Source organism: Muscardinus avellanarius (assembly GCF_963383645.1).
Source record: "Muscardinus avellanarius genome assembly, chromosome: 21".
NCBI classification, from domain to species: Eukaryota; Metazoa; Chordata; class Mammalia; order Rodentia; family Gliridae; genus Muscardinus; species Muscardinus avellanarius.
In genome coordinates, this window is record NC_137807.1 from 1798721 (window position 1) to 1941647 (window position 142927).

The 142927-nt window shown below is 45.9% G+C and overlaps 4 protein-coding genes across 4 annotated transcripts in view; 1 reads left to right on the plus strand and 3 right to left on the minus strand.

The window, feature by feature from the left end:
• ZCCHC8 (zinc finger CCHC-type containing 8) overlaps positions 1 to 7229 on the minus strand; it is a gene marked incomplete at both ends in the record, with an annotated part of 23416 nt that extends 16187 nt beyond the window's left edge. Inside the window, 4 exons of the mRNA XM_080717591.1 lie at positions 1 to 34; positions 828 to 933; positions 3288 to 3362; positions 7021 to 7229. The exon at positions 1 to 34 is cut by the window's left edge and continues 44 nt beyond it. Coding sequence (XP_080573717.1) covers positions 1 to 34; positions 828 to 933; positions 3288 to 3362; positions 7021 to 7229 — 424 coding nt within the window. The remainder of the gene's footprint in view (positions 35 to 827; positions 934 to 3287; positions 3363 to 7020) is intronic.
• A 4092-nt stretch (positions 7230 to 11321) lies between these two features.
• RSRC2 (arginine and serine rich coiled-coil 2) lies at positions 11322 to 26413 on the minus strand (the record flags this gene model as incomplete). The annotated part of the gene is given in 10 exon segments (XM_080717883.1): positions 11322 to 11501; positions 13588 to 13677; positions 14024 to 14256; positions 15498 to 15577; positions 18670 to 18792; positions 21568 to 21771; positions 22778 to 22968; positions 25175 to 25218; positions 26333 to 26353; positions 26356 to 26413. Coding segments are annotated over 10 exon segments (1224 nt in total).
• Positions 26414 to 37511: 11098 nt separating this feature from the next.
• Positions 37512 to 113988, plus strand: KNTC1 (kinetochore associated 1; the record flags this gene model as incomplete). Its single annotated transcript, XM_080717592.1, has 64 exons — positions 37512 to 37640; positions 37922 to 38042; positions 38542 to 38657; positions 39232 to 39310; positions 41020 to 41097; positions 42842 to 42876; positions 43924 to 44034; positions 44830 to 44923; positions 45273 to 45325; positions 46073 to 46188; positions 46551 to 46605; positions 47358 to 47456; positions 49957 to 50000; positions 50125 to 50190; positions 50286 to 50361; positions 52778 to 52903; positions 52987 to 53076; positions 53835 to 53888; positions 54819 to 54880; positions 56968 to 57079; positions 58273 to 58416; positions 58685 to 58741; positions 58835 to 58936; positions 60066 to 60185; positions 60307 to 60450; positions 63285 to 63383; positions 65310 to 65413; positions 66909 to 67008; positions 67375 to 67509; positions 67852 to 67971; positions 70593 to 70665; positions 72083 to 72150; positions 73213 to 73493; positions 74392 to 74564; positions 75276 to 75373; positions 77322 to 77460; positions 78318 to 78374; positions 78860 to 79023; positions 81612 to 81716; positions 83553 to 83681; positions 84376 to 84492; positions 87137 to 87246; positions 88453 to 88657; positions 89364 to 89453; positions 90125 to 90296; positions 90633 to 90691; positions 90803 to 91019; positions 94176 to 94249; positions 94793 to 95003; positions 95120 to 95229; positions 98186 to 98232; positions 100431 to 100509; positions 102176 to 102294; positions 103165 to 103300; positions 104005 to 104100; positions 105120 to 105176; positions 107359 to 107413; positions 107507 to 107570; positions 108468 to 108597; positions 109330 to 109419; positions 110030 to 110175; positions 111272 to 111362; positions 113155 to 113336; positions 113982 to 113988. 64 exons carry the CDS (start codon positions 37512 to 37514, stop codon positions 113986 to 113988), a joined length of 6792 nt encoding a protein of 2263 aa, XP_080573718.1.
• Positions 113989 to 134208: 20220 nt separating this feature from the next.
• LOC308278035 (hydroxycarboxylic acid receptor 2) lies at positions 134209 to 135291 on the minus strand (the record flags this gene model as incomplete). Its single annotated transcript, XM_080717605.1, has 1 exon — positions 134209 to 135291. One exon carries the CDS (start codon positions 135289 to 135291, stop codon positions 134209 to 134211), a length of 1083 nt encoding a protein of 360 aa, XP_080573731.1.
• Between the last annotated feature and the right edge of the window lie 7636 nt (positions 135292 to 142927).

Here is a 142927-nt window from a genome sequence, read left to right on the forward strand (position 1 = left end):
CTTTATGGTCCTCCTCTAATAGAACACTGGATGGCTAGGACAAGGAGAAAGACTGGTTATGAAGGATAACCCATTTCCAACAGCCTTAAATTCAAACCTCGGGAATCTGAATACGCCCCTTTTATTTTCCATTACGTGCCACCAAGGTTCATAAAAAATTTAACTTGCTGTTTAGAAGGTTAAGCTTGTAAGCCAGGTGTGGTGGAACATGCCAGCAATCCCACTCCTTGGGAGGCTGAGGCAGGAGGATGACAGGTTCTAGGACAGCCTCAGCAAGTAGCAGGACTCACCAACCTAGCAAGACCTTGTTTCAAAGTAAAAATAAGCCGGGCGTGGTGGTGTACACTTGTCATCCCAGCATTTGGGAGGCTGAAACTGGAGGATCGCAGGTTCGCGGACAGCCTCAGCTACTTAGCGAGGCCCTTGGCAGCTCAGTGAGACCCTTTCAAAATAACGAATAAAAAACAGGACGGGGTGTAGCTCGGAGGTTGAATGCCCCCTGGGTTCCATCCTCAGACCCCCCCCAATTAAAAAAAACGTCTTTTATAAACCTCAGAAATAACTTTTTTTTTTTTTTTAGTGGGGAGGGTCTAAGATTGAATTTCTGCCCCAAATCATGTATCCAAGGTTAGGAAAAAGAAAAAAAAGAGAGAGAGAGCGACAAACGTTCAGTTTTAGGTGTACCACCCCCAAAGCAAGCCTCGGTGAGACTCGGAGGAGGCTGATGGACGTGCAGGAGGGCAGCCTTGAAGAGAAGCCTGTGGCCCAATGCCTGGCACTGAAAAGCAGAACACTGCTACTCTTGAAGTCTCTTAATTTTAAAATACCTGGGGCAAAAGATTAAAAGATGTCTTTTCCACATCATTTTTCTGCTGCTCCTCAAATCGTTTCACTAAGTTTGATATAAATTCTTCTACTTCCTGATGATACTGCCTGTGTAAGAGGACAGAACGTCAGAACCTGCAGAAGACACTTCTCAACTTTGTTACTTCGGTCAAATCACTGACTTTGTAACATGTAGGAACCTTACTTTGTAACACTTACTCCTTATCACAGGTCGGATTCTTACTTTGTAACACTTACTCTTTGTATCAGGTCGGAATCTTACTTTGTAACACTTAGTCTTTGTAACTTGTAGGAACCTTAAGTTTGTAACACTTATTCTTTGTAACAGGTAGGAACCTTACTTTGTAACACTTCTTTGTAACAGGTAGGAACCTTACTTTGTAACACTTAGCAACTCTAAGAAAAATACACTGTTGCCAGGCTAATAACCTAGGAGTCGCCAAGGAGTTCTGCAGGGAACGGATTTTATTTAAGAATCCATCCTATGCACCCGACTTCTGAGTAGACAGCACTGGTAAATGGCTAACAACCCAAACATGAAGGGCGCTTAATGAAAAGCTCCCTTTGTACTCCATCTCCTGGGCACCTGCTTCCATCAACACGAAGATAATGAATACATTTACTTTTTCCATATCCTCCTTCCAGATTCTCTATGCACAGGCAATGTAACACCCATGTGAACAAAAAATAGGCCAGGTGTGGTGGTGCACACTTGTAATCCCAGCATTTGGGAGGCTGAGACCGGAGGAGGATAGTGGTTCATGGCCAGCCTCAGCTACTTAGTGACACCCTGTTTCAAAATAAAGAATACAAAATAGGGTGGTGGGGGGTGTGTGGCTCAGAGGTCGAATCCCCGGGCTCCATACCCAGACCCGTAAAAAAACAAAAACAGAAATGGAAAAAAACTGAACCAAACTACAATGCGAGAGAAATCTACGAAGGTCTAGTTTCTCTGGCCCTCCAGGTGGAGTACCATGCTCATGAACACTGCAGTGCCCCGTTCAGGTGGCAGAGGCTGCGGCCGGGCAGCCACGCGGTCTCAGGCGCAGCTGCCTCCTTACGGAGTTGCGGATCCCGCAGGGCTTTGCTAACTCTAACACATGAAGGTTTCTGCAGGCAAAATGACAAGCGAACAGGGCAAACATAAGCCTGTCAGGAGCCTCAGCACATGCTGTGAGTGTGTGTGTGTTAATGTGGGGGGCAGCAGTGCCAAAGGTCATCTGTGCCAGGAACTCTGCCACGTCTCCTCCCAGCTTCCCCAGCCCTGGGTCCAGGATGCGCTTCTGACGAGAAGGCAGGCTATGAGCCTGGAACTCACTCGTTCCTTTGTCACCATGCCCAGCACACAGAACCACAAGCATTATGCAAGTTAAGAAGGGGCAGGCAACTGGCTGAAACGTCTGTAGCCCTGCTCTGAGGAAGGGCCAGGGCATAGCCTCAAAACAACAGATCATTCTTTTTGTGGTACTGAGGGCGGAACCCAGGGGCATTCTACCTCTGAGCTCCACTCTCAGCCCTACTTTGTATTCTTTATTTTGAAAGAGGGTCTGAGTTGCTATAGGCCTCACTAAGTAGCTGAGGCTGTCCTCAAACCGTGATCCTCCTGTCTCAGCCTCCCAAATGCTGGGATTACAAGCGTGCGCCACCACGCCCGGCTCCAACAGAACATTCTAGCAAGCAGTTCAACAGCCCAGAGTCAGTCAGGCGTGGTGGCGCACGCTTGTAATCCCAGCACTTGGGAGGCTGAGACAGGAGGATTGCACAGGTTCGAAGCCAGCCTCAGCTACTTAGTGAGGCTCTCAGCAACTTAGTGAGACCTTGTTTCCAAATCAAGTATAAAATATGTCTGGGAGCATAGCCCAGAGGTAGAAAAGCCCCTGGGTTCCATCCCCAGTAACACACACACAGACACACACACACACACACACACACACACACACAAAGAGCCCAGAGTCCCCTAAACTCAACGATGCTGAAACGTCTACTTTGGCTATTACTGAAAAATGATCATGTAGACAGGCTTCAACGAGAGCCAATGTGCAAAACCCAATTCCAGGAGAGAAATGGCTAATGTTCTTAGGGTGATGGGGAAGGCTATTTTTATGAGGAACTATCTGGCTCCTACAGATGCTCTTTTAGCTGCCCGGCAGGTAGGTACTCTTAGGATAATGTTTACTGCTCTCCAGCGAGGAAGCTCATGACACAGAAAGGGCCCAGGTCTACACGGGCTCACTGATGTAAACAGTAGAACAGATTCAGATTCAGGGGTCTGCGGCCCCCATGTTCTTGCTTTTAATCACCATTTTATACACGTTAACTCCAGGAGCATTTTAAGTAAAAGAATAAAGACAACGTAAGTACAAAGGAAAACAGCAAGTATAGAAGATGTTATCTCATAAACAGTAACACACTATATTTACGGAAATAGAGACATTACTTACTTTGAAATAGCATTGTTCATAAACAGAATTTGCAATAAAGGTCCGTCTAGCTTAGCATTGTTCACCAATATTCCACTAAAACAGAAGTTAAATTATATTCTTAGAAGATAGTAATTTTACACATGTACATATAAAAACATTGGTTTTATAATTCTTAATTACTAATGATCAGAGACTACTTCAAAAATAAGACTAAGAACCACAAAGAACTCCAGGCTCTTCAAAAAAATCTGTTTTTGCTGGGTGTGGTGGCGCCTGCCTGTACGTAGGAGGCTGAGACAGAAGGATCACAGGTTCACGGACAGTCTCAGCTACTTTGTGAGGCCCTCTGCAACTTTGGGAGAGAAATCCTGTTTTAAAATAAAGAATAAGAAATAGGGCCGGGCATGGTGGTGCATGGTTATAATCCCAGCATTTGGGAGGTGGAGGCCGGAGGATTGTGGTTCGCGAACTGCCTCACCTATTTAGCGAGGCCCTTCACAACTCAGTGAGACCCTGTTTCAAAAAATAAAAAAACTAAAAAGGGCTGGGGATGTAGCTTGGAGGTAGAATGCCTGGGCTCCATCCCCGGTATTGGAAAAATAAAAAATAGGGCTGAGGGTGTAGCTTGGGAGTAAAACGTTCCTTGGTTCCATCCCCAATACCACATAAAAAAAAAAAAGGATCCAGGCGTGATGGCACACGCTTATAATCCCAGTACTTGAGAGGCTAGACAGGAGGATCGCAGGTTCACAGCCAGCCTCAACTACTTAGTAATGCCCTTCACAACTTAGTGAGACCCTGTTTCAAAATAAAGACTAAACCGGGTGGGGGTATAGTTCAAAGGTAGAAAGCTCTGAGTTCAATCCCCAGTACTGCAAAAAAAAAAAAAAAAAAAAAAAAAAAAGTCTGGGGGGGGATTCAATGGTAAATAGTCTGAGTTCAATCCCTAGTACCTCAAAAAGGGAAGAAAAAGAAAAAAAAAATATAAGAAAATGAAGGGCCAGGTGTGGTGGCACACACTTGTAATCCCAGTATATGGGAGGCTAAGACAGGAGAATCACTGATTCACAGTCAGCCTCAACAACTCATGAGGCGCTCCGTAATTTAGTGAGACCCTGTTTCTAAATTAGGAGTAAAATAGGCCTGGGGGTATATCTCTAGGTAGAATGCTGAGTTCAATTTCCAGTACCGCAAAAAAAAAAAAAAAAAAAAGGCCGGAAGCCAGGCTTGATGGTCCATGCCTGTAATCCCAGTATTTGGGAAGCCAAGATAGGAGAGTCACAGGTTCAAGGCCAGTTTCAACAATTTAGCAAAACACTTTCAAAATTAGAAGTAAAAGGGCTGGGGATATAGCTGAGTGGTAAAGGGTTTCTGGATTCAACCCTCAATATCAAAAAAGAAGGAAAAGGCCAGGCGTGGTGGCACACGCTTTTAATCCCAGCATTTGGGAGGCTGAGACTGGAGGATCGCGGTTCGCGGACAGCCTCAGCTACCTAGTGAGGCCCTCTGCAACTCAGTGAGACCCTGTTTCAAAATAAAGAATAAAAAATAGGGCATGGGGTGTAGCTCGGAGGTCAAATGTCCATGGGTTCCATCCCCAAACCCCCCCACCCCCCAAAAAAAAAAGAAAAAAGGAAAAGAAAACGGCAATACTACTTTTTCTTCTAAAATGTCAAAATTTCCCCAGGTATGGTGGTGCACACCTGTAATTGCAGTACCCGGGAGGCTAAGACAGGCGGAGTGTAAGTTTGAGGCCAGCCTTAGCAAGGAAGAGACCCTCAGTAACCTAGCGAGACCCTGTTTCAAAACAAGAAAATAAAAAGGGCTGGGGGTGGGGGTATGCCCCTGAGTTCACTCCTCAGCACAAAAAAGAAAAAAATGGCCAAAACTTTCTGGATTGTGGTTCATAAACACCTTCCTAGTCAGTTTAAATGCTTAACTTACTTAGAACGGTTCAGATTTTAACCCCGTGAGTTCAGAATAAAGACCATAGATATCTCTGATTTCCTCCAAGTATACCAAATAAACGAGAGTGATACAAAAATATTAGATACAAAGAAATTGTCATTAAATATTAATGTCCAGATCTCCTACCTGGGTCGAGTCAGAACGTTCAATTTTCTTTTAAGTTCTTGATGTTATTACTTGTTAAGAAATATTACCACTCATTAAACAGAATCATGCAGACTATAAAATTCAATTCCTCAGACTTTCACTTTTGGTATCATATGTTCTATTTTAAGCCGGGTGTGGTGGCGCACGCTCATAACCCCAGCATCTGGGAGGCTGGGACAGGAGGATTGGGGTTCATGTACAGCTTCGGCTACTTAGTGAGGCCCTTTGCAACTCAGTGAAACCCTGTTTCAAAATAAAGAATAAAAAATATGGCTAGGGGTGACGCTTGGAAGTAGAAAGCCTCGAGGTTCCATCCTCAGTACCGCAAAACTAAACTAATTAAATAAATAAGAATAAAAATAAATAAAATAGCTTTCATCCCTTTGAAGGTATACTCTAAGACACAATCCTAAAGTTCAAAAGTCTACCAGACTAAAGCATATGTTAGTCAAATAACGGTGCCTTCTGCACAGGTTTGAACTGCAAATTAGGAAATTTTTCTAAGTCAAAGTACCATGAAAGCTGAGTGTGGTGGCATATGCCTGTTATCCCAGTACCTGGGAGGCCGAGACAGGAGGATTGATTAGAGGACAGCCTCAGCAAGTAGTGGTACTCACTCCATCAACCTAATGAGACCCTGATTTCAAACCGAAAATAAAATAGGGCTGGGGGTGCAGCGCGGAGGTAGAATGCCCCTGGATTCCATTCCCTTTAACACACACGAACACACTTTTTTTTTTTTTTTTTTTTTTGGCCCGGTACTGGGGGTGGAACCCAGGGGCATTCTACCTCCAAGCATCACCCCCAGCCCTTGGTAGCTGAGTCTGTCCTCAAACCGCGATCCTGCTATCTCAGCCTCCCAAATGCCGAGATTACAAGCGTGGGCCACCACGCCCGGCTCCACACACACACACACACACACACACACACACACACACACACACACACACACTCTTAAGAGTTGACACATCTACCCCATTAGGCGCTCCTTACACATTTTAACCGGAAAACTACTTGAACCCAAATGATCTGCATATGGAGTTTTTTGTTTGTTGGTTGGTTGGTTTTTGGTGGTACTGGGGGTGGAACCCCGAGGCTTTCTACCTCCGGGCTCTACTCCCAGACCTATTTTCTATTTTATTTGGAAACAGGGTCTCCCTGAGTTGCTGAGAGCCTCACTAAGCGGCTGAGGCTGGCTGCGAACCCGCGCGATCCTCCTGTCTCCGCCTCCCCGGCGCGGGGATGACAAGCGGGCGCCCCACGCCCGGCTGCAGAAGGAGTTTTCAAAAACCCTAAGAATGTAAATAAACACACTAACAGATCCAGAGGGCGCGCCCTCCCGTAAGCGCAGCCAGTCAAACGGACACTTGTTTGGCGCGTTTTTCCTGGCAGCCGGGCCACACGACGCAGCCGCCGGTGGAGGGGCCCGCGACCATCCCCGGCGCTCGCCGCAGCGACCCGCGTCTCCCTCCGCCACCGACTCCGCCCGCGGCCCGGGCCCGCCATCGCCCAGGACGCGGCCGAGTGGCCGGCGCCCCCCACGCGCACCGCAGCAGCTCGGCTGCAGGGCCGCGGGCGCGGGCGCGGGGCTCGGGGCGCGGGCGCGGTGTGCTCCCGCCGGCGGCCCGCGCCCGACGCCGGCGCCGCGAGGATATTCTCGGCGCGCAGCCGCTCCACGGCGGCCTCGCACCGCCGCAGCCGCTCCCGCAGCTCCGCGCCGCCCTCGCCCTCGGGGTCGCCGTCGGCGTCGGCGAAGCGGGTGTGGACGGGCTGCGGGGCCGGCTCCTCCGGGGGATCGAAAGCCTCGAACAGCTCCAAGTCGCCGAAGTCCACCTCGGCCGCCATGTTGGCTTCCGGGAAGGCCTGGGGGGAGGCGGGGCCGGCGGCGGCGGCGGCGGCGGCGGCGGGGCGAAGGTTAGAGGGCGGCGCCGCTCTCCCGGCTCCGGCCGCGCCGCGCCGCCCCGTGGAATGCTCCCCACACACGCCGGCCGCAGGAGCGGGGCCGGGGCGGGGCCAGCCGCGGCGACTACAGCTCCCAGAATGCAACGGCACCCCCGCAGACGCACTTCCGGGGCGTCGGGGCGCGCGGCATGCTGGGACGTGCGTGTCCGAAGCGTGGGTTAACTCATTGTTTGCACTGCATGCTGGGATTGATCCTTTTCGAAGCGGGAAAGGAAGCCGGGAGGGGTCAGAAGGCGTGCAAACAAGAATCACCGTCGGCCGGGCGTGGTGGCGCACGCCGGTGATGCCAATATTTGGGAGGCTGAGACAGTAAGATCGGGGTTCGAGGTCGTTCCCAGGAAAATTTAAAAAATAAAAGCGGTTGGGGATGTACTTCGGGGATAGAATTCCCTGGATGCAATCCCCAGTACCAAAAACCAAAACAATATTAATTGTCCGTCTAAACAATATTAATTGTCCATCTAAGGCTGAAGAAATTGAGCAGGACTCATGGCTTAGTACAGGTTCTGGCATGCATGCTAAACAGCAACAGGAGAAAAAGGAGCTCGTCTGTGCCACAGATTACCTTGTGATCCTAGAAAAACTACTGTATTTTTTGGGCTTGTTTCATTTTTATGTAAAAATAGCGAACCACCCGCCCATTTTTAACATTTATTATGAGGAGCCCGCCGTGGTGGTTCACGCTTGTAATCCCAGCATTTGGGAGGCTGAGACAGGTTAGCGATTCGCGGACAGCCTCAGCTACTTAGTAAGGCCCTTGCAACTCAGACGCTGTTTCAAAATAGAATACAATATGGGGCTGGGGTGTTAGCTCAGAGATAGAATCCCCTGGGTTCCACCCCCAGTACCAAAAAAAAAAAAAAAAAAAAATTGTGAGGGCATCGCTAAATAGCTGAGGTTGTCTGTAAACCTGCGATCTGGTCTCAGCCTCCCAAGTATAGATATTTAATGAGTCCTTTGGCTTCTCTCGTCTGTTTATTCATCCAACACGCTTATTTGCCACCTTTCACGAACAAAAACTCTAGTATGGGAGTTTGTTGTGCTCCTGAACTGGTTTTAATGGGTATTCCTTATATTGCAAAACAAAAACAAACAATAAAAACGCAATTACGTAATAAACTGAGCCAGTTGTAATGGCGCCAATCTGTAATCTGCACTTGGGAGGCTGTGACAGGGTTTTTGGCATTGGGGATGGAATCCAGGGGCATTCTACCTCCAAGCTAAACCTCCAGCACTATTTTTTATTATTTTGAAACAGTCTAAGTAGCTGACTGAGGCTGGCCTGGCGCCTGGCGCTCCTTCTGTCTCAGGACTACAAGTGTGCCACCATGCCCTGCAGGGCTACAGATTTGAGTCCAGGTGAGCAACTTATTGAGGCCCTCAGCAACTTTAATCCCTGTTTCAAGATTAATGTCCTTGGGTTCCATTCCCAATACTGCACACCCACAATGAGGGTGACTGCTTAGAGATTGTAGAATGCCTCTGGGTTCAATCCCCAGTACTAAAATAACCTGCAAGGGCATTCAAGTCTTCTGAGCTAAGAAGCTGATTAATTTGGTTTGTAATTATGTATAAAGTCATTTTTTGCTTCCATTTTCTTGCACTGATTTTGTGTGTGTATAACAGGAGATTGAACCAGGGATGTTCGACCTTTGAGCTACACACTAGCTCCTTTTTTGGGGGCGGGGGGTACTGCGGTTCCTGGAAACCCTTCTACCTCCGGGCTACACTCCCAGACTTATTTTATACTTTTTATTTGGAAACGGTCTCTTAAGCCAGCATGGCTGGCTTCGAACCTGCGCAATCCCCATGTCTCTGCCTCCTAAGCGCGAGGATTTTTTTTTTTTTTTTTGCTGGTCTGGGGATGGAACCCAGGGGCATTTGACCTCCAAGCCGTAGCACCTGTCCTATTTTTCTTTATTTTTTGAAACAGGGTCTCATTAAGTCTCATGAAGTTACAGAGTGCCTCACTAAGTAGCTGAGGCTGTCCTCCAACCGTGATCCTCCGGTCTCAGCCTTCCAAATGCTGGGATTACAAGCATGCGCCACCTCGCCCGGATCAATTTTTATTCTTTGATACTGGGGATTGAACCTAGAACCATTCTATCTCTAAGCTACACACCAGGCCCAAATTTTTATTTCGAAAGGTCTTGCTATGTTGATAAGTCATATACTTGATGAGGCTGTCCTTGAGCCTGGATCCTCCTCTCAGTCTCCAAAGTACTGTGATTACATAAATGTGCCATCACCCCAATTTTTAATTTCGCGGTACCAGAGATGCATTCTACCTCCAATCTATGCCCTCAACCCTATTTTTTATTCTTTATTTTGAAACAGGGTCTGAGTTGCAAAGGGCCTAAGTAGCTGAGGCCGACCCTGAACTGCAATCCTGTCTCAGTCTCCCAGATGCTGGGATTACAATCCTGTACCACCATGCCCAGCCCAACTCTTAATTTTTATTTTGAAATAGGGTCTAAATTGGCAAGGCTGGACTTAAACCTGTGATCCTTGTCAGCCTCCTAGAACAAGTGTTCACCACTGCACGAAACTCTACCAATCTATTTCTTAAATGGCAGTATTTCTAAGATTTATGGAACTAAATCCACCCTCAAGTATAGCCAGCAACCTCCTTGTTGTAGCTTTATCTTCAACACCGGCAACTACCAAACCCTAGCCAGCCGTTCTGATCACTCGAAAGCCAGTGGTCTTTCTCTGTGTAGCTCACATCTTATCCCACAGGGCAGCATGGCCTTCTAGCCGCCGTGCCGTCCACGTCATCACATGCAAGGCAAAACACTCCAAAATGGCAAAATCCAGTCACTTGATTTTAACCCGTGAGTTGACAACATTTACCCCGAGTTTTCAGACAGGTGTCAGGCAGATGTGTCGCGTATGCTGAGAGCATGAGGCTGGCACACAAAGCCTTGGCTTCAACCCCAGTGCCAAAAGTTAGCAAGAAAATAAGGCCTAAGTTATCCTAATCAACGCGCATCCTTGTATTGTGGCACTTGTTACACTGTGATATTTTCCAAAGAATTTTTCTAAGAAAAATTAAGACACTATTACTCTGATATAATAAATTATAGGTTTGGTCGTTCCCTCCTTATTCCAACTGATGCCCTATCCAATCAGTGACAAAGCTGTTTCTCGATTTTCAGTTCATGCTTGGGAAGACTTCAAGGGGGTAATGAGCAAAGGGCATACAGAGGACTTGTTATAAGGCACTTTATTAAAATAAAAGTGCTGACATCCCTTGAACGCAGTGTCCTATTTCCTGAAGAACAAGGCGGATGTAACGAGCTGTGCACCTGCGCCGCCCCGGCAGGGCGGGAGACACACTTGACAGGCATCTGTTGTTTCCACTTCCTTTTACATTTCTGCTCTCAGCTCCCCAGGATTCCCCCCAACAGTTAACTTAAAAAAAAAGTTCTAGCCAGTGTTTTCCAATAGCAATTGCAAAATGCTATAGAAATCAAAAAATAAGAATACCAGGTAACTTGAAATTATCACCAGTTTTGAGAAAAACCATTTTATTATCACCACCACCCAGCTTGTCTGTGCTGGATTATGTAGGAAAGGACCAGATCTTCTAAAGAACATCTACGTGACGTTTCTTTCATGTTTCAGGAGATGAAAATAACTGTACAAGGGCAAGTACAAAAGTGCAGGAGCGCGCGGACACGAACTACGTGGGACATTGTACCCCTCCTGCGCTGTGATGCATCTGAAAAGGAGAATTCATGAACTAAAAATATTGGCCTCCTATAGTCCTGTCAAGTTTAATGGAAGTGGGTTTAACCTGATTACAACACTAACACCAGTATCACTGATCTGATATTTACAAAAATTGGTATTTTTTCAATAAATTAAAGTCAATGCAACACCCATGCAAGCTAGAATGCTAGCCGTTTGGTGAACAAGGACCTGGCATCAGAACAAGTCTGTAAGTCCCAAACTTTCAAAGCGCCACCTCGCTCAGACCGTGTCCATTCCTCGCATTGAAGACGTGAAGCCCAAGCCCATTCCTCGCTGCGTGTGGGTCTGCGATCTTGCCATTTCATACTGAGCGTCGAGATTCCGAAACACTTCTTCCTGTTGCTTCAAAGTCTTGTAGCTTTCTTCATCAACTGAGCTACATCCAGCTTCATCTTCACTCTAAACATATTTAAAACATTTAAAATGAATTCTGATGGAAATAAAAGGTGACTCACTTGACGGCATTATGAAATTTTATTTTCATAATGCATAATTTAACCTCAATTACTTAGCTTCCATTAACCACTTAAATAGTCCAAGAAAGGCAATGTTCTTTCTAGGAACAGAATACAGCGGGATGCAATGGGAATTATTATTAGTTGGATGATAAAAAAAAAAAAGTATATCACATAAAAGACAGTATCTCTCTCTCTCCAAATATATAGATGCCACAGAGAAAAGTAAAAGGAAAACTGCACGAGTGCTTAAGGAATGCCGCTCTCTTTAGCCACGCCCCATCCTTCTGTCCTTTCCTTTCCCAGGCGGTGGCATGGGGAGGCACGGAGGAGGGCCTGGCCAAGTGTGCAACAAATGGGCTGTGAGGCCTGGTGTGCCGGTGCACGCCTGTCACCCAAGTACATGAAAGGCGGTTCCAGTCCAGCCTCATCAACTTACACTGTTTCAAAATATAAAGGAAAAAGGCCTGGGAATGTATCCAAAAAGTACAACACCTTGGGTCAATCCCTAAGGCCAAAGGAAAACAAAAAAGTACACTGAAAAGGTGGCGGGTGAGCAGACGGCAGAAGAAAGGGAGTCACAGTTAGTGAGAAGAGAAACCGCGCAGCCAGGAGAGCCAGGACTTGGGAGGCCGGAAGAGGAAGAATGAAGTTGGAGGCCAGCCTCAGCAATTTACCAAGGCTGTGCTTTAAAATAAAAAATAAAACATGGAGTGGTGCCATATTCTTGTAATCCCAGTAACTGGGAGGCTGAGACAGGAGGATTGCACGATCCTCAGCATCTCAGTGAGGCCATTTCCAAATAAAATATAAAATAGGTCTGAAGGTGTCGCTTGGAGGTAGAAGGCCCCTGGGTTACATCCCCAGTACCCCCCACACAAAAATAGAATTGGGAGTGTAGCTCAGAGGTAAAATGCCCTAAGTTCAATCTCTAGCACACACACATTTGCATGAGCACACCCCCGCAAAAGAACACAGTGCAAAGAATGTTAACAGGAAGTGCAATCAGACTTCAGCTTGTCAAGAAACAGCCAGCTTACTGTAGCTTAGCCTAAGCCGAATAGTTCCTCAGTGAAAAGCTAATCCCCTTAATAATAACCAAAATATAACTGTGAACCGTTCCAATTTTTTATTCAAAAATTCTGTATTCAAGTTAATATAGTCTGTGTACAGTTCAACAAAATCCTAATTTTCTACAACTTAAAAAAAGCATTCAGAAACTTAAAACCTTAACAAAATTCAGTACTGTTGGGTGTGGTGGCCACACCTGTAATCCCAGTATGGGAGACGGAGACAGAAGGATCACAGGCTCTTGGCAAGGCTCAGGAACTTTGCCAGATCCCGTTTCCAAGTAAAATATAAAAAATAAAATGGGACCAGGGGTGTACTTCAGAGGCAGAATACCCCTAAGTTCAACCCCTACCACCACAATTTAAAAAGGGGGAAGGGCGGTATTTTGTCCCCCAGAGAATTCAGAGTTCAAGTAATCCCATTTCATTTTATTTCATTTTTGCAGTACCAGGAATTGAACCCGGGGAATTTCCACACCCAAGCCCTATTTTTATTCTTTCTTTTGAAACAGGGCCCTCACTAAGTTTAAAAGGCCTCACTAAGTAGCTGAGGCTGGCTACAAACTTGCGATTCTCGTGCCTGGCTTCATTAATTCTATTTTAAAATGTCATCTTTCAAGCCAGGCGTGGTGGCGCAGGTTTGTAATCCCAGAATCGGGGAGGCTGAGACCAGAGGATCGCGCAGGTTCGAAGCCAGCCTCAGCTACTTAGTGAGGCCCTTTGCAACTCAGTGAGATCCTATTTCAAAATAAAGAATGGAAAAAAAGTCATCTTTCTTTACTGAGAAATTTGTAATTCCAGACAAGATTCACCTAGGATACAAAGTGAGTAATACTCAGTAAGCATGTTATGTTGAGCAGTCAGCGCTGTCGGTGAGGACACAGGTATGGACTCATCTGGAGACCACGAAGCTCAACAGTGTGCCCAAGCGCTGACATGGAAACGCCGCACGTGACTCACCTTAATACCCATCAGCTTCCGAAATTTGACATTTTGGTCCTTGTTTCCAAAATTCAATTTTTCCCATATTTCAGCAGATTGGGATTTGTCCTGTTAAGAAACGCTAAATTTTAGAACAGGTAAAATTAAATCTTTTTGTAGAATATTGTATTTCTCAACAATATAATTTAAATCAATAAGCAAAATAACATTAATGGCTTCTAGTAGTGGGATTTCAAGTTATTGTAAGTACTAGATTACAGGTATGCGCCAGCACCTACCTTCCTAATAAATCTTTAAGGAAGCAGCTAATCCAAGAGGCCTTTCCCGCCTGTAGGACTGTATGGTAAAGTAACTGGTTTTCCTCAAAAACTTGACTCCTCATCATTTGTGTTTTCAGTTTTTATATAAAATAGCTAATTAGAGATAACCGAGATGGGCGCATTCAAGTACTCACCCCTTCTTTCTTGCCTTGCCAAAGCATCTTCCTTTTTTTCTCCTGCTCTGCGAACTTCATGGGGTTCACGGCGGCTGGGTTATAGTAGCTGGGCACGGCGATGCCGGTCTCGGCCAGCGCCTTGGCCTGCAGCGCTGCCATCTGAGCGGCCATGGCGATCTGAGGAGTCACTTGCGTCCCCGACGCCAGCAAGGCTGCGACATTGAGCACAGAGCCTCCCGTGGCTGCAGCTGCTGCAGGGGTGCAGGGGGGATTTTCATTAACCTATTCATATACCACACCGCCCAGTCTGTAAAAAGGCGTTGCCATTTCCACCAAACACAAAGGAATGTTAGCTTCTTAAGCATCAACATTCCAGTGTTTATCAATGGACACACTAAGATCTCATTTACTTCTTTGCGGATGACAAGAGTTATGCGAACAGGAAGGTGGGATTGTCAGTGAAAATAAACTATGGTGCTTGGAACTCAAATGAAAAAAATCTAGCATTTATTTGAACTTTTTTTATATGCTAGAAAATGTTTACAGATATCTCATTTGAAATTAATAACAAATATTTAGAAGTACTAAGCAAGCATTAGTCACATCAAGAGGCACACAGGCCAAGGCCTATCAAGGTTATACTGCAGGCCCGGCATTTCCACAGGGGTTGAGTCAGTCTTTTGACTCTGGCGTTGAATCAGACTGACTCTTCTGATTACATTTCTTTCAGTCCAGACTATAGCCCAGAGGTTCCCCAAGTGGGAAGTCCCTTACCTGGAAGTGCTGGAACAGAAGACGAATATATATAAAAGAACAGGAATACGGTACCGCATCTTTCTTTTTCAGGTGGTACTGGGCACTAAACCCAGGGGCTTTCTACTTCCGGGCTATACTCCAGACCTATTTCATACTTTTATCTGGAAACAGGGTCTCACTAAGTAGCTGAGGCTGGCTTCGAACCGGTGCGAACCGCCTGTCTCAGGCTCCCAAGCGCAGGGATTACAAGCGTGCACCTCCACGCCTGGCTCCCCCAACTTTTTAAATTTTGAAACTGGGTTTCCTAAGTGGTCATCCTTTCTCAGATTCACAGAGTGCTGAATTTATAAGCATGTGCCATCATCTGTGGCTCAGTCCACCTTCCTAAAACAATTGTATTCCTCAAATCACAACTAGAAGACATTTGCGGTGAAGACTAAAGTGCTACATGCACACGAACAGTCATTAACCTATCCCCAAATCATCTGTGTGGACCAAGTAGACAATGTCATACATAGAGGGACAGGGACGCAGCACCTAACAGGTAACGAGGCTGGGCTCGATCCCTGGCACCATAAAACAAAGCCACAAAGAACCTAAGACGTGGAAGCAGGAACGGCGACCCAGCACACCGGTGGGTGGCAGACATCTCAGAGGCTTCTTTAACAACTTTGCTGTATTTTCCAAATTTTCTACAAAGAACATTCCACACATTTATAATGAAATAAAAACTCACCTGCAGCCATTTCTTGCTGTTTTTGCTTTTCAACCATTTCTTTTTCTCGCTGTTCTTGTAATTTCTTTGCCCTCTCCAATCTGTCAGGCAATTTAAATAATTTTAAAACATAAATCCAATATGTACTTTTATACACACAGAGACAACACACTTAAATCCCCAGCCCTTTTTACTTTGAATGGTCTCAACAGGTCACCATGGCTGGCCTTGCACTTGCAATCATTCTGTCTAGGCCACCAAGGGCGGAAGCCGCAAGCCTGTGCTCACCACGCCCCACTTCTTTTAATTTTGCTACTGAAGATGGAACCCAGGAGCATTCTACCTCTGAGCTACACCCCAGCCCTATTTTTTACATTTTATTTGAAACAGGGTCTCACTGAGTTGCAAAGGGCCTAAGTAGCTGAGGCTGTCATGAAACTAGATCCTCCTGTCCCAGCCTCCCAAGTGCTGGGATGACAAGCGTGAGTCACCAGCTTGCTTCTGATTTTTTATTTATTTACTTTTTTGGGTGGTACTGGGGTTCCCGGACACCCTTCTACCTCCGGGCTACACTCCCAGACCTATTTTTTATTTTTTTTTTAAGTTTGGAAACAGGGTCTCCTAAACCAGCGCTGCTGGCTTCGCACCTGCGCGATCCTCCTGTCTCCGCCTCCAAAGCGCGGGGATTACAAGCGTGCGCCACCACGCCCGGCATTGCTTTTGATTTTTAATGAGACATGGTCTCAGTATGCTGCCTAGGCTGGCCCTGAATGCCTGGACACAAACAACCACCCTTGCTGTAACCGTCTGAGTAGCTATGACTATTGGCACATGCCATAGCATTCTGAACTAAAAGATCAAAAATTATAATGGTTTCATGTGCAATCCCTCCCCCAAAGATTAAAAACTTAAAAATTCTTCAAACTTTGTCAGGACTGGCTACTAGAGAAAATATAAAATCAATCTCCAAAACCATATTGAGAGATGAATTTCAGGGTATATTTAGTAGTACACAATCAGTTTATAAAATTACTCAAGTTCTTCTTGAGGGAGACAATTAATTTTAACTCAAACAGATTTTGTTATATCATTCAAGTCAGTATAATTTTTTTTTGCATGTGTGGTACTGAAAATGAAACGCAGGGACATTCCTACCTCCAGGCTATACCCTCAGCCCTTTTTATTTTGAAACAGGGTCTCACTAAATTACAGAGGGCCTAAGTGAGGCTGTCCGCGAACCACAATCCTCTGGTCTCAGCCTCCTGAATGCTGGGATTACAAGCATGCGCCACAACGCATGGCTTTGAGGATAGTTTTAAACCTGTGATCCTGTCTCAGCCTTCCAAATACAGGGATCATAAGTGTGTGTCACCACATCTGGCTTCAAGTTAGTATAACTTAAAAAGCCTTAAGTAAAAGGGCAAGTAAAAGCCGGGCGTGGTGGCACACACTTGTAATCCCTGCGCTTGGGAGGCGGAGACAGGAGGATCGCGCAGGTTCGAAGCCAGCCTTGCTGGCTTAAGAGACCCTGTTTCCAAATAAAATATAAAACAGGTCTGGGAGTGTAGTCAGGAGGTAGAAGGGTTCCGTCCCCAGTACCACCAAAAAAAAAGGGGCAACCAAACCCTGCCATCTTTATAATTTAATAAAACAAAGTAAAAACCTGTATTCAAAACGTAGCCACTGAAGAAATCTAGCACTAGGCAAAGGAACTGGGGGGGGGAAAAACTCATCTCAAAATAAAAATAGAATTTTCCATACTGAATTAACTAATGAATATACATACTAAATGTATTTGTCAAGTTTACTTCCTATATACCTAGTAAGTAATAGCATCTTCATAATCAGTTCCTGAGATTGAGCCCTTATTCTCATAGATGCCTGGAGGCCGCCCTTTGCTCTTTAAGGAGGTAGCATTAGGTAGGGATAGGGAAAGCTGTCTCTGTGGACATGAGGTAATAAAGCACAGCATGATATTGTACTTGCTTTAACAATTGATGAGGTTTACATAAAAGATAAACGTTAGGAATCTATAATCTCATTCCTTCTTATTGAGCACATATGCAACAAAGACATAGTATAAACTTGATTTTGTACTTGAGAAAAAGTTTCTGATTGGGGTAATAATAAAACAAAGGATGTAGATCAGAGAACTATTTCTAAACAGCTTTAAATTCTGACACTGAAAAACAAATAAGGAACAAACAAAAATCATTTGAAACTCAGGAATCAAATTCTGAAACTAGATGATCTCATGCCACACATGAAGCATCACCAAGAATCGAAGTAAAAAAGCCTGAGGTGCTAGTAATAGCTTCATTTTAATAAATCAGAAATTTAAATAAACACAGTAGGTTTATAGTAAATACAAGTAAATAAGAAACTTGAGGGCTTAAAAATACTTGTCAGAGTTAATGAATCATTCACTCTAAGTTAGTCCAGACTTTGCAGTGAAACACTTTGGAATTCTCATTTCAGTTTCAGAAAGAAAGTCTGCCTATCAGGGGTCGCACTGAGATGGCCGCTGCGGTCTGGATCAGCCCCACTCGCCACGGTGAATGGCGTGAAGAAGGGTGAGCTCACACCTTTGCTGCTGCTGGTCAGCTGGAGCTTCTGCCAGGCTGGCTTCACAGGGCAGCAGCACATCAGGCGACACTGTGATAACTGTATTTTTATAATGGAAAAAAAAATACAAACTCAATTTCTTAAAGAAAAAAACCCCCAAGAGTCTAACTTTTAGAAGGTGCTTGGAGCCTCGTTCACCTGTCTCCTCTGAGGCAGCTCTGAGACGCCTCCTGCAGGTTTCAGTCAGAGAATCCCGTGTGGTCCCACAACCACTCGCTTTGAAACAGTGGAAATATGAAAACTACAATGTCTTCCCGGCGTAACAGATAACAGCTTCACCTCAGAGGTAAAACAAAGGCTAAGCGTGACAAAAACTTATCTGGGAATCGAAGTGTTTCAGACACCTCAATCTTCCTAGTCATGCAAATAAATGAATGACTAAGATAAAAATTAAAGAACCTTTCTAGAGTTCCACATGGCAAAGCTGCCACAGCACTCACGGTTCATTTTTTTGGAATTATCTTTTGACATAAGAGCATTCACTGTGTTGACACAACTGAGCCTCTACGTAAAATTCAACAGAAGAAAGCTGGATTAGGCAAGGACGACAGGAGTATAAAGCACGCACCTCCTAGCCAAGGCCTCCTGGGCATCCATTGCAGTGTTTCTGCCTCTGAAGGGAGGTGGACTGGGAGTCCGGCTTAAACTTCTGCTAAATCTCCTCGGTTTTTCAATTCTCTTCTTTCTATCTCTGTAATAAACCAGATTTTAATTACCTCATTATGGGGAAATAATTATGTTAACCAAGCAATTTTGTTCATAGGTATCAATACACATCAAAGTGATATACTGTTCTAGCCCAGCACAGGCTTACACGGCTGTTTCACATCCTATTCTGTAGTAGTACACGTGGCGCCCAGCGCCTCATCTGCACTACTACTCCACTACTTCTCTACTCAGGACCTATGTCTGCAGCACTGTGTAATGCGCCCAGTCTGGCTCAAACTCCACTCTCCTGCCTCGGCCTCCCGAGCAGCGGGGCCTGTGCGGGGTGCGCCGGCACACCACCCGTCTCCTCTGCATAGTCACTAAGTGCTGCAACACTAGCCTTGCACATCAGTCGCTTGGCGGATTCGTAAGCCAAGGGGTATAATAAATCACACACTTCTAATATTTTAAACTGCAATGTGTCTGTCACATGTGTTAGGAAATACAAGGTTATTGATCACTAAAACAAAACAAATAAAACAAAAAATAGCTTTTCAACAGAATGGCATTAGTAGCCACACCTGGCAGTGTCAGCAATCTGAACAGCCTAAAAACAGATTTAAAACACTGACTGCATTTCATTTCACTAATTTATCGTGTGTGTGTGTGTGTGTTTGTGTGTGTATAAACTGAGAACCAAATCCAGAGGCATCCTACCTCTGAGTTACAACCCTGTCCCTATTTTATTGTATTTACTCTGAAACAGGGCCTCACTAAATACTGAGGCCGGCCGTCACCTGCAATCCCCGTCTCAGCTTCCCAAAGCGCTGCCATCGCAGTATGCACCACAACACCCGGTTCACTGCACTAAATTCAGAATGGTAAAGTTTTATCAGTCTATAGACTAAACCCAATGGGTAAAATTTGACACTGAATTTTTTCTTTTTGTTGGTACTAAGGATTGAACTCAGGGGCATTCCACCTCTAAGCTATATCCCCCAGCCCTACTTTTTATTTCAAACTGTATAAGTTGCAGAGGACCTCACTAAATTGCTGAGGCTGGCCTCGACCCTGCAATCTGTCTCAGCCTCCAAAGTACTGGGATTACGAGCTTGTGTGTCACCATATCTGGCTTGAAAACTGATTCTCATAAAGTTCAAACAAGCGATAAACTGAAAAAACCAAGTGTAGGTAGGCATGTTTTACCTATATTTTAATTCTTGTAGATTTTAGGATTTAAAAGGCTTACCATTTGCACGTTAGCAATATATACATAAAACTGTGGCAATATAAATGAGGACTCTCTGAATACCACTATAATGTCCCTTCTGTAATTTTTGTTGTTGTTATGTGAGTGGGGTGATAGGGATTAAGCTCAGGAGCACTCTAGCCGAGCTACACCCCAGCCCTACTTTGTTCTGAAACAGAGTATCACATTGCAAGGGGGGGGGGCTGTCCTTGAACCTGAGATCCTCTTGTTTCAGTCTCAAGTACTAGGATTACAGGCATGTGCCACCATGCCTGACACCCCCATGCTATTATTTGTGTTACTCATCAACAAATTACTTAAAAAGCTTCCTCTGAATTGAGACAGTTTTGAATTAAATTGATCTTTCTAGCCGGGCATGGTGGCATATGCTTGTAATCCCAGCATTCGTTTTTTTCTTTTTTTTTGTGGGTTCCATCCCAGACCCGCAAAAAATAAATAAATAAAAATAAGTAAATTGATCTTTCTGAGGTCATACATATAACACAGTTGGATCAAGCATATGGTTGGATTTTGCATTTAAATAAGTTTGGAACTTCATCTTAGTACTAATATTTAATATCATTTTATACTTACTGGACACGTTATTTAACATCTCTACACCTAACAGACTTAACTTACAACACGGTTGTTCTGAGAAATAGATGATTTAATAGGTTAAAGAGTATCTGGAAGCCGGGCGTGGTGGCGCACGCTTGTAATCCCAGCATTTGGGAAGGTGAGACGGGAGGATCGCGGTTCACAGACAGACTCAGCTACTTAGTGAGGCCCTTGGCAACTCAGTGAGACCCTGTTTCAAAACAAAATAAAAAATAGGGCTGGTGGTGTAGCTCGGAGGTAGAATGCCCCTGGGTTCCATCCCTAGTATCACGGGGATGGGGGGGGGTGGTGTATGGCCCATGGTAGTCCTTCAATAAACGTTAACTTTTGTGATCATAAAAGTAATTCAGTGAATTCAAAACAACTTTGTAATTAAATAGAATCACAGGATTAACCATGCCCACACATCAGAGATTCATATCACACAAGAACGAGAATGCTGTTTAATCAAACCAGAGCCTCAAGCACACTCTACCACTGAGGCATACCCAAGGCTCTAAGGTTTTTTAAATTATTATTATTGGTACTGGGGATAGAACCCAGGGGCATTCTGTAAGCTACACCATCAGCCTTAACTTTTATTCTTTATTTTGAAACAGGGTCTCAGAGTTGTTAAGGACCTAAGTAGCTGAGGCTGTCCAGGAACTGCGATCTTCCCATCTCAGCCTCCCAAATGCTGGGATTACAAGTGTGCACCGCCACATCCGGCTTCCTTTTTCTTTGAAATAGGTCTTGCTACGTTGCTGAGGCTGGCTGAGCCGGCCATCCTCCTGTTTCAGCCTCCAAGTACCGGGGTTTCAGGCGTGCGCCACCATACCCGGCCCTAGGTTCGTTTTTATCAATGAGGTTATGAGTTAAAGATCACTTCATCTTGATCTATAAAATCTAGTTTGGTGAACAACCAAACCTGTTAGGGCCTATTAGATTCTGCTCAGGAGAGCAAGCACCTACCGGCTTCTACTCCTTGTCCTGCTCCTGCTTCTAGTCCTATGCCTGTGCCTAGACCGTGAGCGGGACCGAGATCGGGCGCGCCGTTTTCTTTCCCTGCTCCTGGATCGAGACTTCTTCCTCTCTCTGCTTCTGGATCGTGACTTCTTCCGCTCCCTGCTCCTGGATCGAGACTTCTTCCGCTCCCTGCTTCTACTGCGATGGCGCCTATAATTCAAATGCAAAAACGTGTGGTTACATAGTTGTGTGCTCTACATACACATCGTGAATTTGTTATCTGCAGAGTGCAATCAAGATAGGAAATACACTACTGTGCTGGGACAGAAAAGAGGTTAAGGTTTTCCCTACTATTTGATGACGCCTCACAAGGAACACAGTAAAGCTCCAGGTGCTGGCGCAGTCCACCCAAATATACGATTCCATTCAACACTCGAAAAGAACGTGCCTTCCAGTCGGGCGTGGTGGGCACGCTCGTCATCCCAGCATTCGGGAGGCTGAGACAGGAGGAATCGTGGTTTGTAAACGGCCTCGGCTACTTAGTGAAGCCCTTTGCAACTCAGTGAGACCCTGTTTCCAAATAAACAATTAAAAATGGGGTTGGGGTATAGCTTGAAGGCAGAATGCCCCTGGGTTCCACCCATAGTATAGGGGGGAAAAAAAAAAAGATTATGCCTTCCTATAGTATTTATAAATATTCAAATTTCAGGACATACACATATTGCCCAGAGAATTCTCCAAATGCATAATGCTAAGCACTGTCTTCTGAAAACCAAAAACAAAAAACAAACAAAAAACCCCCACAAAAAACAAAAACAAAATCCCCACAAATTTGAACCATGACCCAGCGCTTCAAAAATCACAAAAGAAAACTTAGTGCTTAGGATCAAACACATTCTACTCCAATAATGTGAAAAGATTGTTTATTCACTTAAATTACATTATAAAAATCAACTTTTTTCACTGTGAAGATTATACACGGCCGAGGGAAATCTAGCCATTAATCCCATGTGTTAACCGTCCCTCAACCCCACTCTTGGAAATCACTTTGACATTTAACAGAAATCAAAGCTCCAAAAACATTAGCTTTTAGGTGGCAAATGTGTCAAGTTAGCAAGAAATATCAAATTTTTAGTTAAGATCTTTTGCATAATGGGTTAATGAGAAACTTATATAACTGTAAGAGAAAGTGCTGACTTACACCCAAGCTCCTTACCTCTCGCGGGACCTCGACCGTGAGTGGCTTCTGCCTCGCGACGACTTCCTCTCTTTGCGCTTGTGTCTGTCCTCGCCGTTTTCCGATGAGTTCAGCCGCTCTCTTCCTTTATCAGAAGAATGCTCTTTGTCATTATGCTCCTCCGACTTGTGTTTCTTAGAGGATTTATCTTTGGATTCGTGTCTTCTTGCCTGTTTTAACAAGAAGTTGGTTCTTTCAGGAAAATAGTGCAACAAAAAGAGTTAGTATGGGTATCAGTTAGACAAAAATGTTGTGATGCAACATTAGTAACCTTAGGAGTGTGTGGCAAATGTTGCAGATGTAATTACTAGTCCTATTTTTCTTTATAAACACCCAAAATGCAGTTTTCCCCCCAAGATATTTTAGTACCATAATAAAACTGAAATATTCAAAAACATTATACCAAAGAGGAATTTTGATATTTATCTAAAATACAAATATGTATATACATAAACTTCTAGATCCTGAATACACAGTAAGTTTTAAAAGTAAACAATAATGGCAATAAGGACACAAAAGATGCACTGGGAAAGGTCCTTCAATGAGGTAGTTAAGTACCATTAATTTTAGTAAACATTAATATTTTCTGCAACTTAAATTATGTCATGTCCTCTCTAAAAGATATACTTTGATTTTTCTCCCAATGTCTGAACTGTGATGTAGTAACTTATCATCTTGCAATATCCCAATAGGCTTAGAGTTCTATTAAATGTCATGGACCTAAGGTAGAAAATGCCGACTACCCATTTTCATTAAGAATTCAAACTAAACATAATTAATCCTTGTGCCATCATACTGAGTACATACTTTCTCCATACTCTGAAAGATTAAGAACAAAAGCTTTCAAACATATGTATTCATAAATTTAGCGAGTTATGTGAATGGTTGAGTTTCCACCCTACTATTCAAATACCAAAGAAGGAAGTGCTTAAATGTTCCCCCACTGAAATGTCAAACCCATCGTGTGGTTAAACCTTAAATCCCAAATATCTCAGGATTATTAAATCTTACATCAACCCTCTTACTTGAGGTATGTATACCTACGCTAAGAGTGAGAGCCACAAAGCTCCACAGGAGCGGCCGTGGAGGCCATGTTCTTCTGAAGCCCAACCCACCGACACCACCTGTCAGTCATGTCCCCCACATAGGCCATAGCTTGTTTCTTTTCACTCAAGATTAACATTTAAGAGCCAAAAACCTAGCCAATCATCCTGGAACATGCATGATGATACATCTGAAAATGATCATAGTGATTCTATATTTTGCACAAAAATGAGACCTGGAGACAAACTAAATTTTAGTTTCATTGCCAGTTCTCTCTATTACCTCAGAAAAGAAAAAGTCCATGATTTTGCCAAGTACTGGCAGTCTGGGAAAGCTTTAAATGGTTAAAATTCTAAAGGTTTTAGTGTTTATTTCTAACCAGTTTTTCAAACATAAACAGTACTATTTAAAAAAAAACATTAACACCCTTAACTGATTTAAGATATATTAAGGGAAATAGGAGTTTGAATGACTAATAGTTACCTTATCATGAAGTAGGCTTATTATTTTGCTATCTGAGTCTGCAGCGTCTTCAGTTCAGTCTCTTCGCGCATTAGCACGCTGAGTATGATTTATTATAGAAATGTTATCATGTGAGCTAAACAAAATAGTCATTTTCACAAAAACTCCTAAATTAAAAACGTAACAGAGCTTCCATTAGGGGACGAGGTGAAGTCCCTGGCCACTTTGGGAATCCCTAGTCCAGCCCCGTGCCTCTCTCCTCCCTTCCTGGCTGCCGCCTGCGGCCCTGGCTGGCTACTGCTGCCTCCGGGTGGCCGGGAACCACCTGGGAACGCACGCTGCCTCTCCTCTCCTCCTCAGGCGCTGTCGGCCTTGCCAGCTGCCCCTCGCCTACGCCTGTACTTCAAACTCCAACTCTGCTAGGGCATCCAGCAAGTTACTAAAGAAAGAGGACTCATCACCTTCCATGAAGAAAAAGTAGCCCATGGATCTCAAGAGGACCGCCACTAAGGATGACTGCTATACGAAATCCTGAGCAGCTGCCAGGCATAGGGAGTCTGGGGACCTCAGATTAATGGAAGCTCTGTGTGACAGGCCTAAAAAAACCAATTATATTCTTCATAAGAAATTTTTATTGTGAATATTTTCACAATATAACAAAATTAATAGTTTTTGAAGGTACTTTTCATATAAACAACTATCTTCTTGAAAAATGAGGATTCCAAATCATGCTTATTTTATAATCCAATTAACCGTTTAAAAACTTCAAGTTTTGGTACTTACCTGAACAATGTCATATAGTCATAAACATTTCTACCAGATACTTTATAAGTATTTTAAAGCACCTATTCACTACAAAGTGCTAATTACCTCTTTGCTTCTGCTCCGGCTCCTGTGTTTTCTTCCTTCATTATCTGTGAACATACACAAAAACATGTATAAAAATACAGACACATTAGCTTAAACATAAATTCCAACCAATGCAGTGTGAAGAACAATTTCCAATTCTACAATTTGTAATCATGCTACTTGAGAAGCTGAAGAATTCTGGAGAGGCACCAAGCACAACACACCGCTGATCTCTTGCCTGCATTTCAACCAAGTTTCCTAGTACTGATATCACTGATAGCAGTATCTCTGATTTCACGACACTAGTTTGACAAAAGCAAATTAAAATCCAAGAAAACCTCTATATTTATATCACCATTCCAACATAAGAGACACAGTGGTATCAGACACATGGAAAACAAAAACCTATCACAACACAAAAAACTTCCCAGTACTGTAATTTAGTTAACTGTTCATGTAGTCAAGGTGTCTGCTGTTCTTAGAAATGCTATTATTGGCAGGAGGGAGGCTCCGCTGTCACAGGATGGCAGAAAGCATCGTCCAAATCGTGGGTCACGATCAATACTTAAAATACTAAAAATAGAAAAAAACCCAGTATATAATGTACACATTCACACACACACACACTGGAGTATATATATTTGTATTGTGAAGTAATCACTGGCGTGTGTGTGTGTAGTACTGGGCAATTAATCCAAGGCCACTCATCTCCAAAGCTATACTCCTAGCCCTTTTTCTTTTGAAACAGACTCTTGTTAAGTTGCTGAGGCTCTGTTTTAATCTCAATCCTCTGGTCTCAAAATAAAAATAAAATAAATAGGGCTGAATGTGTAGCTTGGAGGTAGATTGTCCCTGGGTCCAAACACCAGTACTATAAAAATGTCCAAAAAAAAAAAAAAAAACAATATACATTCATTATCCATCTTTTTTTTTTATGGTACTGGGGTTCCTGGAAGCCCTTCTACCTCCAGGCTACACTCCCAGACCTATTTTTATATGTTTTTATTTGGAAACAGGGTCTCTTAAGCGAGCGCGGCTGGCTTCGAACCTGCGCGATCCTCCTGTCTCCGCTTCCCTAGCGCGAGGATTACAAGCGTGCGCCGCCACACCAGGTTCATTATCCATTTGAGATTGGGAAGGGCATATATTAAAATTTACCATCAAACTAAAATGTCTTACCGGACTTTCGTTTTCTTTCTCTTGACCTTGATCGTGATCTGGAATAATGATGTTTTGAGGCTCTAGGAGAAACAGATACATCTGACTGCTCTTTTTTCTTATCACTATCAGGGGATGTCTTTTCTGGGGCTAGTCCTTCACGTTCTGTATCACTAGCCTAAAAGTTCAAAGAAAAGTGGTTAAAGTCCTCAATTATATTTAACATGTGTCCAGTTTCTTAAAAAGGGAAAAAGACATGACATGTCAGGCATGACAGTGCACACTTATAATCCCAGTACTCGGGAGGCCGAGGAGGATGATCTTGAGTTCATGGCCAGCCTCAGCAACCTCAACCTCTACTACTTAGTGAGACCGTTTCAAAATGAAAAATAAAAGCAGGCTAGGGTGTAGTTTGGAGGTCAAATGCCCCTGAGACAAATCCTCAGTATCCCCTCACACATAAAGGAGGAGGACTGTCATCCTTGAGTTTTACACAAATACCAGTAACAAGGAATAAAATAGAATGGCTAGTTTCTAAGTAGTTACATGTGTATGCTATAGGAAATGGGCCAATTGATTTGAAATTACTAACCTGATACCAAAGGGAGACATATGATGTTCCCTAGGCATGGTGGCACATGCCTATAATCCCAGTACCTGGAGACAGGAGGACCACAGGCTCAAAGCCAGCCTCCACAACGTAGCAAGACTGTTTCAAAATAAAAATTAAAGATGGGCATGATGGCATGTGCTTGTAATCCCAGTACTTGAGAATCTGAGACAGACAGGTTCAAAACCAACCTCAGCCACTCAGTGAGGCTCTCAGCAACTTAGTGAGACCCTGTTCCCAAATAAAATATAAAATAGGTTTGGGAAATAGCATGGAGGTAGAGGGCCCCTAGGTTCCATCTTCAGTATTACAAAAAATAAATAAAATAATTAAAGTTAAATAGGGCTGGGGGTGTTGCTCAGAGGATTCAATCCCTGGCCGTCCCTGCCCCACAAAAACAATGTCCCTTAAAATCTGTAGTCATTATTCTGCTGTGGGGGTTGAATGCAGGACACTGTGCATGCTAATCAAGCACTGTGTGACTAAGCTGTATACACAGGCCTGGAACAAGTATTTTTTAACTTTTTTTTGGTATTGAGGTTTGAACCCAAGGGCACTCTATCAATCGCCAATACACCCTCAACCTTTTTTATTTTGAAAGAGTCTGGCTAAGTTGCTCAGGCTGGCTTCAAAACTGTGATTCTCCTGGCTTAGCCTGCCAAGTACTGGGATTACAGGTGTGTGCTGCCACGTGCAACATTTTTTAACCTTTAAAACAGTAGGGAAAGGACATATTTCCAATAAACATTTAAAAAGAGAATATACAATCCCTTTTAGGGTTTGTGAACACATTTAGCTAACTGTGCCAGTACTTTTTTTTTTTTTTTTTTTTTTTTTTTACAATTCTGGGGATGGAACCCATGAGCATTCTACCTTCAAGCTAAACCCAAGCCCTGTTTTATTCTAGGGATGGTACTCAGGGAGCATTTTATCTCTGAGCTACACCCCCTGCCCTATTTTTTATTCTTTATTTTGAAACAGGGGTCTCCCTAAGTTGCAGAGGGCCTCACTAAGTAGCTGAGACTGCTCGCAGTGATCCTCCTGTCTCAGACTCCCAAATGCTGGGATTACAAGCATGAGCCACCAGGCCTGGCTCCTATTTTTTATTCTTTATTTTGAAACAGGGGTCTCCCTAAGTTGCAGAGGGCCTCACTAAGTAGCTGAGACTGCTCGCAGTGATCCTCCTGTCTCAGACTCCCAAATGCTGGGATTACAAGCATGAGCCACCAGGCCTGGCTCCTATTTTTTATTCTTTATTTTGAAACAGGATCTCACTGAGTTGCAAAGACCCTAAGTAGTTGAGGTTGTCGGAAAACTGCGATCCTTCTGTTTCACTCTCCCAAATGCTGGGATTACAAGCACGTGCCACCACGCCTGGTTTATGTGCTGGTACGCATATTGGCATACACTATTATTAAATTGGTATGCATTAAAAAGGCATATAAAGTTACATTAAAAACTTAAGGAGAAGCCGGGCACGTTGGTGCACGCTTGTTAATCCCAGCATTCAGGAGGCTGAGACCCAGAAGATTGTGGTTTCTGGACAGCCTAAGCTACTTAGTGAGGCCCTCTGCAACTCAGTGAGAGACCTGGTTTCAAAATAAAGAATAAAAAATAGGACAGGGCATATAGCTCGGAGGTCAAATCCCCCTGGGTTCCCCATCCCCAGACCTGCCCCCCAAAACAAACACCTTAAAAAGAGACCCAGGCGTGGTAGTCCATGTTTTTAACACCAGCATCTGGGAGGCTGAGACAGGAGGATCGTGTTTCGAGGACAGCCTCAGCTACTTAGTGAGACCCTGTTTCAAAATAAAGAATAAAAGTAGGGCTGGGGGTGTAGATTGGAGGTAGAATGCCCCTGGGTTCCATCCCTAGTACCCCCCAAAAAAATTAGAAACAAGAATATAAGGTCTTAAAAATTACATATGAAATTCTTCTAGATTATAAAAGAATAAACAGAAAATTATCTTACCCGAGAACACAATATTAATTTCATTAACCCTCCTTAATGAAAGTAACACCTAACATGGAACTGAAGTGAAATACAGTTTGCCTCGCCTCATTTATCCTATGGGCTTTAAAACCATTTTAGCTGTTTATGCTTTAAAGCATTTTATAACTAACGCAACATAAATCTTGCATTTTTCAACATAAACCTCATATTTTGGGCAAGCAATTTATCCCTGAGCTACATCCTCAGCTCTTATAAGTAACTTTAGAAAATTAACAACCACACTTTCCCAGAGCCTCATTGACCTAATGGGTAAATTCTTTTACTTAAATCACCAGAGAAATCAATCAATAAGCCAGGTGTGGTGGGCACGCTTGTAATCCCAGCACTTGGGAGTCTGAGACAGGAGGATCCTGGTTCACAGACAGCCTCAGCTACTTAGTGATGTCCTTTGCAACTCAGTGAGGCCCTGTTTCAAAATAAATAAAAATATAGGCCTGGAATGTAGCTTGGAGGCAGAAAGCCCCTGGGTTCCAGCCCCAGTACCACAAAAAAAAAAAAAGAGAGAAAAAGAAATTAATCAATAAATATTTGATGAAGAAACAAATGTCACTAGCTTCCCATTAAAACTACTTCAGCCTCAGCGACTTGGAGAGGCCCTATACACTCAGACACCGTTTAAAAAAATAAAAGACTAAAAAATAGGGCAGGGGGTGTAGCTTGGAGGCACAATGCCCTTGGGTCCATCCCCAGTACTGCCAAAAAAAAAAACAAAAACAAAAACAAAAAAAAAAAAAAACAACAACAACTTCTATGACTGCTGAACCATGTGGTCCAAATTACATCTAACCAGAATATCATTAAGAAACATTCAAATAATTTTTAAAAAGGTTCAAAGACAAGTATCTGAGTCCCTTTGAGTCAGATTTTTATAAAAAAAAGGAATGGAACCACATTCAACTATATGCGCAAGGCAGACACTGTTGAGATATCTGATTAGAAAAGTTAATATGAAAATAAAAGTAATATATGAGGAGAGCTGACGACTTCAGGCCGAGGTTAGCAAACCGGCTCTGTTTCTGTATACCTCAAGAATGGTTTCCACAATTTTAAGAGGGTTGGTAAACAAAAGCAAAAAAACAATGTGACAAGGACTGCATGTCAACCACAAAGCCAAAAATATTTACCATCTGCTCCTTCCCAGGAAAAGTTTATCAGCTTCTCAGGATGTAAGATGTCTGGATTGGATAAATAGGAAATCACTACGTGGTCATCAGGAGTAGGAACCACATGATGAGAATCTTCTTCCCTTAGGAAGATTAGTCCAGAAAATGAATACCAAGTATAATAAATGAGATCTGAAAGGTTGCACTATTTCAGCCAGTACTGACTGAGGATCAAAATGTGTCAAAAACAATGCTAGACTCCAGCAATCAAAATAAGTTAAAAAAGATTTCTAAGCTGGGCATGGTGGCACATGCCCATAATATCAGTACTTGGGAGGCTGAGATAGGAGCATGGCAGTTTTAAGATCAGCCTCAGCCACTCAGCAAGATCATTTCAAAATAAAATAAAAATAGGAGCTGGGCATGGTGGTGCACGCTCCTAATCCCAGCGTTTGGGAGGCCAGGACGGGAGGACTGCAGTTCGGTTCGCGGTCAGCCTCAGCCACTTAGTGAGGCCCTCTGCAACTCAATGAGAGCCTGTTTCAAAATAAAGAATAAAAAATAGGGATGGTAGTATAGCTTGGAGGTAGAATGCTCCTGGGTCCCATCCCCCAACACTGCAAAATAAATAAATAAATAAATAAATAAATAAGGCTAGTACTTTGGAGGTAGAATGCCCCTGGGTTAAATGCCTAGCACCATAAAAAAGCACACATATATATTTACTTGAAGGGAAAGACGATTACTATCTGTTAAGCCTCTAATTATGGTACAAAGAACAATACAAAACAGAAAAGGAACAACAAAAGAAAGCAACTACGAGGAGCCCTTACTCTATGCACACTTCTCTAGTAAACTGACTTGCGGAATCCCAAGGCTTCGTGGTGAAAAGCTTTCAGCCCTCAGAGTAGAGCTCGACCTCCAACCTGCTCAGTTTAGATGAGCTCTTGCGACCTTTGCTTGACCTGCCTGAAATGGTACGCTCTGCTGTCCATTACTGACTGCACACCACACAACTAAGGACAATACTGTTTCACAACATATTTTCTTTTACTTTTCTTCTCATTACCCCTAAGTACTATTTCATATTAGTCTATTTCATAGCTTACACTTTGTAAAATAAAAGCAGGCCTGAACGACTAGTACCTCTCTTTCACTTTCGCAAAAAGAACCAAGACTAGAGTTGAAAACTTCATGGAGTAGACAGCACTTAGCAGAGGCAGTGAGTTTCCAGTCAATGGTTCATTTAACCAAGTACATGCTTAAAAGCACAAACCTGGACACAGAAACTACTGACACAGGCTAATAACTTAAATGGCAGCCGGGCGTGGTGGCGCACGCTTGTCATCCCAGCCTTCCAGGGAGGCTGAGTCCAGAGGATTGTGGTTCGTGAACAGCCTCAGCTATTTAGTGAGGCCCTTTGCAACTCAGTGAGACCCGGTTTCCAAATAAAGAATAAAAAATAGGGCAGGGGGTGTAGCTGCGAGGTCGAATGCCCCTGGATTCCATCCCCACGCCCGCAAAAAACAAAAACAAAACAAAACAAAACTTAATTTTCATATGTAACACAATGTAGAACACTACTAACAAAAACGGACCTATCACTAAAAACATGAAATGATAGGTGGTCACAGCAAAATTTTTACTTTCCTGATTTTTTTGTGTGTGGTACTGGAGATGAAACCCACAGGCATCCTACCTCCGAGCTACACACAGAGCCATATTTTTTATTCTTTACTTTGAAACAGGGTCTCATTGAGTTGCTAAGGGCCTAAGTAGTAGCTGAGGCTGTCTTCAAACTTTGATCCTCCTGTCTCAGCCTCCCAAATACTGGGATTACAAGCATGCACCACCACACCCAGCTCATTCCCTAAGATATTTTAAAGTAGCATAATGGACATATTCAGGAAAAATGAAGTTAATTGAATATTAAAACCACGCTGGAAATTTCTAAGCTTTATTTAAATTTTGCTGAATTCTATATATAAATACTGTCTGGAGCCAAGAACGCCTGCAATCCCAGCTACTTGGGAAGCTGAGGCAGGAGGATTGCAAGTTTGAGGCCAGCTGGTCAACTCAGAGACCCTATACAAAAAAAGAAAGAAAAAAAAAAAAAAAAGAAAAGAAAAGAAAGAAAGGGCTAGAGCCGGGCATGGTGGCACATGCTTGTAATCCCAGCATTTGGGAGGCTGAGACCAGAGGATCATGGTTCGTGGACAGTCTCACCTACTTTAGTGAGGCCCTCTGCAACTCAGTGAGACCTGGTTTCAAAATAAAGATTAAAAATAGGGCAGGGGATGTAGCTCAGAGGTCGAATGCCCCTGGGTTCCATCCCCAGACCTGCAAAAAATAAAAAAATAAAAAAGGAAGGAAGGAAGGGCTGGGAGTATAGCTCCAAGAGAGAATGACACTGGGCTCAACTCTTAGTAGCAAAAAATTAAAATAAAACAAAGCCACCTTTGTTTCTTACAATTGGCATCTTGAAATTCTTAGGGCGTGAAACACAGAAAGCAAATCTTTTTCCAAGGAAAGAAGGTAAGCACTGAGTTTAATACTAGGCCACTTCTCCAGGGACTGTCTCTTGCTGGAGGTACTGCAGAAAGAAATTCTCATGGTGATTTCACTTCTAAAAAAACTGACCCTACTCTAACTGTACTACGAGGTCTAAATCAGTGTTTGAATAAAGGGAAACACTACAAATAGATTAGCTCCACAAATACCAATTAACCTACCATTTTTTTGAAAGCTTATCAAAAAATTATTCTAAATTCAATTATATACACAGGGTGGGGCGAGAGGCAGAAACTAACAGGAATAAACTTATGTTCAATAATCCTATTTCTTTTGTAAAACGAGGTGTTAACTTTGTAGTCAGTAAAAAGGAATAAAGGCCGGATACGGTGTCGCAAGCCTGTAATCCCAGTACTCGGGAGGCTAAGACAGAAGGGCAGGTTCGAGACCAACCCTAGCAACTTAGGGAAACTGTTTCCAAATTTAAAAATATAGGGCTTGGGCTGTGCTCCGAGGTAGAATGTCCCTGGGTTCAATCCCCAGCGCCCCCCACACACACGCAGAGACAGAAAAGAAGGCAAAATGGTTACATTTTCCTAACAGGATAACTAAAAATAAGACGATCACACAATAATGTGCTCTCGCTCAGAAATGGGCATCTTAGACACCCAGGGCTGGCTCGCGGTTCGGAACAGATCAATTTGCCAACCTCGGTCCTTACTGGGGGCGATGAAGGGTTCTTAAAGCCTCGTGAGTCGGTTAAATTTGAACTCCTTTCAGCGACACCGTCCCAGGAACACACTAAGGTTTACGGGGACGGTCCTGGTCGAAATCCTGCGAATCCTCCATCTGCAGAGCAGCAGCGATCAGACTGCCGTCCTCTCCACTGCCCCCGTGGACACCGCCGTCTAGACCCACTCCTTCTCGGAAACGACTCCCTGATTTGTTTTCTCCCCTCCTGCCTCTTTCTCCAACGTGAATTCCCAAACCCAAGGAAACTCGGTCTAAGCCCCTGGTCCGGGGGGGGGGGACCACGCTGGATACAGCTCAGAGCCGAAAGGAACAAGGGGCAGGGGAGAGGGATGAGGAAAGTTCTGGAAGGGAAAAAAAAAGGGCCCTGCAGCTCGCCACCCCCACGCCGCCGCCTTACTTCCCCCTCCCGGCAGCAGGCAGCCATGATGGCGGGCGCGGAGAAGGCCGCGGCGCCATTTTGTCCACTCACGCGCGGACACCAGCTCTGCTCCGCCCGCTCTGCGGGGAACAGCAGAAACACAGCCTTCGTCTTCACCCCCAAGAGTCGGTACCTACCGCCATGGTCCAGAGTCCCGGCCGCTCAGGCGGCGCCTCCGCTTTCGGCTTTCAACAGTACCCGCCGCCCCGAAGCTTGGCTACGGACTAAAATCGCTGGCGCGAGAGACCCGGATGGCACAAAGGCGAAGAGGCCCCGGCGCGTCGCGCAGCTAGCTGGGAGGAAAAGGGGGTGGCGATAAGAGTTTCTATAGCAACGCGGTTCTAGGCGGTGATTGGTTGGTTTTTCGAACGGGGCCAGGAAAGCCAGTGGAGGGGGCGTGGCCACGCCGCCGCCCTAATCCGCGCAGGCGCGAGATGGAGATGAGTCGCTACGTAGGGCGGGGCGACGTCCTCTTTCGCGCCCGCAGCAATCCTGACCTTCTCCGGTCGCCGTAGGAAGGGGTTGGTCCTTATAATCTCCCGCCAATTCAAACCTGTGGGATGGAACCCAGAGAAATTAGGGGCGGTTGTGTGAGCCGGGAAGAGGGGCGGAAAGCTTTGGTGCTCCCTTTTTAGTTTCGTCGGTTGCAGGTGAGAAGGGGCAGCCGTGCTGCCGTATGGATTTGGGATGGGGGTCTGGTGGAAATTGCGGCTTCCGCCCTTTTCGGGGTGTCTTCCCCTCTTAAGGAAGCGGGCGGCGGAGAGGTCGGAATTAATTCTTGCTGTCAGCGGCGTCTGAGGGCATTTAGATGCACGGGAGCCTAACTAACACCGTCTTCTCTCGTTCATTTTCTCCTGCGCTCTAATCTGTCCCCTTCCTGCAGTCAGAGCGATCTCCAGACGTCTAAGAAACCATATCACTCACCTGCTTGATAGCCTGTCCCCTTGCCCTGAGGATAAAATCCAGACTTGTAGGCGAGGTGTACTCGGCCCCAGCTGCCTCTCCCGCCTCATCCACTTTACAGTGACCCCCAACTGTCCTCAATCCCTTCCAGACTCTGAGCCTTTCTGCTGTGTCCCTGGCGGATCCCCCGATCCTCGGCTTCCGGACGCCCTGATCTCCGCTCAGGTGGCAGGCACCTCCTTCCCTCTCCAAACAGGCCCTCCTTAAGCCACACCTCCTCATTTATCCCAGCATCCTTTTCCGTCAAAAGACTGAACACCGTTTGTAATTATTTGTGCATTGACTGTTTTGTCGGAATGCAGTCTAACAACTAAAAAGGACGTCGCTTGACACCGCTGAATTATTTTTACATTATTTACTCCCTGTAGGTGCTTGTGCTCGGTTAATTCCTGACTCGGTACCACAGCTGTTCAATGGTGCAGATGAATTGAATAAAGCATTCAAACTGCCGGGCACAAGAACCATGAATACCTGTTAACTTTTTTATTTTGATATTGGGGATTGAAACCAGGCCCGTTCTATCTCCGAGCTACACCCCCAGCCCTTTTTTATTTTTATTGATTTATTTATTTTTGTTTTAAAACAGGGTTTCTTCAAGTTGCGGAGGGTTGCCTCACTAAGTTGCTGAGGCCGGCCTCCATCCAACCTGTGATCCTCCTCCTGTCTCAGCCTCCCAAGGACTGAGATTACAGGCTTACAGCATCACGTCCGGCCCTGTGTTAACTTTTAGTTTTTCTTCTTTCCACAAGAATATAGTGTTCCTAGTCAGATGCAGTGGTGTAGGCTGGTAATCTCAGCTATGAGGCTGAGGCTTGAGGATGGCAAGTTGAAGACAGCCTGGGCAATTTAGCAAGGTCTTGCTACATGAAAAATAAAAAGCGCTGGGGATGTAGCTCCGTGGTGAACACTTGCCTAGGGTGTGTGAGGCTTCGGATTCTATTCTCAAACCACACACACCAAAAAGAATGTGAAGTTGGTAACGACAGGGATATTTTTTTTCTCGTGCACAAGTGTAGTCCCAGCGCCTAGTACACAGTAAGTACATTTGTGAAGAATGAATTATGCGGCCCCGGGAAGTTTGAGGTTTGTATTTCTCTGTTGTACAGATGTAGGCAACTTGAGACTTTTAGTAGTATTCATTTTAACATGTCCCTCCTATTACCTTAATCTACCATTTCCTACGCAAACATCAGTCACAACAATACTCTCCTTGCCTAAATTATTTCTTTTAACTTGCTTACGTTCTTCAAACTCTTACATTTAAAAAGCCCCAGCTGGGCACGCTGGCACACTCCTGTAATCCCGGTACTTGGGAGGCTGAGACAGGAGGATCTCGGGTGCACAGCCTGCCTCAAAAACTTAGTGAGACTCTCAGAACCTACTGAGACCGTGTTTCAAAATAAGAAATAAAATAGGGCTAGGGATTTAGCTCAAAGGTAGAACATCCCTGGGTTCATTTCCCAGTACCACACAACAACAAAAACTCCTGTGACCTTAAATTCCAAGCCCAAATGTTATTTGCTTCCACAGGTTCAAGGAGAGCCACAGCTGCTTAGGTCCTTCGCAACACAGACCCTGTTCCAAAAAATAAAGACTGAAAAATAAGACTGGGGGTGTAGCTCAGAGGTAGAATGCCCCTGGGTTCCATCCCCAGTACTGGAAAGAAAGAAAAAGAAAGGAAGAAAGAAAGAAAGAAAGAAAGAAAGAAAGAAAGAAAGAAAATTTACAAATTGAACTGGGTGTGGTAGTGCACTCTTGTAATCCCAGTATTTGGGAGGCTGAAGCAGAAGGATTGCAGGTTCTCGACCAGCCTCAGCTACTTACTGAGGCCCTGTTTCAAAATAAAGAATAAAAAACAGGACTGGGGGTGTAGCTCGGAGGTAGAATGCCCCTGGGTCCAATCCCTAGTACCACAAAAACATAAAAAAAAAATTAAAAATTGGCCAGGGGATACAGCTCACAGGTAGAATGCCCCTGTTGTTTGTTTGTTTGTTTGTTTGTTTGTTTGTTTGTTTGGTGGTACTGGGGGTGGAACCCAGGGGCTTTCTTCCTCCGTGCTATACTGTCAGACCTATTTTGTATTTTATTTGGAAACAGGGTCTCACTAAGTTGCTGAGAGCCTCATTTTTTGTTTGTTTGTTTGTTGGTTGGTTGGTACTGGGGTTCCTGGAAACCCTTCTACCTCCGGGCTACACTCCCAGACTTATTTTTATTTGGAAACAGGGTCTCTTAAGCCGGCCCGGCTGGCTTCGAACCACCTTGATCCTCCTGTCTCCGCCTCCCAAGCCCAGGGATTACAAGCTTACACCACCACACCCAGCTATTCTTTGTTTTTGACACAAGGTCTCACTAAATTGTGGAGGGCCTCACTAAATAGATGAGGCTGGCCAGGAACTGCAATTCTCCATACTGGGATTACTAGCACGCGTGGGCCACCACGCCCAGCCTGGCTTTTTTCTTTCTTTCTTTCTTTTGGTAATACTGGGGATAGAACCCAGGGGCATTTTACCTCTGAGCTACACCCTCAGCCCTAGTTTTTAGTCTTTTTAATTTTGAAACAGGTCTCACCGAGTCGCGAAGGCCCTCGTTAAATTGCTGAGGCTGTCTGCAAACCGTGATCCTCCAGTGTCAGCCTTCCCGACGCTGGGATTGCGAGCTGGGATTACGAGCAGTTGTGGGCCACCTCGCCCAGCCTGGCTTTTGTTTTTTTAGGCAGGCTTTTCATTTCCCCAGGACCTAGATTTTATGCAACAAGCTAATCTGTCATTGATCTGTAGTTTTCCCCTTTGTTGCAGGGAAAGCAGGCTTTGCGACTCAGTCTCAGAAATATGTGGAGTGACGTCGAGCTGCTAACGAGTGATGATACGGGAAGCGGATACCTAAGTGTTGGTTCAAGGAAAGAAAATGGAACTGCTTTGTACCAAGTCGATTTGCTTGCGAAGATCTCCTCTGAAAAGGTAGTGATGTTGACACTGGTCCACTCAAAATAAAATTTCCTTTTTTTCTTTTCTTTTTTTTTTTTTTTTTTTTAGTACTGGGGATGGAACCCAGGGGGTTTCTACCTCTGAACTGGGCCCCTAGCCTCCTTTCTCAGCCTCCAAAGTACTGGAATTACAAGCATGTGCCACCACACCCAGCTTTAAAGTTGGTTATTTGGGACCATGAGCAGCCCATAGGTCAGTATGATTAAACTTATATAAAAATGTTTTCATTTTGGCTGTGCTTTCCCCTGCCACAGGCTTCATTCAAGCCAAGGATCGGAGGATGTAGTGTCAGTGACGGGTTAATAATCATTGCCGACCAGTCTGTGATACTGCTTGATGGCACTTGTAGATCTCTTCAGTTGCACCTTGTATTTGGTAAGTCTAACGTAATAAAAAACCTCGGAGGTCAAATACAGCTTGCTACCATGCTCTAATGGTCTACTTTTTTTTTTTTGAAAACAGGGTCTCACTGAATTGCTGAGAGCCTCACTAAGTAGCTGAGGCTGGTTTGGAACCTGTGATCCTTCTGTCTAAGCCTGCCAAGTACTGGGATGACAAGTATGCGCCATCATGCCTGGCAATATTTGGCGTTTTAGTGATAAAATTTGTAGGGTTTTTTTCTCATATTGAAAAAATTTCAAGGCAGGCGTGGTGGCGCACGCTTGTAATTCCTGCGCTTGGGAGGCAGAGGCAGGAGGATCGAGGCCAGCCGCGCTGGTTTAAGAGACCCTGTTTCAAAAATACAGAAAATAGGTCTGGGAGTGTAGCCCAGAGGTAGAAGGGCTTCCAGGAACCCCAGTACCACCAAAAAAAAAGAAAAGAAAAGAAAAGAAGATTTCAAAGGAAGTTTGTAAATTTGATTTGAAATTTTCAGATACCAAAGTGGATGTAGCTGGCCTGTGTCAAGAAGGAAAGTTCCTTTTGGTTGGGGAGAGAAGTGGCAACTTACATCTTATTCATGTGACATCAAAGCAAACATTACTCACTAATGTAAGATCTTACCTTTTTTCGCCTTCATCTTAATTATTTCGTAGACAACTAAAATGTTAGCAAACCATTAGATCGGGTTTTAAGTGGAGGGAATAATGCTCTTTCACATTAAATTTACTAAGCACACCTCAGAAATATGTAAACTAAATCCAAAATTGAAAAATGAAGCGCTGAAGATAGTTAATATGTGCATCCAAAATAGTTTTCCGTCATGAAACTAAAGTGTTTGCAAGAGCCGGGCATGGTGACGCAGGCTTGTAAGCCCAGTTCTTGGGAGGCTGAGACAGGAGGATCTCCGTTCAAGGCCAGCCTTAACAAATTAGCAAGGCCCTCCTCAACTTAGTGAGACCCTGTTTCAAAATATAAAATAAAATAGAGATGGGGTGCAGCTCAGAGAGAGAGAGTGGCCTTGAGCTAACCCCCAACACCTAAAAATAAGTAAATAATAAATAAGGGTTTGTAATATAGGCAAAATTATTGCAAATGAGAATTGATAACTTGGGTCTTAAAAAATATAGTCCCTCATTGTATTTTCTGGAATTAATTGTATTATTTGAAATTAATTTTCAATTAGGCCTTTGTTGAGGAAGCTAATGATGAAAATCAGTGTACTTACCGGAATCTTATTATTGAAAAAGACGGTTCCAAGGAAGGTACGTTTTCTTCAGTTCCTTTTGCATTTTTGCCTTCCATCGAATACTCAAGCGATAATTCACATTTATGTTTGGCGAATAGTACAAATTCACTGCTATACTACTACATAATGTTAAATTTTCTGTTGAATCAATAGTGTTTTGTTTTGGTTTTTTTTTTTTTTTTGCGATACTGGGGCATTCTATCTCTGAGCTACATCCCCAGCCCTATTTTTTATTCTTTATTTTTGAAACAGGGTCTCACTAAATTGCAGAGGGCCTCACTAAATAGCTGAGGCTGTCTGTGAACCACGATCTTCCGGTCTCAGCCTCCCGAATGCTGAGATTACAAGCGTGTGCCACCATGCTCAGCTATTTTTTATTTTGAAACAGGGTCTTACTAAGTTGTGGAGAGCCTCACTAAGTAGCTGAGATGGCTATGAATCCAGGATCCTCCTGTCTCAGCCTCCCAAGAACTGGGATTGCAAGCATTTGCCATCATGCCTGGCTTAATATTATTATGAAGAATAATTTTGTTAGCTTCTTTTTTTTGGTATTGAGGATTGAACTCAGAAGCATTCTACCTCTGAGCTATAGCCCCCAGCCTGATTTTATTAGGAACAGGGTCTTACTGGGTTGCTGAGAGCCTCACTAAGTTGTTAAGGCTAGCTTTGAATCTGTGATCCTCCTGTTTCAGCCTCCCAAGTACTGAGATTACAAGTGTGTCTTAGTTTTTTGTTTTTTTAAAGAACTAGATATGGCCGGGCATGGTAGCGCACGCTTGTAATCCCAGCACTTGGGAGGCTGAGACAGGAGGATCACACAGGTTTGAAGCCAGCCTCAGCTACTTAGTGAGGCTCTCAGCAACTTAGTGAGACCCTGTTTCCAAATAAAATATAAAAAGGTCTGGAAGTATAGCCTGGAGGAAGAAAGCCTCTGGGTTCCACCCCAAGTACCATCAAAGAAATAAAAATAAAAAATAAAGAACTAGATATGTATTTTCACTAGATATGATATTCTTTTTTTTTTTTTTTTTTTTTTCGGGTCTGGGGATGGAACCCAGGGGCATTCTACCTCCAAGCTACACCCCCTGCCTAATTTTTATTCTTTATTTTGAAACCGGGTCTCACTGAGTTGCAGAGGGCCTCACTAAGTAGCTGAGGCTGTCCACACCTCCTGAATGCTGGGATTACAAGTGTGCGCTACCACGCCTGGTTTATATTTTTTATTTGGAAACAGGGTCTCACTAAGTAGCTGAGGCTGGCTTCGAACTTGCATGATCTTCCTGTCTCAGCCTTCCAAATGCTGGGATTACAAGCGTGTGTCACCATGCCCACCTCTATTTTATTATTATTATTATTATTATTATTATTATTATTTTATTTATTTGTTTGTTTTTATGGTACTGAGGATGGAACCCTTCTCTGGGCTACCCTCCCAGACCTATTTTATATTTTTATTTGGAAACAGGGTCTCTTAAGCGATCCTGCATGATCCTCCTGTCTCCGCCTCCCAAGCGCGGGGATTACAAGCATGCGCCACCACGCCCGGCTTATTATTTTTTTTAAACAGGGTCTCACTAAGTTGCTGAGGCTTGCTTTGAACCTGCGATCCTTTGTCTCAGCCTCCCAGTACTGGAATTACAGTCTTGTGCCACTATATCTGTCTTTGGTCTAAATTTTATATCTACCTACCTTTTAGAAAAACTTATTTTGATTTTATTTTAATAGGAACTTATTATATGTTGCTTCTCACAAACAATGGATTTTTTTATATTACAAACCTTCAACTTGAAAAAATTCAACAAGGTAAGCAATACACTATTTTCTTAATTATTTTTAGCAGTATATATTAGTTTTCCAGATCAATTTTCCAGTACTCTTTTTAAGATTATTTTATTTTTATGACACTAGGGATTGAACCCAAGGGCATCTACCTCTAAGCTACACGCCCAGGCCTATTTTTGCTAATTTATTTATTTATTTATTTATTGCTGTACTGAGGGTGGAACCCAGGGGCATTCTACCTCTGAGCTACACTCCCTACACTCCCAGCCCTGATTTTTATCATTTACTTTAAAACAGATCTCACCGAGTTGCAAAGGGCCTCACTAAGTAGCTGAGGCTATCCTTGAACCTGGATCCTCCTATCAGCCTCCCAAATGCTGGGATTACAAGTGTGCATCACCACGCCTCGCTATTTACTTATTTATTTTTGAAAAAGGGTCTTGCTAGGTTGATGACAGCCTGTGCTAGGTTGATGAGAGCCTCACAGGTTGCTGAGGGTGGCTTCGAACTTGCCGTCCTCCCAAGAACTGAGATTACAAGTGTATGCCTCCACACCCAGCTAAGATTATTTTAATTTAATTGCATCCTAGGATACTGGGTATACATCCATGTAATCAGAGAGCACTTACTCTTTTTTTTCTTCAGTAGTGGGGGTGGAACCCAGGGGCGTATGACCTCTGAGCTACGCCCCAGCCCTATTTATCATTCTTTATTTTGAACAGGGTTTCACTGAATTGCAAAGGACCTCACTAATTAGCTGAGGCTGGCCATGAACCGTGATTCTCTTGTTTCAGCCTCCCAAATGCTGGAATTACAAATGTGCACCACCATGCTTGGCCTTGCACTTACTATTTGAACCGCTGTAGAATCTGGAGAAATAAGCCAGGCTTGGCAGCACATGTTTGTAATCCCAGTACTTGGGAGGCTGAGACAGGCAGATCGCAGGTTTGTGGTCAGCCTCAGCTACTTAGTGAGACCCTCCACAACTTAGTGAGGCCCTGTTTCAAAAAAAGAACAAAAAATAGGGCTGGGGCATAGCTCAGAGGTAGAATGCCCCTGGTATTCTACCTCTGATCTCCAGTATTGCCAAAAAATAATAAGAAGAAGAATCTGAAGAAATATAATTTGGTTACATCCTTCTTGAAGAGAAAAGACATACACTAGCACGATAGTAAATGCTTCTGATGAGTGTTAATAAGCAGAGCAATAATCTCTAATATTGAGTGGTATGGGCCACACATCCCTCTGAGCCAGACAAGACTAAAGAATTGACTTAGGGCACGAAGTCAACAAACCTTTTCAGACCTCGACTTGGTGCTTCCTGTGCAAGGTGCACTAAGGTATATGACACGATTTCAGATCCATAGTTTCCTTTGGTTTAATAAAGGAGCTGGACAAATGTGGGAGCTCTTCCAGAGAAGGGTGAGGAGTGTTGAAGACTTTCTTGGTAAGACCAAAGTTTGAGTCAGATGGGAAAGGTGGTCCAGACCACCCTCTTGGTAGGAAGAAGCGCGTCGAGGGCAGCCCAGGCAGGCACTGTGAGGATAGCTTCCTGGTGCCATGCCCCAAACACAGCACGGACCATGGGCACATGGATCATATCATTGGTCAGGAGAGAAACCGAAAAGTCAGCACTAACTTATTAATTCTGAACTATATTCTTTGAACTAGAATATATTCGTTTCTCATTGGCACAAAAGGGGTTACTTGAATTATTTTGCAGATTGGTACTCTTAAGTTTGATCTGCTTTCTTTTTTATTTCAGCAATTGAGAAGGTAGACTTTGATACAGCCAAACAGGTGAGAAAAATAAGCCATATTGTCCCCTATAATATATAGACAATGTTTCCATATGTAATTGGCCTATTGGTTGATATATTAAGAATTGCTGTTTTGACACCCCCCCCTCCCAGTACTGGAGATTCAACCTAGGAGCGCTCTACCACCAACATTACCCCCGCCCCAGCTCTTTTTATTTTTTTGAAACATAGTCTGGCTAATTACTGAGGCTGACCTTGAACTTGTCATTTTTCTGCCTCAGCCTCCCAGGTAGCTGGGATTGCAGGCATTTGTCACTATGCCTGGTTTTATATGCTATTTACTTATTTTTCGTTCACTGCTTACTTATTTATTTATTTTGTGGTACTGGGGATCAAACCCAAAGACATTCTTCTTCCAAGGTATACCCTCACCCTCAGCCCTATTTATTTATTTATTTATTTATTGGTACTGGGGATGGAACCCAGGGGCATTCTATCTCTGAGCTACACCTCCAGTTCTATTTTTTATACTTTATTTTGAAACAGGGTCTCACTGAGTTGCAAAGAGCCTCACTAAGTAGTTGAGGCTGGTCACAAACTGCAATCCTCCTGTCTCAGCCTCCCAAGTGCTGGTATTACAAGCATGCGCTACCACGCCTGGCTTACTTTTATTTTGAAACAGGGTCTTACTAGGTTGCTGAGTCTCACTGAGTTGTTAAGGCTGTCCTCGAACCTGCGTTCCTCCTGTCTCAGCCTCCAAATACTGGGACTACAGGCATGCGCCACCATGCCCGGCTTCACTCAGCCCTTTTTTTAAAAAAAAAAATTTTTCATTTTGTTTTGAATCAAGGTCTTGCTAGGCTGCCAAATCTTACTTGCCAAGGCTGTCTTTGAATCTGTGATGCTCCTGTCTTAGCCCCTGAAGTACTGGGATTACAAGCATGTGGCACAATGCCTATCTTTTATATGACATTTAAGCAACATTTCTGTTTTAAAAAATACATTTAGAGCGGATTGGTGTAAACTGGTTTTTGTGTAGCTTAAAAATATATAAATATCTAACATTCTGATGTTTTTACTTTTGTAGTTACAGGGACAGATCAAATCCAGTTTTATTTCTACTGAAAATTGTCACAGTCTTGGTTGTCTCAATCTTGTGACTGGAGATTTAGCCAGTGAAACTCCTGTGATTATTGGGGTAATTATTTTTATGAAATTTTGTTTTTTGTTTCTGGTGTGAAAAAACACCAGAAGTGTTTTTTCATTATCATTATCTTTTCATTGCGATTGCAAATTAATTTGTAACATGTAACGAAGCCAAGGATTTTAGGAATTTCATATAATATTAAAACTCAACTCAATAAATAAACCTAAGTTTCTAATTTGGAAACATATTGCCTATTTATTTTCATTCGTCTTTCGCTGAAATTTTAGCATTTCTTTAAATTCTGACTGGGCAGAAGCAACAAAAAATGTCAGTCGCAGCAGTACGTGAGACTTTGTCACTAAATAGAAATCACAAATTCAAAAAAAAATCAGAGTATTACAGCTGTCAAAAAGAACTGGGAGATAAACGTTGGTTGGCCTTTGAATAGTTTTTGAAATTAGTAAAGTTTAGTTGGTTGGCCTTTGAATATGTAAATAGTTTTTGAAATTAGTAAAGTTTACACAACTTACATATTTTATTTAGTGTGTGTGTGTGTGTGTGTATGTGTGTCTGGGAATGGAACCAAGGGGCATTCGACCTCCAAGCTACACCCCCTGCCCTCTTTTTTTATTTTTTATTTTTGAAACCGGGTCTCACTGAGCTGCAGAGGGCCTCACTAAGTAGCTGAGGCTGTCCGCGAACCGCGATCCTCCTGTCTCAGCCTCCCGAATGCTGGGATGACAAGCGTGCACCACCACGCCCGGCTATAACTTACATATTTTAACTTTCAATGGACTCCGGTGTTGGGAGCATGTGTGTAATTGATGGCCCTTTTTGCTCTTCTAGGGGACTGGGGGCTGTGCATTCTCAAAATGGGAACCAGATTCTTCCAAGAAAGGAATGAGAGTTAAGAATCTTATTGATGCAGAGATTATTAAAGGTAAACTAAGTCAAGAAACTATTTCTAATAATATCAGCAAATTATATTTCTAGTCAATATTCTTGGGCTGGTGAATGGGCCATTTTACCATACCACTCTCGGAAACAAATCAGATTAGTTTCAAAATTGTCCACAGGTGAGGCCTGTCCTTTATGAGTTAAAAGTTGTCACTTTTCATTTGGGGAGGTTTTACATTGTAGTGGTCTCATAAATATGAAAGAGGCAGGAATAAATGAGATTTATGTAAACGTAGTTCTGCCATTCCATAAATATATTAGTTTATCGATTCAATATGGCTGTTTGTAACACTGAAATAAAGCTCTCAGAAATCTTGCTTTCTTTTTTATAGGTGCAAAGAAGTTTCAGCTGATAGACAATCTCCTTTTCGTTCTTGACACCGATGTATGTTTTTGATATGTCTCCTTCAGTACTTCTGCTTGGGTGTTATGTTTTTCATCTGTTTGCTTTTTTGTGGTTTTATAGATTGACCCCAGGAGGCATGCAAAACTCGCACTCAACCATTGAGCTGCACCTTTCTCCCTGATAGTATACTTTTTTTTGTTTTTTGGTGGTACTGGGAGTGGAACCCAGAAGCTTTCTACCTCTGGGCTATCCTCCCAGACCTATTTTGTATTTTATTTGGAAACAGAGTCTCACTAAGTTGCTGAGAGCCTCACTAAGTAGCTGAGGCTGGCTTCGAACCTTTGTGATCCTCCTGTCTCCGCCTCCCAAGCGCAGGGATTACGAACGTGCGCCACCACACCCGGCTACTGATGGTATACTCTAACAACAGAAATACTAGCCAGGCATGGTGGTACACGCCTGAAACATCAGCTACTTGGGAGGCTGAGGCAGAAGGATTGAAAATTGGAGGCCACCCCGGGCAGCTTAGTGAGACCCTGTCTCAAAACGAGGGCAGCTCAGTTTCGTGGGAGAGTGCCCTTGGGTTCAGTTCCCATATCACTAAAAAAAGAACACAGGAACAAAACCCCCACACAAATGTTGTCAAACTGGTAAAACAAGCAGTTCGGCTAGAGTGGATTACTGCCCTGTATAGTGTGCTCTATTTCAGTTTATATCTCGAAAAATGTGTCCTAAAGTATAAATCCATAATCATGAAAACACCCCGTAATGAAAGCTGTCTTGCAGAGCGTGCTGAGCCTGTGGGAAGTGCACACACTCACGCCCGTGTGGAACTGGCCTGCTCTGCACGTCGAGGAGTTCCTTCTGACGACAGAAGCGGATTCTCCGTCGTCAGTCACCTGGTGCGGATCGCGGGGCCAGGGGCAGCTTCCCTTGTGGTAGCACCAGGTTTCTTGTGGAGTTTGATCTGGGGCATCTGTTAGGCTTTATGCTCTAAACCTCACTGTGGGACCGTCTGACAGAGGAAGAACCCATTCGCTGTTGGCTGGCCAATTTCCATTGGGAACAAATAGGCAATCTGAATCCCTTAGTAATCGTATTAGAAACAGACCATCTGTCTGTCTAGGCCACACATATGGAGATATACACAGACCCCAACATCTTCTCCGTCAATCCACTGCAAATTTTATGCATGAATTATCACTTTTCACTTCTATCGAACACTTGGCTCATCTTTTTACTTACACCTTCTTTTCTCTTTTAGGCAAGGCATTACAAATCTCAAACTAGTAGCTCTGACGACTACAAATAATAAGAAGGTATTGGGAAGTTTTACTTCACGCTTTCTGCATTGTAGGTTAAAAAACGTGTTTACTAATACAGGAGTGCCCTCGGCACATTATCTTAGTTCATAGAGACCTTTTACAATAAGAAATAACCCTACAGACCTCTTTTTTTTTCCACTAAAAAGAACTGATACAAATCTCGGCCCCATATTTTAAAACTATTTATTTATTGTGGTACTGGGGAATGAACCTGGGGACAGTCTATCTCTGAGATATACCCCTAGTCTTTTTTATTTGTTGTCTTGAAACAGAGTCTTGCTAGGTTGCTGCGGCTAGTCTCAAATCAGTGATCCTCCTGTCTTAGTCCCCCAGATAGTGGGATTACAGGTATATACCACCTTAAACGTGTTCATTAGGGATGCTTATAAAGTTCTGGCACTGAAGAATTATGTTTACCCTGAAGTACAAATTAGAGAGTGGACTTAGGTATATGGATTTTTAGTCAGCAGATGTGAAAGTTGGAATAGAACATAATTTGCTATGTAGCACTTAAATAATATAGTAAGAAGCTTACTTGTAAAGGATTTTTTGCATTGGGGACAAAACCTCAGGCCCAGCACATGCTAGGCCAGCATTGTACCGAGCTGCGTCCCCAGCGTAGAGGGCTTTCCTTGGCATTCCATTTTGTACCAGGTGTTTGAATGTGACCTTGACGGTGAAATGCTGCTCTGAGCTTGTTGGTTTATACTGACCTGCTAAATTAATTGCTTTTCTATTTCTCTTAGATGAAAAACCTCATGGTTTATTCATTACCTTCAATGGAAATACTATATTCTTTGGAAGTATCTAGTATTTCTTCTCTTGTTCAAACAGGAATTAGCACAGTAAGTTTATACATATTTTAAACTTTGGTGTGTGTGTGTGTGTGCGCGCGCACGCGCGTGTGCATGCATGTGTGTGTTTTACTGGGGATAGAGCCCAGGGGCCTTTCACCTCTAAGCTACACTATGTGGCCCATTTCTTCATTTATTTGTTTGTTTGTTTGTTTGTTTGTGCTGGAGATGGAACGCAGGAGCCTTCTACATTTTAGCTATACCCCCAGCCCTATTTTATTTTTTTATTTGGAAACAGGATCTCACAAAGATGCTGGGAGCCTTTGTAAGTGTCCAAGGCTGGTTTTAAAGTAAGTTTCGAACTAAGTTGAACCTGTGATCCTTCTGTCTCAGCCTCTCTAGTACTAAGAGTACAGGCACGTATCACCACATCTGGTTCCTATATTTTGTTTTGAAACAGGGTCTCTCTGCGTTGCTGAGAATCTTCATACGTGCTGAGGCTGACCTCAAAACTGTGATCCTCCCATGTCAGTCTCCTAAGTATGGTGATTATAGGCATGTGCCTCATGCTTAGTCGAAACTACTTCATAATTCTGTAAAACCTAAGAGTCACTAAGCTAAACATGAGGAGAACTTAGCCGAAGAATATGTGACTAGATCTCATGTTTATAACTATATTTATTGTCAACATAAGTTCTCAAATACACTATTTGACCAAGGTCAGACTTTATACTAATAAAAAAGGTAGGAGAGCAAATTCATCAAATAAAACATCAGTTGTCTACTTATTCAACTTCTCTCTACAGGGAATATAGATGATAATTTTTTGGAGAGAGTAGTGCTTTTATTTTCATTAATTATTAGCTTAATTGTAGAGATTTATTTGTAGGTATCCGTTACTCGATCTATGTCAAAACTACGTATAGGTCAAATCAGGGCAATTAACTATTTTTTGGGTGGGGGTACTGAGAATGAAACCCAGGGGCATCCTACCTCTGAGCTGCACCCCCATCCCTATTTGTTATTTATATGAAACATATGAAGCATCATGACCTTGTTTCAAATGAAGTTTTGGCTTGAGTCTAATTAAGATGAAATACTCTGACAAATCCACACAGAGGGAGGGTCTACAAAACCACGGGCTGGGGCTATAATCCTAGTACTTGGGAGGCTGAGAGAGGAGGATGGCAGGTTTGAGACTAGCCTCAGTAATTTAGCAAGATCCTGTTTCAAAATAAAAATTTTAAAAAGGAAGAAACACTATAAAATTATTACATGTTAATCAAGAAAATTTTTATTTTTTTATTTTTTGTGGTACTGGGGGTGGAACCCAGAGACTTTCTACCTCCTGGCTGTACTCGCAGACCTTTTTTTATATTTTATTTGGAAACAGGGTCTCACAAAGTCGCCGAGAGCCTCACTAAGTAGCTGAGGCTGGCTTCGAACCTGCGCGATCCTCCTGTCTCAGCCTCCCAAGCGTGGGGATGACAAGCGTGCGCCACCACGCCCGGATAATCAAGAAAATTTTTAAATGTTTATAGTGATAAAAATGAAATGTTAACCAGTTGTGGTGGCGTACGCTTGTCATCCCAGCATTTGGGAGGGTGAGACCGGAGGATCACATTTCACAGACAGCCTCAGCTACTTAGTGAGGCCCTTTGCAGCTCAGTGAGACCCTGTTTCAAATTAAAGAGTAAAAAAAAAAAAATGGTTGGTGGTATAGCTCGGAGGTAGAATGCCCTGGGTTCCATCCCCACATCCCCAGTACCACACACACAAAAAAAAAAAACAAGTTCTTTTGGGTAACTCCTTAACAGCTTCCCATTAAGGACCTCACCGCATCCATTTATCTTGTTAAGAGTGATGTCAGATTTGTTCACTTGGTTAAGATAGTTCTATCACGTTTCCCACTTAAAAAGAGAATACCTTATATTTAGTCATCTGTGTGGTATTATTTTTAAGAGTTATGAAAAAAAATCCTAATTTTCAGAACTTTATCCCTACTGGTTTAAAAATCCACTAATGAGCCAGATTTGGTGGTACACACCTACAGTCCCAACGCCTGGGAGGCTGAGGCAGGAGGATCACAGGTTCGAAGCCAGCCTCAGCAACCTAGCGAGACCCTGTTTCAAAATTTAAAAATAAAATAGGGCTGGGGATGTAGCTCAGAGGTACAACACCCATGGCTCTGGTTCCCAGTACCACAAAAAATAAATTAATAAAACAATCCGCTGGTGGACAACTGCCGCCTGGACCAGTTGTTGCTCTGACAATTATAAGGTGCGTTGTTGCCGGGCGTGGTGGCGCACGCTTGTAGTCCCCATGCTTGGGAGGCGGAGACAGGAGGATCGCGCAGGTTCGAAGCCAGCCGCGCGCGCTGGCTTAGGAGACCCTGTTTCCAAAATGAAAATGTAAAAATAGGTCTGGGAGTGTAGCCCGGAGGTAGAAGGGCTTCCAGGAACCCCAGTACCATCAATAAATCAATCAATAAATAAATAAAGTGCATTGCCCTTGTGTTCTAATTTTAATCACATTTTCCTTATGGCCGCAGGACACCATATACCTTCTGGAAGGAATTGGCCCAAATGATCCCAGGTAGGTTGTGTTTTGCCTTCTCAAATCAGTTGCTAGGTAACAAGCCAGTGGGGTTGGACCCACCCATCCTCAATGCCCTGGAGGTCCTCACAGTGAACTCTTTTTTTTTTTTTTTTCTTTCCAGACTCTCTGAAGACTCCGTCTCTGTTTTGGTGCTCAGATATCTCACAGAAGCTTTACCCGAAAACAGGTAACTCCTCCTTTTCTTCGAGTCTTTTCCCTAGACAAAAAAAGTAAATTCCTAGTGAATAGACGTCTTCCTTAAGTTCTCTCTCAACCTACCAGATTGAGTCGGCTCCTGCACAAGCACAGGTTTGAGGAGGCGGAGAGCTTTGCCCTTCAGTTTGGCCTAGATGTCGAGGTAAGCATTCACCGTTCGCATCTTTGCTGAACAGGCATTTCTTGGGGCTCCAGAGGCTTGGAGACGCAGGTGTGGGAGGCATTGGAATTTTTTCCCCTGCTGTTTGATAGTCTTTTCCTTATCTCTCTCCTCTATTTTTATTGGCGCAGTGTAATTAGATATTGTGAGATTCAAAGTGATACAGCCAGGTGTTGTGGCACACACCTATACTCCCAGTATTTGGGAGGCTGAAACAGGAGGGCCGCAGGTTTAAGGCCCGCCTCAGCAACTTTGCAGGACTCAGCAACCTAGGGAGACCCTGTCTTTGTTTCAAAACAAAAGACATAAAAAGGGTTAGGGGCGGCCGTGGTGATGCAGGCTTGTAATCCCAGCATTCTGGAGGCTGAGACAGGAGGATCGCAGTGCACGGACAACCTCAGCTACTTAGGCCCTTTGCAACTCAGTGAGACCTTGGGGTGTAGCTTGGAGGTAGAATGCCCCTGAGTTCAATACCCAGTACCATGCACGTACAAAAAAAATCAGACTGGAGTGTAATTCTCAGGTTGAATGCCCCCTGGGTTTAATCCTTAGGACCATTTTCTAAAGTTAAAAAATAAATAATAAGCTGGGCGTGGTGGCGCACACTTGTAATCTCAGCATTCGGGAGGCTGAGACCAGAGGATCGTGGTTTGCGGACAGCCTCAGCTATTTAGTGAGGCCCTCTTCAACTTAGTGAAACCCTGTTTCAAAATATAGAATAAAAAATAAGGCAGGGGGTGTAGCTCGGTCAAATGCCTCTGGGTTCCATCCCCAAACACACACACACACACACACACACACACACACACACACACAAATAATAATAATAATAATAATAAAGAATATTTACCAAATGTTAACCACTATTCTACTCTAAAAAGTTCTGTGTTTTGTTTTTAGCTGATACTATTTTTTCTATTTTTTATTTTGAAACAGGGTCTCACTAAGTAAGTAGCTAAGGCTGGCCACAAACCTATGATCCTCTGTCTCAGCCTTCCAAGTACTGGGATTAAAAGCTTGCACCAGCCAGGCATGGTGGCTCACGCTGGTAATCCCAGAGTTTGGGAGATTAAGATAGGAGGATCACACAGGTTTGAAGCCAGCCTCAGCAACTTAGTGAGACTTTGTTTCCGAATAAAGTATAAAATAGGTCTAGGAGTATAGCCCGGAGGTAAGAAAGCCCTTGGGTTCTACCCCAGTACCACAAAATAAAAATTAAAAATAAAAATAAAAGCATGCAGCCGGGCATGGTGGCACACGCTTATAATCCCAGCATTCAGGAGGCTGAGACTGGAGGATCGTGGTTCACGGACAGCATCAGCTACTTAGTGAGGCCCTCTGCAACTCAGTGAGACCCAGTTTTAAAAAAAAAGAATAAGCCAGGCGTGGTGGCGCACGCTTGTAACCCCCGCGCTTAGGAGGCGGAGACAGGAGGATCACGCAGGTTCGAAGTCAGCCGCTGGCTTAGGAGACCCTGTTTCCAAATAAAAAATATAAAATAGGTCTGGGAGTGTAGCCCCTATGTAGAAGGGCTTCCAGGAACCCCAGTACCACCAAAAATAAATAAATAAATAAAATAATAATAATAATAATAATAATAATAATAATAAAATAAAGAATAAAAAATAGGGCACGGGATGTAGCTTGGAGGTCGAATGCCCCTGGTTTCCATCCCCAGACCTGCAAAAAATAAAATAAAAGCATGCACCACCATGCCCAGTAAGTTGTTTTTTAGATTGTATATATCTGTAAATTCATGCATTATCTTTCCATGCCTGGTTTGCTCTACTTAGTATAAAGACTTTACCTTCCTCTGTGTTCTGACAAATGGCAGGATGTCTTTTAAGGCTGAATAGTATCCCTTGGTGTACATACACCACGTTTCCTTTATCAATTTATCTATTGATGGATTTTTACTTTATTTTTTAATTTTTTGCAATAGTGGAGATTGAACCCAGGGGCATTCTACCTCCGAGCTATACCCTCAGTCCTATTTTTTTATTCTTTAGTTTGAAATAGGGTCTCACCAAGTTGCAGAGGGCCTCACTAAGTAGCTGAGGCTGGTCACGAACCTGCAATCCTCCTGTCTCAGCCTCCCAAGTACTCAGATTCCAAGTGTGTGCTGCCACGCCCAGCCCGGATTTTTAAATTGCTTCTGTATATTTTCTCAAGTCAAGCTGTTGGCATACTACTTAACATATTTAGTTAGGACTCAATAAAGGTTTCCCTAGTTCCCAAAAATCTGGATTCCCTTTCAGATAACTAAGTTAGCTTCTTTAACCTTATTCCTGAGGCACAGGGGGTTCATATGTGTATCTCGTGCATTTTGCTCTGAGATTAAGTCACCCTGAGGTATTATTACCCTTTAAGTCCCTTGATGTTGTGTGTTTGCATTCAGCTCGTGTACAAGGTAAAATCAAACGATATCCTGGAGAAACTGGCTTTGAGTTCCGTGGACACCACCGAGCAGACCCAGTGGCAGCACCTTGTCGATGAGGCTAAGGACAATCTGCATAGAATCCAGGTGCGTGCTCCCGGGCTCTCCCGAGAGTGCTCAGGCGGGCTGCGATGGACTGAGGTGGTCTGACTCTGGGATTTGCAAAGCAGGATGACGAGTTTGTGGTGAATTACTGCTTGAAGGCCCAGTGGATAACCTACGAGACAACCCAGGAGATGCTGCATTATGTCAAAGCCAGGGTGAGTTGTCTGTCTTCCTGCTTTCCTCCTGCCTCCTCCCTCCCTCCTTCCTCTTCCCTCTTTCCCTTCTCCTTCCTCCCTCCCTTTCTCTTTCCCTCCTCCCTCCCTCCCTCTTTTCCTCCTTCCTCCCTCCTTCCTCCCTTTCTCGCCCACTTTGTATTCATATATATTTTTTGTCCTTCAGTTATCTTCTTTATGTATACAGCTTAAAAAAATTAGCTGAGTGTGGTGGTGTATGCCTGGGAAACTGAGACAGGAGGATCACAGGTTCTAAGCCAGCCTCAGCAACTTAGCAAGATCCTGTTTCCAAATAAAACATAAAATAGGGCTGGGGGGTGTACTCCGGAGGTAAAAGGCCCCTGGGTTCCATAGCCAGCATCACACACGCACACACACACACACACACACACACACACACACACACACACACACAGTAAAAATACAATGAGGCCAGGCACTGCAGCTTCCAAGCCAGCCTTATCTGCTTAGACTCTCAGCAACTTAGCAAAACCATCTTTCCAAATAAAAACTAAAATAGGTCTGGGGATGTACCCCCAAAGATAGAAGGCCCCCTAGGGTCCACGCCCAGTACCACGTACAAAAAAGAAGTTAAGGCAGCTTTACTGAACTCATTTGCATACCGTCCAGCCTCCCCGCTTTAACGCCAGGGGTCTGGAGTATTCACTGCGCCGCGCGTCCTCACCACCGTCGGGCTTACGACTCATGTTCTTTCTGTGTCTTCTGCTCCTCGTCCTTAGCTTTTGAAGAAAGAAGATAAAATTGTCTCGGCCTATTCTGATGGCTTGATAGAGGTACTGGCATTAGATTTATCTATCGATTGAGAGGGGGAGGTGCTGTTCCAATGCTTTGCTGTCAAAAGAGGTTTATTTCTTCAAGAGCAAGTTTTCATTTTAATAGCTCAGCTTCCTTATCTGCAAAGTGGGACTATTGGTGGTATTTTTCTTATCGGCTCGTTTTGAGGTTAGTGTTAATAATTCCCATAAGCTGTTTGGCATAGTGCCTTGTATGGTCCAAACACTCACACACCTGTAAACACTCACACACCTGTAAGCGTGATGGTGGTGAGGACAGTGTCAGGACACCTGGGTGGGGGAGTCCACGGAAGTTCCCACGCATGTCAGTTCTCAGAGCGAATGTTTGGTATGGGCAAGCTAACTTTTGGTAAGTCAGAAAAATTAATTTTAAAGGGCACCTAAAATAAATGTGCATGTGCCTTTATAATTAAATGTGATCGGAAATATATTCTTTATTCTATTGTGTGTGTGTGTGTGTTTGTGTGTATGTGTATTAAGTAAAGGAAATTGTGTTGTTGAGAATTCACCTGTAATATGGAATAAAACAAGAATGTATGGGATAAAATAAGAATGCATAAAAAAATTTCTGAAATAGAAGGACTCTAGTTTGGGGTGGTTTTTTTTTTTTTTCATTTCAATATATTGCATACAAAGCCGGGCGTGGTGGCGCACGCTTGTAATCCCAGCGCTTGGGAGGCTGAGACAGGAGGATCGCACGGGTTCGAAGCCAGCCTCGGCTATTTAGTGAGGCTCTCGGCAACTTAGTGAGACCCTGTTTCCAAATAAAATATAAAATAGGGCTGGGAGTATAGCCCGGAGGTAGAAAGCCTCTGGGTTCCACCCCCAGTACCGCACACACACACACACAAAATATGTGTACATTGCATACACTACTCAGTATTCAGGTTATTGAGTTATTTTCTTTAGGTTCTAAGGGCTCATGCAAAGTTGACTACCTTTTATGGAGCATTTGGACCAGAAAAATTCAGGTGTGTACACTCAAAGTTTTAATTTTTATTCTTTGTGTGTGGGTGTGGGTGTGGTACTAGAGATTGAACCAGGGGACATTCTACCTCCAAACTATACTGCCAATCCTATTTTTTATTTTTACTTCGAAGTGGTCTTGGGAGCCAGGCGTGGTGCACGCTTATAATCCCAGTACTTGGGAGGCTGAGACAGGAGGATCTCAGGTTCAAAGCCAGCCTCTGCTATTTGGTGAGGCCCTCACCAACTTAGTGAGATCCTGTTTCAAAATAAAGGATAAAAAAAATAGGGCAGGGAATATACCTCGAAGGTAGAAACAGGGTCTCGGTAGGGTGATGAGAGTCTCACTGAATTGCTGAGGCTGTCCTTCAATCTGCAGTCCTCTCGTCTCAACCTCCCAACTGCTGGGATGACAAACATGCACCACCATGCCTAGACCGGGTTTGATTTTTAGATTACGGATGGAGAATAAATTTGGAATAAGCCAAGCGTGGTGACGCGTGGTTGTAACCCCAGTACTTGGGAGGCTGAGACAGGAAAATCACAAATTTGAGAACAGACTCAGCAACCTAATGAGACCCTCTTTCAAAGTAAAAATACAATAGGACTAGGAATGTAGCTCAAAGGTAGAATGCCCCTGGCTCAATCCCCGGTACCACAAAAGGAAATAAATGAATATAGTATTAAAATGTAGTCCAAGCCGGGTGTGGTGGTGCACACTTGCAATCCCAGCATTCGGGAGGCTGAAACTGGAGGATCGCAGTTCGCGCACAGCCTCAGCTACTTGGTGGGCCCTTCGCAATTTAATGAGACCCTGTCTCAAAATAAAGAATAAAAAAAATAAGGCAGGGGTGTAGTTTGGAGGTCAAATGCCCCCGGGTTCCATCCCCAGACCCGCAAAAAGAAAAACCAGCTTACTCATTGCTGGGTGGTGCACGCTTGTAATCTCGGTACTTGGGAGGCTGAGACGGGAGGATTGCAGGTTCTTGGACAGCTTCAGCTACTTAGTGAGGCCCTCTTCGACTTAGTGAAAACCCTGTTTCAGAATAAAAAATAGTAGCCAGGCGTGGTGGCGCACGCTTGTAATCCCCGCGCTTGGGAGGCTGGGACAAGAGGATCGCACAGTTTCGAAGCCAGCCTCAGCTACTGAGTGAGGCTCTCCGAAACTTAGTGAGACACTGTTTCCAAACAAAATAAAAATTAGGTCTGGGTGTATACCTCGGAGGTAGAAAAGCTCCTGGGTTCCACCCCCAGTACACACACACACACACACACACACACACACACACACACACACGAATTAAAAAATAGACCTGTGAATGTAGCTTCGAGGTAGAGTGCCCCTGGGTTCTATCCCCAGTAAGGGGAAGAAAAAATAAATAAAAAAGAATAAAATAGTGTTGGTGATAGAGCACAGAGGTAGAGTGCCCTGGGTTCAATCTTCAGCCCCACAAAATAACAAGAAAAAGGAAAAAATAAAAAGATTGCTTGTTATGTCCCTGGGGAAGATGGCAGAGGTCATAGGTTTGGAAAAAAATGTTCCTAGGTTCATTCCCCAGTGCCCCCTCCACACAAAACCACAAGTGCATGATATCCATTTTAACTTTTTAAAATAACTAATTTGAGCCGGGCGTGGTGGCACACGCTTGTAATCCCCGAGCTTGGGAGGCGGAGACAGGAGGATCGCGCAGGTTCGAAGCCAGCCGCGCGCTGGCATAAGAGACCCTGTTTCAAAAATATAAAATAGGTCTGGGAGTGTAGCCCGGAGGTAGAAGGGCTTCCAGGAACCCCAGTACCACCAAAAATATAAATAAATAATTAACTGTAATTTTTTTTTTTTTTTGGTGGTACTGGGGTGGAACCCAGAGGCTTTGTACCTCCAGGCTACACTCCCAGACCCATTTTATATTATATTTGGAAACAGGGTCTCACTAAGTTGCTGAGAGCCTCACCAAGTAGCTGAGGCTGGCTTCGAACCCATGTGATCCTCCTGTCTCAGCCTCCCCAGCGCGGGGATGACAAGCGTGCACCGCCACGCCCGGCATTAACTGTAGTTTTTTAAACTACCTTTTTCTTCCCTTTGCCCTTGCAGTGGGAGTGCTTGGATTGAATTCCTGAACAATGAAGATGATCTTAAAGATGTGTTTGCACAGCTGAGAGAGGGAAACCTTGTTTGTGCGCAGTATCTTTGGCTTAGACACCGGGTACCACATTTTGCATTATTATTTTTTTTTCTTAAGGGTTTTCTAGCTCTTGAGAGCTGGAGGGTGTTTGACTTAGTGCAGTGAACTCACAGGGTAGCAGGTTTGATTGGGTAATGGAATGTTCTCCGTTTGCCATGATGTTACCTGCCCCAGAGAAAATTGTCCTCCAAGCCCTGTATGGTGGCGCACACCTGGAATCTCAGTACTGGGGAGGCTGAGACAGGAAGATCACAGGTTCTCGGCCAGCCTCAGCTGCTCAGTGAGGGCCTGGGAACTTAGGGTGACCCCATTTCAAAATAAAGAATAAGGCCGGGCGTGTGGTGCACGCTTGTAATCCCAGTATTTGGGAGGCTGAGGCAGGAGGATCACAGTTCATGGCCAGCCTCAGCTACTTAGTGAGGCTCTCAGCAAGTCAGTGAGACCCTGCTTCAAAATAAAGAACAAAAATAGGGCTGGGGTGTAGCTTGGAAATAGAATGCCCCTGGGTTTAATTTCCCAGTTGTGAGTGAAAAAAATTGTCCTCCATCCATACTAATTAGAGGAAATATTATGAAGATACCATAGAACTTTATATTATCTAATTAAAAGTTTAACTCCTGCCGGGCGTGGTGGCGCACGCTTGTCATCCCCGAGCTTGGGAGGCGGAGACAGGAGGATCACGCAGGTTCGAAGCCAGCCGCGCGCGCTGGCTTAGGAGACCCTGTTTCCAAATAAAAATGTAAAAATAGGTCTGGGAGTGTAGCCCGGAGGTAGAAGGGCTTCCAGGAACCCCAGTACCACAAAAAAAAAAAAAAAAAAAAAGTCTAACTCCCAATCTAGGCAACATTTTTTAAATGATTTATTCATGGGTTTTTAGTGATGTGAGGGTGGGGGGAAGAGTGGTCATCTGTAAGCCGGGCGTGGTGGCACACACCTGTAATCCCAGTACTTGGGAGGCTGAGATGGGAGAATCAAAAGTTCACGGCCAGCCTCAGCTACTTAGTGAGGCCGTCAGCAACTTGGTGAGTCCTTGTTTCAAAATTTAAAAACTAGAGCTGTGAGAATAGCTAGGAGGTCGAATGCCCCGGAATTTAATCCCCAGTTACCCTACCCCCGTCATCACATATTAAAAAATAGTAGGCCTCTGCCTTTAGGGGGGCTGCCAGTTGAAATTGATCCGATGAGCCCTAAATTTCTCCTTCTGTACTATCCAGGCAAACTTTGAAAGCAGGTTTGACGTGAAAATGCTTGAGAACTTGCTCAACTCAATTTCCACGCCCATCTCTTTGGAAAGACTTTGCCCATGGTTTAAAAACGATGTGATCCCATTTGTAAGAAGGACCGTACCTGAAGGGCAGGTGAGTTGACCCCGGGATCTCCATTCTCATTCCACCTGCACCAGATCACTGAAGATCAAGTCAAGCTAACACGGTCAGTGTCCGCCTGTGTCCGTCCCTTCTAGAAGATGATCGGGGCTGGAGGTGTACCCCTGCCAGAACGCCCGAGGAGCATGGGCTCCATCCTCAGTGCCAAAAAAATTTCAAAATAATTGAGCATAGAGGATTTTAGTCAGTTTAGCGATGGCCTACAGGTGATTAGACTTGTAAGTAATCATCTGTATTTCAGAAAATTCTTGCAAAATGGTTGGAGCAAGCGGCCCGGAACCTCGAACTAACTGATAAGGTAATACCAGCGTAATGAGCGTGAAAGAGACATTTTGCACCCTTGCGGCAGCATGAAACTGAATGTAATATGTCTGTAATACTTTTTTCGAAGGCAAGCTGGCCAGAAAATGGTCTTCAACTGGCAGAGATATTTTTCACAGCAGAAAAAACCGACGTGTTGGGATTGGAGTCCTCCTGGCAGTGGATTTCCTTGGTACGATGTAGAGAAGGGATTTTCCATAATGAAATAGTTTATATTAGAGTTTATCTACATAAATGTAGAAAAGGTGACCTAGAAATACACCACTTTCTAGGCTTTTTTTTTTTTATATTCTGTTCTTTTATTTGTACTTTGAAATCCACAAAAAGGAAAAATTTCTTCTTTCCTTTCTGACAATTCTGTTACAACTTCAGCTTGTTTTAATGTATTTTTTCTCTATTGAACTAACCAAAATAATATAGAGACATTTTTCTGAGTAGTATAATTGGAATTTTCTTTAAGAGCAGCATTTTACAGTCCTTTAAAAGAATAAAACTTAAGCATTAGGGTTAGTTTTCAAAGTCTACAGTAATCAAGTTTTCTTTTATTTAAACTAGTAAGGCAGCCGGGGGGGGAGGGGGTGCATGCTTGTAATCCCAGCATTTGGGGGGCTGAAACAAGAGGTTCATAGCCAGCCTCAGCTACTTAGGCCCTCTGCAACTTAGTGAGACCCTGACTTTAAAAAAAAAAACAAAAAAAAAAAAAACCACACAATAAAAAATAGAAATATTGCAAAAAAAAAAAAAAAACTATTATAAGCTTTATCTTGTCAAGACCTGTATAAATATGTGGGACATTGAAGACTTTCTAAATTATATCTGTGTACCAGCTTTATTTGGGTTCTGCAAAAAAAAGTAAATAAAAACATTGTGCTCATATTTTTCTATTTCTTTTTAAAGAAAGAAAATTTTCAGATTCTGATTTATATTAACTTGTACTAGTTAAATTTAGTTAAAATCCTACAAAATTTAATAATTATTTTTTGAGGTACTGGGGATAGAACTCAGAGGCGTAAGACCTTTGAGCTACATCCCCAGCCCTATTTTTTATTCATTATTTTGAAACAGGGTCCCACTGAGTAGCAATGGGCATCACTAAGTAGCTGAGGCTGTCCTCGAACTGCGATCCCCCGGTCTCAGCCTCTCATATGCTGGGATTACAAGCGTGCGCCACCACGCCATACAAAATTTAAAACATAAGTTGCTTGTGTCCTCTTTTATCCATAATTGTAGTCATTTGTTATTTTCTTTGAAATAAGTGTGTCAGTTTCCCCCTTAGACATGATTTTATGCTTGTGTTTTAGAAGGATTATCAGAACACAGAGGAAGTGTGTCAGTTACGGACTTTGGTGCACAATTTGAGAGAGTTGACCACCTTACGCCGGAAGTACAACTGCAGGCTGGCCCTCTCTGATTTTGAGAAGGTGAAGTCCAGGCTGGCCTGCCTTGTCCCGTTTACTGTATTATCGCAGTCCTTATTCTGTTTGTCGTATCCAGTTACCGCTAGCGTCTGCACTCACGCCATGTTTCTCGTTCCTCATCCAGGAAAATACAACCACCATCGTGTTCCGGATGTTCGATAGAGTGCTGGCCCCAGAGCTTGTTCCCTCTGTCCTGGAGAAGTGTATAAGAGTTTACATGAGGGAGCACGCTTTGCAAGAGGAGGAGCTGCTCTTGTTGTACATAGAGGTAGCACCGCCTTCAGATCCAGTCTTGATCCTGGGGTCCAGGCAGCGTATCATTTTATCAAATGTTAGCTTTTTTTTTTCCCCCTTTGGTACTAAGGATTGAACTCAAGGGCGTTCTACCTCCGATCTGTACCTCTAGCCCTATTTTTATTTTTATTTTTATTTGGAAACACAGTCTCTCTAGTTCGCTGAGAGTCTCACTGCTTGCTGAGGCTGGCCTCGAACCTGTCATTCCCTCTCTCAGTCTCCCGAGTACTGGGATTACAAGAGTGTGCCTCCACACCCAGCTGGATGTTTAGCTTTTTAAGGAAGGTCATGCTTTACCTTTGAGACTTAACGTAGCATTTGTATTGGTTAAGAATATGAGAACTAGCCGGGCGTGGTGGCGCACGCTTGTCATCCCCGCGCTTGGGAGGCGGAGACAGGAGGATCGCGCAGGTTCGAAGCCAGCCGTGCTGGCGTAAGAGACCCTGTTTCAAAAAATATATAAAATAGGTCTGGGAGTGTAGCCCGGAGGAAGAAGGGCTTCCAGGAACCCCAGTACCACCAAAAAAAAAAAAAAAAAAAAAAAAAAAAGAATATGAGAACTGGGCGTGGTGGTACACGTGCTTATAATCCCAGTACTTGTGAGGTTGAGGCAGGAGGGTTGCAGGTTTACAGCTAGCCTCAGCAATTTTAATGAGACCCTTAACAACTTAGCCAGACCCTGCTTCCAAATAAAAAAATAAATGAGGGCTGAGGGTGTAGCGCTTAGAGATAGAATGTCCCCGGGTTCAATCCCCAGCACCAACAAAAAAGAATATGAATTAGTTCTGCTACTCACTGATCGAAGACTCTGAGCAAAAGGAACAATAGAAAATGGCCACAGTGCCTCAGTCCCAGTTGCTGGGGAGGATCGCTGTGTCCATACATTCAGGACTGTCCTCTGTAACACAGGGCGATCCCACCAAACAAAAACCACAGCTGAGCACGGTGCTGCACGACGGTAATTCCAGGATTTGGGAGGCTGAGATAGTTGGGTTGGAGGTTCAAGGACAGCCTCAGCTACTTAGTGAGGCCCTCTGCAACTCAGTGAGACCCTGTTTCAAAATAAGAATAAAAAATAAGTCTGGAGGCATAGCTTAGAGGTAGAATGCCTCGGGGTTCAATCCCCAAAACCATAAAAAAATACTAACAATAAAAGAATATATGTATATATATATTTTTTTGCTTTTTTTTTTTTTTGTGGCACCAGAGATTGAACCCAGGATCATTCTACCTCTGAGCTACAGTCCCAGCCCTGCTTTATTTTTATTTTATTATCACTAGGTTCATGATAGTCTTATAATTTACTGAGGCTGTCCTGGAACCAGCAATTCTCCTGTCTCACCCTCCCAAGTACTGGGATTACAAGTGTGCGACACCACGCCCAGCATAATCAAAGAATAAAATAGGGCTGAGGGTGTAGCTCAGAGGTAGAATGCCCCTGGGTTCCATCCCCAGTACCACAAAACACACACACACAGCAAATAATAGGACAATAGGATTTTCTCTAAAGACTGTTTTAAGATAATAGGAGGATAAGCTCAATAAATAATAGCTTTTTTTTTTTTTTCATGTAGGCTCTGGGGATGGAACACAGAGCCTCATGCGTGCCAAGCATGTGCTCACCCCTCACACCCCTAGTCTTGCAACTTTACATTTACTTATTTATTTATTTATTGCAGTACTGGGGATGGAACCCAAGGTTATTCTACTTCTGAGCTACACCCCCAGCCCTATTTTTTAGTTTATTCTTTATTTTCAAACAGTCTCACTGAGTTACAGAGGGTCTCGCTAAGTAGCTGAGGCTCACTGGGAACCCCTTCCTCCTGTCCCAGCCTCCCGAATGCTGGGATTACAAGCGTGCACCACCGCGCCCAGCTGCTACTTTGTTTTTTTAGACATTGGTATGGTATAATAATCTGATTTGTAGATCCCTCAAAGTTTTCTCTTTTTTATTTTTTTATAGGTCTGGGGATGGAACCCAGGGGCATCCTACCTCTGAGCCACACACCCCCCACCCTATTTTTTATTCTTTATTTTGAAACAGGGTCTCACTAAGTTATAGAGGGGCTCACTAAGTAGCTGAGGCTGTCGGCGAACCACAATCCTCCTGTCTCAGCCTCCCGAATGCTGGGATTAAAAGCGTGCCCACAGCCAGGCGTGGTGGGCACGCTTGTAATCCCCGCGCTTGGGAGGCAGAGACAGGAGGATCGCACAGGTTTGAAGCCAGCCAAGCGCGCTGGCTTAGGAGACCCTGTTTCCAAATAAAAATGTAAAAAAGGTCTGGGAGTATAGTAGCCTGGAGGTAGAAGGGCTTCCAGGAACCCCATTACCACAAAAAAAAAAAAAAAAAGCGTGCCCACCACCTCCGCCTCGAATGTCTTCTTCTCCTTCCTCCTCCTCCTCCTCCTCCTCCTCCTCCTCCTCCTGTTCTTCTTCTTCTTCTTTTTCTTTTTTTGCGGGTCTGGGGATGGAATCCAGGGACATTTTACCTCCAAGGTACACCCCCTGTCCTATTTTTTATTCTTTATTTTGAAACATGATCTCACTGAGTTGCAGAGGGCCTCACTAAGTAACTGAGGCTATCCGCGAACCACAATCCTCCAGTCTCAGCCTCCCAAATGCTGGGATGACAAGCGTGCACCACTCCTGGCTGGTTTTCTTGATACATACAAAGTTGCTGAGGCTGGCCTCCAACCTGCCACCGTCCTGTCTCAGTCTCCCAAGTCCTGGGATTACAGATGTGCACCAGCACACCTGGCAGAGAGTGTCTGATTTTTGGAAGCCATGACTGTGTTCTTTCCATTTTAGGATTTACTGGAAAGATGTAGCTCCAAGTCCACGTCGCTCTTCGATACAGCGTGGGAGGCCAAGGCCATGGCGGTGATCGGATGCTTATCCGACACAGACGTGAGTCAGCGGTGACCAACGGACTTCGCTTTTGGGCGCGTTGGCGCTCAAAGCTGGCTTTTGCCTTTTCTGATGGGAAAAGTGATACATCTTTGTTAAGAATTTGTGCCGGGCGTGGTGGCGCACGCTTGTCATCCCCGCGCTTGGGAGACAGAGACAGGAGGATCGCGCTGGTTCGGAGCCAGCCTTGCTGGCTTAGAGACCCTATTTCCACATTAAAAAAAAGTTAAAAATATAGGTTTGGCAGTGTATCCCGGAGGTAGAAGGGCTTCCAGGAACCCCAGTACCACCAAAAAAAAAAAAAAAAAAAAGAATTTGTGTAGTGTCATCTGGGCATGGTGGCACACACCTGTCACCCCAGTACTTGGGTGGCTGAAACAGAAGGATCACAGGTTCGAGGACAGCCTCAGCAAGGTGTGAGACTCTCATCAACCTAGGGAGACCTTGTTTCCAGATAAGAAATAAAATCGGGCTGAAGGTGTAACACTAAGGTAGAATATTCGTCTCTGAGTTCCATCCCCAGTGTCACAAAAAAAAAAAAAAAAGAATTTGTGGATAAAGGAATGAAAACCACTCACAATTCAATTATCTTTAATTATGGAAAATAAAAATTGAAAATTCTCTCATTCCCACCTCCAGGAGAAGGAGAAATGCTATGGACAATCAGAGGTATATCTCTCTGGAGTTTCTAGGAATAATCAAATATGAAGAAAATTTTTTTTGTGTGGTGCTAGGGGATGGAACCCAGGGGCCTTCTACTTCCAAGCTGCACCCCCAGCCCTATTTTTTATTCTTTATTTTGAAACAGAGTCTCACTGAGTTGCAGAGGGCCTCACTAAGTAGCTGAGGCTATCTGCGAACCACGATCCTCCTGTCTCAGCCTCCCAAATGCTGGGATTACAAGCATGTGCCACCACACCCCGCTTATGAAGGCTTTTTTTTTTTTTTTAAATTGGTGCATTGTAGTCATATATCAATTGGAGTACAAGACTTGAGAGGATATACAAGCACACATCATCCAATTAGCCCTCCTCCAGCCCCCATTCCATTCCCTCCCCCTCCCTCCATCCCAAGCTTCTTTGGTGATTTACTTTGATACATTTGTTTATGCACCTCCTGCGTTTTAAAGAGGCTCCGTCCTCCAGCATTACATACCCTCTGATTGGTCACATTAGTTTTTTTTTTTTAACATGCTATACTATGCCTTTATTTTGAGTTCCCACAATACGTACAAAATAATGAAAATTGTTTTATTCTTTTTTTTGGGGGGGGTGGTGATACTGGGGTTCCTGGAAGCCCTTCTACCTCCGGGCTACACTCCCAGACCTATTTTATACTTTTTATTTGGAAACAGAGTCTCTTAAGCCAGCAAGGCTGGCTTCAAACCTGTGCGATCCTCCTGTCTCCACCTCCCAAGCGCAGGGATTACAAGTGTGCCACCACACCTGGCTTCATTTTTTTTTTTTTTTTTTTTTTTTTGGTGGCATCGAGGATTCAACCCAGGGGCATTCTACCTCTGAGCCACACCCCCAGCCCTATTTTATTTTTATTTGGAAACAGGGTCTCACTAGGTAATGAGAGTCTCACTATTTTGCCGAGACTGTCCTCGAACCACAGTCCTCCCGTCTCAGCCTCCCAGGTACTGGAATCGCAAGTGCACGCCCCCAGGCCTGGCTCAAAAACTTTTTAAACACAGGCACTGCAGAGGCACTAGAAAGGCACAGCCCTCAGAAAACTCTTTTCTGATTTTTCCTAAGTAAGATTTCTCCTTATGTGGGGAAATTGAAAGAAATATGTTCTTTTACAGTAGTCAAAGGTGGAAAATTCTCAAACTGCCATGTGTTTGATATATTCAGTGCCATTTATTCGGGGGCATCCTTTGGAGGGCAGCTCACTGTCCCTGTCTCTGTCTCTGTCTCTCTGCAGCTCATATTCGATGCAGTGCTTAAGATAATGTACGCAGCCGTGGTTCCCTGGAGCGCAGCTGTGGAGCATCTGGTTAAACAACACCTGGAAATGGACCATCCCAAGTAAGACCGCATCCCACCAGACAGCACACTTGGGCCCTGAATGAAACTCAGATTTTGAGCCAGGTGTCACGGCACATGCCTCTAATCGCAGTACTTGGGAGGCTGAGACCGGAGGATCAGAGGTTCACAGGCAGCTTCCGCAAATGTGTAAGGCTCTCCAGAACTTAGTGAGACCCTGTTTCAAAATAAAAAAAATAGAAGCCAGCCATGGTGGTATGAGCTTATAATTCCAGTACTTGGGAGGCTGAGACAGGAGGATCACAGGTGTGTGGCCAGCCTCAGATACGTACTAAGGCCCTCTGCAACTTAGTGAGACCCTGTATCAAAATAAAAAATAGAACTGGGGGAATGGAACTCAGAGGTAGAATGCCCTGGATTCCATCCCCAGTACCACACACACACACACACAAAAAAAAAAAAAAAAATAGGGCTGTGAATGTAGCTCAGGGGTAGAATGCCTCTGGGTTCCATCCCCAGTACTACACACACACACACACACACACACACACACACACACACAGATATTTGGACATTCAGTTATGTGTTTTATTTATTATACCCCATAATATTGTTTTTTTGGTTTGTTTTGTTTTTGGTGGTACTAGGGATGGAATCCAGGGGCCTTCTACCTCCAGGCAATACTTCCAGACCTATTTTATATTTTATTTGGAAACAGGGTCTCTTAAGCAAGCTGAGGCTGGCTTTGAACCTGCACAATCCTCCTCCAGTCTCAGCCTCCCAAGCGCGGGGATTAGGGATTACAAGCGTGCGCCACCATGACCAGCTATACCCCCATAATATTTTATAAAAAAGATAATCCATGTAGGATATGGTGGTGCAGACCTGTAATCCCAGTATCTGAGAGGCTGAGCCAAGGGGATCACAAGTTCGAGGACAGCCTCAACAACTTAGACCATGTTGTTGGTTGGTTGGTTGGTTGGTACTGGGGGTGGAACCCAGAGGCTTCCTACCTCCGGGCTATATTCCCAGACCTATTTTATATTTTATTTGTTCTTTTGGTTTTTTGTTTTGTTTTGTTTTGTTTTTTGGTGGCACTGGGGTTCCTGGAAGCCCTTCTATATCCGGGTTACACTCCCAGACCTATTTTTATTTTTGGAAACAGGGTCTCTTAAGCCAGCGAGACTGGCTTCGAACCTGCACGATCCTCCTGTCTCCGCCTCCCAAGTGCGGGGATGACAAGCGTGAGCCACCACGCCCGGCTGTATTTTATTTGGAAACAGGGTCTTACTAAGTTGCTGAGAGCCTCACTAAGTAGCTGAGGCTGGCTTCGAACCTGTGTAATCCTCCTGTCTCCGCCTCCCAAGTGCGGGGATTATAAGCGTGCGCCACCACACCCGGCAAGACCATGTTTGAAATAAAAACTAAAATAGGGCTGGGGATCTAGCTTGAAGGTAAAAATACCCCTGAGTACAATCCCCAGTACCAAAAAAGAAAAAAAGACAATCCATGTTCATGCCGATACATTTCCTTTTAGAGTTAAGTTACTACAAGAAAGTTACAAACTAATGGAGATGAAAAAGCTTTTACGAGGCTACGGAATAAGAGAGGTGAATCTCTTAAACAACGAGATAATGGTGAGTTCATTAGCTGAAGACTCTCTTTCCCCCTTTCTGTTTCTAAGGCAACCTGGGAAGTTTCTGAAGGATTCCGTGTTTTACGTGGTTAACAGAACTAGACTCCCCACTCCTTTTTTGTTGGATTCAGTGTGAATAGGGCGTGCAGTTGTTTCTGAGAGTGTTGAGGGCAAAAGGTAGTAAGTTAAGCTCAAAGCGAAAGAAGACAGGGCTGGCTCAGCATTCAGTGTGGATTGCGTTTGTGTTCCATTCCGTTTATCTTTTGGTTTTGCTGCGTTAATTTCGTGGCTGATTTGCAAACCTCGTGAGCAAATAGTTCCTAGCTGTGTAAGTTTTAAAATAACAAGGTGCTTGTCTCTGATTCAGAGGGTGGTGAGGTACATTCTCAAGCAGGACGTGCCATCGTCTTTAGAAGATGCCTTAAAGGTGGCCCGGTGGTACAGGCTGTCTGAGGATGAGATCTACAGCCTGAGAATTATTGACCTGATTGACAGAGAACAGGTATGAGTTTTAGGTTGTTTCTTAGGGTCTCTCTGGTAACTTAATCCTTGGCCGGGAACTTGCCGTTCTTCTGCCTCGGCCCCCTGAACAGGCTTCTGCCAACGTGCCTGACAATTTTCAGATTTCTTTTTTGGGGGAGTGGGTACTAGGGATTGAATCCAGAGGCATTCTGTGTCCGAGCCCCAGCCCTATTTTATTCTTTTATTTGAAAACAGGGCGTCACTAAGTAGCTGGTGCTGGCCGCGAGCCTGCGCTCCTCCTGTCTCGGCCTCGCTAGTACTGGGATCACGGGCTGCACCACTGCGCCCGGCTTAGTTTTTTCTCTTCTGACGTGGCGCGTAGGGTGAAGACTGTCAGCTTCTCTTGCGGTCTCTGCCTCCTGCCGAAGCTGAGAAAACTGCAGAAAGAGTTGTCATCTGGGCCCGACTGGCATTACAAGAAGAACCGCAGAATTCTAAGGAGGTGGGACTTTTACTCAATAAAACATAAATAAAACCAGTGCTTCAGCCGGGCGTGGCAGTGCACGCTTGTAATCCCCGCGCTTGGGAGGCGGAGACAGGAGGATCGCGCAGGTTCGAAGCCAGCCGCGCGCGCTGGCTTAGGAAACCCTGTTTCCAAAAATGAAAATGTAAAAATAGGTCTGGGAGTGTAGCCCGGAGGTAGAAGGGCTTCCAGGAACCCCAGTACCACCAAAAAAAAAAAAACAAACAAACAAACCAGTGCTTCTGAATAGTAATGAAACTGACAGAAAAGACACACTCACAAACCTGAAGATTTTTCCTTCTGACTGCTTCCTGTGCAAATTTGTTCCATATTAAAAAACCAGATATGGCCGGGCGTGGTGGCGCACGCTTGTAATCCCCGCGCTTGGGAGGCTGAGACAGGAGGATCGCATGGGTTCGAAGCCAGCCTCAGCTACTGAGTGAGGCTCTCAGCAACTTAGTGAGACCCTGTTTCCAAATTTAAAAAAAAAAAAAAAAAAAGGTCTGGGAGTATAGCCTCTGGGTTCCACCCCCAGGACCTCAAAAAACCAGATATGCCTACTTGGGAGCAATTGATTTAGACTAGACAGAATAACCCAGGATCTTTGAATTAGGAGGATTGAAGTAGGGGTTTTTGTAACGCCTTCTAATGTAAACAATATTTTGTGTTGTTTAGGGCATAGTCTTTACTATCAAATGGTAATGTCGTCTGCATACCAATGAAAGTCTAATTAACATAGCATTGAAAGAAATTATTTCACAAAACCAGGAGCCTACTTGTAGTCCCAAATACTTGGGATTACGAGTGTGGGCTACCATGCCCAGCTCATTGCAATCATTGTTAACCCTTAAGGGAGTGAGCTTTGTTTTGTTTCTTAAAATCTAATGTTTATTGTCGGGCGTGGTGGTACACACTTGTAATCTCAGCTTTTGGGAGGCTGAGACGGGAGGATTGTGGTTTGAGGACAGCCTCAGCCACTTCTTAGTTGAGGCCCTTTGCAACTCAGTGAGACCCTGTTTCAAAATAAAGAATATAAAAGCCAGTCATGGTGGCACATGCTTATAATCCCAGCGCTTAGGAGGCTGAGACAAGAGGATTACATAGGTTCGAAGCCAGCCTCGACTACTGAGTGAGACCCTGTTTCCAAATAAAGCACAAAAAAGGTCTGGGAGTGTAGCCCAGAGATAGAAAAGCCCCTGGATTCTCCCACATACCTCCCCGCCCCGTACCACACACACAAAAAAGGAATAAAAAATAGGGCTGGGGTATGCCCCTAGGTTCCATCCTCGGTACCACAAAATAAATAAATAAATAAATAATCTAATGTTTGTTATGCTCTCATTAAGCAGTAGATTTTATTTTTTTTATTTTTTTTTTTTTTTGTGGGTTTGGGGATGGAATCCAGGCGCATTTGCCCTCTGAGCTATACCCCCTGCCCTATATATTTTTTTATTATTCTTTATTTTGAAACAGGGTCTCACTGAGTTGCAGAGGGCCTCACTAAGGAGCTGAGGCTGGCCGCGAACCGCGATCCTCCTGTCTCAGCCTCCCGAATGCTGGGATTACAAGCGAGCGCCGCCACGCCCGGCTTAATCGATAGATATTAGATTAAATATTTTAATAAATTACCCACTTCGGCCGGGCGTGGTGGCGCACGCTTGTAATCCCCGCGCTTGGGAGGCGGAGACAGGAGGATCGCGCAGGTTCGAAGCCAGCGCGCTGGCGTAAGAGACCCTGTTTCAAAAATATAAAATAGGTCTGGGAGTGTAGCCCGGAGGAAGGAGGGCTTCCAGGAACCCCAGTACCACCAAAAAAAAAAAAAAAAAAAAAAAAAAAATAAATTACCCACTTCGTTGTGAACTAGGTCCTCTTATTAACTCTTTATAGATTAAGTTCAGAAACTAAAATGTTAATATATATGACTCTCCTGAGAGTTAGGAAGTGTCAGCGCCTTAACTCAAACTCCGATTCCACCATCTGTATGTTTGGGTTTTTGTTGTTGTTGTGGTACTGGGGATTGAGCCCAGGAGCTTCTATCTCTGAGCTACACCCCTAGCCCTATTTTATTTTTTTATTTTGAAACAGGGTCCTGCCAAATTACTGCAGGTCTCACTAAGTTGACGAGGCTGGACTCAAACCTCTCATACTCCTGTGTCAGCCTCCCAAGTAGTGCCATTTGAGATGTGGCCACTATGCCCAGGTGCCCAGATGTTGGTTACTGTTTTATTTTTCAGTGCTGGGGATGGAACCCCATGCTGGGTAAGTGCTGTACCACTAAGCCCTATCCCCAGCCCATATATATATATTTTTTTTTTGGTGGTACTATGAACTGAACCCAGGGTCCTTCTATCTCCAAGCTACTCCTGCAGCCCGGTTTTATTTTTTTGTATCAAAACAGTCTCTAAAAAGAGTCTCGCAAAGTTGCTGAGGCTAGCCTTGAACCTGCGATCCTCCTGTCTCAGTTTCCAAAGTACTAGGATTTCAGGTGTGCACCACCACGCCCGGCACAACCATGGTTTCTGTGTATTTGTTTGTATGCGTATTTCTGTGTTGGTCCATGAAGGAAGCAGATTTTATTTTGTATCTTCTTTTTGTTTTAGGACAAGGCCTGGAGACTGTCGGTGGCGAAGACGTCAGTGGACATTCTTAAGATTCTGCGTGACATTCGCCACGGTAGCCCCCACCTCCGCCCCGTCCTGGTGCTGTCCCCAGGCTCTTCCTGGCCCTGTGGGACCATCAACCACAACTCTCCTCACTCCGTTTTCCTGGCTCTGCTTCTTCATTGATCTTCCTTATTTTTCTGCAGGAAAACTCTTTCTTGCCTTATTTTTATTATCAAGAGTGCGTAAACAGAAGTGTGTAAAATCACCTTACGTGTTTCTATGCTTCAGAAAGCTATTCCATACTGACTAGGTTTCTTTAGGACCTTGCGCTTACTGCTTACCCTTTTCCTATCGCTGTTGGTTATAATCAGGGGACATGCTCTTTTAATACTGAACCCTTAGGCTTTAGAAAGTAACTCTTTTAAGCCAGGCATAGTGGCGCACGCTTGTAATCTCCGTATTTGGGAGGCTGAGACAGGAGGGTCAAAGTTTGCGGACAGCCTCAGCTACTACTTAGTGAGGCCCTTTGCAACTCGGTGAGATTCTGTTTCAAATTAAAGAATAAAAAATAGGGCTGGGTGTGTAGCTCAGAGGTAGAATGCCCCTGGGTTCCATCCCCAGCACCGATTAAAAAAAAAAAAAAAAAAAAAAAAAGTAACTCTTTTAGCTGGACCTGGTGGCTCACAATTGTAATCCCTGTACTTGTGAGGCTGAAACAGGAGGATTGCAGGGTCGAAGCCAGCCTCGGCAACTTAATGAGGCCCTGTTTCAACATAAAAAATAAAAAGGAATGTAGCTCAGAAAAATAAAAAGGTGGGTAGTTCAGAAAATGCCCCTGGGTTCAGTCCACAGACATGCACACCCACTCCCCCCAACAGGGAACTTTGTGTGTGTGTCACTGGGGATGGAACCCAGGGCCATTCTGCCTTAGTGAAGCCTTTCGCAACTTAGTGAGACACTGTTTGAAAATGAAAGGATAAATAGGGCTGGGGTTGTAGCTTGGAGGTAGAATGCCCCTGGGTTTCATCCTCAGTACCGCAAAAAACATAAATAAGTAAAATAAGAAATAAAATAGGGCTGGGGTTGTAGTTCAGAGGTAAAATGCCCTTGGGCTCAATCCCCAGTACCACAAAACAAAAGAATGGAGGTTCACGCGGCTCACATGCTGGTGGCTGAGAAGCCTCCAGATGTGGCTCTGGCATCTGCCCGGCGTCTGGACTTCTTGGTGCATCCTAACCAGAGGAAGGGCATCACACGGCCAAGGCCAAGCAAGTGCTGGAGAGATCGCTGTTATAACCAAGCCACTCCTGCAGTAACCCGTGAACCCACGAACACCTGCACCCATTCCCGTGGCCTCACGACCCAGTCACCTCGCCAAGGCCCCGCCTCCTGACACCGTCAGCGTACCCCGAAACCCAGCTGCGCATTCGAGCCACGGCGGGTGGCCATTTGTATGTCTGCTGTAACTTGTGAAAATTTAATTACAGACAATCTGCAGAAGAAGGATGAATGCGAAGAAACGTTGAAACTGTTCAGAGTGGTCGCTAGCTTACAGGTAAAGATGCTGAGCTGTCCCGAGAGTTATCAGTCAACCCGTCCACCTATCCAGCATAAACACGTTTCAGATTTCCCACTCTTGGCAGGCACGGTGGCACACGCCTGTCATCCCAGCACTTGGGAGGCTAAGAAAGGAGGATCACAGGTTCGAGGAAGGCCTCAGCAAGTAGTGAGACTCTCGTCAGTCTACTGAGACCCTGTTTCAAAATAAAAATAAAATAGAGTTAGGCATGGTGGCACATGCCTATAATCCTAGTACTTGGGAGGCTGACACAGGAAGATCGCAGCTTCGAGGACAGCGTCAACAAGTAGTGAGACTCTCATCAAACTAGTGAGATCCTGTTTCAAAATAAGAAATAAAGTAGGGATGGGGTGTAGCTCAGAGGTAGAATGCCCCTTGGTTCAATCCCTAGTATAGCAAAAAAAAAAAAAAAAATTTGCCCTATCTTTTAGAGACTTTCCATAATATTTATCTTTGTCTTTCAACAATTTTACTGAGATATAATTCACATACCATATAGTTCATCCACTTAAAGTGTGTTATTCAAGGATTTGGGGTATGTTGCATAATTAATTTTTCAAGTTTTCAAGACCCTCCGCATCTTAGTGAGACTCTGTTCCAAAATAAAAGAATAAGCCAGGTGTGCTGGTGCGCGCTTGTCATCCCAGCGCTTGGGAGGCTGAGACAGGAGGATCGCTGTTCACAGCCAGCCTCAGCTACTTAATGAGGCCCTCTGCAACGTAGTGAGACCCTGTTTCAAAGTAAAGAATAAAAATAGGGCGGAGCGTGTAGCTTAGAGGTAAAACACCCCTGGATTCCTTCCCCAGTTCTGGGAGTGTAGCCCAGAGGTAGAATGGTTTCCAAGAACCCCAGTACCACAAAAAAAAAAAAAATAGGGCTAGGGGTATAGCTTGGAGGTGGACGCCCCCTGGGTTCCATCCCCAGTACCAAACATAAATAAAAGGGAGGGAGAGAGAGGTGGGGGGGAGGGAAGCACTGCTTTTAAATGCTGGAAAGGTTAAGCGTTCCTGGGACCTGTCCCGCATACCTTTGCTGCAGGAGCACTTCGAGGTCTTCCTTCCGTTTGAAGATTACAATGACAGCACCCTGGTGGCCGATCTCCGTGAACAGTACATTAAAATGCACGAAGTAGAGCAGGCGGAGCACCGAGCCCGGAGCGCCCCGGGGCCCTTGGCGGCGGACGGCATGAGCCCCGGCACCACATCGAAGCTGCACCGGCAGGCGCTGGCCCTGCAGGTGTCCACGCAGGAGCTGGAGGCAGAGCTGGCCCTGAGAGCCCTAAAGAACGGAAGCGTCGGGACCACGCTGAGCAAGTGCAGGTGACGCTGGGGCCCTGGCTGGCCTCACTTGTCCCAGAGCAACATTTGCTTTGTTTCCTTTTTTTAATGATGAGTGCAGGGCCAGCAATACTTTCTTTTGTTGTGGTTTCTCTCTCTCTGAAATTTCATTTTGGGCCTTTGGGTCAAAAAAGAATAGCACAGAAGGAAAGTAATAAAGCCTGCTAGCCAGGCGTGGTGGCCCAAACTGTTATTCCAGTACTGGGGAGGCTGAGACAGGAGGATGGCAGGTTCCAGGCTAGCCTCAGCTGCTTTACTGAGACTCTTCACAACTTAGTGAGACCCTGTTTCACCAGGTAAAAAATAGAGCCGGGCGTGGTGGCACATGCTTGTAATCCCAGCATTCAGGAGGCTGAGACAGAAGGATCGCAGTTCACAGACAGCCTCAGCTCTTTAGTGAGGTCCTTTGCAACTCAGTGAGACCCTGTTTCAAAATAATAAATAAAAAATAGGGCAGGGGGTATAGCTCAGAGGTAGAATGCCCCTTGGTTCCATCCCCAGACCCGCAAAAAAAAAAAAAGTAAAAAATAAAATAGGCTGACAGTGTATCTGGTAGAATGTCGCCGGGTTTAATCCCAGTACCAAAAAAATAAATAAAAGCAAAAAACATTTGCCCCCCACCCCTTGTGGCACTGGGGATTGAATCCAGAGGTACTCAACCTCCGAACTATACCCCTAACCCAATTTTTGTTCTTTATATTGAAACAGGGTCTTACTAAGTTACTGAGGGTCTCACCAAGTGGCTGAGACTGCCTTTGAACTTGGATCCTCCTGTTTCAGCCTCACAAGTCCTGGAATGACAGCTGCGCGCCACCACTCCTGGCTAGATATCTGCTTTTGACTTGCATTTTCTAATCATCCGCCTTCCTCTCCTCCAAAGATACTTGTTTAAGTATCACTGCAACGCGGACACAGGGAAGCTGCTGTTTGGGGTGTGTCAGAAGCTGTGCCACATGTTGGCTAATGATGTCCCGATGGCAGCACCTGCAGGAATCAACCTTCCTTCTGAGATCCACAACCTGGCAAGCCAAGCTGCCACCATCTGCAGTCCAGGTGACAAGATAGGAGAGCCGTTTTAAAATTCTTTGGTGGTCACCCGGGCGCGGTGGGCACGCTTGTCATCCCAGCATTTGGGAGGCTGAGACAGGATCGCAGTTTATGGACAGCCTCAACTACTTAGTGAGGCCTTTTGCAACTCAGTGAGACCCTGTTTCAAAATAAAGAATAAATCCCTGCACTTGGGAGGCGGAGACAGGAGGATCGTGCAGGTTCGAAGCCAGCCTCTCTGGCTTAAGAGAACCTGTTTTAAAATAAAATATAAAATAGGTCTGGGAGTATATCCCAGAGATAGAAGGGTTCCATCCCCAGTACCAGGAAGGAAGGAAGGAAGGACGGACGGACGGACAGATAGGGCTATGGGCATAGCTCGGAGGTACAATGCCCCTGAATTCCATCCCCAGCACCGCCAAAAAAAAAAAAAAAAATTGTTTTCAGCCTGGCTTGGTGGCACACACCTCAGATGCATGTTCTTAGGCTGAGACAGAGGGATCACAGGTAGCCTCCACAGCTTAGCAAGACTGTCAGCAACTTAGCAAGACCCTTTTTCTAAGAAGAAAATAAAAGCAGCTGGGGGTGTCGTTTGGAGGTAGAAATCTGGAGGTTCAATCCCCAGCACCACCAAAAAAAAAAAGAGGGAACCAGATAATTTTGTTACTCTAACGGCATAGACAAGGGCTTGGGTGACTTTTCTCCACTTTCTTTCAGACTTTCTGCTCGATGCATTAGAGCTGTGTAAGTGCACCTTAACAGCCGTGGAGCTATCCAGGCAGTGTCACATGGACGACTGTGCGCTTCTGATGCGAGTACGTCGCTGTGGTTACTTTGTCTTTAACCGAAGCCCCTGCCGGCCGATCTTACGTCACCCGCACGGTTTACAAAACTGCCAAAGCTACCTCTTGTATCTTCTTTCTCTGCACTTGAAAATTGCTACCGATATGAAACCACTTCTCTGCGGTACTGGGGATGGAACTCAGGGGCATTCTATCTCTGAGCAACACCACCAGCCCTGGTTGTTATTCTTTCTTTTGAAACAGGGTCCCAGTAAGTTGTGGGGTTCAATCCCCAGCACCACCAAAAAAAAAAAAAAAAAAAAAAAAGACTAAAACAATAGGACCGGGGTTGTAGCTTGGAGCTAGAATGCCCTTGGGTTTCATCCATAGTACCAAAAAAAAAAAAAGGCTGAAGTATCACTTGGAAGTGGAATGCCCCTGCATTTAATCCCTAGCACCACAAAGGAAAAAAAATCCCCAGTAACAAATAAATAAATGACATTTTTATAAGTCATAGACCAGCCAGGCATGTTGGCGCACACTTATAATCCCAGCCCTTGGGAGGCTGAGACAAGAGGATCGCACAGGTTCAAAACCAGCCTCAGCTACTTAGTGAGGCTCTCCGCAACTTAGTGAGACCCTGTTTCCAAATAAATTACAAAATAGGGCTGTGGGTATAGCCCGGATGTAGAAAGTCCCTGGGTTCCACCCCTCAGTACCACACACAAAAAAAGTCATAGACCAGAAAATAGAGACTTACTCTTGTCTCTCGGTGTCAATATGGGAAATTGGTTTCAGGCCCTCTCACAGGTACCAGTCTGCAGATGCTCAAATCTCATATAAAATTATGCAAGCCGGACTTGGTGGTGCGTCTGTAATCCCAGTACGTGGGAGGCCAAGACAGGAGGACCACAGGTTTGAGACCAGCACACAGCACTATAATAAAACTGTTTCAAAGTTAAGTAAAGAAAATAGGGCTGGGGGCACAACTCAAGGGTAGAACACCCCTGGGTTCAATTTCTATTACCCCCCCAAAAAAAGTATAGTTTTTTTTTTTGGGGGGGGGTCTGGGGATGGAACCCAGGGGCATTCGACCTCCAAGCTCCACCCCCTGCCCTATTTTTATTCTTTATTTTGAAACCGGGTCTCACTGAGTTGCAGAGGGCCTCACTAAGTAGCTGAGGCTGTCCGCGAACCGCAGTCCTCCAGGTTTCAGCCTCCCGAATGCTGGGATGACAAGCGTGCGCCACCACGCCCGGCTAAAAGTACAGTATTTGTATATGACCCACACAGATCCTCTCATATACTTTATATCTATTTTTATTTATTGATACTAGGGATTGAACCCAGAGGCGTTCTACCTCCAAGCTCAACTCCCAGCCCTATTTTATTTTTTATTTGGAAACAGGGTCTTATTAGGTATCTGTGATCCTCCTGTCTTAGCCTTCCAAGTACTGGGATTACAGGCGTGCCTCACTGGGCCCAGCTTTATTCATTCATTCATTCATTCATTCATTCATTCATTTAATGTGGTACTGGGGATTGAACTCAGGGACTTTCTCTCCCCAGGCTACAACCCCAGCCTTATTCTAATTTTTATTTGGAAAAAGTCTCCCTAAGTTGATGGGAGACTCACTAGGTTGCTAAGGCTGGCTCTCTCTCTGTGTGTGTGTGTGTGTGTGTGTGTGTGTGTGTGTGTGTGTGTACACAGGTGCGTGAGCATGCGTTTGGTACTGTGGGTGGAACTTAATAACATTCCTCCCCCGAGCCGCACTCCCAGCCCTCTTATTTTTTAGTTTGAAACAGGATCCCACTAAGTTGCTTGAGGCTGGCTGCGAACCTGGGATCCTCCTGTCTCGGCCTCCCAAGTACGTGGATGGCAGGCCAAGCACCGCAACCGCGCTTCCACGCCCCACAGTGTCTGTGTATTCTTGCGTACACAGTTCTGTCTTCTATCTTTTTTGTCTAATTTGCTATGTGGACTTCTTTCGGGACTCATAAGGATCCGTATGAAGAGTGGTCTTACGGTGACTTCTTCAATGAAGATGGCATTGTCCTCGAGCCCACGACTGTGCTGCCCGTCATTTATGAGCTGATCTCGTTGCTTGTGCCCGTCACAGGTAAATCTCACTTGTGTCATTATTATTTTCTGTTGCTTTTGCTTTATGCAGATTCGAACTAGAGGTTTAGAACTAGAACGACATACAATAATGTGCATGAATCTTACAGGCAGAATTTTGAGCAAAAGGAGCCTGGTACAAAAGAATACATATTCATTGCATGGTTTCGTTTGCATAAAGCATGAAAACAGGCTAAAACTGAGCCAGGCTGTGGGAAGTCAGAGTGGCACTTTCTCATGGCTGCTATATTGCTATATTCAGTTTGTGGCAGCGTATCAAGTTGGATATTTTTGCTTTTTTTTTGTATGTGTATTTTAAGTAGCCGTTTGCTTTAGATCATTTGATAGCATATTTTTGGGGGTGTGTGTATGGTACTCACGGTTGAACCCAAGAGCATTCTACCTCTGAGCTCTGTTTTATTTTTATTTTGAAACAAAGTCTTGCTAGGTTGATGAGTCTCTACTTGCTGAGGCTGTCCTCAAACCTGTGACCCTCCGATCTTAGCCTCCCTAGTACTAGGATTACAGGAGTGTACCTCCATGCCTGACTAGCATAATATTTAAATGTCTGAGTCTAGCTGGGCTTGGTGGTGCATATCTATAATCCCAGTACTTGGGAGGCTAAAACAGAAGGATTGCAGGTACGAGAACAGCCTTAGTAAATACTGAGACTCTCATCAGCCTAGTGAGACCCTGTTTCCAAGAAAATATATATATATATATATATTTACATAGGCTGGAGGTATGGTTTGGAGGTAGAATGCCCCTGGGTTCAATCCCCAGTACCACAAAAATAATCTGAATATATTTGCTTCATACGAGAGTTGTTTTGTGTAATTTAACTTTTTTCTTTTGTAGAAAGAAAAAGATACCCCTTGGATTCTATAAGTTTGCCATATTGCTCCATTAGTAAAGGTATTTGACATCAGAAATACATTTAACATCAGAAATGTATAGCATTGTATTACAGTTTTCTAAATAATTACAGAAATTCCTTGAAATTTAGGACATGAATCTGGATTTACCCTTCACATAATTATTTAAATACTGTTAATCTTGTAGAAAGCCGGGAGATTATATGATTTCGCGGATAGTACTAACATTTATGAATCTGTTCATACATTTTAGTCTTCTCAGTATGCCACCACTAATGATCTGAGCATCTCAATTTTTTTTTTTAAATAGAAAAATAAGTCAAAGTATCTTGTTACTTAGTGGACTTAGTTATTTTTAGGTTTAACTTCAGCCTCATGTTAACGATCTCGGTAACTAGCTTGGAGAACAAGGCCCACGGTTGTTACTTGCGCTGAAGAAGTCAGCTGTCCCTGAGAACAAGTCTCCATGAGATGATCTTTCTCCGTTTCCAAGCTCAGTATCGAAATCCTTGCCTTACTTTGCAGGAGACAACCTCATCTTAGACACCGTGCACTCCATCTCGGCCCTGCTTCAGAACCTTCAGGAATCTAGCCAGTGGGAGCTGGCCCTCAGATTTGTGGTCAGTTCCTTCGGTACCTGTCTCCAGCACTCTGTGTCCAACTTCATGAACGCCAGTCTGAGTGAAAAGGTACGGCGGGCGCTTGGACAGTGGATGAACAGACACAGTGTTGCCGCAGAGGCGCCGGAGGCCCATGTTTTCCTGTTAGGCCCGGTAGCAAGGAAAGAGATCATTTGTCAGAGGGAAAAATGGCTCCCGGCCATCCTCTAAGGTTTGGGTGCCGGGCGTCGTGATGCCCACTTGTAATCTCAGCATTCGGGAGGCTGAGACAGGAAGATCATGGTTCACGGACAGCCTCAGCTACTTAGTAAGGCCCTTTGCAACTCAGTGAGAGCATTTCAAAAAAAAAGAGTAGCCAGGCGTGATGGCAGACACCTGTAATTCCAGCATTTGGGAGGCAGAGACCGGAGGATTGCAGTTCGCAGACAACCTCAGCTACTTAGCGAGGCCCTTCGCAAATAAGACCCTGTTTCAAAATAAAGATTAAAAAAAAAAAAACTAGACCTGGGGGTGCAGCTCAGAGGTAGGATCCCCCTGTTTCCATCCCCAGTACCGCAAATTATAAAAAAAGAATAAAAAATAGGGCTAGGGGTGTAGCTCAGAGGGAGAATGCCCCCTGGGTTCCATCCCCATTACCAGGAGAAAAAAAAATGATTAAAAGGAGAGCTGGGCGTGGTGGCGCACGCTTGTCATCCCAGCATTTGGGAGGCTGAGACCTGAGGATCACGGTTCAAGGACAGCTTCAGCTACTTAGTGAAGTCCTCTGCAACTCAGTGAGACGCTGTTTCCAAATAAAGAATAAAAAATAGGGCTGCGGGTGTAGCTCGGAGGTCAAATGCCTCTGGGTTCCATCCCCAGACCCGCAAAAAAAAAAAAAAAAAAAGATTCATACGCAGGTCAAGGGATTAGCGTACGTTCATTTCCATTCTCTTTTGGATATTTTTGCTACTGGGCATTCTGCCTCTGAGCTATACTTCAAGCCCTATTCTATTAACTAACTTTTTTATTTATTGCAATACTGGTGATTGAACCCAGGGACATTCTACTTCCAAGCTACACCCCATACTCCCAGACCTATGTTATACTTTATTTGGAAACAGGGTCTCACTAAGTTGCTGAGAGCCTCACTCAGTAGCTGAGGCTGGCTTCGAACCTGTGCGATCCTCCTGTCTCAGCCTCCCCAAGCAGTGGGATGACAAGCATGCGCCACCACACCCAGCTTATTATTCTTTATTTTTAAACAGGGTCTCACTAAGTTGCGGAGGACCTCACTAAGTAGCTGAGGCTGGCCTTTAACCTGTAATCCTCCTGTTTCAACCTCCCAAGTACTGGGATTACAGGCATGCACCACCATGCTCGGCTTCTACCTTTTGTGTTTTTGCTACTCAAATTATAATTATTTTCTGAAAGCATCAGAGAGAAGATTCTGTAAGTCAGACCACCCACGGTGACTGGCTTACGAAGCTGGGTCTCAGAGGTCACTGTCTTCATTTTTACTTCTCTGTTGACACGTATTAAATGCCGACTCAGAGCCGGGCATGGTGGCTCTTGCCCCTCATCCCAGTACTTGGGAAGCTAAAACAAGAGGACCGCAGGTTTGAGAACAGCCTCAGTAACTTAGCAAGGCCCTGCTTCAACATAAAAACTCAAAAGGGCTGGAGGTGTAGACTAGAGATAGAAGGCTCATGGGTTCAATCCCGAGTACAAAAACAAATGCTGATTGCCGGGCGTGGTGGCGCACGCTTGTAATCCCCGCACTTGGGAGGCGGAGACAGGAGGATCACGCAGGTTTGAAGCCAGCTGCGTGGGCTGGCTTAGGAGACACTGTTTCCATAGAAAAATGTAAAAATAGGTCTGGGAGTGTAGCCCGGAGGTAGAAGGGCTTCCAGGAACCCCAGTACCACAAAAAAAAAAAAAATGCTGATTATGATTATTATTATTTTAATCAACTTTCCTCAGGTATAGCTTTCAAAATTAAAATTCACATGTTTTAAACTTACCAACCAATGTCTTCAACTTGTTACTAAGATCATGAGGGTGTTCTTTTAAAGTTCCTCCTAAGCCGGGCGTGGTGGCACACGCTTGTAATCCCAGTATTTGGGAGGCTGAGACTATAGGATCGGTTCGCAAACAGCCTCAGGTACTTAGCGAGGCCCTTTGCAACTCTGTGAGACCCTGTTTCAAAATAAAGAATAAAGCCGGGCATGGTGGCGCACGCTTGTAATCCCCGCGCTTGGGAGGCGGAGACAGGAGGATCACGCAGGTTCGAAGCCAGCCACGCTGGCTTAAGAGACCCTGTTTCCAAATAAAAATATAAAATAGGTCTGGGAGTATAGCCCGGTGGTAGAAGGGTGTCCAGGAACCTCAGTACCACAAAAAGAAAGAGAGAGAGAGAGAGTGAATAAAAAATAGAGCTGGGGGTGTAGCTCAGAGGTAGAATGTGCCTGGGTTCCATCCCCCCACTGCAAACTAACTAACTAAAGTTCCTCTTAACTCCTTGTAAGTCTCCACCCCGACTTTGGCTTACTGTCACTGTAGATTAAATGATAAACTTTTTGCACAGAATCATGAATTTTCAAAGTTCCTTAACATTCGAGACACCTTTTAGAATGATGCACGGAAGTGGACCTAAAGATTCTTTTGTTCTTTCCTGGAAGTTACTCGGAGAGACCACGTTGGTCAGTTCAAGGCACGTCATTATGGAACTGAAGGAAAAGTCTGTTATGTTTATCAGGGGAAATGCCACAACTCTGCTGCACAAAGTAAGTCTCGGCTTCACTCGATTTTTACCTGTCTGCCTTTTACCTCTGCCAAGAGTGTGTGTGACTTAGGATGGCGTTCAGCCGCTTCTAACTTCAAGAGCTCGCATTATAGCTAGTAGCTGTTGCCATGTTTTTTTAAAAAATGCTCTACAACAGTGCTCTGAGCATTTATGGAACGATGGCCTTCCTCAGTTTTGTCCCTTGGTTTTAGTTATTTGTTTTAGGGACTAGTGTTCCAGTGATCCTTATTATACTCTATGTCCTAATTTTCCAATCGCCTTTATTTGTTTGTTTATTTTTGCAGAACTGGGGATGGAACCCAGGGGCACTCTACCTCCGAGCCACACCCCCAGCCTTATTCTTTATTCTTTTTTTTTTTTTTTTTTTTTTTGGTGGTACTGGGGTTCCTGGAAGCCCTTCTACCTCCGGGCTACACTCCCAGACCCATTTTTACATTTTTTTAATTTGGAAACAGGGTCTCCTAAGCCAGCGCGCGCGGCTGGCTTCGAACCTGCGTGATCCTCCTGTCTCTGCCTCCCAAGCGCGGGGATGACAAGCGTGCGCCACCACGCCCGGCTTATTCTTTCTTTTGAAACAGGGTCTCACTAAGTTGTGGAGGGCCTCACTACGTAGCTGAGGCTGCTCACAAAGCCACGATCCTCCTGTCTCAGCCTCCCAAGTACTGGGATTACAAGCGTGCGCCCCCACGCCCGGCCAGCCTTTATTTCTAATTGTACTTGTTATGACGGTGCTGGGGATTGAACCCAGAGCCTCGCACATGCTAGACTGTCCACCACAGCTGCACTAGTGTCCCTTGGGGTTTTTGTTTGTTTGGGGACTGGAGCTTGAACTGAGGGCGTTCCACCCCTGAACTACACCCCGAGCCTTTTTTTTATTTTTTATTTTGAAACAGAGGCTCCTAAGTTGCTGAGCTTGCCCTCAAACCTGCCATTCTCCTTTACCAGCCTTCCAGGTACTGGGATGGCATTCATGAGCCACCGCGCCTGGCTTTTTAAAAAAATCTTTATTCTAGCCGGGCGTGGTGGGCACGCTTGTAATCCCCGCGCTTGGGAGGCAGAAACAGGAGGATCGCGCAGGTTCGAAGCCAGCCGTGTGCGCTGGCTTAGGAGACCCTGTTTCCAAATAAAAATATAAAAATAGGTCTGGGAGTGTAGCCCGGAGGTAGAAGGGCTTCCAGGAACCCCAGTACCACAAAAAAATAAAAAATAAATAAAAAAATCTTTATTCTTGTATTTTTTTATTTTTTTAATAGTGGAGATTGAACCTAGGACCGTTCTACCTCTGAGCTATACCCACCCTCTCCCCCCTTTTTTTGGTACTGAGGATTGAACCCAGAGGTGTTCTACCTCCACATTATACCCCTCAGACTACTGATTTTATTTGATTTTATTTATTTATTTATTTTTTTTTTTTTTTTTTTTTTTTTTTTTGCGGGTCTGGGGATGGAACCCAGGGGCATTCGACCTCCGAGCTACACCCCCTGCCCTATTTTTTATTCTTTATTTTGAAACCGGGTCTCACTGAGTTGCAGAGGGCCTCACTAAGTAGCTGAGGCTGTCCGCGAACCACGGTCCTCCAGGTCTCAGCCTCCCGAATGCTGGGATGACAAGCGTGCGCCACCACGCCCGGCTCTGATTTTATTTTTTATTTGGAAACAGTGTCTTGCTAAGTTGCTGAGGCTGGCTTCAAACCTGCAATTCTCTCTCAGCCTCCCAACTACTGGGAGTCTAGTCACGTACCCCGAGACCTGGCCAAGATCCTTGGTTCTGTTCTAAATATGAAGAATTTTCTTCTCTTGTCGCTTCCTTCCTGTAGGTATTTAATTGTCGCCTGGTGGATCTCGATCTAGCCTTGGGCTACTGCACTTTCTTACCTCAAAAAGATGTGTTTGACAACCTTTGGAAGCTCATAGATAAAGCATGGCAGAATTACGACAAAATCCTGGTATGCTCTGAGCTTGCTGCTCGTAAAGATCTGGGAGAAGACACAAAGTTGGCTTTGACAGCGCGCCTTAAATATTTAGCAGAGGAAATGTTTAGCTAGCACACATAGTCTCTGCCAGTTTTCTGTTGACTTCAGCCCAGGCTGGAGGACGGATATAAGTCAGAAGCATCGCTCAGCTCAGAGAATGAAGATGTTTGCTTTTTATTTCTTAAAATCTGTATGCACCTGTGCAGGCTCAGACCTTGTATTTACTTTAGTGTATTTGAAACCCTAGATCCTTGAGCCAACTGTTTGTGTAGGACGAGTTTAAAGGCTGGAAAATTTCTCTTGGAAGTTTTTGTTTAAATTTTGACTTTGGGGGAAGATGGGAGGTTTGCTTGCAGGCTAGCTAAAAATTGGCCTTTTCTTCAGAAGGAAAAGCAGACTAAATTTATGGCATCCTACAAAAGGCTGAATTATCTACATACTGTTTAAGAAGTAAAGGCAGGGTTCAAAGCATCTGTGTCATTATACTTTTCACAAAAAAAGAGTTGATTTGACTTGATTTTCTGTTGGGGGGGCTGCTGGGAACCGAGCCTTGGGCCTCATGCATGCCAGTCACACTTCTAGCCCAAGGTTATGATTTCTGTGCAATTTCACCTAGAGGAACTTACTCTCTTTGCAATAGAATTTTAATCCTATTTTACTTTTGCAGGCAATATCTCTAGTGGGCTCTCGGCTGGCCAACCTCTGCCAGGAAATTGGAACAGAACTTCAGTTTCGCGAGCTCAGCGTTGACGCCCATTGGGGTATTCGCCTTGGTAAACTTGGCGTGAGTATTCCTACTGCCATGTGTCAACCATGGAAACCACCCAACGAGAGGACTGAAGACAAAGATCTCATGGTCCTTCGCTCTGGGGAACAAACATACATGTACAGACTCACGCTTTAGTTATATTAAGCACACAAAGGAAGAAGGACCTTTGACCTCCTTTTTCTTTTTCCTCTATCTTTAAGGATGCCCAGCGTTCTCATTTATAGGTATAGCTCTAGTATCAGTGCTCTTTCAGGCCTAGACTTGAGCTTCAGACTTTTTTCTGCTGCTGTTACTCAGTTAAGATAATATTGTAGTGTAAGCCGGGCATGGTGGCACACGCTTGTCATCCCAGCATTCGGGAGGCTGAGACCAGAGGATCACGGTTCGCAGACAGCCTCACCTACTTAGTGAGGCCCTCTACAACTCAGTGAGACCCGGTTTCAAAACAAAGAAAAAAAAAATAGGGCAGGGGCTGTAGCTCAGAAGTCGAATGACTCTGAGTTCCACCCCCAGATCCGCAAAAAAAAAAAAAGATAATATTGTAGTGTATATGCCGGGCGTGGTGGCGCATGCTTATAATCCCCGCGCTTGGGAGGCTAAGACAGGAGGATCGCATGGTTTGAAACCAGCCTCAGCTACTTAGTGAGGTTCTCAGCAACTTAGTGAGACCCTATTTCCAAAAATATATATAAAATAGGTCTGGGAGTATAGCACGAAGGTAGAAAACCTCTGAGTTCCATCCCCAGTACCACCGCCAAAAAAAAATTAATTAATAAATGTTAAAAAGTAAAATAAAGCTGGGCATGGTGGCACATGCTTGTAATCCCAGCATTTGGGAGGCTGAGACTGGAGGATCGCAGTTCGCAGACAGCCTCAGCTACTTAGTGAGGCCCTCTGCAACTCAGTGAGGCCCTTTCCAACTCAGTGAGACCCTGTTTCAAAATAAAGAATAAAGAATTGGGCAGGGGGTGAAGCTCAGAGGTCAAATGCCTCTGGGTTCCATCCACAGACCCGCAAAAAAATAAAATATAGAGTAAAAAGTAGGGCATGGGGTAAAATATATATATATATATATATATATATATATATATATATATATAATTTTTTTTTTTTTTTTTTTTTTTTTTAGTGTATATATAGCTATCCGTGCTCTAGGAATTCCTGCTGGGGAAGCAGGGCGTGGTGGGACATGCTTTTTAATCCCAGTATTTGGGAGGCTGAGACAGGAGGATTGTTCACGCCCAGCCTCAGCAATTTAGTGAGACTCTGTTTCTAAATAAAGAATAAAAAATAGAACTAGGGATGTAGCTTGGAGGCAAGAATGTCTCTTGAGTTCAATCCCCAGTACTACAAAAAGTAAAAAAACCCTGACCTTCTGACCTTATTTTTTTATTTTTTTGTTTTTTGGGGGTTTTTGTTTGTTTGTTTGTTTGTTTGTTTGCAGTACCAGCAGCCCTACTTTTATTCTTTATTGTTTTGAAACAGGGTCTCAGTTGCAGAGAGCCTCACTGAGTAGCTGAGGCCATCTGCGAACCAAGAACCTCTCGTCTCAGCCTTCCAGGAACTGGGATGACAAGCGTGCGCCGTCACACCCGGCATTGTGTTTCCGTTTTTCATGTGTGTTTTGCTTGAGATTAACCCAGCAGCATTCTGCCTCCAAACTACACCTTCAACCTTATGTTTTTAAATTTTGAAACAGGATCTCACTAAGTTACTGAGACTGGCCTGGACCCTGTAATTCTCCTGTCTCGGCCTCCCAAGTAATGGGATGTCAGGTGAGCGCCATCACACCTGGCCAGCTTTTACTTTTTTTTTTTTTTTTTTTTTGGTGTGTGTGTGTGTGTGTGTGTGTGTGTGTGTGTGTGTGTGTTACTGGGGATGGAACCCAAGGGCCTTCTACCTCCGGGATATACTCCCTGACCCATTTTTTATATTTTTATTTGGAAACAGGATCTCACTAAGTTGCTGAGAGCCTAAGTACCTGAGGCTGGCTTTGAACCCATGCGATCCTCTTGTCTCAGCCTCCCAAGTGCTGGGATGACGAGCGTACGCCACCACGCCTGCTCCAGCCCTTACTTCTGACTTTGTAAAAGACCTAACGAAACCTTGTTTTCTTTTTCACATATATAAAATATCTTATTTTATTTTATTTACTTAACTTGATTTGCAAACAGTTAACTTAGCCAAGAAGGTAATCACTGCAGAAGCAGTTATGTGTTTGGAAGCCTAAGTCCTGTGCGGTAATGGGGTGGATTCCGCTGACTTTAACCGACCTCCCTATCTTTACTCTGAAGAGGCAAGGGTTAAGTTGGCTGAGAAGGCTTCTTGGACCCATAGCCAGATACCTCAAGTCTCAGAGCAATGGCTGAGTTGGCTAATATGATTTTAAAAAGAATGGTGGAGGATCTCAGTTTCAAGAACAGCCCCTGCAACCTGGTGAGATTCTCAGAAATCTAGAGAGACTCTGTTTCCAGATAAAATACACAATAGGGTAGGGGGCGTAGCTCAGAGCGAGAATGCCCCTATGTTCAATTCCTAGTACCAAAAAAAAAAAAACTTTTTTAATTTGGAAAAAGGAGAGTAAAACAGCAAGTCATAATGCCTTATTCTGCTACATTTCAGTTGATAGTGGTTTTTATTTTGTTCTTGTTGCCTCCAGATTTCTTTTCAGCCCGTTTTCAGGCAAGATATTCTCACCAAGAAAGACCTCGTTAAATCTCTTGTGGAGAATATAGATACGGACACGAGCCTCATCCTGGAATACTGCAGGTAATCCATTAGATCCTTCCGAGCTCCTAACTAGGACAGCTGGCTACTGAGGGATTAACGGGAGAGTAACATATACAGCATGGACACGCTCGGCAGAGGGAGGAGTCACAGGGAGGAGCCACGTCCCAGGCAAGTCAGAGAGCAGTGGAGTGACTTCATCGCACACTCAGAACAGTCTGAAAGCAATATAAAACTTATCAATTGTGTATTTCTGGAATTTCCCATTTAATATTTTTGGACATCCATTGACCATGGGTCACCAAAACGTCGACAAGCACGGATAATGGTGGCTACTGTTACCACACATCGAAAGTAGGTTAATTTGGGGAACAAAGTAATTGGGGGAACGCACTAGAGACTGAACCCAGGTCCGTTCTACCTTCAAACTACACCTCCGCCCCTCCCAGCCCATTTTTATTTTTATTTTGAAACAGGGTCTCGCCAGGTTGCTGGGGGTCTGGCTCAGTGGCAGGCTGAGCTGGGTGCGGTGGTGCACACTTGCAGTGCTTGGGAGGCTGAGATAGGAGGATCGCAGGTTTGAGGACAACCTTAGCAAGTAGTGAGGCTCTCAGCAAAGTAGTGAGGCCGTTTCAAAATAAAAAATAAAATAAGGCTGGGGATATAGCTCAAAGGGAGAATGCCCCTGGGTTCAATCCCCAGTACCATAAGAAAATAAATACATAAATACATAAATAAATACATACATAAATGACTAAGGTTGGCCTCAAACCTGCGATCCTGTCTCAGCCTCTCAAGTACTGGAATTACTTGTAAGTGGGGGGCTCGCCTAGGCAACATAGTGGGAGCGCCTGTACCACCATAACATCTGGTTTTTGTGTTGTTTTTGTGGTACTGGGGATCGAACTCCAACCTACACCCCCGGCCCCTATTTTATTTTTACTTTGAAACAGGGTCTCGCTAGGTTGCCGAGAGTCTCGCTACCTGCTGAGGCTACCCTCGAATCTGCGATCCTCCTGTCTCAGCCTCCGACGTACTGGGATTACAAGTGTGCGCCACCACGCCCAGCAATATCTTTTTTTTTTAAGGCAGTAATAAGCTTTGATGATACCGAGCTTATCCGGTCATAGAGCTAGACAAGAAGAAAGTTAGTGTACAGTCCGCGGGAGCATGCGTGGGAATTGTGTGCGGGACCCTTGTGTGGATGCTCAGCTTGGGGGGCTCGAGCCAAGTGAATGCTTCTCTCAGCGCCTTCCAGCTGGACTGCGACGCCGCCCTGCAGATGGCCATTGAGACGCTGCTGCAGAACGCCGGCGGCCAAAGCCAGGGCGACGCGGACCCGGCGTCCGCCAGGCAGCGGCATGCCAAGCTCCTGGCCAAGGCCACGGAGATGGTTCCTTTACTGACCAGCACAAAGGATTTGGTCATCAGTCTCAGCGGAATCCTCCAGAAGGTAGGTGAGCGGGGAAGGGAATGTGGCCGCGGCTGGCCTCAAGCATCCCATCCTCCTGTCTCGACCTCCCAGGACCTGGGACTGCAGGCCTGCACCACCAAGCCTGGCTGAAATTGTGAAATCGCGATCCTATGTTTGTTTTTTTTCTACATTTTTAGTACCCCAAAGCATCTTTCTTTTTAAACAACATTGCCTTATGTGACTCTTTTTTTTTTTAAATAGATTTCAAGATATGTTTAAGTGTTTTGTTTCTTTTTTTTTAGGTACACCCCAAGCCCTGTTTTTTATTCTTTAGTTTGGAACAGGGTCTCACTGAGTTGCAAAGGGCCTCACTCAGTCTTCCTGTCTCAGCCTCCTAGATGCTGGGATTACACGTGTGCACCACCACGCCCAACTTAAATGTTTATATTTATAGTTTTTAGTTTTTTGGTTTTGGGGGGTTTTTTTTGCAAGTCTGGGGATGGAACCCAGGGGCATTCGACCTCCGAGCTCCACCCCCTGCCCCATTTTTGATTCTTTATTTTGGAACAGGGGCTCACTGAGTTGCGGAGGGCTCACTGAGTAACTGAGGCTGGCCGCGAACCCGGATCCTCCGGTCTCAGCCTCCCGGATGCCGGGATGACGTGCGGCTTGACGCGCACTACTGAATCGAGCTGTGAGTGTGGCGACGCTTTCTCGAGTTCTTTCCTGTCTTTGTTTCATGTAGTTGGATCCGTATGACTACGAGATGATCGAAGTCGTCCTGAAAGTCATAGAAAGAGCCGACGAGAAAGTAACCAGCATCAACACTAACCAGGTATGACAAGCATACTCAGGTCTGGGTGGGGCTTTGGCGCTAGGGGTGGAACCCAGGGGCATCGTCCCTCCGAGCTTCACTCCCACCCCTATTTTAGTTTTTATTTTAAAACAGGATCTCACCAGGTTGGGGAGATCCTCACTGAGCTTCCGAGACTGTGTGCACACCTGCAGTCCACCTGTCTCCGCCTCTTCAGGACTGACATTCCAGGCGGGCGCCATCATACCTGACAAAAATAAAGATTTAAAGCCGTCTCTATGCTTATTTGGGGTCATAAATATCTATCCGCTGTTGTTCTGCGTCATCTTTTGTCCTCTTTGCAGTTCTGCACTTAATGCTAGATAATTTTTTTTTTTTTTTTTTTTGGCAGTACTAGGGATGGAACCCAGGGGCATTCTACCTCCGAGCTACACCCCTAGCCCTATTTTATTTTTACTTTAAAACAGAGTCTCCTAAGTTGAGAGGGCCTCACTAGCTGAGGTCAGCCTCAAACCTGTGATCCTCCTGTCTTGGTCTCCCAAGTACCAAGACCGACGGCGGCGCCACATCCAGCTGTTATTTTCCGTCTAGCGATAAACACAGGACACGGCTCAGAGTTAGATGGAGCTTTGTGTATGAATATTTAGGATTGCTTCGTTCTGACAGAGGAACACGTTCTTTTTTTACCGCAGGCGTTGAATCTTCTGAAACATCTGGAGTCATACAAAAGAATCTCCCCTCCGGTGGACCTCGAGTATCAGTACATGCTGGAGCACGTGGTCACGCTGCCGTCGGCCGCACACACTAGACTGCCTTTCCACCTTATATTATTTGGCACGGCGCAGAACTTCTGGAAAATTCTCTGTATGTTCATTAACCTCTTATGAATTTTCCTAAATAGCCAACAATGTGTATGCGTGTGTCTGGCGTGTGTGTGTGTTACTGGGGATCGAACCCAGAAGCATTCTGTCTCGGAGCTGCACCCCCAGCCCTTTTTTATTCGTTTGTCTGTTTTGTGGACTGGTTCTTTTGGAAACAGGGTCCCCCTAGGTTGCTGCAGGTCTCCCGTCATCGTGCTGAGGCTGTCCTCCAACCTCCGGTCCTCCTGCTTCGGCCTCCCAGTACCGGGATCGCAGGTGTGCCCCACCATTCTTTTTTATTATTTTTTCAAGCACATCCTACCTTTTGTTTCCTTTGCAGCTTCCGAGCTCAGCGAAGAGTCCCTCCCAACCCTGCTCTTGATCGCAAAGCTAATGAAGGTAAGGGCTGAGGCCTGGCAAGAGGCTGCTTAGAGCTAGCCCGAGCCTGACCCCGGCTAGAGGGTTCATCCTGCCTTCGGGTAAGTAAAGCTCAGGACTTCTCCCCTCCAGTTCTCCCTAGACACCCTCTACGTGTCCACCGCCAAGCACGTCTTTGAAAAGAGCCTGAAGCCCAAGCTCCTGAGGTTGTCGCAGGCGAAGCCCTCGGCTCTGCTGGCCAAGGAGATAGTCAAGGTCACACAGACCCTCGAGTCCTACTTACTGTCCATCGTGAACCCAGAGTGGGCTGTGGCCATCGCCATCACCCTGGCCCAGGAGATCCCAGAAGGTACGCCGTCGTCTTTAAGTCAGGGACGGTGGCGCACGCCTGTAAGCTCCGTACGGAAGAGGCGGAGACAGGTGGATTGCAGGTTTGCAGACAGTCTCGGAAACTCAGTGAGGATCTCCCCACCTGGGTGAGGTCTGTTTTAAAATAAAAAAATGAAACAGGGCTGGGGGTGTAGCTTCGGTGTGGCTGCAAATGACTGTGGCGTTTTATTTTGTTTTTGTTCTGTTTTTGTTTTGTTTTGTTTTGTTTTTTTGTGCGTGTGTCTGTCTATGGTACTAAAGATTCAACCCAGAAGCGTTCTACCTCTTAGCTATACTGCCAGCCCTATTTTTTTTTTTTTAATTTTAATTTTGAAACAGGGTCTCACTAAGTTGACGAGAGTCTCACAACTTGCTGAGGCTGGCCTCGAACCTGCGACCCTCCTGTCTCAGCCTCCCAAGTGCTAGGAACACAAGTGTGTGCCACCACACCCGGCTTTTGTTGTTCTTTTTTGTGGTGCTAGGAATCAAACCAAGGAGCATTCTGCCTCTGAACTACATGCCCAGCCCTTTATTTTTAAATTTTTGATTTCTTTCTTTAGTTAATTAGTTAGTTCTGGGTATTGATCCCAGGGGCATTTTACATCCAAGCTACCGCAGTCCTTTTCACTTTCTAGTATTGGAACCGTGTCTCACTAGGTCTCAGAGTCTCGCTAAACTGCAAGGCTGGTGTCAAACCTGCAGTCCTCCTATGTCAGTCTCCCAGGTACTAGGATTAAAGGCATAAATCACCTTGCCTGGCCTACATTTTGAGACCAAGTCTCATTAAATTGCCTGGGCTGACCTTGAACTTTCAATCCTTCCTCCGCCTTCTGAGTACCTGAGATTACTGGCCTGTACCACCATGTTTGGTTCCCCTTTGTATCTTTTTTGTATGTGTATGATACTGGGAATTGAACCCAGGGGCATTCTACCTCTGAGATACACTCCCAGCCCTGTTTTATTTTTTGTATTGAAGCAGGGTCTCACTAGGTTTCTAAGAATCTTGCTAATTGCTGAGGCTGGTCTTGAACCTTCGACCCTTGTGTCTCAGCCTCCCCAAAATACTAGGATTATAATGACACCACATCCAGCTTTCCTTTGTGTCTGTAGAAGAGGTAGTATAGCCAGGCACAGTTGTACACACTGTAATCCCAGTACTTGGGAGACTGAGACATGAGGATTGAAGATTCAAGGCCAGCTCAGCAATTTAGCAAGACCCTATTTCATTCATTCATTCATTCATTCATTCATTCATTTTGCAGTACTGGTGATGGAAGCCAGGGGCATTCTACCTCTAAGCTACACCTCCTGCCCTAGTTTTTATTCTTTATTTATTTATTTATTGCATGTCTAGGGATGGAACCCAGGGGCATTTGACCTCCAAGCTATACCCCCTGCCCTATATTTTTTTTTTTTTTATTCTTTATTTTGAAACAGGGTCTCACTGAGTTGCAGAGGGCCTCACTAAGGAGCTGAGGCTGTCCGCGAACCACGATCCTCCGGGCTTAGCCTCCCGAATGCTGAGATTACAAGCGTGCGCCACCAGGCCCGGCTCCCAGCCCTACTTTTTATTCTTTATTTTAAAACAGAGTCTCACTGAATTGCAAAGGGCCTCACTAAGTAGTCGAGGCTGGCCGCGAACTGCGATCCTCCTGTCTCAGCCTCCTAAACGCTAGGATTACAAGCGTGCGCCACCATGCTCGGCTAAGGCCCTGGTTTTTTTTGTTTGTTTGTTTTGTTTTTTTGCCTTTTTTTTATTAATTTATTTTTTAAATTGGTGCATTGTAGTCATATATCAATCACATTGGAGTACAAGACTTGAGAGGATATACAAGCACACATCATCCAATTAGCCCTCCTCCAGCCCCCATCCCATTCCCTCCCCCTCCCTCCATCCCACGCTTCTTTGGTGATTTACTTTGATACATTTGTTTATGTACCTCCTGCGTTTTAAAGAGGCTCCGTCCTCCAGTATTCCATACCCTCTGATTGGTCACATTAGTTGCTTCACTATAGGGCCCTTTCTATAGCTCAACCTCTTCCTGTTGCCCTTTTCCTCCTAGTTATTGCTGATTAAGAGAAGCGTCTGATTTATATTTTCTGCAATATTTCTCTGTGCATGCTGCGTTGCAAGTACCAATCCCACTCTTGATGGCCCCAGTAGTGGCCTGGCTACTCAGTGGACTGATCCAGACCTCGCTGGCTCAAGCAGTGGCCTTGCCTCACGGGAGGCCCCAGTTCTGGTCTCGCTGGCCCCTGCACCGGTCTAACCCCTAAGCTGGCTTTGGTCCCGGCCTTGGAGGCCACAGGGGTGAACTTGCCTCACGCCAGGCTCCGATGCTGGCCATTGGCCCCTGCACCGGCCTAAACCCTTGGCAGGATTCCAATCCAAGCCTCGGAGGCCCCAGCACCGGCCTAGCCTCACGGCAGGCTCCAATGCCGGCCTCGTTGGCCCCAGCACCGGCTAAGGCCCTGTTTTAAAATAAAAAATAAAATAAGATTCGGGGTACAGCCCGGAGGTAGACTGTCCCTGGTTTCAATCTCTAGTCCAGAAGAAAGCGGGCACGGCCGCCGCAGCCGCAGCGTGAGAGTCCTTTAAATCCGCGCGCAGCCTTGGCGTGTGCTGTCACTCTGCGCTGCGGCCGCGCGGTGCAGGCGGGAGCTGCTGCTCTGCCGGGCATGGCCGTCCAGGCGCTCTCCCGCAACGGCTAGGAACAGAAGCCAGTGCGTACTGCTGCTGTTCATTCCCACTTTCTATGACGAGCCCTTAATGTTCACGGAATCCCACACGAACCAACAGGTAGACAAACACAGGCACTGAGAGCCCTGGTCGCAGCAAAAGTGGAAAGGAACTCTGCTTTGTAAGTCTCTGCGGTCAGGGACTGGTCACCCAAAGACGGTGGCCCCGCCTGTGAGCCCCGTACTTGGGAGGCTGAGACAGGAGGATCACAGGTTTGAGGCCAGCCTGAATAACTCATCAAGACCCTGTTTCAGATACGAAGAATATAAAAAGGACAAGCAGTGTAGCTCAGAATGCCTCTAGGGTCAAGGCCGAGCATCACAAATCAGGGGAAATAAAGATAGCTGACACCATCTTGAAAGGCTTCAGATTGGCTTATAAATCTCTGTCTTTTAGGCTCCTTCAAGATGTCTACTTTGAAGTTCTGTTTGTATCTAGCGGAGAGGTGGCTAGAGAACATCCCGCCTCAGGTATGCTTGAACTTTAGAAGGCCGGAAGCTCCACTTTCCTTTAATTAATTAACTGATGTACGTATCGATTGGTGCTGGGGATGGAACCCAGGGGCGTTCTACCTCCGAGCTACACCCCCAGCCCTGTTTTACTTGACTTCATTTCATTTCACGTCATTTTACTACCCTTTGATTGGTGCATTGTATATAGCCTTCTTTTTCTTTTTCTTTGGAAACAAGGTCTCGCTAGGCTGTTGAGGGTCTCACCACTTGCTGAAGCTGGCCTTCAACCTGCGGTCCTCCTGTCTCAGCCTCCCAAGTCCTGGGATGACTGGCGTGGGCCACCGTACCTGGCGCCTTTTCAATTGAAACAGCGCCTGCATGGTACAGCTTCTCATTCTGCCTCGGTGCCTAAAGCTGAGAAACGAAAACCACGGCTTCGAATGATAGATTCTCAGGGACACATCTAAGGAAGGGCGGACCCACGATCGCTAAAGATGGATTCTTTGCCTCGGCCGAGACTTAGGAAATAATTCTCTCTCTTTGCTTGGAATTTTCTGAAAGGACGAAGCGCGTGAAAAGGCCCAGGCTTTGCTAAAGAAGCTGCACCTCCAGTTCCGGCGCTCGGGCACAGAGGCTGTGCTCATCGCCCACAAGCTGAACTCGGGGGAGTATCTGAGAGCCGTGGGGAAGCCGGCACACCTCATCACCAGCCTCTACGAGCATCCCAGCATAAACCAGAGGATGCAGAATTCGTCCGGCAGAGATTACCCCGGTGAGGACGCGACTCCGGGGGCAGGGCCCGGAAAGAACGAGCGCGTCAGCCCCACGTAGCTCACGTTGAGAGCTGGAGTTATTCCTTCTTCAAATTCTTGGCCTTGCCTATCTTAGATATCCATGCAGCGGCTAAAGAAATAGCCGAAGTCAATGAAATTAATTTGGAAAAAATCTGGGACATGTTGTTGGAAAAATGGCTGTGCCCCTCGACACCTCCTGGTGAGGTAAGTACTCCTGGGCCCCAAAGGCCCACATTAGCCACGCGCAGTGACGCACGCCTGTAATCCCAGTAGGCGGGAGGCCGAGACGGAAGATCGCAGGTTCAAGTCCAGCCTCAGCAACAGAGAGACTCTCTGTAATTTAATGAGACCCTGTTTCTAAATAAAAAAATAAAATAGGGCTGAGGATGTAACTCAGAGGTAGATGGTTTAATACATAGTACCACCAGAGTAATAATGATAATCATAATAATGGCTAGATATTTGTTTCATATAATATGGCTTTTTTTTTTTTTTTTTTTTTTTTTTTTTTTGCGGGTCTGGGGATGGAACCCAGGGGCATTTGACCTCCAAGCTACATCCCCTGCCCTATTTTTTTATTCTTTATTTTGAAACAGGGTCTCACTAAGTTGTGGAGGGCCTCACTAAGTAGCTGAGGCTATCCACGAACCGCGATCCTCCAGGTCTCAGCCTCCCAAATGCTGGGATGACAAGCGTGCGCCACCACGCCCGGCTTCTTTTTTTTTTTTTTTTTTAAGTATGTTTATTACAGTTCTTTGCAGCCCAAATCACCAGTCTCTGGTGATCAAGGCTTTTTTTTTCTTGAAACAGGGTCTCACTAAGTAGCTGAGGCTATCCAAGTACCCAGACTCTCCTGTCTCAGCCTCCCAAATGCTGGGATTACAAGCATGTGCCACCATGTCCGGCTTCGGCTTTCTAGTGAGAAGCACAGAATCTTCAAAGATGAAGTGTATGTTCATTTTAATGCCTCTGTTATCTGATTAATATTCATGAGGTGGTTTACTTTTTGTTTGAGGCATTTTACCTTTCAGTAGAATTTCTAGATAACCCTTGGCCCAGATCCATCGTGTGTGTGTGTGTGTGTGTGTGTGTGTGTGTGTGTGTGTGTGTGTGTTGAACCCAGGAGTATGCTACCTCCAAGCTACACCCCCAGCCATATTTTCCTTTTTAATTTTAAGCAGGGTCTCATTAATTTGCTGACAGCCTCTCTACATTGCTGAGGCCAGCCTCAAAACGGCAATCCTCCTGTGTCAGCATCTCAAGTACTGGAATTACAGGCATGTGCCACCATGCCTGGCTCTCTACCTCTGAGCGCCACACCCAGCCCTATTTTATTCTGTATTTTAATTTTTTTTTTATTTTTGTGGAACTGGGAATTGAACTCAGGGCATTCTACCTCCAAGCTACACCCCCAGCCCTATTTTTTATTTTGAAACAGAGACTCAGTAAGTTGTGGAGGGCCTCACTAACTTGCTGAGGCCTTGAACCCATAATCCTCCTGTCTCAGCCTCCCAAGTCCTGGGTTATAAGCGTGCACCAACACACCCACCTCAGATCTATCAGCTATTGTGTTATATTTGCATTATCACTCTCTCTAATCACTAATAGCCAGGTGTGGTGGGACACACCTGTAAGCTCAGTACTTGGGAGGCTGAGATCGGAAAAATAGCAAGTTCAAGGTCAGCCTCATCGACTTAGTGAGACGCTCTACAACTGAATGAGACCTAATAAAATAGGGCTGAGGCTGGGCGTGGAGGTACACACTTGTAATCCCAGTACTTGGGAGGCTGAGACTGAAGGATTGCAGGTCCAAAGCCAACCTCAGCAATACAATGAGGCTCTCAGCAACCTAGTGAGATCTTATTTCCAAATAAGTAATAATATCGGGCTGAGAGTGTTTTTTTTTTCTTTTTCTTTTTCCTTTTTTTTTTTTTTTTTTTTTGATACTGGGGATGGAATCTAGGGGCATTCTATCTCTGCGCGACACCCCCAGCCCCATTTTTTATTCTTTATTTTGAAACAGGGTCTCACTGAGTTGCAAAGGGCCTCACTAAGCAGCTGAGGCTGGTCACGAACTGCGATCCTCCTGTCTCAGCCTCCCAAAGCTGGGATTACAAGTGTGCGCCGCCATGCCAGGCTCTGAGGGTGTTTTTGGAGGTAGAATACCTCTGGGTTCAATCCCTAGTACCCAAATAAAACAAGCAAAACTAAGATAGGGCTGAGGGTGTAACTTCAAGGTAGAATGCTGCTGAGTTCAATCTCTAGTACCACCAAAAAAAAAAACTATTCCATGAAAGCCAGGCACAGTGGCGCACACCTGTACTCCCAGTACTCGGGATGCTGAGACAGGAGGCCAGCTTCAGCAACCTCACAAGACCCAGCTTTAAAAGCCTGCCTTGGCGGCGCACGCCTATACTCCCAGTACTCGGGAGGCTGAGACGGGGGATCACAGGTTCAAGGACAGCCTCAGCTAGTACTGAGAGTCTCAGCAACCTAGGGAGACCGTGTTTCAAACTAAAAAAAAAGCCGGGCGTGGTGGGCACGCTTGTAATCCCCGCTCTTGGGAGGCGGAGACAGGAGGATCGCGCTGGTTCAGAGCCAGCCTCGCTGGCTTAAGAGACCCTGTTTCCAAATAAAAAATATAAAAAAATAGATCTGGGAGTGTAGCCAGGAGGTAGAAGGGCTTCCAGGAACCCCAGTACAAATAAATAAATATAAAATAGGGCTGGAAGTGTAGCTCAGAGGTAGAATGCCCGTGAGTTCGATCCCTAGTGCCACACAAAAGAAATAGGACTGGGGACGGAGCTCAGAGGTAGACATCCCTGGATTCTATCCCCTGTCCACAAAAATAAATAGATAAATAAATAGAAATCACTTACTCAATGCATGTAAGTTCCAGAGGCCAGGAGTACTCAGGGAACGCATATACTTAAAACCGCGCCTGCCTCACAGTGAGTGCCCGGTGAATACTTGTGTGTGCATGAGTGTTAGTATACCCGTCACGTAAGCAAAAATATTCTGATAATTATTCACGCTGCAGTTCTTTGTAAACATAATTGCGTACCCTGGGCTTCCATCTAGTAGATTTTCATAAAATGAAAGTTTGCGTAGCCTCAAACTTTCTGACATTTTTATTTTTATTTCCTTTATGTTTTCAAAGAAACCATCAGAATTATTTGAACTTCAAGAAGATGAAGAGCTACGAAGGTATTCTCCTCCTCCACTTCCAGGTCCCTGTACCTGCATGCCCAGGGGGATTTTACCAATAAGTTGTTTTTCAGAGGGTGGTGTGGTGTGTGTGTGTGTGTGTGTGTGTGTGTGGTGTGTGTGTGTGTGTGAGAGAGAGAGAGAGAGAGAGAGAGAGAGAGAGAGAGAGAGAGAAAACGAACGAACCCGGGGGTTACTTGACCTCCAAGCCACACCACCCCCCAGCCCTATTTTATTTCTATTTGGAAACAGGGTCTCACTAAGTTACTGAGGGCCTCACTGAGTTGCTGAGGCTGAGCCTAAAGCCTGCGATCCTCCTGTCTCAGCCTCCCCAGTGCTGGGATTCCAGGCGTGTGCCACCTGGCTGAGTGGTTCGTTTTGTTTTCTTCTGTTTTAAGTGGTACCAGGGTTGGGACCCAGGGGCATTCTACCTTTAAACTACACCCCAGCCCTATTTTTACTTTTGAAGCAGTCTTGCTAGGTTGATGAGAGTCTCACTACTTGCTGAGGCTGGCCTCAAACCTGCAATCCTCCTGTCTCAGCCCCCCAAGCACTTCAGATTACAGGCGTGTATCCCCTTGCCCAGCCCAGAGGTTGGCTTTTAAAGGACCGTCTAGGTTTCCCGTGGGTCAGAGTCCCTGAGAAGAAGAAATTGCTTGCTGGCTATGGCTGTGAGTGTCTCCACTGGAAGAAGTCGGAGACAGCCTGAATGCATAGTTTCTAAATCCGCAGCCTCTGCACAGGCTGAGGGTCCCCAGCGGAACACGACTCGAGCAAAGGGAACCTCTTCTTAGCCAGGACTTGGGCCCCAGAGCCCTCAGGGCTCGCCCCTGGTGAGCTGGCAGCTCCGATGCCGGCCTCGAAACTCCTTTGTCCTGAGACCAGGAAAGCTGCAGCCCTTTCATCCATTATCGCCTGCTGTGATTGCTCTGGCCTGCTCGCTTCCGAAGACTATCTGCCCCTGATCAGAAAGCAGGTGGTAATCCATTAAGGATGCTCGGCCTGGGCCCAGGAGCGGGTGTGGTGGCACAGCAGGCCAGCTTTTGGTCATTCCTGACCTAGGCCAAAAGTAGGTCACATGGCCTGTGAGGCGCTGCGCCCCGCCTCGGCCCCAAGATCTGATGGGGAGGAAAGATTTGCCTCGAGAGGGCCAAGAAAGAGTTTCTCCTCGCCTAACCACCTGCTCCCTGCCCGACTTTCCTCCGGACCCCCGCCTTGTCCTTGCTAGGGTTTTGTTTTTGTTTTTGGTAGTTCTGGGGATTAACCAGGCCTGGAGCCTGCTTAGGCCAATACTCTATGACTGAGCTGCGCTCCAGCCCTGGCTTAGTCTTTCTTTTTTTTTTTTCTTTTTTTTTTTTTCTTTTTTCATTTTGCAGTACTAGAAATTAAACCCAGGGACATCCTACCTCTGAGCTACACGCCCAGCCCTATTTTCTATTCTTTATTTGGAAACAGGATCTCACTGAGTAGTTGAGACTGGCCACAAAGCTGCCATCCTCCTGTCTCTGCCTCCCAGGTGCAGGGATTACAAGTGTGCGCCACCACGCCCGGTCTTTGCCTGGCCCTTTAGCACAGTTGCACCTTTGTCAGAGCAAGAGAGAGATCACAGTGTGTCGCACTGAAACCGCCACGTGGAAAGACTAAGACTCTGGAACGTGCCGTCATAGAAAAACCAAGGAATCCCAGAAATGACACTGCGTGAGGGCTTCGGCCTTTTCCAGCTGAGAGCCCTGCTCTGATCTTCCCCCAGCCAGCCTGATCCCTCTTGCCCTTTCTGGGAGGGGCCCAGATACCTATGGGGAGCAGGTGAAATGTTTCACTTACAAGGTCCCTGGTACTACTAAAACAGAATGTGAAACAGACACGGTGGCGCCTGTAATCCCAGGCTGAGACAGGAGGGTCACAGGTTTGCGGACACCCTCCACAGCTTACCAAAACTGAGCGACCTAGTGAGACCCTGCTTCAAAAAAATAAGCCGGGCGCAGTGGGCAGGCTCGTCATCCCAGCATCCGGGAGACTGAGACCGGAGGATCGCGGTTCACGGCCAGCCTCGGCTACTTAGCGAGGCCCTCTGCAACTCAGTGAGACCCTGTTTCAAAATAAAGAATAAAAATAGGGCTGGGGTGTAGTTCAGAGGTCGAATGCCTGTGGGTCCGTCCTCGGTACCGCACAGACAGACACACAGGGTTCTCTTCCAGGGTCCTGTATCTGCTCCAGTGCCGCCCGGCCGATTACAGTTCCAGAATGCTGTTTGTGCTCGCCACCTCCGCGACCACCGTAAGCTCTAGGAACCTGTCAGAACCCCCGACGGCAGCGCAGCGTCGCCTTCCCCCTGCGCGCTTACCACGCTCGAGTCCATGCGCAGAACAGCGCCCATCCTCCTTCCAAGTTGCCCTCACCCTAGAAGCAGGGACGGTCAAGTGGGCCGTGCCCCGCCTGGCGCTGGCCTCTGGGCCCTCGCTTGGGCTGAGCGCCTCGTCGCACCTCCCACCGCACGCTGCGTGCGAGGTTATGGTCTCCCCGGTCAGTCAACATGCCTCATACCCCAGGACCAAGCAGGCTGCCCCGAGAAGAGTCTCCGCTTTGGCCTCAGGCGCCTACGTAACCTGGCTTCTGGCTCCGGCCCCCCACGCACCCGCTGACCTCGTCCTGACTTCACCTTCGGCTTTACCTAAAGGCAGCCTCTTTGGCTTTCAGGCTTTAGTAGATAGAAATATCTTCTGAGGGGGCTGGAGCAGACAGGCCCTGGGCGAGGGATCCTTAGATTGTACAGCGGGAGTGCTTGGGGGAGGCACTGGGCGTTGAACCCAGGGGCCTCCTGCCACTAAGCTGCACCCCCAGCCCAGTTCTGCTTTGTATTTGGAAATAGGGTCTTGCTAAGTTGCTGAGGCTGACCTCGAACCTGTAATCCTCCCGGGTCGGCTTTCCAAGTACTGGGATTACAGGTGTGCGCCGCCACACCCGGCTGCAAGCGGTCCTTAGAAGGATGGGGAGGCGGAGATGCGGATACCAGTTCCTCGCTTAGTCGTATGTCTTCTAGACATTCTCACAAGTGAAAATGGCATCCCACAGAGAGCAGCTAGTGTGTAGTTAGCGCTCGGCTGGGCCAGGGTGGCTTCTCCTCCTGCTGCAGGGGCTTCCAGTGCACACTCTGCCCTGCAGAGTAATAATACATTGTAATTAATTTCAACATGAATGTGTTCAAAGGAGAATTTGTATTGATGTATATTCAAGAGTTGTGATTGAAGCTAGGCATGGTATTAGCACATGTTTGTAATCCCAGTACTTGGGAGGCTGAGACAAGAGGCTCGAGGTTCACGGCCAGCCTCAGCTACTTAGTGAGGTCTTCTGTAACTTAGTGAGACCTTGTTTCAAAATAAATAAGAAAAATTAGGGCGAGGAGCGTAGCTCCGAGGTAGAATGCCCCTGGGTTCAACCTCCAGTACCAGAAAAAGAAAAGAGTTGAGATTGGCCCAGTGTGGTGGCACACACCTATGATGGCAGTACTTCAGAGGCCGAGACAGAGGATCACAGGTTTGAGCACAGCCTTGGCAACTTAGCAGGACTCTCATCAACCTAGTAAGACCTTGGTTCACAAAAAGTGAGGAGGAGTGATGGAACCCAGGCATGGTGGTCCGTACCTATGATCCCAGTACTCGGGGGGCTGACAGGATTGCAGGTTCAAAGTCAGCCTGAGCAATTAACCTGGCCTTTGTGTCAAAATAAGGGCTGGGGGTGCAGCTTAGAGGTAGAACAGCCCTGGGTTCACACCCCGTACCACACAAAAGAAGGCAGCTTTAAATAAAAAAGGGACTAGGGCACAGCCCACCTTGGTTCGGTCCACAGTGCCCGACCCATGATGTTGCCGGTGTCACGGAAGCCGAAGTTCACTTAGCCTTACACGCAGGCGGGTGTGCGCTCTCATGCTATTTTGGTTTTACAGACGTGGAGCATGCATCAGTTAACATTTGTTCACAAAACACGGGCTCTTCAGTGTCTCCTCTATTTGGCTGACAAAGAAACCGTAGAATCTCTCTTCAAAAAACCCATCGAAGAAGTGAAGTGAGTAGAATGTGATCAGCTGTGTGTCGGCACACCCCCCATCCCAGTCCTCGGGAGGCGGAGACGGGAGGATGGCAGGTCCGAGGACAGCCGCGCAAATAGTGAGACTTTCAGCAACCTAGTGAGAGCCTGTTTCAAAATAAAATTAAATAGGGCTGAGGGTGTAGCTCGGAGGTAGAATGTCCCTAGGTTCAATCCCCAGTACCACAAAAAAAAAAAAAAATCAGAAATGTCATGGTTGGAACTGCACCTTTACAGCCCCTTAGTTTATGAGCACGCCTGCAGTTAGCTACGTCAGCGTAGCTCAGCCGCCTTGACCAACCTTGACATTTCTGACCATCCTTGGAGAACATCTTTTCTCTTGTCATTTCTTAGCGACATTTAGAAACTGAGTATTTTTTTGATCTTGCTCAAATTGAGTGCTATCATTATATCCATGACTATATTTAGAAGCCCCAATGGACGCTGAACATCATACTGGCCTCATATCTCCTTGTAGAAGCTTTTTTTTTTTTTTTTTAGTACTGGGGATAAAACGCAGGGGCATTCTACCTCCCAGCTATACCCCCAGCCCTATTTTGTGTGTGTGTGTGGGGGGGGGGGTCTGGGGGTAGAAGCCAGGGGCATTCGACCTCCAAGCTACACCCCTGCCCTGTTTTATTTTCATTCTTTATTTTGAAACAAGGTCAAAGGGCCTCACTAAGTAGCTGGGGCTGTCCGCGAACCTGCGATCCCCGTCTCAGCCTCCCGATTGCTGGGATCACAGGCGTGCGTCACCACGCCCGGCTCTTATAGTTGCTTTTAGTGTTTGCTTTTTAAACATCACTGTGACTCATGAAAGTGATCCTTATGAATGCCTCTATCTTCCAGATCCTACTTGAAGTGTGTCGCTTTCCTGGCATATTTCGAGACATTGAATATCCCCATCACATATGAATTGTTTTGCAACAGTCCTAAGGAAGGAATGATTAAGGGCCTGTGGAAAAACCACAGCCATGAGTCTATGGTAGGTAGAGGCCGGTGTGGGGCGCGCACTCCCCTGCGGTTCCCTGGAGGCCCCCGGTCCCAAGCGCACCGTCCCCTGTGGCTTTTCAGCTTGCTGTCCTGGCCTGTGACGGACAAGGCAGTCTGGAAGTTCCTCTTTCTTTTCCTTAAAGCCCATGGGCCAAGGTCATCCCTTCTGATAAAGGAGGCCACATCAGTCTCCCCTTCCCCTTTCCAACTGAGGTCTGCCCGGCCTCATCGAAGGAGAGAGGAGGCTGTGTCCCTGGAAGGAGAAGGCTCCTTTTTCTTCTATTTAGTTGCTCTTGGGAATTTAGCTTCTGAGGCTGTTGGAGCTCGGGGCAGAAAGGGAAGAGGAGGCCAACAGTCCAACTTCTCAGATGAAAGGAAGAACAAAGCGCCGGGCGCGTTGACACACACCTGTCATCCAGTGCTTGGGAGGCCGAGACAGGAGGACAGGGTTCAAGGACAGCCTCAACAAATCGTGACACTCTCAGCAACCTAGGGAGACCCTGTTTCAAAGGAAGGAGAGAAGACAGTCTCTTTATTTCCTTCCCTAGAAGGACAGAGGTCTTCACTGAAACAAGGCAATAGACATTTGTAGGTTGTGCACCTCTTTTTATGAAACTGCTCTGCTTTTTCCAAAGGTCTCTGGGCTTACTGGTGTCCTCATGCATCGATATTTTCTTTTTTTCCCTTTGGCTGCAGGCAGTGAGGCTGGTGGCAGAGCTTTGTTTAGAATACAGAATCTACGACCTGCAGCTCTGGAATGGACTCTTGCAAAAGCTCCTTGGCTTCAACATGGTAAGGAGGCCCGAGATCTCTGAAATGGCGCAGAGCGTCCCCTACACGCTTGGAATTGGCAGTCATTACTGGACAGGTGTAAGCTAAAAACATCCGTCGCCACTGGGTTCCCGCCAAACTTGAGGAACGCGGTGTTGGGCCAGAGGAAGGGCAAACTCAGAAATCCAATGCACTGGAAACACTCGGAAGGCTCCCTGGCCTGTGTACGTGGGGGAGGGGGGGTACTTGAGTATGGACCCAGGACATTCTACCACTGAGCGACACCCCCACCCCTTTTTTTATTCCTTATTTTAAAACAGATTCTAAGTCGCAGAGGCCCTCACTAAGTAGCTGAGGCTGTCCACAAACCTGCCATCCTCCTGCCTCAGCCTCGCAAGTCCTGGGATTACAACTGCACGACCATGCCCAGCTGATTGAACAAAATTTATACAGGAAAACTGCTTGTAGCTGGGCGTGGTGGCCCATGCTTGTAAACTCAGTATTAGGCAACTGAGACAGGAGGATAGCAGGTTCAAAGACATTCCTCGGCTATTTACTGAGACCCAGTTTCAAAATAAAGAATAAAAAATAGAGCTGGGGGTGTAGCTCAGAGATAGAATGCCCCTGGGTTCCATCCCCAGTACCGGCAAAAAAAGACAAAAAAAAACCTGTTTGTGTTGTCAATAGCTATAATTCTTTTTTTTTTTTTTTTTTTTTTTTTTTTTTGTGTGTGTGTGTGTGTGTGTGTTACTGGGGGTGGAACCCAGGGACTTTTCTACCTCCGGGCTACACTTCCAGATATACTTTATTTGGAAATAGGGTCTCACTAAGTTGCTGAGCGCCTCACTAAGTAGCTAAGGCTGACTTCGAACCTCTGCGCTCCTCCGGTCTCAGCCTCCCAAGCGCGGGGATTACAAGCGTGCGCCGCCATGCCCGGCTAATAGCTATAATTCTAACATGACAATATCTTGCTTTGAAAAACCTGTGGGATGTCAAATAAGGCAGTATTAATGACAGGCTCCTTGTATTTCTTTTTGCAGATCCCTTACCTCAGGAAAGTGTTGACCGCCATTTCTAGTATCCATGCGTTATGGCAGGTATGTGGCTTAAGGCACATTTCATTCAGTCCAGTCTTGACCCCTGCTGGCCTGGGGGCTGCTGGGGACACTGGAAGAGCAGGAAGGGAACAGAGAAAGGGAACAGTGTAGCCAGGCGTGGTGGTACAGGCCTGTGATCCCAGTATTTGGGAGGCTGAGACAGGTTCGCAGCCAGCCTCAGTCACCTAGAGACTCAGCGACCTTGTGAGACGCTATTTCTTTCTTTCCTTCCTTCTCTCTCTCCATCTCTCTCTCTCTCTCTCTCTCTCTCTCCCTCTGTCTCTCTCTCTCTGTCTCTCACATTCTACCTCCAAGCTACACCCCCAGCCTAATTTTATTTCTTATTTGAAAACAAGGTCTCACTAGGTTGCTGAGAGCGTCGAGTTGCCAAGGCTGGCTTTGAACCTGCGTTCCTCCTGTTTCAGTCCCCTGGGTACTGGGATTACGAGTGTATGCCATCATCTCGGCTGCGAGACTGTTTCTAAGAATAAAAAGGGGCTGAGGACGTAACAGAGATAGAAGGTGCATACGTGTGGGCCTGGGGGTGGAACCCGGGGCATTCTACCTCTGAGCTACACTCCCAGCCCGATTTTTTTTTTTTTTAAAACAAGGCCTCACTAAGCTACTGAGGCTGGCTTTGAACCCATGATTCTTCTGTCTTAGCCTCCCAAGTACCAAGATTTCTTGTGGCCCTGGCATAAAGTCTGGCACAAAATAGGCTTAGCGTTAATTTTCTGAGATATTAAAAGGATTTTATTTATTTATTTATTTATTTACTGTGTGTGTGTTGTGAGAGAGAGAAAGATAGATAGGTACTGAGGATTGAACCTAGAAGCATTTTACCTAGAAGCAATTTATATCCCATCCCCAATTTGATTTCTTGTTTTGTTTTGTTTTTTGTTTTGTTTTTGGTACTGGGGATGGAACACAGGGGTATTCTGCCTCTGAACTACACCCCCAGCCCTGTTTTTTATTCTTTTTTTTTTTTTTTTTTTTTTTTGGTGGTACTGAGGATGGAACCCTTCTACCTCCAGGCTACACTCCCAGATCCATTTTATATTTTTATTTGGAAACAGGGTCCCTTAAGTCAACAAGGCTGGCTTCGAACCTGCCCAATTCTCCTGTCTCTGCCTCCCAAGCGCTGGGATTACAAGCGTGAGCCACCATGCCCAGCTATTCTTTGTTTTGAAACAGGATCTCACTGAATTGCAGAGGGCCTTACTAAGGAGCTGAGGCTGGCCAAGAACCGTGATTCTGCTGTCTCAGCCTCCCGAATGCTGGGATGACAAGTGTGCACCACCACGCCTGGCTAAATTTAATCTTTAAAACAAAAATAAAAAAGAAATATCTGAGTTGAAGTTTTGACACTTTGTGCCCAATGGAACATTAATGAATCAGCCATGATTATATAAAAAGACACTGGAGTATACAGTGATGAAGAAAATTATCCTAGCATCTTAATCATCTCAGATGGGGAGATAGCAGCTTCTAATTTGGGTCTTAACATCTGAAATATAAGCTTTCAACTGTGTAGTTCTGTGACTGCAAAGTAAAAAGTTTATTTTTATTTTTATTTTTTATTGTGTTTTTTTTTTTTTTTTTTTGGTGGTACTGAGGTTCCTGGAAGCCCTTCTAACCTCTGGGCTACACTCCCAGACCTATTTTATACTTTTTTATGTGGAAACAGGGTCTCTTAAGCCAGCACGGCTGGCTTCGAACCTGCACGATCCTCCTGTCTTCGCCTCCCAAGCGCGAGGATTACAAGCACGCGCCACCACGCCCGGCCCAAAGTAAAGAATTTTAGCTGGGCACAGTGGTACAGGCTTGTATCCTAGCCCTTGGGAGGCTGAGAAAGGAGGATCACAGGTTTAAGGACAGCCTCAGCAAATAGCAAGACTCTCAGTAACCCAGTAAAACCCTGTTTCAAAATAAAATAGATCCAGACGTGGGCTCATGCTTGTAATCCCAGTACTTGGGAGGCTGAGACAGGGGGAACGGCAGGTTCAAAGCCAGCCTCAGCAGCTTAGCAAGGCCCAGTTTCCAAATAAGAAATAGTATAGGGGTGGAGGTATATCTTGGAGGTAGAATGCTCCTGGATTCAATCCCCAGTACCACAAAATGTAAATAAATGAATTTGCAATCCTATCTGGATGTGAATCCTGAGACACGCCTGTTTCTGCAGGTCCCCTACTTCAGCAAGGCCTGGCAGCACGTGATACAGATCCCTCTTCTCTCAGGTACTCTTCCTCCCTCCCCGGAAACACTGGCAGGAGCACATTGTCATGGACGCCCGTGTCTATCATCCTTGGGTTTTTTTGTTTTATCTCTAGTTTCCTGTCCATTGAGACCCAGTCAGTTGACAGATTGCTGTGAGAGTCTCATCGCTCTCCTAGAGTAAGTAAGATGTCTAACAACAAATGAAACTTGTTGCCTCCAAAATTCCAAGACGGCCGGGCGTGGTGGTGCACGTCTGTAAACCCAGCATTGGGGAGGCTGAGATAGGAGGATCGCAGTTCCCGGCCAGCCTCAGCTACTTAGTGAGGCCCTCTGCAACTCAGTGAGACCCTGTCTCAAAATAAAGAACAAAAAATAGGGCTGGGGCTATAGCTCAGAGGTAGAATGCCCCTGGGTTCCATCCTCAGGACCGTAAAATAAATAAATGAATGAATAAATAAATAAGTAAATAAAAATTCCAAGCCGGGCGTGGTGATGCCTGCTTGTCATCCCAGTCCTGGAAAGCTGAGACAGGAGGATCACAGGTTTGAGGACAGCCTCAGCAAGTAGTGAGACACATGAACCTAGTGAAACCCTGTTTCAAAATAAAATAGGGCAGCTGGACGTGGTGGCGCACGCTTGTCATCCCAGCATTCAGGAGGCTGAGACCGGGATCGTGGTTCGCGGACAGCCTCCGCTACTTAGTGAGGCCCTCTGCAACTCAGTGAGACCCTGTTTCAAGATAAAGAATAAAAAATAGGGCAGGGGGTGTACCTCGGAGGTAGAATGCCCCTAGGTTCCATCCCCAGACCTGCAAAAAATAAATAAAATTAAAATAAAATAAAATAAAATAGGGCTAGGGTGTAGCTTAAGAGGTAGAAGGCCCCTGGGTTCAATCCCCGGCAAAAACAAAAACAAAACAACACTTGAGTTACTGATTACTAAGCATATGTTACGCGCCAGCACTTTGATGCTTAGGTTACTAAGAGCCTGTTAGAGATAACACCCGTGGGAAGCTAGGGAGGCCTGCGCCGTGCAGTGCCATGCGGCGCTTAACTCATTTCCGCGCTCTTGAAGGTGTCCGGTGTCCGACGACCTCGACGTGGTGGGCGTGGCCAGGCAGTACGTCCAGTTAGAGCTTCCCGCCTTCGCGCTGGCCTGCCTCATGCTCATGCCCCACTCAGAAAAAAGACGCCTGCAAATCAAGGTATCTCGCGAGTTGCGCCGGGGTGGCCAAGGACGGCAGGTCTCGGGCCGAGCATCCTCGCATATGGCGCCGTGTTCTTTCCCCCAAACCTACAAAGCACGCGCGGGTGAAGTGGAAGGCCGTGGGGGGGGTGGGAGGCGAGACGGAAAGATGGACACAGGTCCACGTGAGAGGTATCTTAAAAGCCCTATTCTTAGCCAAGCGCGATGGCACATGCTGTAATCCCTTTACCGGGAGGCTGAGGCCAGAGGACCGCAGGTCCGAGGAGAGCTTCAGCTACTTAGAAAGACCTGGTTTCAGAACATATAATAAGCCGGGCGTGGTGGCGCACGCTTGTAATCCCCGCGCTTGGGAGGCGGAGACAGGAGGATCGCGCGGGTTCGAGGCCAGCCTCAGCTACTTAGCGAGGCTCTCAGCAACTTAGGCCCTGTTTCCAAATAAAGTATAAAATGGGTCTGGGAGTATAGCCCGGAGGGTAGTGGTGCACACCTGTAAGCCCAGTCCTTAGACGGCTGAGACAGGTTCCGGGCTAATTTAGAGAGCCCTTCAGCAACATAGCAAGACCCTTTTTCAAAATAAAAAATATTTTCAAAGGGTTGGAGTTGTGTAACTGGGAGAATGGGTTCAGTTTTTATTACTGAAGAACAAAAAGAAAACCTTCGAGGCTTGACAGAAATCAGTAGTAATAATCATACTTTTTTAAGTTGTGCTTTGGTGGTTTTTTTTCCCCAGAATTTTCTTAGCTCATGCAATCCTCAGATCATCTTACAGCAGTTAGAAGAGCACATGAGCATCGGCCAGTTAGCAGGATTTTCCCATCAAGTAAGAGGCAATATCATCTCCTTTTTGCTAGCCAGGCGTGGTGGCGCACGCCTGTCATCCCAGCATTCGGGAGGCTGAGACCGGAGGATCGCGGTTCGCGGACAGCCTCAGCTACTTAGTGAGGCCTCTGCAACTCAGTGAGACCCGGTTTCAAAATAAAGAATAAAAAATAGGGCAGGGGGTGGAGCTCGGAGGTCGAATGCCCCTGGGTTGGTAATAATTTTCTCCAAAGTAAAGTTAAACTAGAGGCCTTTCTCTCTAGCGCTTTATTACTATGCAAAATTATTTTGCTTTTTTAAACTTAAGTAGCCAGGAATTCTGCCTGCCTCACTCACTACTGTGCTCAGTGGGACACCGGCGGCCTTCAGTGCTTCTAATTGTAAACCGACCTCATCAGAAGTCCCGGGTGCTTAGCAACAGCACCTTTCTGGTTCTTTACTGGATTCTGCGCTGGGCCAAAGCACTGCGCATCCCCCGCGCCACCCCTCGGAGGAGCGGCTGCGGCCCCGAAGAGTGCCGATTCGACTTCTGGGCGCCCAAGTTTTTCAGAACTGAGTAAGGACTTGGAATTGAACCCACTTTTAATATAATGGTACCTGTTGCCCTATAGATTCGAAGTCTGATTCTGAATAATATCGTAAATACGAAGGAGTTTGGGGTTTTGGCGAAGACAAGGTACTTCCAAATGCTGAAATCGCACGTGGTACAGAGCGGCAGCGTCGCGGCGCTGGTGAGCTACTTGGCAAAGGAATCCAGGTACGCTATCTGGAGGCGGCCACTTACTGTGGCGTCTCCTTAAAATTACGCTTGACACATACTGAACAATTGTAGGGCTATGTGGTTGTAATTAAAAGCTCCAAATAACCCTCTATTCTCGGCAACTAAGTGAAACCTGTTTTCAAATTAAAAATAAGCCTAAGCTGAAGGTATAACCTGGAGGTAGAAGGCCCCTGGGTTTCATCCCCAGTACCACCAAAAAAAAAAAAAAAAAAAAAAAGGAGGAGGAGGAAGAAGAAGAAAGAAGAAGAAACAAGATCTCACTAAGTTGCAGAGGACTTGGCTACATGGTTGAGGCTGGCTGCAAACCTGCAGTCCTCCCGTCTCCGCCTCCCAAGTCCAGGGTTACAGGCGTGTGCCACCACTCCAGCTCAAGTATTGTTTTTTTGAGGCGTAGTTGATAATAAGCTGCTGCACCTTCCTGCAGAACGTAGTTTGTTAAATTTTGACATGTGTATACACCAGTGAAGCCATCGTGACAGGAGAGCACCCCTGTCATCTCAGAACTTGGGAGGCTGAGACAGGAGGACCCCAGGTTCAAAGCCAGCCTCAGCTATGTGGTGAGACTCTTAGCAACCTGTGAGACCCTGTTTCAAAATAAAAAATGAGCCAGGGGTTTAACTTGGAGGTAGAATGCCTCTGTATCTAGGCCTGGTGCCAAAAATATAAAAAGAAAAAGGGCTGGAAGTATAGCTTGGAAAAAGAATGTCCCTGGGTTCAAGCCCCAGTACAGAAACAAAAAGAAAACAAAAACTCAAAACAATAAAAACAGCAAATGAGCTGGGTTGGCGCACGCTTGTCATCGCAGCATTCGGGAGGCTGAGACCAGAGGGTTGCAGTTCACGGCCAGCCTCAGCTACTAGCGAAGCTCTCCACAACTTAGTGAGATCCTATTTCAAAATAAAGAATAAAAATAGGGCTGGGGGTGTAGCTCAGAGGTAAAATGCCCCTGGGTTCCATCCCCAATACCACAAAAAATTAATAAAAAAAAAAATAATAATAATAATAAAAAGAGCAAATACCTGTATCTGTCAGGGGTGTCTTCACATCTTCCTCTTTCTTTCTGGTCCCACAGCCTTGATGAAGCCTCAGCCCTGATAACAGAGTATTCTCAGCACTGTGGGAAGCCGGTGCCTCCCAACGCTGCCCCCTGCGAGGTCGTGACGGTAAGACCGCTAGTTACCCAAGTCCCAACGCAACACCGTTTATACTTCTGTGGTCTTAAAGTCGGCCCCACCTTTGGTGGTATTCTGGAAATAAATCTATTCTGAGCTGGGTGTGGTGGCTCACGCTTGTCATCCCAGCATTCGGGAGGCAGAGACCAGAAGATTGCGGTTCGCAGCCTGCCTCAGCTACTTAGCGAGGCTCTTCGCAACTCAGTGAAACCCTGTTTCAAAATAATAAATAAAAAGTAGGGCTGGGGTGTAACTCGGAAGTAGAATGCCCCTGGGTTCAACCTACAATACCCAAAAAAAAAAAAAAAATAGGGAGAATATTGATTCAGGAGACAAATTTGGAGCCCTTAAAATACATGTTTCTTTCTAGTCGTATCTGTCTAAATTGCCAACTAATTATGTGTAGAATTTATCACTAGAGTTAACTCTTTAAATTTTATGGCTTATCTGACTATTTCCTATTTTTAAAACTCACAGCTAAAATATACTTCTATGTTTCTTCCCATTTAGACGTTTCTTAATGGATTATAGTAAAACGCCGAACCTGTTTTCAGAAACGACGAGAGGAATTTGGAGTGGACTTCTCACTTACCATATTTATTACAGTTTTAAATTGTGCGGTCTGCACTCATAATTGTCAAGTTTTATTCTACAAGAATTAAAGAAAACACTTCGTATTAAGTTAATTGCCTTGTACGTAAAGAACTTGTGCCCTGAGTTAATACCAGCTGGGTATCATCGCACACGCCTGTCATCCCAGTACTTGGGAGACTGAGAGGAGGATTGCAGGTTTGGGACCAGTCTCAGCAACTTAGTGAGATCCTGTTTTAAAATTTAAAAATAGTAAAATAGAGCTGGAGGTATATCTCAGAGGCAGAACAGCCCTGGGTTCCATCCCCAGTACCACAAAAAAATAAAAATAAATACTTGCATTGCCAAAACTCTGAGTTATTTTGCACCTTACATAAAGGAATCAAAATGAAAAAAAAAAAGTTTTAAAAAGGATGGGGGTATAGCTTAGAGGCAGAACGCTCTTGGGTGTTCAGTACCAGAAAAAAACAACTACATACATTCAACTTCTTCCATATATAAAAATAAGACTATCGGGCTGGGGATGTAGCTCAGTGGCAGAGTGTCTGCCTTGCAAGCACAAGACCCTGGGTTCAATTCGCAGCACCAACACACACACACACACACACACACAGAAGAACAACAATAAACAAGACATGGTGACACACACTTGTGATTCCAGTACTTGGGAGGCTAAGACAGGGGGATCACAGGTTTGAGGACAGCCTCAACAAGTAGTGAGATTCTCATCAACCTAGTGAGACCGCATTTTAAAATAAAAATTAAAGCAGGGCATAGTGGCACATGCTTGTAATCCCAGCGCTTGGGAGGCTGAGACAGGAGGATCACGCAGGTTCGAAGCCAGCCTCAGCTACTTAGCGAGGCTCTCAGCAACTTAGTGAGACCCTGTTTCCAAGTAAAATATAAAATAGGTCTGGGGGTATACCCCGGAGGTAGAAAGGCCCTGGGTTCCACCCTCAGTATCACAAAAATAAATAAAAATTTAAAAAATAATAGGGCTAGGAGTGTAGCTCAGCGGTAGAATGCCCCTAGGTTCAATCCCTTTAACACACACACACACACAATCAAAGGGAGCTGGAGAGGAGAACTAGAAAATAGAAGAGCATGTCAACCAAAGAGCAGAAGCCGCCCTGCCCCTGGATTGGAGCCCAGGCCCGTTAGCCCTGACTCGCCGGCGTCCACGCTGCACCAGCAGCCCGGGCGCTCCTCCGGCCAGGCCAGCAGCCCCGCCGTCTCCTTCCTCCTGCTTTCCAGCCCTTGTGCCGGTGCCCCGCATGATGGAACCATAGACGCGTGGAAGCAGGAGGGACTCTTGATCCAGTTTTCCCTGGAGGATGCAGCCGGAAGGCTGGAAAAGGAGAAGAGGGAGGAAAGGTGGGCGCTGGACCAGGAGACCACGGTGGCCCCGACTCCAGCGACAGCGGGCCTTTTTAGGCAGGAATGTATCGAGATGAAGTTGAGTCGGGCGTGGGGGCGCAGGCTCGTCATCCCAGCATCTGGGAGGCTGAGACAGGAGGATCGCGGTTCGCAGACAGCCTCAGCTACTTAGGCCCTTTGCAACTCAGTGAGACCCTGTTTCTTTTTTTTTTTTTTTTTTTTTTTTTTTTTTTTTTTTTTTTGGTGGTACTGGGGTTCCTGGAAGCCCTTCTGCCTCCAGGCTACACTCCCAGACCTATTTTATATTTTTATTTGGAAACAGGGTCTCCTAAACCAGCAGGTGCGGCTGGCTTCGAACATGCGCGATCCTCCTGTCTCTGCCTCCCAAGCGCAGGGATTACAAGCGTGCGCCACCACGCCCGGCTAGACCCTGTTTCAAAATAAAGAATAAAAAAATAGGGCTGGGGGTGTAGCTCGGAGGTAGAATGCCCCTGGGTTCTACCCTCAGTACCGCAAAAACAAACAACTAGGTGGCTAAGAGAAACAAGGGGACTTCTTAATGCCAGGGATAAGACATAAAAAGACACATGTTTCTACTCTTTTTGGTGTTTATAATGCCTGACATTCTCCTTATTTTTTTAGATTTTAAGCGTTAAGAAGGATTATCTTAGCTGGGCATAGTGGCACATGCCTGTAATCTCAGAACTACACCCCCAGCCCTATTTTTTGTTCTTTATTTTTTTATTTTATTTATTATTATTATTATTATTATTATTATTATTTTGGTGGTACTGGGGTTCCTGGAAGCCCTTCTACCCCCGGGCTACACTCCCAGACCTATTTTTACATTTTTTTATTTGGAAATAGGGTCTCCTAAGCCAGCAGTGAGGAACCTGCCCGATCCTCCTGTCTCTGCCTCCCAAGGGCAGGGATCACAAGCCTGCGCCACCACGCCCGGCTTATTCTTTATTTTGAAACAGGATCTCACTGAGTTGCAGAGGGCCTCACTAAGTAGCTGAGGCTGTCCATGAACTGCAATCCTCCTGTCTCACCTTCCCAAGTACTAGGACCACAAGCATGCGCCATCACGCTCAGCCTCCCAGACCTATTTTCTATTTTATTTGGAAACAGTCTCACCAAGTTGCTGAGAGCCTCACTAAGTAGCTGAGGCTGGCTTCGAACCTGTGCGATCCTCCTGTCTCAGCCTCACAAGCGCGGGGATTACAAGGGTGCGCCACCCCGCTCGGTTTAAAAGGCTCTAAATGCACATTTCTAAACTACATGCATTTCAAGAGGTCTTCGAAAATGCCCGTTCCCACCAGCAAGAAAGGAGAAGTCTTTCCTGAATCTTCCCTATCATTGAGCAATCAGACCTTTAAAAACTTGTTGCTTAGCCTGGCATGCTGGCGTACCCTGGTAATCCCAGCATTTGGGAGGCTGAGACAGGAGGGTTGTGGTTCACGGACATCCTCAGCTACTTAATGAGGTCCTTTGCAACTCAGTGAGATCCTGTTTCAAAATAATAAAAATAGAGCCAGGCATGGTGGCGCACGCTTGTAATCCCCGCGCTTGGGAGGCTGAGACAGGAGGATCGCACAGGTTTGAAGCCAGCCTCAGCTACTCAGTGAGGCTCTCAGCAACTTAGTGAGACCCTGTTTCCAAAAAGTATTTTAAAAAGTAGGTCTGGGAGTATAGCCCGGAAGTAGAAAAGCACCTGGGTTCCACCCCAGTACCACCAAATAATAATAATAATAATAATAATAATAATAATAATAATAATAATAAATATGGCTGGGGGTGTAGCTCAGAAGTAGAATGCCCCTGGATTCTATCCCCAATACTATTAAAAAAAAATTTTTTTTGCTAAACTAATGAAAAAGAAAAAAAAAAAAAAACCTGTGTGGCTAATTCCACAGTGACGCAGCATCCCACTATTAACATTCCTTGGGTACCCATGTGCTTGAGTTGTCAGGTTGAAGTCTGGCGGAGTCTGGCCGGGTCCTGGGTTGTGAAGTGCCAGGGACAGAGGACGTCGAGCGGTGGCACTAGAACGTAAGAAACGGAGCCTCAGACTCCCCCCCCTGCTGGCAGGAAGGAGCCGTCCCAGCTCAGCATCTGTCTCCACCTCGTGCACAGCAAAGTTCTCCTGGCCAGAGGCTTTGCTTTCGGGATGCCAAGAAAGTCGCTTTGCACCGGCGTGGTGGTGCACGCTTGTAATCCCCGCGCTTGGGAGGCAGAGACAGGAGGATGGCGCAGGTTCGAAGCCAGTCGTGCTGGCTTAAGAGACCCTGTTTCAATATATATATATCAGGTCTGGGAGTGTAGCCCAGAGGTAGAAGGGTTTCCAGGAACCCTAGTCCCACCCAAAAAAAAAAAAAAAAGTCACTTTTCTGGAAAGTAAATGATAAACTCAAATGTGCAGTCAGGCCAGATTCTCCCGTGGGTCATACTCTGATTATCTGTGATCACTGTGTTTTCACTCCACCCTCCTCCCGAGAGGAGACTCCGTGCTGTTGCCCAAGCGTTCTTACGACATCAGCCAGATCTTGTCAGAGCCCTGCCTCGAAACATTATGGCTACCACTTCGCTTAGCAAAGCCCCTAGTTGCAGCCAGGCGCGGTGCACGCAGTGATCCCGGCTACTCAGGAGGCTGAGCGGGAGAGCAGAGTTTTGAGACCAGACCGGACATGGTGGCGCATACTTGTAACCCCAGTACTCGGAAGGCTGTGACAGGAGGATCACAGGTTACTGGCCGGCGTCAGCAACTTAGATGTGAGACCCTGTTTCAAAATAAAGACTAAAGAATAGGGCTGGGGGGTACAGCTTGGCAGTAGAATGCCCCTGGGTTCAATCCCTAGGACCCCCACACACATGTGCGCGCGCACAATTGTTTAATATAAAGACGTGCCAGGCGTGGTGCACGCTTGTAATCCCAGTACTTGGGAGTCTGAGACAGGGGATCGCAGGATTATTTTTTCTTTTTCTTCAGTACTGGGGATGGAATCCAGGGGCATTCTACCTCCGAGCGACACTTCCAGCCCTATTTTTATATTCTTTATTTTGAAACAGGGTCTCCCTGAGTTGCAAAGGGCCTCACTAAGTAGCTGAGGCTGTCCGAGAACCAGGATTCTCCTGTCTCAGCCTCCCGGATGCTGGGATGACAAGTGTGCGCCACCACGCCCAGCTTGGGATCGCAGGTTTGAGGACAGCCTCAGCTACTGAGCAAGGCTCTCCACAATTTAGTGAGGTCTTGTTTCAAAAAATAAAATAAAATAGGGCTGAGGGTGTAGCTCAGAGGCAGAATGCCCATGTTTGTAACCTGTATCACCACATACACACACACACACACACACACACACACACACACACACACACACACGTTTCTCCTTGGACGCATCATGATCACATGGGTAAGTGACAGAACCTCCTGACCTCGGGACACAGCAGAAGGCAGAAGGGGAAGTAATATTTAGTAATTTCTAATTACTAAGTAGGGAAAGGCACTATATTTAATTTTCAAGACTTGTGTTCATACTTTCATCATTTCTTACTTAGAATGAGATGACAAGCTGGGCGTGGTGACACACGCCTGTCATCCCAGGACTTGGGACCCTATTTTTTATTCTTTATTTTTTAAATTTTAAAACAGAGTCTCACTAAATTTCTGAGGGTCTCACTAAGTTGCTGAAGCTGGCCTCAAGCCTGCAGTCCTCCTGTCTCAGCCTCCTAAGCACCGGGAGGACATGCGTGTGCATCACCATGCCTGGCTTAGCTAGCACTTTTTTTTGTTTCTGTTTTTCTTTTTGTGGTACTAGGAATTGAACCCAGAGGCATTCTACCTCCAGGCTACATCCCCAGTCCTATTTTTTATTCTTTATTTTGAAATAGGGTCTCACTAAGTTGTAGAGGGCCTCGCTAAGTAATTGAAGCTGGCCGTGAACCTGAGATCCTCCAGCCTCAGCCTCCCAAGTCCTGGGATGACAAGTGTGTACCACTTGTTAGGAACCAGGAACTAAGTTCTGTGTCAGGAACCAGGAACTAAGACCAAGCTTACATTTTGTGTGTTGTGTGTGTGGCCCTGGGTATGCAACCCAGGGGCATTTTACCTCTGAGCTACACCCCCAGAACTCCCTTTTCTGTTTTGAAACAGGGGCTCAGTAGGTTGCTGAGGCTGGCCTTGAACCTGCGATCCTGTCTCGGCCTCCCAAGTACTGGGGTCAAAGACCCGTGCCACCATGCGGCCTGTATTCTTCTATCACAGCGCCATATGGCTGTGCTGTGCTTTGGCCCTGCAGAGTCCCGCAAAGGCTCATGGGTTGAAGTCTTGATCCCCGTGCAGCGGTGTCCAGAGGCACACTTTTGAGAGAGATGGATCCCGAAGGCTCTGGCCTCATGAATGGATTCATTCATTAATGGATCCGTAGCTCAATGGACTTGAAGACTTCATTGGAGACTCCAGGAGGTAAGACCTGATTGAAGGAGTGGGGTCCTTGGAGGTTCCTGGCTCCTCCCTTCCTTTATTTATTTATTTATTTATTTATTTAGGTGGTACTAGGGTTCCTGGAAGCCCTTTTACCTCCGGGCTACACTCCCAGACCTATTTTTACATTTTTATTTGGAAACAGGGTCTCCTAAGCCAGCGCGCATGGCTGGCTTCGATCCTCCTGTCTCTGCCTCCCAAGAGCGGGGATTACAAGCGTGCGCCACTACGCCCGGCTCCTTATATCCACCTCAATATTTTAAGGTTTTGTTTGTTTTGTGGTAGCCCAGGTTGACCTCAAACCTGTGATCAACAGGTTGGGTGTACTTGGGAGGCTGAGACAGAAAGATCACAGATTCATGGCCAGCCTCAGCTACCTAGTGAGGCCCTTCACAATTTAGTGAGACCTTGTCTCAAAATAAAGAATAAAAAAATAGGGTTGGAGCCGGGCGTGGTGGCTCACACTTGTCATTGCAGGACTTGGGAAGCTGAGACAGGAGGATCACAGGTTTGCGGCCAGCCTCAGTTACTTAGTGAGGGTCTCTGCAACTTAGGGAAACCCTGCCTTAAAATAAGGAATAAGCCGGGCGTGGTGGGCACGCTTGTCATCCCCGCGCTTGGGAGGCAGAGACAGGAGGATCGCGCAGGTTCGAAGCCAGCCACGCGCGCTGGCTTAGGAGACCCTGTTTCCAAATAAAAATGTAAAAATAGGTCTGGGAGTGTAGCCCGGAGGTAGAAGGGCTTCCAGGAACCCCAGTACCACACACATACACAAAAAAATAAGGAATAAAAAAATAGAGCTGGAGATGTAGCTTGGAGATAAAATGTCCCTGGGTTCCACCCCCAGTACTACAAAATAAATAAATAAATGATAATAAATAGGGCTGGGGGTGTAGCTCAAAGGTAAAATACACCTGGGCCCAATCCCCAGTACCACAAGCTAGGAAGGAAGGGAGGGAGGGAGAGAGGGAGGGAGGGAGGGAGGGAGGAAGGGTGGGTGGGTGTATAGCTCACAGTTAGAATCCCCCTGGGTTCAATCCCCAGTACTGCAAAAAAAAAAAGAAAAAGAAAAAGAAAAAGGATCTATTCGTCATAACCCATTCCGTAGTTCACACTTCAAAAGGAGAAGTGGTAATTTACAAAATGTCTCCCCTCCTTCCCACCCCGGAAGGCCATTTGTCTGTTGCTGTTGGTGCTTTGGTCACATGGAACCAGCCTGTCTAGGAAACTTTCATATGAACCAAGCGAAAGCTTTCACTTCCAACCACATGAATGCATACGCTGGTATGTTTTTCTCTTTTTAATAACTCTTCATGAGCCACACTATTTGACATTTAAAATGACCGTCCTACCTGTCACATAAAAAATAAGAATTCTGCACGCTAAGCTGGGGACGCGCGGCTCATGGTAGCGGGCGTGTCTAGCATGTGCGAGGCCGTTGGTTTGATCCCCAACAAAAACAAAAAATTCTGAGCAGAGAAAGATGCCGAATGCCTATCATTTCAATACTTTGGAGGCTGAGACAGGAGGATGGAAGGTTTGAGGCCAGCCTTGGCAACTTAACAAGATGTTTCACAATAAAAAAAATATATCAGCCGGGCGTGGTGGCGCACGCTTGTAATCCCTGAGCTTGGGAGGCTGAAACAGGAGGATCGTGCAGGTTCGACGCCAGCCTCAGCTACTTAGTGAGGCTCTCAGCAACTTAGGGAGACCCTGTTTCCAAATATTTAAAAAGTAGGTCTGGGAGTGTAGCCCAGAGGTAGGAAAGCCCCTGGGATCCACTCCGAGTACCACAAAATAAATAAATAAATAAATAAATAAATAAATAAATAATAAGATAGGTGGACACCAGGCTGGGGCTGCAACTCAGAGATAGAATGCCCCTGAGTTCAAACCCTAGCACCAAAAACAAAACAAACAAATAAATGGATGGATGGATGGATGGATGGATGGATAAATAAATAATAAATAAATATAAACAGGAGCCGAGTGTGGTAGTGCACGCTTGTAATCCCAAATCCCAGCATTTGGGAGGCTGAGACAGGAGGATCGCAGTTCACAGCCAGCCTCAGCTACTTAAGCCCTTTGCAACTCAGTGAGACCCTGTTTCAAAATAAAGAATTAAAAATAGGGCAGAGGATATAGCTCGGAGGCTGAATGCCCCTGGGTTCCATCCCCAGACCACAAAGAAACCCTCCTAGGGTTATAAAATTCAGAGCGTGGAGTGGGGAGGGGTCGAACCTCGGCCGTAATGTCTTGGTCTGGACCCCTGGCTAGCCGGGACAATAAACCTCGCTTGCATTTTTACATCTCTTGTGAGTCCTTCGATATTTGGGTTGGTGGGCAATTCTTGGACCCTTCACAAAGTCTGTTCTGGGCTTTGTATTTCGGTGATTTGGGTAACATGAGGCTGTAACTGTTTCTGTATTTCTATCTTTTTAATAAACTTCTCTAAATCTTCAGCAAGAGTCCGGGCTATGGCGTATCTATCCTTAGCTCAGGACAAGAACCCAGGCTTTTTATCTTTTTGTGTTTTCGTGGTTTTTTGAGGGATTGATTCCCAGGGGTCTCACAAAGGTCCCTGGGGACAGTTTCCCAAACCATAACATCTTCTCCTCAAAACCGTAACACTCCTGTTTCATCCTCCCAACTACTGGAATTACAAGCATGCGCTGCCACGCTTGGCTAGAAAAATCAATTTGAACCCTGCACCGTGACATACACTTGTGAACCCAGGACTTGGGAGGCTGAGACAGGAGGATCCCAAGTTCAAGGTCAGCCTCAGCAACTTAGCAAGACCCTATGCAACTTAGACCCTGTTTGAAAATCAAAACTAAAATGGAGCCGGGCGTGGTGGCGCACGCTTGTAAATCCCAGCACTCGGGAGGCTGAGACAGGAGGATCGTGGTTCGCGGCCAGCCTCAGCTACTTAGTAAGGACCTTTGCAACTCAGTGAGACCCTGTTTCAAAATAAAAAATTAAAAAATAGGGGTGGAAGGCCGGGCGTATTGGCACACGCTTATAATCCCAGAATTTGGGAGGTTAAGACAGGAGGATGTGGGTTCATGGACAGCCTCAGCTATTCGGGCCCTCTGCAACTTAGTGAGACACTGTTTCAAAATAAAGAATAAAAAAATAGGTGTGTAGCTCAGAGGTAGAATGCCCCTGGGTTCCATTCCCAGTATCACACACACACACACACACACACACACACACACACACACACACACACACACACAATAGGGCTGGAGGTGGAGCTCAGGGGAATGCCCTTGGGTTCAATCCCCAGTACTGTAAGGGAAAAAAAAAAACTAAAATGGGCTGGAGATATAACTTAGAGGTAGAATGCCCCTGGTTTCAATCCCCAATACCACCAAGAAAACAAAAATATATTTTTTTAACTAGAATTTGAAAAGGGAGACACTGCCAGGCGTGGCGGCGCACGCTTGTAATCCCCGCCCTTGGGAGGCGGAGACAGGAGGATCGCGCAGGTTCGAAGCCAGCCAGGCGCGCTGGCTTAGGAGACCCTGTTTCCAAATAAAAATGTAAAAGTAGGTCTGGGAGTGTAGCCCGGAAGTAGAAGGGCTTCCAGGAACCCCAGTACCACCAAAAAAAAAAAGAAGGAGGAGGAGGAGGAGGAGGAGGAGGAGGAGGAGGAGGAGGAGGAGAAAAAGAAAAGGGAGACACTCACCCATCACATTTATTTTATTTATTTTTTAAATTTGGAAACATGGTCCCTAAAGTTGCTTAGGGTGTCCCCTAAGCACTGTCTCAGCCTTAATTGCTACTTTTGGTCCTGCGGGGTCCTGGGCTGATGATATGTCTGGCAGGTGGGTGAACTCCTAGGGCTGCGGGCGCTCACAGTGGACACAGAGTCCGGGGCCACAGCAGGGCCCTCTTTCGCGGCTGAGAACCCGAGGGTTGGTGAGGGGTGAGGCCAAGGGGAAGCCCAGACCTGTCTGTCCACATTCCCCTGGGAGAGGAGAGGAGGCTCCCCGCCACCGACCACTGAGTCAGCGGAAGCAGCCCGGCCAGGAGTTCTTAGGTCTTGTAAAAAATACTGCGAGCCCAATAGGAAGGGAAAATAGGCCTGAACAGGAGCCCGCAGGAAAGCTCTAGAACTGGATTCAAAACATGGACCCCTCGCAGGAAAACTGAATCCGCTTCCTTCAGTTACGTCTTCCTTTTACATCTATCTTCCTTCCTTCCTTCCTTCCTTCCTTCCTTCCTTCCTTCCTTCCTTTCTTTTCTTTCTTTCTTTCTTCTAGGTTTTTTGTGGGTCTGGGGATGGAACCCAGGGCATTCTACCTCCAAGCTACACCCCCAGCCCTATTTTATTCTTTATTTTGAAACAGGCTTTCAGTAAGTTTCAGAGGGCCTCACTAAGTAGCTGAGGCTGAGAACTGCAGTCCTCCTGTCTCAGCCTCCTAAGTACTAGGATGACAAGCGTGCACCACCATGCCCGGATTATTTATTTTTATTTTTTGTACTGAGGATGGAACTCAGGTGCATTATACCTCTGAGCTGCACCACCATGCTCAGTGGCTATTAATTTTTTTTTTTTTTTTTTTTTGTACTGGGGATGGGACCCAGGGGCCTTCTACCTCCAGGCTACACTCCCAGACCTATTTTATATTTTATTTGGAAACAGAGTCTCTTAAACCAGCTGAGGCTGGCTTCGAACCTGCGAGATTCTCCTGTCTCAGCCTCCCAAGCGCGGGGATTACAAGCGTGCGCCACCACGCCTGGCTCTGTCTTTTTTAGTTTTTGAAACAGGGTCTCACTGAGTTGCAGAGGGCCTCGCTAAGTAGCTGAGGCTGTCCGCGAACCACGATCCTCCGGTCTCCGGCTCCTCAATGCTGGGATTACAAGCATGCGCCACCATGCCTGATCTCTATTAAAAATTTTTTTGATGAACCTCATACTCCTCTCTATAATATCTTCCTTTTCAAATATGCACAGGAGGCTAGGTGTGGTGGCTCACGCTTGTAATCCCAGCACTTGGGAGGCTGAGACAGGAGGATCGCGCGGGTTCGAAGCCAGCCTCGGCTACTTAGTGAGGCTCTCAGCAACTTAGTGAGACCCTATTTCCAAATAAAGTATGACAAGCGTGCCCACACGCCCGGCTCCTTTGGTTGATAGCTGATAGAATCCCATTGCGCGGCCATGTCATAACGCTGTGATCCACGGTCTGTGGATGGGCACCTAGGCTGGCTTCATGGTTTGCTATTGTGAATGGTGCTGCTACGAACACCCCCCATGACCTTTTAATACCTCGCATAGACTTGTATTTGCTGATGTGTTATTGACACTGTGTTTAACAGACACATTTGCAGGCCCAGGGCATAGGCTCAGAGCCTGCAGGAATTTGTAAAAACACTGCTGGCTCGCCACACCCATTTTTTTTTTTTTTTTTTTTTTGGTGCTGGGGGTTGAACCCAGGAGCATTCTACCTCTGAACTACATCCCCAGCACTGTTTTATTTTGAAACAGGGTCTCACTAGGTTAATGAAAGTCTCACTCTTTGCCGAGGCTGTCCTTGAACCTGTGATCCTGCTGTCTCAACCTCCATAATACCAGAATTACAAGCATGCACCACCATACCTGGCTCCCAGCCCTTTTTATTTTATTTTATTTTATTTTATTTTATTTTTTGCAGGTCTGGGGATGGAACCCAGGGGCATTTGACCTCCAAGCTACAACCCCTGCCCTATTTTTTATTCTTTATTTTGAAACAGAGTCTCACTCAGTTGCAAAGGGCCTCACTAAGTAGCTGAGGCTGGTGGCGAACCGCGATCCTCCGGTCTCAGCCTCCAGAATGCTGGGATGACAAGCGTGCGCCACCACACCCGGCTTATTTTATTCATTTTATATATTTATTTTTTGCTATATGGGGAATCAAACCCAGGGGCAGTCTACCTTTGAGCTATACCCCCAGCCCTTTTTATTTCTTGTTTTGAAACAAGGCATTGCTAAATGGCTGAGGCTCACCTCAAACCTGTGGTCCTCCTGTCTCAGCCTCTCCAGTATTGGGATTATGGGCATGCACCACCAGGCCTAGCTATTTTTCTTATTTTGAAGCAGGGTCTCGCTAAGTTGCGGGGCGTCTCTAAATTGCTGAGAATGGCCTCGAACCCGAGACCCTCCGGTCTCAGCCTCCCAAGTACTGGACTCACCGGCGTGTGCCGAGGTGCCCGGCTGAAGTCTGGGACTTTTGATTGCCCTCTGACGTAGGATAGTCTTGGAGGACTGAGCCTTTTGATTTATGGGATCTGAAGCTAACTGCAGGGCACTATTATCAGATTTGAATTGTATGGTTTTTGTTTTTCTTTTTGAATTTGAATTGTAGAACAGCCAGATGGTGTCCAAAGAAAACTGGTTTGGAAAGCCCGTACATTTGGTGTGAGGAAGAGCTTGGAGTCTACAGAGGAACAATTTGTTTCCCTTTTAATTATTTATTTTTTTATTTTCTTATTTTTTATTTTTTATTTTTGCAGTACTCGGGATGGAACCCCAGGGACATTCTACCTCTGAGCTACACCCCCTGCCCTATTTCTGTATTATTTATTTTGTTTCGTTTTGTTTTGTTTTGTTTTTTTGTTTTTTTGTTTTTGTTTTTTGTTTTTTTTTGGTGGTACTGGGGTTCCCGGAAGCCCTTCTACCTCCGGGCTACACTCCCACGGGCTACACTCCCAGACCTATTTTTTAACTTTATGTGGAGACAGGGTCTCTTAAGCCAGCGAGGCTGGCTCCGAACCAGCACGATCCTCCTGTCTCCGCCTCCCAAGCGCGGGGATGACAAGCGTGCCCACCACGCCCGGCTGTATTATTTATTTTGAAACCGGGTCTCACTGAGTTGCAAAGAGCCTCGCTAAGTAGCTGAGGCTGTCCGCGAACCGCGATCCTCCTGTCTCGGCCTCCCGAATGCTGGGGTTAAAAGCGTGCGCCACCACGCCTGGCTCGTTTCCCTTTTAGAAAGGAGAGAGCTGGAGGAGTTTCGGGTGTAGGAAATGACAGATCATATATCTCTCATTTTCAGAGCAAGGAATTTGTCATGAAGGAAGTGGATGGGGGTGGGGAGAGGGCAGAGAACTTAACCAGGCCTGGGAACTCAGATGCTACCAAAGAAAAGAGGGACATATTTTGACTACGTAAACACTCAGATGTTTTGTGTGACAGCGGACGGATGCCATAAATAAGGCCGATGCAAATAGTGGAGCTGGGAAGATATTTGCAACATAAATACTAGTCACTGACATCTGTTGTCCAGGGCTGTGCTGGCACAGCTCTGTGTACTTTATCTGTATTAATCTTTTATCTCCAACAAGCCTTCCAAGTAGGAATTACGATGGTGACAGTGATGACCCATTTTTCTTTTCTTTCTTTTTCATTTTTCTTTTCTTTTTTTCTTTTTTCTTGTGTGTGGTACTGGGGATAACACTCAGGGGCATTCTAAGCTACACTCCCAGCCTTATTTAATTTTATTATATATATATTTGGGTGGTACTGGGGTTCCTGGAAACCCTTCTGCCTCCGGGCTACACTCCCACACACCTATTTTTTATATTTTTATTTGGAAACAGGGTCTCTTAAGCCAGCGCAGCTGGCTACGAACCTGCGTGATCCTCCTGTCTCTGCCTCCCAAGCCTGGGGATTAGAAGAGTGAACCACCACGCCTGGCAGATTTTATTATTTTTTTGAAGCATGATATTATCAAATTGTTAAGGCTAGGCTCGAACCTGTGATCCTCCTATCTCAGCCTCTGTACTACTGGGATTACAGGTGTGGACCACCATGAGTGGCTGAGCTTAGAGTCACTGTTTTTTGGTACTGGGAATTGAACCCAAGGGTTTTATACCTCTGAGCTACATCCCCAGCCCTATTTTATTTTTATTTTGAAACAGGGTCTCACTAGGTTGATGAGAGTCTCACTGCTTGCTGGGGCTGTCCTAGACTCTTCAATCCCTCTGTCTCAGCCTCCTAAGAACTGGGGTTACAGGCGTGCACCACCACATCCTACATTTTTTATATTTTTCTTATTTATTTATTTATTTATTTATTTATTTATTTTGGTGGTACTGGGGTTCCTGGAAGCCCTTCTACCTCCGGGCTACACTCCCAGACCTATTTTTACATTTTATATTTGGAAACAGGGTCTCCTAAGCCAGCGCGCGCGGCTGGCTTCGAACCTGCACGATCCTCCTGTCTCTGCCTCCCAAGGACTGAGCTTTCAGGTATGCACCACCATGCCCGGTTCAGAGTCCATGATCTTAATTACTCCTCAGATACAGGCAGAGCCAAATGGACCATAAAGGGTTTAACACATTGACCGGACAAAGGCAAACAACCAATACAGAAGCGAACTTGCACTGTCAGTAGACGATCGATCAGCCGGGCGTGGTGGGCACACTTGTCATCCCAGCATTCGGGAGGCTGAGACCGGAGGATCACGGTTCGCGGACAGCCTCAGCTACTTAGCGAGGCCCTCTGCAACTCAGTGAGACCCGGTTTCAAAATAAAGAATAAAAAATAGGGCTGGGGGTGCGGCTCGGAAGTAGAATGCCCCTGGATTTAATCCCCAGTGCCACCAAAAAAAAAAAAAAAGCAGACAATCTGTCTACCGAGGGCAACACCGAGTGCGCAGCGAATACCGGACAAGAAGCTCCGGGGCGGCGAAGTCAGATGGCTGCGAACGGGGACCAGCGAGCTGTCTGTCTGCCTCCGTCGGGCTGACAAGAGCTAGTTTCAGCCTCTGGCAGGAATATGGAGAAAAGGCCACCCCCTGCCCTCCGAGCTTTACGGCCATCTGGGAAAGCCATCTGGCAGTGCCTGCTAACCGCACACTTTGACCTGCTTAAGCCCACCCCTGGGAATCCAACCCCGAAAACGGAAAGGCCGGCACTTAAGGACGGGAGTGCTTATTGGAGCACTGTGGGGTGTGTGTGTGTGTGTGTGTGTGTGTGTGTGTGTGTGTGTGTGTGGTCTGTGTATGCAGCACTGGGGATGGAACCCAGGGGCATTCTACCTCTGAGCTACACCCCCGGCCCTATTTTTTATTCTTTGTTTAGAAACCGGGTCTCACTGAGTTGCAGAGGGCCTCACTAAGTAGCTGAGGCTGTCCACGAACCCAGATCCTCCGGTCTCAGCCTCCCGAATGCTGGGATGACAAGCGTGCGCCGCCATGCCCGGCTTAATTAGATTTTTAAAAATGTATTTCCATCTTTAAAGAAAGGGTGGGTGGGGAGGTAGAGGAAGCAGTCGGGGCATGTTTGCCTTTGGAAAGGCAATCTGTTCTGCTTTTTCTGAAGCTGAATGTCTCTGCTGGGCAGCAGGGCAGGCCGCTTGTAAAATTCTGTCCAGATTTATATGCAATAAGTGGTTTTTAAATAAACACGCGTGGCATTCCAGCCACGCTCCGGAGCCACCAGCTGACGAAGGGTTGCCATTAGACACCTTCTGTGTGTGTGTGTGTGTGTGTGTGTGTGTGTGTGTGTGTGGTTTTGAGGATGGCACCCAGGGGCGTTCCATCTCTGAGCTAAACCCCCCGCCCTATTTTATTTATTTATTTATTTATTTTTAGTTTGAAACAGGATCTCACTAGGTTTCTGAGAGTCTCGTTACATGTTTAGGCTGCCCTAACCTGATTCTCCTGTCTTGGCCTCCCAAGTGCTGGCATGGTAGGAGTGCACCACACACCTGGCTTAGACATCTCCTCTTGTTACTTAATTGTCTCCATAATACCTCTTTTTCAAATATAGTCACATTTTTAGATATTGAGGACTTTATTTATTTGTAATAGGATTTGAACCCAGGGGCATCCTACCTCTGAGCTACCCTCAGCTCTATTTTACTTAGTATTTTTCCTTCTTTCTTGCTTGCTTGCGGTACTGGGGGTGGAGCCCAGGGGCATTCTACTCTGAGCTCCACCCCTGCCCTATTTTTTATTCTTTATTTTGAAACAGGGTCTCACCGAGTTGCAAAGGGCCTCACTAAGTAGCTGAGGCTGGCCGCAAACCACGATCCTCCTGTCTCAGCCTCCTGAATGCTGGGATTACAATCGTGTGCCACCACACCCGGCTTTTTATTTCTTATTTTTAAATAGAGTTTCGATAAATTTCTGAGAGCCTCGCTAAATTACTGAGGCTGGTCCCGAACCTACAAACCTATGATCCTCCTGTCTCAGCCTCCCGAGTACTGGGATGACAAGCGTACGCCACCATCCCGGCTCTTTATTACATGTTTTAGAAGCACGCTGAGAAAAAACCAGGTCTTTTTCAACCCTATGACAGGCAGTAGGTGAGTCGGTTTCTCCTCCTCTCCTCCTCCTCCTCCTCCTCCTCCCCTCCTCCTCCTCCTCCTCCTCCTCTCCTCCTCCTCCTCCTCCTCCTCCTCCTCTCCTCCTCCCTCCTCCTCCTCCTCCTCCCTCCTCCTCCTCCTCCCTCCTCTTCCTCCTCCTCCTCCTCCTCCTCCTCCTCCTCCTCCTCCTCCTCCTCCTCCTCCTCCTCTTCTTCTTCTTCTTCTTCTTCTTCTTCTTCTTCTTCTTCTTCTGCAGTATTGGGGATGGAACCCAGGGGCATTCTACCTCCAAGCTATACCCCCAGCCCCATTTTTCATTCTTTATTTTGAAACAGGGTCTCACTGAATTGCAAAGGACCTCACTAACTGAGGCTGCCCTCGAACCACAATCCTCCTATTTCAGCCTCCCAAATACTGGGATGACAAGCGTGCGCCACCACGCCCGGCAGTCAGTTTCTCTTCTTTGCAAAGCTGTGTTGAGAATGTCCTGTACTGTTCCCACCACCGACTGATGGCTCTATCTATCCCTGGGTGTGGCTGCAGCTCTGAATATACCAATATTTGTTGAGAGCCTAGCAGTGCCGCCTCTCAGCTGACAGGGTATGAGATCTGGGATTATAGACCAGGCCCTGATGTTTGAATCGTCCAATGCAAACCACTTCTCCCAGACTGTCCAGCACCGTGAAACAGCCATGTCTGACCGGTGCTACACACCTGTAATCCTAGGTCTTTGGAGGCTGAGGCAGGAGGATTGTGGGCTCAAGACCGGCCTTAGCAATTTAGGGAGGCCCTGAGCAACTTAGTAAAATCATTTCAAAACAAAAATAAAAATGGGCAGGGAGCATATGTCCAAGGTAGAGTGCCTCTGGGTCCAATTCCCAGTGCCACACGAATAAATATACTAATTAAAAATAAAATAGTCACCGGGCGTGGTGGCGCACGCTTGTAATCCCAGCATTCGGAGGATCGCAGTTTGCAGACAGCCTCAGCTGCTTAGCAAGGCCCTCTGCAACTCAGTGAGACCCTGTTTGAAAATAAAGAATAAAAAGTAGGGCAGGGGGTGTAGCTCGGAGGTCAAATGCCCCTGGGTTCCATCCCCAGACTGCAAATAATAATAATAATAATAATAATAATAATAACTTATTATTATTATTATTATTATAAAATAGTCATGTGCCTTTTGTCACCAAAGACAAAAATAGCAGGGAGTGGTGCTGCACGCCCGCAACGCCAGCAACTTGAAAAGCCAGGGCGGGAGGATCGCAGGCTTGAGACCAGCCTGGGCAACTCAGCGGACACTGTCTCAAAATAAAATAACAAAAGCCTGGGGGTGTGGCTTAGTAGTAAGGTGCCTCAGGGCTCCGTATCCCAAGATGGACAGGTGGATGAGTGGACAGATAGATGACAGACAGACAGACGGATGGATTTACAGGTGGTTGGATGGATGGATCAATAGATGGATGGATAGATAGATGACATGGACAGGTGATTTATCGATGGAATATAGGTAGGTTTCTAGATAGATGCTAGATAGAGAGATGGATAAAGACAAGAAACTGAATATAACTTCATGGCCAGGTACTCTAGCTACACCTGCAAGAGTATTTCTTTGCCCCAGATATATTAAATAATACATGTGGGGTGTGGTGCTGCACACCTGTGATCCCAGTACTTAGGAGGCTTAGACAGGAGGGTCGCAGGTTCAAGGCCAGCCTCAGCTACTTAGTGGGGCCCTCTGCAACTTGATGAGACCCTGTTTCACAATAGAGGATAATAAATAGGGCTGGGGATATAGCGCAGAGGTAGAATCCTTCTGAGTTCAATGCCCAGTTTGGCAAAAAAAAAAAAAATTAAATAGGGCTGGGGGTGTAGCTCACACGTAGAATGCCCCTGGGGTCCATCCTCAGTGTCACAAAGTAGTAATAGTAGTAGTAATAGTAGTAATACTGATGGACATGGTGGTGAACGCTTTTAATCCTAGCATTTGGGAGGCTGAGAAAGGAGGATCGTGGTTCGCGGACAGCCTCAGCTACTACTTAGTGAAGCCCTTTGCAACTCAGTGAGACCCTGTTTCAAAATAAAGAATAAAAAACAAGGCCGGGCGTGGTGGCGCACACTTGTAATCCCCGCGCTTGGGAGGCTGAGACAGGAGGATCGCACAGGTTCGAAGCCAGCCTCAGCTACTTAGTGAGGCTCTCAGCAACTTAGTGAAACCCTGCTTCCAAATAAAATATAAAATATAAAATAGGTCTGGGAGTGTAGCTCAGAGGTAGAAAAGCCCCTGGGTTCTACCCCAGTATCACCAACACAAAATAAGAAGAATAAAAAATAGGGCTGGGGTAGTAGCTTGGAGGTAGAGTGCCTCAGTACTGCAAAACAAAACAAAAAAAACCCTGTGTGCTGCTATTCAAGATGGCCTTGAGGTGCTGCCCTCCCAAGAATGCCTGCCCGGGCGGCGCTGGGGTGTCCTTTACCACCTGGGGCCTGGAAACCATTCTGCCAACACCCGGCCTCTACACCAGGCTGCCACCTGCGAAACTGGGGCGTTCCTCCTCAGAGCTACAACCCAGCTCTTTTTTATTTTATTTTATTCTATTTTATTTTTGTGGTGCTGAAGATGGAACCCAGGAACATTCTACCTCTGAGTTATACCTCCAGCCTTATTTTGTATTCTTTATTCAGAAACAGGGTCTCACTGAGTTGCAGAGGGCCTCATTAAGTAGTAGCCGAGGCTGCCCGCGAACCGCGATCCTCCTGTCTCAGCCTCCCAAGTACAGAAATTACAGGTATGTGTTATCACACCCAGCTTCATTTATTCACGCACGTACTTATTTTGATTTCGAAATAGGGTCTCCCTAAATTGCCGGGGCTCGCCTTACCTGTGATCCGTTTCCATTACCCAGGAGAACACCTGGCATGTCGCTGATGCTTCAGACATAACAGCTGCCTCGACACAGGCATCACTGAATGGGTGAGTGAATGATTGGTACCGAGTTGTTGAGTTCCAGACACTTCGAACCACCTCATCCTTGAAAGACCTGGAGTTTCACCACCCGGCGCCGCGCTGACTCACGAATCTGAGGCTGGGGAAATCCCTGCTGTCCTCTGAGTTCGTCTCTGCAATCTTCTTCCCCTCCCCTGCCCACTTCGGTACCAGAGACTGAATCCAAGGGTATTCTACCTCTGAGCCTGACCCCTGGATCTTTTATTTTATTTTTGGAAACAGGTTCTCCTTAAGTTGCTGAGAGTTTCACTAAGTTGTCAAGGCTGGCTTTGAACCCGCTATCCTCCTGTCTCAGCCTCCCAAGTTCTAAGATTACAGACGTGCGCCACCACGCCTGACCGCTATCTCGTCTTTAAGCAGGTGACCTCAGCTTTTAGCTTTTTATTTCGCGGTGTTGTTCAGGGATACAGGAGAACTGCTCTGAGCCCCCTAACCCCAGAGACTCGAAACCGTCCCTCTTAATTTATTACCGTGCGCTCAGGGCTGGGCGCCTGAGTATCGGTGTTCTTAATCGGCATTCAAGGCAAGAGGTTCTAGCAAGCCTCATCTTGCTAGAGAATCGAAGTGATAGGCGTGGAAATGAAAGTGTCACACAGAAACTTGGACGGATCGCAGACGCAAACCAGTATATCGCCTTCCCCCTCAGAATCGTGAACTGAAACCTTCCCATAGGAAGAACTTTCTACCCACTCCTGAAGAAAAATCCCACTCTGGTCTGATTTTTCCTCCTTTTCCTCCTCTCCTTCCTCCCCCTCCTCCTCCCCTCCTTCTCTTCTTCCTCCTCCTCCTCCTTCTTCTTTAGCACTAGAGGTTGAATCCAGAAACATTCTACCTCCAAGATACACCCCTAGCCCTATTTATTTATTTATTTATTTATTTATTTAGAAACATGATCTCGCTAGATTGCTGAGTCTAAGTTGCTGAGACTGTCCTCGAACCTGCGACCCTCCTGTCTCAACCTCCTGAGTCCTTTTTGTTTTCTTTTTGTGGTACTCGGGGATTGGACTCAGCAGTGGTCTACTCCGAGCTACATCCCCGGCCCTATTTTTATTTTATTTTATTTTATTTTTAATTGTGAAACAGGGCCTCACTAAGTGGCTGAGGCTAGTCTTGAATCTGTGATCCTCCTGCCTTGGCCTCCTGATTCCTTTTTTTAAAACTACACAAATAGGCCGGGCGTGGTGGCGCACGCTTGTCATCCCCGCGCTTGGGAGGCTGAGACAGGAGGATCGCACAGGTTGGAGGCCAGCCTCAGCTACTGAGTGAGGCTCTCAGCAACTTAGTGAGACCCTGTTTCCAAATAAAGTATAAATAGGTCTGGGAGTATAGCCCGGAGGTAGAAAGCCTCTGGGTTCCACCCCCAGTGCCACAAAAATAAATAAATAAATAATAAATAATAAAAATAAATAAAAATACACAAATATCAGTTAGTAGTGCATACCAAACTCTAAATATAGTGTCAAATGCTCTTGTGATCTTATCTGTACCACCCTTCCAGATAATATTTTCTCTGTATCCCTGGCCCTTTTCTTTTTTTCTTTCTTTTTGGTGGTACTGGGGGTAGAACTAGGGGCTTTCTACATCCAGGCTATGCTCCCAGACCTATTTTATATTTTATTTGGAAACAGGGTCTCACTAAGTTGCCGAGAGCCTCACCAAGTAGCCGAGGCTGGCTTCGAACCTGCGCAATCCTCCTGTCTCTGCCTCCCAAGCGCGGGGATTACAAACTTGTGCCACCACGCCCGGCTCCCCGGCCCTTTTCTATCTCAACACACGTGCAGTTTTTACTTGACTGTCCCACGCTATCTCTTGGTGCCAGCATCCCTTTCTTCCCTTTCTTACTTTGCAGCGTCTGGGACGTTTCTACCAGGACATAGTTAACAAGCCATAAAGGTCTCTGCTTAAGTAAGAAGCCCGTTTCTGTGAACCCTAACCCAGACATATGCAACACCAGACTGTGTCTCCTGTCGGAATTTATTGAAATGGTAGATTTCGGTATGTACAGAAATCAACAAACACCAGGAGGAATCTTCCCCTCCTTTATGCACTGGGAAGCGTCCTGTTTCCCTGTTAATCTTAAAAGCAAACAGGTGAGAAGTCGCTCCTTTCCTGAAGTCTTCAGAAAGCTCCATCCTCAAGCTAGTGTAAAGGAGGGGGATGGATCAGAGGCTGGCGGAGGCTCAAGGACCATTGCCCTTTATAACACTGTTCAGCCTTAGTCTCCTTTGGGGGTCCACAGCCCTCTGACAGCTTCTGAAAACTCACAAGTTAACCAAAGCTTTCAAGTCTCTCCTCCACAGCCGGGCGCGGTGGGCACGCTCGTCATCCCAGCATTCGGGAGGCTGAGACGGGAGGATCGCGGTTTGTGGCCAGCCTCAGCTGCATAGTGAGGCTTCTGCAACTCAGTGAGACCCTGTTTCAAAATAAAGAATAAAAAAAAAAATAGGGCTGAGGGTGTGCCTCAGAGGTAGAATGCCCCTGGGTTCCATCTCCAGTACCACACACACACACACAAAAAAAAAATAATAATAATAAAATAAAAAATAAAATCTCTCCACTTCTTCCAGGTCTGCTAAAACGTGGCCGAAAGGTAAATTGGCCGGTGGAACGCAGGTGACCTATTGACCCACTGAATGATACCCGGTGCCGGCCAGGAGCAGCCTGACTCCCCTCCAACTTCTTGGTTTTTCTCGTCCCTGCCGGGGTCCACAAACCGGCTGGATAGCGCCCAAGGAGCACAGCATCTCCCAAGACTTAGGCGGGAAAGGGAAGATGGCCAGTAAGTGCCAGGTGCCCACGGGCGGCTCTGTGGCTCCATCCCTGCCGTGGAAGCTCGCCTCGGAGACGGAGCAGAAGTTCCAGGCGCCCAGCATCTCTCCTCCCTGTTCGTTCGAGACGCCCGTGGTCACACTTCACAACCCAGTCGCCACTCCGCCGCGCCGCCGTTTCTCTAACTCGGGTTCTCCCAGTCTGGAAGCGGCAGGAGCCCGCAGACTGGGTGTAAAGATGGTACCTCGCGTACAGCAAGCAAACGGCTGCTCCCCAAGCTCTCGGTGCCTGGCGACCATCTCCCTTCTCGGTGTGCTGCTTTACCGAGAGGTTGGGGCCAGGTATGAGGGGCTCCAGGGCCCACCGGGGTCAGCCATTAATGCGTCCGGGACGCTTCTGGTGGTACTCAAGTCCCCGGTGAGCTCCAGGCTGGTGCTCCGGTTGTTATCGGGCTCGGCCGAGGTCTTCTTCCGGAGACAGCGGTTGGTCATGGTGGAGAAGAAACTGGGGAAGGAGGGACTGGAGAAATAGTACACCAGCGGGTCCAGCATGCTGTTCATGTAGGTGAAGCTGAGGGTCATGAAGAAGGCCAGGTCCACCGAGCGGTACGCGTCGCAGTTCTGCGTGCCCGACGTGTACAGCAGCCAGAAGATGCGGATCCGCACGGCCACGCTGGGCAAGAAGCAGACGACGAAGACGATGGCCACCACCATGATAAAGTGGATGGCCCTCTTGATCTTGACGTGCCTGTCCATCTGCCTCTGCCGCAGGCTCCAGACGATCCTGGTGGAGCAGAAGAGGATGATGCCCAGGGGCAGGAAGAACTCCAGGAGGAACATGGCGTCGTGCCACCGGAAGGTATTGCAAATGCTGAAGCTGCTGCAGAGTTTGGCCGGGCCGTTCAGGGTCAACATGTTTTTGTAGAGGAGGTGACCCGTCAGGCCGATGGTGACCCCCCACAAGAGGCAAGAGACGATGGCCGCCGTCCGATTGGAGATCTTGTTCAGCGCGTGGTGGGGATGGACCACCCGGAAGTACCTGTCCACGGCCACCACGGTGAGGAAGATGATGCTGCCCTGGCGGTTCATGGCCAGCATAAAGAGCATCAGGCGGCAAGGGATGTCCCCGAACTTCCAGTCCCACTTTCTAACGTAGTTATCCGTCAGGAACGGCAAGCAGATGATCAGGAGAAAGTCAGCCACGGCCAAGTTGAACAGGAAAATCCGGCTGGATTTCCAGGACTTGAGATGGAAACAGAAAATCCAGAGAGCCAGGCCATTCCCCAGGAGCCCGAACACGAACTCCAGCCCCAGGATCGGCGGCAGCACGGTGGCGATGAAGTCGTCCCTGAACACACAGCAGTTCTTATTGTTGATAACCAGAAAATGGTCCTGCCCCTGCATGGGTAGATCCGGTCCCTCCGCTCCCCGAGCGCCTCACCTCGAGCCTGCTCCGGGGAAGGAGCGTGTGTCTGTGTGGGAGCGTGTGGTTCCGTGTGAGTCTTTATGTCATGGCTGGGGTGTTGAAATAGATGACTGAATGGTTACCAGGAAACTACGAAATCACTTTATAAAAAAAAAAAAAAAAAAAAAAGGCCAGCAAGTGAGCAGCTCTTATGCAACCCGCTGTTTGCATAAACAAGTAATAAAAAATCCCCCGGGCGGACAGGAACCCACAGATTTTTCTAAATGTAAAGGATAAGTTTAGACAAGCTGGCTCTCAGACTCTCATTTGCAAATTACTAAAATACAAGGGATAACCCTTTGGAAGGCTGCACATGGGTGCCCTGATTGAGAACTTAGCCCTGGGAAACGTTCGTTGCTTGACTTGTACGGTTAACAAGTCAACAGTGGCAATAATAAGGTACCTTTCTGAATCATACAGTATTCCAAATTTGCTAAGTATTAGCATAAAAGATTAGCACGAGGCTGGGCGGGGTGGTGCACGTCTGGAATCCCAATATTTGGGAGGCTGAGACAGGAGGACTGCAGGTTTGACAGCCTCAGTAAGTAGTGAGACTCTCATTAACCTAGTAAGACCCTACTTCAAAAATAAAAATAAAACAAGGTTGGGGGTATAGCTTGGAGGTAGAACCTCCCTGGATTCAATCCCTAGTGCCACAAAAAGAGAGAAGGAAAGGAAGGAAGGAAGGTAGGTAGGTTAGCACACAGCTGACTTAAGAAACAGCAGCATTTGACTTAAAAATACATACATTTGCCTTTTGAGTGATGGGAAGACAGTCTTTGCTCATTTGATTGATTGATTGATTGCAGTCCTGGAGCTGGAACCCAGGGGCCTTCTACCTCCGAGCTATACCCCGACCCCTGTTTTTTATTCTTTATTTTGAAACAGGGTCTCACTGAGTTGCGAAGGGCCTCACTGAGTAGTAGCTGAGGCTGGCCTCCAACCTCCCAAATGCTGGGATGACAAGCGCACGCCACCACGCCCGGCTCCCTTGCTCATTTTGAGTAAGGAGTTTGAGCAGTTGTACTGTGAGCTTTCTTGGTATGAACCGGGGTTCTCTTCCCATACCAGAACTCTGTAATTAAACTCTGATTAGGAGGAAAAAAACTATTTTAGAGCATAAAATTTCATGATTGAAAACTCTTTTTTTTTTTTTTTTTTGGTACTGGGGATAGAACCCAGAGGCATTCTATCTCCAAGCTACACTTCCAGCCTTATTTTATTTTATATTAATTAATTAATTAATTTTATTTATTGCGGGTCTGGGGATGGAAACCAGGGGCATTCAACCTCTGAGCTACACCCATTGTCCTATTTTTTAAAAATATTCTTTATTTTGAAACCAGGTCTCACTGAATTGCAGAGGGCCTCACTAAGTAGCTGAGGCTGGCTGCGAACCGCCATCCTCTGGTCTCAGCCTCCTGAATGCTGGGATTACAAGCGTGTGCCACCAACGCCCAGCTTATTTTATTTTATTTTATTTTATTTTATTTTATTTTATTTTATTTTATTTTATGGTACTGGAGATAGAACCCAGGGACTTTCTACCTATAGGCTATACTCCCAGACCTATTTTTAAATATTTTATTTGACGCCGGGTGTGGTGGCGCACGCTTGTAATCCCTGCGCTTGGGAGGCGGAGACAGGAGGATCGCGCTGGTTCAAAGCCAGCCGCACTGGCTTAAGAGACCCTGTTTCCAAATAAAAAATAATGTAAAATAGGTCTGGGAGTGTAGCCCGGACATAGAAGGGCTTCCAGGAACCCCAGTACCACCAATGTGTGTGTGTGTGTGTGTGTGTGTGTGTGTGTTTGTGTGTGTGTATAATTTATTTATTTATTTTTATTTGAAAACAGGGTCTCATTAAGTAGCTGAGGCTGTTTTTAAACCTATGCAATCCTCCTGACTCAGCCTCCCAAATACTGGGATGACAAGTGTGCACCACCACACCCAGCTTATTTCTATTTTGAAACAGGGTCTCACTAGGTTGATGAGAGTCTCACTACTTACTGAGGTTGCCCTCAAACCTGTGATCCTCCTGCCTCAGCCTCCCAAGTACTGGGATGACAGGCGTGCGCCACTGTGCCCGGCTTTATTTTGTTATTTTGAAACAGGGTATTGCTAAGTTCTGAGAGTCTTGCTAAATTGCTGAAACTGTTCTCAAACCTGTGATCCTCCTGTCTCAGCCTCCCAAGTACTGGGATTATAGACATGTGCCACCTTGCCTAGCTCCATTTTATTTATTTATTTTATTATTATTATTATTATTATTATTATTATTATTATTTTGGTGGTACTGGGGTTCCTGGAAGCCCTTCTACCTCTGGGCTACACTCCCAGACCTATTTTTATACTTTTTTATTTGGAAACAGGGTCTCTTAAGCCAGCATGGCTGGCTTCGAACCTGCCTGATCCTCCTGTCTCCGCCTCCCAAGCGCGGGGATTACAAGCGTGCCCACCACGCCCGGCTTATTTTATTTTTTATATGTACAAAGAGTCCCTTTCTACACACCACCACCATACATACCACTCTCCACTGAGCATGTGATATATATATATATATATATATATATATATATATATATTTTTTTTTTAGTGGTACTGGGGTTCCTGGAAGCCCTTCTACCTTAGGGCTATACTCCCAGACCTATTTTATACTTTTATATTTGAAAACAGGGTCTCTAACGCCAGTGCGGCTGGCTTCAAACCTGCGCGATCCTCCTGTCTCCGCCTCCCAAGCGCGGGGATTACAAGTGTGCGCCACCACGCCTGGCTGAGCATGTGATATTTTAAAAGCTCCATTTTTTGGTAAAATTTAAAAAAAATTTTATTTTGTGGGTCTGGGGATGGAACCCAGGGGCATTCGCCCACCAAGCTCCACCCCCTGCCCTATTTTTTATTCTTTATTCTGAAACAGGGTCTCACTGAGTTGCAGAGCGCCTCACTAAGTAGCTGAGGCTGTCCACGAACCGTGATCCTCCTGTCTCAGCCTCCCAAGTCCCGAGATGACAAGCGTGCGCCACCACGCTTGGCTTTTTTGGTAAAATTAGACTTGGAATCAGGGAACCTCAGAGGATACTGAACCCTGCTGTGCAGGAGGCCACAATGATTTCACACACATCATTTCTTGGTGTGCGTACTATAATGGCGTGTCAATGCACAGAACATTTCTCCTCTTTAACACGTAGGCCATTTTTTTTTTGTACTAGGGATTGAGGACCACCTCCAAGCCACACCCCTAGCCTGTAATCTCAGGACTTGGGAGGCTGAGACAGGAGGATCTCAGATTCAAGGACAGCCTCAACAAGTAGTGAGATTCTCATCAACCTAGTGAGAGACCCTGTTTCCGAATAAAAATAAAATTGGACTGAGGGTGTAGCTCGGAGGTAGAATACACACCTGGGTTCAATTCCAAGTACAGAAAGAACGGTGAAAAGAAAGAAGGAAAGAAAGGAAGGGAGAGAGGGAGGGAGAGAAAGGGGAGAAGGAAGGAGGGCGGGGAGCCTGCTCCTCTGTCTGAATCATTAACTGCTGTGCTTTTCTGAGCTCCCTGCCTCCTCCGGGTAAACCGAGGACTCAGACGGGGCAGCTCCTCTCCCCGGCGCTATCTAGGGTTCTGCACCCCGGTTCTTAACTCCTCAGGCGCAGCGTGGACTGGGGCCGCCTGGCCTTGGCGTCTGCTCGGGCCGTCCGGCCTCCCGGCCACGGCGGGCACGTTTTGTCTCGCCTTTCCTCGATGTGTTCATGAATTTCTCAGGGCATGAGCTGTACAGAAACTGGCTCTAGTGAATCATTTCAGAGCGAAGGCAGGGGCTTCACAGGCTCGGGTGGAAACTCCGCGGAACATGGCTGACACTCACACGTCCCTTCAGACTCCACACCCAGTGACTCCAGGACCACATGAAGGTGTGTCACAGGACTGGACTGAATAGTTTTATTTTTATGTTTCTGTGGTACTGGGGGTCGAGTTCAGGGGCATGCGACCTCCAAGTTACACCCTCAGACCTATTTTTCATTCTTTATTTGGAAACAGGGTCTCACTAAGTTGTGGAGGGCCTCGCTAAGTAGCTGAGGCTGGCTTCGAACCTGCGGTCCTCCCGTCTCAGCCTCCCAAGTCCCGGAATTACAAGTGTGCGCCACCACGCCCAGCTTTATTTTATTTTTTGAAACAGTATCTCGCTAGGTGGGTGAGAATCTCATTACTTGCTGAGGCTGTCCTCGAACCTGTGATCCTCTTTTCTCAGGCTCCCAAGTACTGAGACTACAGATGTGCACCACCAGGCCTGGCCCCCCAGCCCTATTTTATTTTTTAGTTTAAAACAGGGTCTCACTAAGTGGAGGGTGGTAGCGCACACCTCTAATCTCAGTACTTGGGAGGCTGAGACAGGAGGATCGCAGGTTTGAGGACAGTCACCGCAAGTACTCAGACTCTCATCAACCTAGTGAGACCTTGTTTCAAAATAAAATACATAATGGGAGCTGGGCATGATGGCGTATATTTGTCATCAAGTACTCGGGAGGCTGAGACAAAAGGATCGTGAGTTTGTGGCCAGTTACTTAGGCCCTCTGCAATTTAGTGAGACCCTGTTTCAAAATAAAGAATAAAGCTTGGGAGGCAGATACAGGAGGATCGCGCTGGCTTAGGAGACCCGGTTTCCAAAAATAAAATAGGTCTGGGAGTGTAGCCCGGAGATAGACGGGCTTCCAGGAACCCCAGTACCACCAAAATATAAATAAAGAAATAAAGAAAGAATAAAAAAATAGGGCTGGGAGTGTGGCTCAGAGGCAAAATGCCCCTGGGTTCCATCCCAGTGAAAGAAAGAGGAAGAAAAGAAAGGAAGGAAGGAAGGAAGGGGAAGGAAGGAATTTCTCATTTCCCCACATCATACCTATAGAATATCTGGTCCCATATCTCTTCTAACCATCCTGTGATTTTTTTCTAAAAGACCCTAAGGGGGGGAAACATTTTTCTCTAAATAAAATCATTTTCCGGTTTCAGGTAAATTCAGCTGCACTCTTTTTCCTTCTGATTTCCGAAGAACACTTCTTGACAAAGCTTGGGGTGACATCCTGCCAACTTCAAAAGGGAAGCAGGCGTGGAATCGAGATGATATTTGAGCTTCTTCTTTCTTTCTTTATTTTTCTCTTTTGCTTTTGTTCTTAGCCAGAAGCTCCATCCACACGCCTGCCGCGAGCTGCTGGAATATTAAGGGTTTTTGTTCCCGAAAAGGTAAAGCCACCGGGGTTTGTAAATCACAGTCACACGCAGAAAACCAGACTATCTTTCAAAACCTATTTTTATTGAGATGAAGCAAGAAAGGAACAGCCCAGGAAAGAATTGTTCCTAAGAATAGAAGTAAAAGCAGAAGCGAGGGTTTTCACAGCTTTCTGGCAGGAAGCCCCGCGGTCCTTCCAGGTTGGTGGGAAACGCTGTTAGCTGGAGGCGGCGCCGCACACCCGAAACCCCAGCTACTCTGCGAGCCCAGGCAGGGGATGGCAGGGTCAGGGCCAGCGTGGTTGCACACACCGGTCATCCCAGACTACGGAGGCAGGAGGATGGCAGGTTGGAGGCCAGCCTCGGCGAGTAGGGAGACTTTCATCAACCTAGTGAGACCCTGTTTCAAATTAAAATGAGAAAAATAGAGCCAGGGTTGGTGGCGCACGCTTGTCATCCCAGCATTTGGGAGCTGAGCCAGGAGGATCGCGGTTCACGGCCAGCCTCAGCTACTTAGTGAGGCGCCTCGCAACTCAGTGAGACCCTGTTTCAAAAGAAAGAATAAGCCGGGCGTGGTGGCGCACGCTTGTAGTCCCCGCGCTTGGGAGGCAGAGACAGGAGGATCGCGCAGGTTCGAAGCCAGCCGCGCTGGCTTAAGAGACCCTGTTTCCAAATAAAAGATATAAAATAGGTCTGGGAGTGGAGCCCGGAGGTAGAAGGGCTTCCAGGAACCCCAGTACCACCAAAAAAAAAAAAAAAAGAAGAAGAAGAAGAAAGAATAAAAAATTGGGTAAGCCAGGCGTGGTGGCGCACGCTTGTAATCCCTGCTCTTGGGAGGCTGAGACAGGAGGATCGCGCAGGTTCGAAGCCAGCCTCAGCTACTTAGTGAGGCTCTCAGCAACTTAGTGAGACCCTGTTTCCAAATAAAATATAAAAAAGGTCTAGGAGTATAGCCCAGAGGTAGAAAGCCTCTGGGTTCCACCCCCAGTACCACCCAAAAAAAAAAAAAAAAGAATAAAAAATAGTGCTGGGGGTGGAACTTGGAGGTAGAACGCCCCTGGGTTCCATCCCCAGACTGGCCCCCCAAAAAAAATCTGATTCTTTTTTTCTATCTGGAGGCTGGGGGAATAAGGAGTTCAGGTGGTGCGAACAAAGCACTTACTGAGAAATTCTGAAACAGGAGAGAAGTAACTTCTGTAGCTCTGTTTATTTCTTTTCTTTTCTTTTCTTTGTTTCTTTCTTTTTTCTGTGTTTGTTTTCTGGTACTGGGGATTGAACCTAGGTGCATTGTACCGCTGAGCTACACCCCAGCCCTACCCTTAATGTTTTGTTTGGACACAGGGTCTCTCTAGGTTGCTGAGGGTGTCTGTCCATCTCTGAGGCTGTCCTCCAACCTGCGATCCTCCTGCCCCAGCCTCCCAAGTACTGGGGTGGCAGGCATGCGCCACCGCGCCAGGCTCCTTTTTGTGTAAACCGTGTTATTGTAGTGAGTCACAACAGTGAGAATTTCATGCTTTCTAAGCACTTCTTCATGCGTTCATTTGACAAGTGTTCTTTGAGTATTTAACCATGGGCAAGTGCTGTTCTAGGAACCACGGACATGGTATCCAGCAGAGCCTTTATGCCTCGGGGCTGTACGTTCGTGGAATCGGCCTAGAGACCCTTTAAAGTAAGTAAGTATTATTGTTGCCCCGTTGGACAGATTAGGAAATTAAAGCTAAAAAGGGGTTAAATAAAATGGGCCCCAGAGCCGGGCGCACGCTTGTCATCCCAGCATCCGGGAGGCTGAGAACGGAGGATCGCGGTTCGCGGCCAGCCTCAGCTACTTAGCGAGGCCCTCTGCCACTCAGTGAGAGCCGGTTTCAAAATAAAGAATAAAAAATGGGGCAGGGGGTGTAGCTCGGAGGTCGAATGCCCCTGGGTTCCATCCCCAGACCTGTAAAAAAAAAACCATAATAATCATAATAATAATAATAATAATAATAATAATAATGAGACAGCCTGCAGGGGTGTCTTGGGGCTGAAGAAGTAGATGTTGACACGGCCCTTGGGTGTGCAGGACCCTGGGGACCCGAGCGTGTGTAACTGCAGGAGCAGAGCCAAGGCTGCCCCGAGTCTCCCCTGACTCAGCGCGGGCCGGGCCGTCATTTCACAGGATGATGTCGCGTTGAGAGTTCCAGGTGCAGACGCGGGGAATGTGCGTTTCTCAGGAAGTTCTAGTTGGAGGAAAACCCCGCCGTTGGCTCAGAACGGGTCTCCAACGTGCATTCAGTGAGAAGGCCGGGGCCTGGGACGCCCGAGCCGCCCCCCAACACGCTGGTGTGACATGAGAGTGGGCGAATGGGCCTCTGGGTAAAAGGG